This window comes from Homalodisca vitripennis, chromosome 5 (assembly GCF_021130785.1).
Source record: "Homalodisca vitripennis isolate AUS2020 chromosome 5, UT_GWSS_2.1, whole genome shotgun sequence".
Taxonomy (NCBI): Eukaryota; Metazoa; Arthropoda; class Insecta; order Hemiptera; family Cicadellidae; genus Homalodisca; species Homalodisca vitripennis.
In genome coordinates, this window is record NC_060211.1 from 24,352,568 (window position 1) to 24,483,979 (window position 131,412).

Genomic DNA, 131,412 nt, shown 5'->3' on the forward strand with positions numbered 1-131,412 from the left:
CTTTGAATCAGAAGAGTTTTGCTATCTGCATATAACACTGATTTGCATTACATATTGAAAGCAAATTAAATTACTGCAACTACAAAAAGTGGATCTAATACAGTTCTTTGTTGGACCCCGACTTGGATAATTTTTAATTCAAAATTTTACAATGGAAGGTGCTACATTGTTGATTTTGAGTGAAAGCAATATATTATTATTGCAAGATCTTCTTAGTATGAACATATAAAATAGATTATACTGACTTGTAAATCGTACAAATAAGAAAAATTTACAGCTTTAATATAATCTTTTAGGGACAATTTAGATTCAAATACTTTATTAGATATAAAGTAAAACAAATTACAATAAAGTTAATGCAGGTGTCATAATATTTAAACAACAGTAAATTTCAAATTAAAATTAGAACCTTCAAATACTTAGATAATTAAAAATAACAATTAAAATATTCTTCAGTGATATACAAACATTTTCTCCTTAGCCAACTACATATCACATTTTTGTATTTATTACAAGGTAACTGCCTTACTGCTAATGGTAACTTGTTAAAAAATGTGTATTTGTTGAAATTTAAAACTTTTTTGTCTTGTGTTCAACCTAACATTTGGGATCACTAAATTAAGGTGTTGTCTGGTCTCATAATTATGATATAAACAGTGGTTATTAAACATACCATAATGTTCTTTAACATGTAGCAAATTACTGTATATATACATGCAACTCAATATCATGATGTTGAGATCAGGAAAGGTTGCTCTACAAGAGTCAGAAGCTGACAAAACCAGTGACAGCTCTTTTGCCAAATAAAAACTTTTTGGCTGTACTTGAGTTGCCCCAAAATCTTGTACCATAGTTGAGTTGCAAATGAAACAGACCAAAGGAAGACCATTGACAAAATTTCCAAGCTGACACATGATCTTAATTTTCTTAAAAGACAAGTTTACTCTATACAGTTTTTTTTTACAAAGATTGTTAACGCCATGTGCGGATCCCAGCTCTGGGTGTAGTGATCGTAAGTATAAATTACTCAACACTTGACGAGCTCAGGTCGCAAAAGCAGTCTGCTTATTTTACAATTTCTCTATATATTAGTTCTGTTAAGTGAGAAAAGTATATGTTCAGTCGTTTCACTTGTCATTAACTAGAGTGTTTTAACTCAACGGTCGCCGCGTTTAAGAGTTTCAAAAGTTTTATAAAATATCCTACAGATCGCCAGTTGTATGTCGAAACGGTATTGAAAAATCAATCTAATACGTTTACTCGCCTGCATACTGATTGGCACCCCTCACACGCAGTTAGTTATTGTAATACTTTTGAGGATACCTGACACAACTGCTTAGCTGAAGCTCGCTAAATAGGCCTAGGCCAGCGTATTACAATAGCGAGCGAGAATGTTTTGTTATGTTTTGTTTTGGCGATTTATCGTGTTATGGCGGCCGGGCTAAACATTATACAGTGAATCATAATTAGACAAGTAATTATACTTATACTACGCCAACAAATATACGATCCAGGTTACGTACATGGGTTTTTCTAAACATGTGAATGTGTTGTAGCTGCTTGTGTAGTGTCCCGGGATACCAAAATGTTTTCACATTAACACAACAGCTTGTAATAAAAATAAGGTCACATACAAGAAACATAACTAATCTATATTATTTACCAAAGTATTATTTACACAGTATGAGACTTTTCAGTCTTAGTATTGGATTTTGGTGTGTTAGTCACAGGGAAAACCAGATTTATACGGCTTGTGATATTAAAGAATCATGGTCTCAATCCTCAATAACACTAATGGGTTATCACTTTCATTAACTTCCAGTATTAGTATAATAGTCTATCTAAGTCAGCAGGATCGTAAATTATCATCCCCATATAACATTGAAAAAAAAAAAAAAAAAAAAAAACACGCTCACGATAAACTAAAATCGAGACGCCACGAATAAACGACTCTAAAAATAAAAGATTTGTCCCAAAACGAATAATGTTACTAAGAATAATTGTAAATGGCGATGAATTAACCCTTTGGACAACATTGGTACCAGTGTTTATAAGATTAGGTAAAGGACTCAGTCCCGAAGGAAAACGACTGTAAATAATCTCAGATTTGCATACATCTGGAAAAAAATCTTATAACACACGATAATTTTAAAATATTAAATCGAGTTCAAAACTAAAAATGAGTAATTCCGATTATACACGTCATCCGCGTTGAGTATAAAATGGTCACTTTAAGTCATTGTGCTTTTTGGTCCACGCCATCGCTACACGAAAGTTCACCCTCACGTTATGTTCCGCAATGGTTGAAAAATCGTAGATTATTTACAAAAGAAACCAGGAATTTAACTTGTTCTAAAGAGACCTCGTCTGTAAACTGGGTTTTATTCATTAACAGTATTAGTATTGATACATTAGCAGGAGTACAAAGATTATCTTGATGCCATATATAACATTGTAGTAGAAAAAAAAAAATACACTCGGGGGGTGTACTCTTATACTAAAATTCTACGGAAACATATCTACTAAAAAAAATAAAATGGTCCCAAAAACGTACTAATGATACAGGAGGATGTTTTGCACATGATCTTGAAACTGATCAGATTCCACAAGAAAAGTTTTCCAGTGGACAACCCTTTAGGATCAAGTTTTACCCTCAAGGGATGATTGGTCTGTAGGGGGTAGAAACCTATGATCACCTGGAAGCGGAGCTTGTATCGAGCTTGCAAAAGAATTTATTTGCGAATATTTTAACAGACGTTGCTCCCAAAACAGAAAAAGCAGGCACAGGACGCTGGAATCCACTGGGAGTTGAGACCATGTCAGGGAGCTTGGTGGTTCCTATGGGTTATTTTATTCCGACAGCTGAAGGCAATTTCAAGCGGAGGTCGCAGCAAAAGCCCTCAAATGGACTGTGCTCGTGAGAATCTTGTCTCAAATGCATATAGGGGCAAGACGAGTCAGAAGAACATTTTCACGGCGATTGGATGTCTTGCGCAGACGCTGATGTTGGGCGGCTGGCCTATGCCTAGAGGATCTTCTTGCGCCGCGGAACATATCAAATCCCAAAACTGGTTTGGGATTGCTATCAGTCAGACAGTTTCGCTCCCAGCCAGAATCAACAATGTAAATCCGTTTTTGTTGGGTTTGTACATGGTCATGAGGGGATTCTTGGGAAACGAAAGAGCTGATGCCCTGGCCCCAAAGTAAAACCAGGGCTCAGGCGCCAGCGAGCAGAGAAACAATTTTATGTTTCTTTATGAGTTGGCCCTCAACCGTTCTGCCGGGTTCCTAAAACAAGAAGGTGTGAATTCCTTACTAGGGTGGCTTGAATATGACTGATTCGCGACGGAGCATAAAATTAGGTGGAGGTTGCATCAGGGTTTGAGACGTGAGTTGGACCAATCCAGTAGAATTGGGAAACACAGCATCTTACAGTAACCTTCTCTCCAAGGTGGCGATCGGATCTCGGACTTCTCTTCCCCCAACATTGCAAACACCTGGAACAAGGCACCAATTGTACTATTCCAGAAGTTAATTGGTCTCATTACGGAGGCATTGGTCACCTGATGCCGAAAGCATCTACACAGAGTTTTTATGCCTTCAGGAGGTTACAACCCGCTCTGTGGAAAGGTGTGTATTAATGGCAGGAGGACTCTGGAAATATGTAACGCACCTGCTCTTTGAACTTCAAGGTTTTACAGGTTGCAAGAGAGCGGTATGCCATCTTTGGTAGCGTCGTTGAAACAATCGGTTGAATTTATAATAGATATTTCCATCAATCAAGGACTTGATAGGTTGTTTTCGGCCACGTTTGTTGAAGGAGAATATTTGGTCTCAGACTGGTAGGCTCTAACACAACTCTTGTTTCCGGCAGGAGCAACCAAAAGGACACTGAGAGTAAGTGCACTTCAAGGCCGTAGGCGCAAAGAAGATAGCAAATTCCTTCGTTTTTTTTGTTTTTTTATAGTATATATATACTTGAGGTAATTAATGAGATGAAATATGGTGTAAGACTGTCTCACAACCTGACTTTGGGAGAACCAATTCACACGATTTTTTTCAACCAGGATTAATTAAACCAAATCTTCCTTTTGCCGTTTAGTATGCTGATATATATTTGCTTTTCCCTGAGATTTGCCATACATTGTGGAACAATTGTACTGTCTCAATGACGACATTTAATAATACGAGCACACCAGTATATAAATCCTACTATATCTTTATAGACACAAAAAGAAGAATAGCAAATTTTCTCGTTTGTATACTTATATAGCTTGTTTATTGAGGTCATTTATGAGAGAATATGTTACTTTAGGACTGTCTTCACACGATTTCTTTGGCAAAGGAGTAACCACAAGCACACATACCCTGACTACTTTCAAGAAACCAAAGAAAGATAGCATTAATATATCTTCGTTGATTTTAGTAGATATTTCTCATCAATTCTTTTCCAACCTACAATGTTCGCCACGTAATTATGAGAGAGAATATGGTCTCAGACTGACTAACACGGACTTTGAGGAGAACCACAAGCACACAGGCATACTACTACTTCAACCACAAAGAAAGATAGCAAAATTCTTTGTTTAGTATACTGATATAGCTACTTGAGGTAATTTATGAGAGAATATGGTCTCAAGACTGTCTCACACGACTTTGAGGAGAACAACAGCAGCACAGGCATTACTACTTCAACCAAAAAGAAGATAGCAAATTTCCTTTGTTTTAGTATACTGATATAGCTACTTGAGGTATATTATGAGAGAATATGGTGTCAAGACTGTCTCACACGACTTTCGAGGAGAACCACAGCACACAGAGCCATACTACTTCAACCAAAAAGAAGATATCAAATTCCTTTGTTTAGTATGCTGATATAGCTACTTGAGGTATTTATGAGAAAATATGGTCTTGGACTGTCTCACAAGATGTTCCAAATTATCTTCAACTCACCAATCATGAAAGTACCAAGGTGTCAACATTTCTGATCCTGGGTTATCATCAGCAAATGAGTGGATGAATTCTTACCTGAAAATATTTGAAAGGGACAACAAGGTGAAATGTAGAGAGGCTCTCAACAATTTGCGCAAGGCGTACCGTACGTTTAAGGAAGAAATTCCATATTCGGAAACTAACTTTCACAAAATTTTAAATCATACTGCTGACTAATTCCATGAAAAAGACAAGTGACTAAATCAATAAAAGCTGCAACCACTGTATTCAAAGCCATGCGTTATTTAATAGCACCATTTTCTCAGTGTCAGTAACTCGTATCAATTACTGGTGGAAAGGGTTAAGTAAGACACACATGTCTCGAACCTTTCAGTACCAACGTCTGGTTTCACTGGATGTTAAACGTGACGTGTGTAAAAAGTGCCACTCAGAGTGCATATTTCATATTTTGTTTTATCAATTTATTCATAGAGAAATAATCTACAGTTATTTCTCATATGACAAAGCAGAGTGTAGTGCAAAGATTGAATTACCGGTACCATTAAAACTACGATCATATCGATCATACGCTCACTGTTGACCAGCAGTTTTACTTTTGCAGAACATGAAAGAATGCCTAAGAAATTTAATCAAAAGAAGGACATACATTTTTTTAATTAGAAAAAAATTTTACTTTTCTAAAAGAATAGTTTGGAATCCAGCCAATCATTAGAAAAATAACCACTCAGTTTCCATATTACTTTTAAGAGTACTCTTAAGAATGCTTTAAAAACTTGAAGGGATATATTTTCCAGTACACAAACAAGTTGGTTTTTTAAAAATAAGGTCTTAGCAATTAATTTTTTATTGGTAAATCTATTATTCACAATAAAAAGTTCCTGTAATAGGTCGTCTGAAAAAATAGCTATAACAAGCCATTTCATCATCTCTGACAAATCCTTGTTTGGATAGGATACATTATTGTTTTTGAAAAAGTTGTTTAAAACTTCATAGTCCATTTACGCAAGCCATTCCGTACCTGAAGTGGATAGATATGGTTACGTGCTAATTGTGGTATATTATCTTTAAAGTTACTATGATCCGAATTTTTAAGGATGTCTAGTTCAGTTAAAACGCCATTAACATCACTTTCATGCTCAATGTCTAACAAATTCATTCAGATTCATTTTGCTGTGTGTGTCACTTCCGTTAAATAGATTAAAATCACCACTACTGCCAGATCTTATGTTTAGTATTATTCTACCAAAACCTAGTCCACAATGGTCAACCAGGATAAAATATTAGTGTTGAAATGACAAAGTATAATATATAATAGTAATATTCAAATTGCTAAGAATTTAATTTAATTTGTATCCCATTATAAGAAAACCTCATACTACCATAAAGAAGAAAAGGAAAATGTACAGTACTAATGATACAAATATCAACACCATGATAATACTCTATAACTGGGATACTAAGCCTACAATGTTGTACAGGGTGTAACAAAAAGGTTGACTGGCTACTCATTTTCATATTCTATGTGTGATTTTAAGCTAAAAATGAAGAATAATTTTTTTACAATTTCCACTTTATTTAGCAGCTATACGTCATTTGTTGTTTTACCAAAAACATTTTATCGTTGCTGTTATCTTTACGATTGTTAAAAAACTTGGTAAACGGGTTCATAATAGAAGGTATTACATAAGAAATAACAAGAATAATTTTTTTACAAGTTCCACTTTATTTACCAGTTATACGCCATTTTGTTGTTTTACCAAAACAATTTTATCGTTGTTGTTATCTTTACGATTGTTACAAAACTTGGTAAACGGATCCATAATAGAAGGTATTGTACAAGAAATAACAAGAATAATTTTTTTTACAATTTCCACTTCATTTAGCAGTTATACGCCATTTTGTTGTTTTACCAAAACAATTTTATCGTTGTTATCTTTACAATTGTTACAAAACTTGGTAAACGGGTCCATAATAGAAGGTATTGTACAAGAAATAACATGAATAATTTTTTTACAATTTCCACTTCATTTAGCAGTTATACGCCATTTTGTTGTTTTACCAAAACAATTTTATCGTTGTTATCTTTACAATTGTTACAAAACTTGGTAAACTGGTCCATATTGGACGGTATCAAATAAGAAAAAAACATGTTAAATCAGTTTAAATATTTTCAAAATGGTGGCCATTTAATATTTGTGTCATTCCATTTTGATTAGAAGTGGAAATTGGAAAAAGGCTATTCTTCATTTTTAACTTCGAATCACACATAGAATCTGAAAATGCATAGTCGGCCCAACCTTTTTGTTACACCTTGTACATTAGAAATAATTTATGTGTAATATGGCTAGCCTTGGACATGGCCCTTCTAAGTGTATACAGTCCTACACAAGCCCTTCCCACACATCTTTTTTTAACTTTGGTGGTTAAGTAGAGAACTCCCATAAAAAATTAATGCTCTAAAAGTATTACGACATTGATGAGACCTTCCTGTGGACTTACCTCATCAATCTTGTTTATGTTGCACTCCTCTGTCAAACTCTTCTCGATCTCACTGACAATCCGTTTCTCAAGCCTCCAGTTGTTATCCAGGTCACAATATTCCATCATCACTCTCTCCAGCTCCTTCAGTTGAGCATTCCTCTCTTCACCTATTTTACAGGATATTTATAAGGTGGAGTGGTTAAAGATGTGACTTTAAATACTTGCAACTATAAATTACATTAAATTTCAACAATCGTTTATTTATGACAATAATGAAATTTGGTTCAAAGCTATTTGGAAAATGTAAAAAGATTTGATACTTAATTCTTCTTCAATTTCAATTTCATAGGTTTTCATTTTTATAATTGAATTTTTACACTTTAAATTTTGACAACTTATTAAGCTTCTCAAATAGTTTTATAGGGACATCAGGCAAATCTTAATTTTATCTCAAAAAAAAAAAAAAAAAAATATAGGATTGTACATTTTATTTGTTACAATTGAAACTAGATACAATGTGAAACTGTAAATAATATGTTTTTGAACTTTTGTAGTAGAAGATTTTTGAGTGCTGTGTTTACTTGTAGAAATATTTTCTAAAACACTCTCAAAGTCCATATAAATCACATAAGGATGAGGTAATTTCTTTTGATAACAATTAATTGTAGTTGTCTACACTAGTTGAAATGGCATTATTGGTTTGCAAAACTTCTTTCGTTTTAATTTTTTTAAAGATTTGCTAAATTGTTGTATTTATTAAAGTGAGATAAACATTGTCTACAAAACACTTTGCATGTTGATGTCTGGATAGTTGAGAGAATATAAGCTTGCGTAAGTCGTTATAAAAACATAATGAGATTTATATTCTTATTTTATATACAACAAAATTAATATTTAATTCAGCATCACACATTTCTGATATTTACATTGCCACAAATTTCAGGTTTTCATCATAACTTTAAGTATTTATCCTTTTCAGATAGTAATATTTTAAATAAAAACTTGTTTTACATCTTTAAATGATATTCGATAATCAAATCACGAGAACATTTCATCATTTACAAATTTTTTATATTGTTTAGCTCATTCATGATAAAATTTTCCAAGACTTAAATTTTTATAACTAAACATTTATTTTCATTTGCCAAGTTTTTTAAATGATTAGATTTTGTTATCTTTTAATTTTTTTCTAAGCGTATTTTAGAATTAGTCTATTTTTATATCACAAAATAGGCAATGAACTTTTTGTTAGGCATTTATTAGGGTAAATGTTTAATTTAACAAAGCAGACAATATTGAATTTTAAGTAAATTTATATAAATCTATGTATTGTATGATTACAAGTGATTGAATTTAAATAAAATATGTTGAAATTACAGATGGTTAAAACAATGATTTTTGCCCAAAAGAAAGAAGTTTTATTTTGATCTTTTTAAAATACACTGTGGCAAAGTGACAACTTCAATTTTATATAGCTTTTTCCCAATAATTTTTAACAGAATTTTTATTTAATCTCAATAGATTTTCATTATTCAAAACATAATCTATATTCAGTTTGAACTGAATTTACATTCTCATTTTTTATATATTTTAGGTCTGTTTTTGATAGATTTTACATTTTGTTTGTAATATAATTAATATTAATTTTTGACAGATTTTACATGATTTTTTTAATCAAATTTAACATTAAAACTTTAGTTTTTTTCACTCAGGCAGTGCAGAGCAGACTAGAGCAGTAAAACACACATGCGCGCGTGCACACGCACACACACACACACACACACACACACACACACACACACACACACACACACACACTCACGCTCACACATTGTACCATACATAGTACTCAAAGTTCAGCTAAACCATATTTTTTTTGTATGATAATTTATTAAAACTTACCTTCCAGTTGTTTTATGACCAGTTCTGCACAGAATTCAACATTTCTTACTGCTTCTTTAAACATATTTTTTCTATCATTTTCTATGGAGTCAGTCATGATGAAATGCACTGAAAATAATTATTAAACTTAAGAGTATATACTAAACCATATACAGGCTACTAAAAGAACTAATTGAAGTACTCTTATAGTAGTACCTATACTACTAACAAACTACTATCAAAATTTAATTTCAGTAGTTTTTTGCTTACCAAAAACAATAATTTTAGTAGCCAGAATTTTCATGTACTGTACATCAAAAACCAAAAATCTACTATTGCGTAATTAACCATTAACGGTTTTATCTTTGTTCCTAAAATTATGTTATTTTGCTGAATATTTGCTGTTTTTTTTACAGACAGGTTTGTAGAGTTCAGATACATACTTTTTTATGCAACATGAAGATTCATTTACTGTCTTTTTAAAATTTTTGTTATTTTTTATATATTGTCTATGTTAATTTTACAATCCAAGTCTGTGCCCATCATAATGCAAACGAAGCTAATCGGCTATTTTTGCATTGGAAATTATCAAGGTGTAATAAACACTAGAAATAAAACCATAAAATACTCATAATGTAGCTATGGTCAAGGGGGTTGGTTGATGCAATGTGAAAGTTGAATTCTTCACCCAGATTACTCTATATTTGTGGTCTAGATGTATCTGATGTCGAAATGATATAATGAGTTTGTTTTGAGCATCTCCTTCTCATTTCTTATGGTAGAAAAAACAGGAACAATACATAAGGAAGTTACATAATCAGCATAAATGCAGCGTGATGCATGATGTTACGTCAGTAGCACACTTTTATGCAATCCTTATGAACATAATATTACATCAAAAGCCATGAGAGGTTAACCTTGTTTTGAAAAGTTACATAATCAGCATAAATACAGTACATTTTTATTAATTTGCTTATTGTAAGTAGTGTCTAATTTTACACTTAAATAGTGATATTATACACTTTAAAGATGTAATCACAAGCAGTTTTGGCTGTTATTTAGTTAAAAGCAATTGGTTTTTTTTATCTGTCCTTTACCAATTAGGTTTACAAAATAAAACTCTTGTATTTATCATTACAAGCTTTAGTGAAGGAATTGTACACTAAAGAACATATAATTGTTTATATTTTATGCAATTATTGTAAATTGGAAAGAGACTGAGTGACTGAAAACTGCAAACAACATCAATTATATTATTTACTGTTATTTTAAGGTAATAGTAATAATTATGTTCTATATTACAAATTTTACTATAATAAAACCATTATAACATTTTAAGGTCTTTATTTATTCTGCTATCACCACTCATACTCATTTATTGATGTATTTGTCATATGACACAATAACAACACAAACCTAAGGCCACTATTAGCCGTTGTACCACCAGTTGACGGGGTGTGGCATGTATTAAATCAAATTAATGTTATTAGCCGTGGAAAATCAGCTCCTCAATCAAAAATAGTTGTACTGTTGACAACCCTATGCAGTATAGACGGCCTATTGGCCAGAAAAAATAGTGATGGCATGTGTATTGTTGGCTAAAGTACTGTAAACAAACACTTCACACTTCAACCACCTGTTCTCGTTCTGTGTATTTGTGTGCTCATGCAGCTAGTCCTATTATATACTTTGTAAATTGATGTCTCATCTATCTTACTTAAGCACTGTGTTGATGAAATTACACTGCCTCTGACTGATATTATGAACAAGTCCTTAGCTCAGGGTATTTTTCCAGCTGACCTCAAGATTGCCAAAATAATCCCTATTAAGCAAACAACCACAAAGCACAGAAGCTGGCCACTTTAAGACCAATATCTCTTGTATCAACCATCTCCAAGATATTTGAAAAAATCGTTTAAAACAAGATTAATAACCCACCTCATGGACAATAATTTGCTCAGTAAACATCAGCACGGATTTTTATCCTCTAAATCTACAACCACAGCTATCACTGACTTCTTTGAGAATGTAATTGACCAAATTGAAACTGGAAAAATAGTATCTGCTATTTTCTTGGATCTAAGTAAAGCTTTCGACACACTGGGACATAATTTACTTCTTACTAAGCTGATGACTTTAGGAATCCAAGGCAATGCAAATAAACTGGTTTAATAGTTATTTTGAAGAACAGACTCAACTAGTAGAGCTGAAATTATACAGCTAATAACACACAGTTTACCATGCTACAGGTCAAAACCCCTCAATATAACAAGAGAGGTCCCTCAAGCTCAGTACTGGGTCCAGTATTGGTATGTATTAGTAACAAATGACCTCCCAGATTACCTAAAGGAGCAAGCCCACACCACAATGTACGCTGATGACACAGCTCTTATACTTGCTGAAAAAGGCCCTAATGATTTAGATTGTCAGGCCTTCATTGCTTTCCAAATATGGCAAAACAATATTGTCAAGAGAACGATCTTGCACTAAATGACAGCAAAACTAAACAAATCCTGTTTACAAGAGCTGCAAACTTAACCGAGGGGTTTGCCATTGGTGGAAGTAGAGGACGAGACCAAATACCTAGGAGTGATAATTGACCAACATCTGTCCTGGACCCCTCATGTGGACATGGTGTGCAGGAAACTGAGTACTGCCCTGGTATGTTTGTAAAAAGAATAAGGTCTGTTGCAGATCTGTCAACGGCCAGGGTCGCTTATTTTGCCCTATTTATTTGAGTCTGTGTGAGTATGGTTGATAATATGAGGGAGGGTCAAGTATAGGAAATATGACTACTAAAGTTCTAAAACTTCAAAAGAAAGCGGGTAAGAATATTGGCAGGTCTAAATCCATCTTGACTCGTGCAGAAGTGCTTTTCAAAGACCTTGGAATTCAGACAGTGGTGGCTCTTTACATACCAACCAATTCTACATGTATTCTAACACTGATTACAATAGACTGGGCGAAATTCATTGATATGAACCCTCAATGTGACAGACACTTCGTCTTACAACCTCATCGACTCACCATGACTACCAAGAAGCCATCTTATGCAGGTGGCAAAATTTTACAATCTCCTACCAAGACACCTCAAGAGTATAACAAGAGAGTCAGCGTTGAAGAGGAATCTCAGTGCAATGGCTTGCTGACAGGACGTTTTACTCCATCGAGGAATTTTTAAACTGGACATGACATTTTTATCTTGATCTATGTTTTAAACTAGATAAAATTTTTACATACATAATGACACATATTCTGTACTCGATGTATATGAATAAAGTTCTCTTTGATTGATTGATTGATTAAAATATATAATAATTATATATTATATTTAATCATTAATCTAGGCTCATGATCGTCTATGTAGGAATGTAACTCTTTAAATCAAGGTTTTGACAACCGTAAGTAATTAAAAAATTTACACAACATTCATCACATATTGTGTAATTTAGTCCTGTACTAAGGCCTTGTACTAACATCAGGTATTTCCAAAACCTTTTACTCTACTTCTTCTCTTTATAATTAAACCAATAAGAAACAGGAGTTATGTACTACTCAGTACCAACTTTCTGACTAAAAGCCTGATCTAATGCTGTTGTACAGCTGTTTGAACGGACTAAAGTTTGCTAGTCAACTAGTTGTCACAACGGTCATACGAGTTGTACCACTAGTTCTCAACAGCTAATAATAGTCTTATTGTAATTGTTTCCAAATTTATATATGGCAAAATTGTAAAATACACATTTTCATGGTCCAATAACAATATAAAAATTATTTCATACAAGTGAAATTTAAAAAGTTTGACTATTTTGAATATATATTGACTAGATATATTTTAATATAAAATTAGGTATTCTCTTATTGATGGAAAATAACCACATTAGTTGGAAAGGTTAAATGTTCAGAAGACATTTTATCCAACATTTTATACAGTATGCTTGAATTTAATGGAAAATGTATGATAATGCATTAATGAAAATATATCTGATTATTAGAATATATAAGTATATAGTACATATTATAAGTATATTAAAAGATGAGGTTCCTACGACTCTATTGGAGCCATTCAAATATAAATATTGTCTAAAATACTGTAAACAGATAAATAAACTCCTATAGTAAATGTTAATTCTTCAAGAGAACAAAACTTCAAATTAAAAGCAGAGATTGATATTAGTGAAGAGAAAATTTATTAAATGAAGCAGGGAAGAAAAATTTGAATACCTGAAAATTTACAATGCTAACTAATAGAAACACAAGCTAAATTTGATAAAGAAAATAAAAAATGACTGAATAATCAAAATGTCTCTGGAGAGTATCTACAAAACTTGAGCAAATAATTCATGACTACATAAATAAGATAGACAAAAAACAAATAATTAAAAAACCCTTGGAGCCAGCCAAACCAGCAGAGATAAACTTAATCTTCACTACTAGACAAATACCGAGATAACCAATAACAAAAACCTGACCCTGGAACCAGCTAAACCAGTGGAGAAAAGTGAATCATTACCATGTAACAAATACTGATTTTATAAGTAACGACAAACTGACCCTTGGAGCCAGCCAAACCAGCAGAGATAAACTTAATCTTCACTAGACGAATACTGAGATGACCAATAACAAAAACCTGACCACCCCTGGAATCAGTAAAACCAAAATAAACTGAATCGTCATTCTCTGAAAAAGACTCACTACATACTACAAAACCAAATGGAGGAGGACTTTAAAACACAACAACAAATTCTGTTTTTACAAAAACAGAACATATATTTAGTGTATCTAGCAGCAAAATAACAAAATGCCTTTGATATTGACTCTTACTCCAAGAAATAGCAAATACTTTCAAGGTTCAAAATGGTCCACTAATGCCTGTTAAACCGAGAACATATATTTAGTGTATCTAGCAGCAAAATGCCTTTGATATTGACTCTTACTCCAAGAAATAGCAAATGCTTTCAAGGTTCAAAATGGTCCACTAATGCCTGTTAAACCGAGAACATATATTTAGTGTATCTAGCAGCAAAATGCCTTTGATATTGACTCTTACTCCAAGAAATAGCAAATGCTTTCAAGGTTCAAAATGGTCCATTAATGCCTGTTAAACCGATGAGGAAAATTAATCACTTCACATGTTCATGACAACAGCTTTTTTCCACACTTTTTTTATTTGCTGTAGAATTTTTCCATATGCCATTTCAATTTTGCTTCATGTACCCCAAGGGGTACCTAAAAAGATTAATATACCAACAAAAATTAATCAATTGTGCGCCCGACGGGGTACATGATAGTCTGAGGTATTTATTTATTTAAGCAGGGATCAAATTTAACAATGCACCAAGACATCCAAACAATAAAAAAAATAAGGAAATGCTTAGCAACGTGTACACCATCAGGCGCATAACATGATTTACAAAAGGCCGTTGTGTACCTGATCGGGTATACAACGGCAGTTGTAAAAGATCGTCTGTACCCTATGGGGGTGAACGTATTAAAGACTTTTTCACTAAAAATAAGAAGAAGCCACCAAAGTACATACTTAAGCATTAACCCAAAATCCTCAATTACCCAGAAAATCAAATGGGCTACCAAACAAGAGAGCATTTTTAAACCCATACAGAATAAAACAAAACTCAAAACTAGACTAACGTTTAGCACGATTCCAAAATTCCACTATTGTTGTCCTTACAGAGAGCATGGTCTAAAATGAGAAGAATTAGAACTGACAGCAGTTAAAGGATATGCTAGTTCTATAGTGAAACGGCAACAATATGCATTGAATCTTGATTAAACATTGTTCTTGGAATAAACAGATCACCAAGTGAAAATATAAGGACTAGTGTACACACTTTATTAAACATTCTTGACCATATACAACACAACAACAAACAGCTTGTATTAATTGGTGACACCAACATAGATTGAATGAAGACTACAGTGGATAATACAATCCTAATAGATGAACTTCTCACCATACACTACTCTTGCCAGCTATCCATATCACCCATAATACTGACACCTCAATTAATTGTATAATCACAAATATACCACACTAACATTAACTTAATTCAATAACGGTTCTTTCACCAACTGCTCAAATTGGCAGATTCACAGATCTATCAGAAATATCTTAGGTACTTTGGGATTATACCGACCACACCCAGACATGAATCGTTATTTCACATTTCGTTTCTACTGATTACTAGATTAGCGTAGAACAATATTTCGTCAATATAAAACAGGAATTGTCTTATCGCAAACACCTCCCCATCCTCAGACAGAGGTCAAAGTCGAGCGTCTAGTAGATAACGTGATTGCAGAGTCTCGCCGCCGCCCGTTCAGCTGGTGCATCGCTTTGTTGTACTTCCGTGTTTTACCTCTACATTTCTCCAAACACAAAAATTCAACAAAAACAAACATTTACCAAACTAAACTTTTTATTAAAAATCACATTCCGCCACCCAAAATGCGAGTGCCTCCGGCCATCAGCGCGGGCTTCGGCAGCACCTTCGGTGCTGCCCCGCGCTGATGTCGACGAAAGAAAAACATCCCTCGAGATAGTACCTATCAGTAAAATATCAAATTCTAGAGGGGCTAATCAGAAATATAAATTGAATTGTAATGGAAAGGCAATGATGTACCGTGCAAATCACGTGATGCCGCGCGGCCTGCCGTAATCAGGATTCTTGAGAAAGATAAGATAACAGCGACAACAATACCGATCACAATACCTGGAAATGCTTGTAAGTTTGTAATTTTGTAATTGAAGAGTTGTTTTTTTTCGTTCTATCATGTTTGTTTCTATAAATTTCTATTTTTGTGTTCTTCATACTGGTGTGGTCGGTATAATCCCAAAGTACCATATCTTAAATTGATAAAGTGGCCTACATCTCATTTTCATTAGAAATTATAGAACACTTTTTGAAAAAATAATGACAAGAAATTCTCATAAGATGTGTGAAGTATAAAAGGAGAGTAAAATAACTAAAAACAAATAGCTGTGTAAGGGTCTTTAGTGAGTGATGGCTGCAGTATAATAAGCATTCAACACTTGAAAACATTGATCAATATTCATGATTATCAAATCCACAATATTCATGAATCCTCAATATAATCACTAAAGGGGGCTTCACACTAAAAAATTTGTACTAATTTTAAAAAATTTTAGTTGTTGGAAGTGAGTTTATTTATTTATTTATTTTTTTTTTTTACTGCGCAAGTTCAGATCATACAAGCATTTATAAAGGCTATCTTAGAACATTTTAAATATTTCTAATATGTACATAATATGTGTAGGCTAATTAACAATAGTAGATAAGGACTGAGTAGTACCCAATAACTGTGTTGTACAGTGAACATTTGAATTAACCAGTTTATAATTAATTTGATTGGTTTATCATTGTAATCGGTGTATTATCTGTCTAAATGTTACATTGTAGTGAGTTAAATTTTTGTATACTAACATGTTACCACGATTACAGATTACTAAGAATGTAATAAGGGTACATACCTCAACACACTTTGTAATAAGTTATTGACAAAAACAGTATTTCCTATCTCTAGCAGTGATTACTCAAATACCAACACATGATTTAATTTTGTTTGAATTAATTAGGAACAATAATGTTGATCTAAATAACGTTATAGACTTTTAACATTGTATAATAGTAGAGCTATATTTATATATGTCACATTTTACAATACAGAAAGTAACACAACTTTATTCAAACTAAGTTTGAGCAGTGTAGTATTTACAATTTTTACTTTACAGAGTAAACATGTCAGACAGCATTTAAACAGTTCTAATTGTTAATTTGATCATTAGAGTGTTGGACACTTATCACACTGCAGCTATGAGTGATAAAGATAGTCTTTACTAACTTTAAAACAAAACCAAACCAGGTGAGAAAACTTAAAAAGCTTGCAATTTTTCCTTTCCTAAACACCTGATCAATTGGATGTTGGCGCATGAACCTTGGCAGCAACGTTTGAGTACAAAGTGTTACAAGTCTGTATTGACTACACCCCAGCTATAGTGTAATTAGTGGCCACCACCACAATTGAACCACTGATATTCATGAATCTATGAAGTTAAAGGGCGACTCGACAAATCACGAATTTGACGTTATTAATGCATTCTGCTCATCCTCCTGAACAAAAATATGTATGGTTTTATGGGGGTGCAAATGACAAATAACATAGTTATAACGGGTATATTCATAAATAGTTAAGTTTTTAATATTTTAATGTTCCGTTTGGGTGCTGTGTGTCTCAATACCTGTGTACTTCAATGTTATATGCGGCCGGGATTGATAGCGTATCTGTTATCTGATCGCTCTGGGGTCCAGTGCTACACAAGATACTGTGTACTGTAGTTCGGATCGAGTGAGTGCTTGTCAATCTTGGATCAACCACCCACTAGTTCGATGAATCGTAGTGAATTGCATATGTCGGAGTGTTTTGTCGGGCATGTTGAGAGTTTACGTTTTAACCAAAACTATATTATTTCCTTTTAATGGTAAGTTTTCTCTATTACAGTCCATTTATATATTAATATTGGATTTTTATATTATTACTTTTTTTACACTTTAAATAAATTTCTTTGCACTACTTTTCAATTTATATTTCTGATCAGCCTCTCTAGAATTTGATATTTTACTGATAGGTACAATCTCGAGTGATGTTTTTCTTTCACTGGAGGCACTCATCTCAACCCGATAACAGCTAATTAATTTGTAGCTCGAAATTACATTTCCAAAGATGGCGGCACATCCGATGATGTCATCACAAGGTCGAATCACGGTCACAAAAGTTCACGTGACGCCCAACACAGATGTACAACATGGAAATATTGCTCCGCACATGAAAAGTAGTTCCATTTTGTATGTTCTATAAAATCATTATTTCTCATTTCAACCCCGTGAAACCTTATATTGTTTTGTTCAGTAGGACGAATCCAATAAGTTAATAATGTGAAACTCATATTGTAACAAAACTGTGCAAATCTGGTGACAAATAATACATGTAGGCATACATCATCAATATTGAATGAATGAATGAATTAGTTTATTTCCATCAAGATTTTACAATATACTCAGGAACACAAAAGATACACGTAATAATTATTATTAATCTAAAGGAACAAATAAAAGTAACTAAACAGGTTTCATATACTAAATTCTTATATCATCTGCCTGAGGAAAGGTTGCTCTAAGGAAATGGGGCCAAATTGCCTGGCCAGAGTTGCTCAAGTAAAAACAATGAGTTTGAACTATTATTGTTTGGTTTAATCAATGAAAGCCACAATCCCAACTATATGCATCCAATGCAAATGTATATGTCTTGAGTCAATGTGACGGACTATATCCGTGGAAGGGGGGTGGCGGAGAGGTAGCGGTCAAAACCGTCCATAGTTGGTCGATATCAGTGACTCGGCCTCTGATACAGTTACATTAAAAATTATATTATTTATGTGTTTTTATTTAAATCAAAATTGAAGGCGAAGAAAAAATATTAGCATTGTTTAAATTTAAAGAAATATTTTGATATAAAATTTGGGAGATGTGGTAGCAATTAGTAGTTAAGATCAATTTATTCACTCTGATAGATCGAATTCCAGTACTATCGGAATATCAGGTATTATGTGAATGTGAAACTGGAGAAAAGAGGTTACTAGAATATTTGTAAATATAAAGTAGGAGATTCTGATATAAAGTTGTCTTACAGTACATATTTGAGTTTCTCTGTATAGAGGGTCACTTGGGAATCGCCGAGGCTTGTTAAAACGACAAGCCAATACTCAAATACCATAGAAATGATTTATCTTTATTTGAAACAATATTGTTATTCAATACATTAGAAAGATGGTAATAATTAACTGAAATAAGCCTACATATTCGATAGTTTAAGTATTTCTAATTTGGAACCCTAATTCAAGTGTGCTTATATTTCGGCCATCTCCCTATTAATCAAATTATCAGAATTTGAACAAATTTGTTCTAAAACGTGTTTCAATGTTTACTTTCCAGAAAACCCACAAAAAACCATTATTCTCCAAATTTACTTTGGTGTTAGAAAAAGCCAAACCTGCCAAATAATATGACAATGGGTCAAGAGTACCCATTACCTACCTAGGTCTGTTTTATATAAGTTTAATTTGACATTATTTTAAAATAGGCCCCTAGTTAAGTGGATGTTTCCCTATATAAAACTTAGATCTGTTCTTTATCTTAGATATCTATATTAAATTGTGTGCAACAAATGTTTAGCTTACCTAGCCTATAAGTCTAATACTGGAGATATAATAATCGTCAATAAATGATTGCTTAAGGCCCTGATATGGCCAAATGAGTATGATATGAGAGCTTTAAATAATGTGTAAAGTCGCCTAATCAAATTTTTTTTAATATTGTCAAAATACTAAAATTTGAGGGTAGGCTACACAGATTAAATAACCGCGAAATTCTCAAATCACTCCCTTCGGCACAATTTTACAACCACAAGTAGTAATTACAAACTAACACTAGCTTTGGGAAAAAACAGATAGGCCAAAAAAAGATATATGACAAAACAACAACACGTTATAAACGATAGTTGTCAGGGCTTAACTGTTTTGTTGTTGTGTGAACACTGTAGTGTAGAATTGGATGTTGCGTGACAACAGTGTTGTTACTAGGTTTCATGAAAAACTAATCGGGGTGTGGATAACAACGTCAAAAAATAACAGTAACAGATCACAACAATAACAGACTACAGCGGTATGTGCAACAGCCATTTTCTTTAGACATCAGTTCACAGACAGATAGCCTACAATAGGCAGAACTCAACATTATGTTGGTTATTAGTTTCCTCGATTAGCCGTTCTACTGCACTTTAACATTTTATTTACTGTAAATAAGTATGTTTAAATTTATTATACTTTTATGTATAATAAAACGACATTATAAAAAATTCACAATATTTTTTAAACAAAGTACAGAAAGACCAAGGCCGGGCCGGGCCGGCCGCAGTCGGCGCCGTGCTTTACTCCTGCAGAACGTAAATTAATTAGCTTTAGTGATAGAAATAGTCGTTTAGCGGCAAAGCGTTCCGAAGTTATTCTGCTAGCCGACAACAGGGTACAGCAACGTGTTATTTCAGCAACTGTTGCCGACTGACCATTGCGCAACGTTCGTTGAGCAATGATTTCCAATGGCTGTTGATTGTAGAATAGTATTTAGTATAATTAATTACTAAAACACAAAATGTGTTGCTATCGTAATGTATTTTAACTTTATTAATAAATAATAATAAATTATTATAAATATGCTTAGTCTCGTTATTATAATTTATTTTTAAATAATTAAAAACATATGTTGGTATAATTAAGTATACACTTTCAAAATGAATTTCACAGTAGTCATTAAATTCTTTATGATTATAATAATTTATAATAAAATAATATTTTTAAGGCAAAATGTAATTGGACCAATAAAGCATTGCAACATGTAATAAAACTTAACCATGGTTTTATTAAATGACTGATTAATCATTGCTCATTTGAGAATTAATTAAAATACTATTAATATGGATTTGCAGTACGTATTAGATTAATTAATTAAGATGTAATAAAACTAATTATTTCAGTTTTTTAATTGTGTAAGTTTAAACAATGCACAAGTAAAACTACTATAGAACACACATGAACATCGTCAACTTAAGAATTTATTTTGTGTATTAAACATAATTGAAGACTTGTCCAATTGGTCGGAAGAACAAGAGGCAGAGCATAAACATGAAGATGCATCACAAGAAAATAAAGAATATTCTTCCATAAACACCGAAGCTCAATAGTTCAATCAAGAAAATAAAATAGTTTTCTCCAAGAGGATAAAGAATAAGAAAGATCCCCGAACGTTTCAGTGACCACCTCTTTAATTCATTGGGGGAGAATGTTATACTATTCAGTTTAATTTTTGTAAAAAAACAAAACTAGATCATATGATTTTAAAAGAATACATTAAGTAATTGTTTATACATTGGGATTGCATCTTAAGGTTATCTAAATGAATTTTTTATTAAAGCCTTAGTTTGTAAGGTTTTCTTGGTTTTATTACTATAGGTTGAAGCGAAATTGTACACAAACATATTGGTAATAGTGTTACTGTCAGAAGAGTTGAGTCCCATGCAAATCATAGCAGAAGATGTTCGCATAGTTCTGTTCAGAGTTTTAATGTAGCTTCAGAGTATTTTTTGGTTTGAAATCAAGTCAGAGTCTGTCTCGTACTGAAATGTTATTTTGGGTTGATGTCTGTTTATACTTGCGAGGATTGCAAGTGTTTAGGATCGCAACAAGAAGGCCACCATCAATCGCTTTCGAATTGCTTCGAAGCGATCTATTTCTTCCAAATACGTTGTACTTTTATGAATATAACACAACAGTTAGAGTTTAAAATAGAAATTTTTTTCGGTTAGTATAATCACGCCATGAATGTAAGTTGCTAAGAAGTTTCTCAATTTTTATTAGCCTTAGAACCGAAAGCTAATTTGCATTGCATAAGCACACAAACGGTTTTTCACAAACCTATAGAGAAGATTATCCTAAGACAGATAGTCAGCTGTGCTTGTTTCGGCGGAGGTCGGTATGGGGGCATCAAAAAAGTTTAATATACAACAATGAAATAGACACATAAATATAGTAGTTATATTATCGTCATACAACTAGATAAGAAGACTGACCTATTACTTTCTGACAAGTAGTCGTTATGTAAGTAATTAACTGACACTGCAGCTTCAACTACACTTAGTAGATCGCTTAGTATGGGATAATTTAAACTCTGAATATTGTTTATACTGCATTTCCTGAAGTTAAAAAAAACACTCTCTTAGTAATAAGAAAAGGAGACAGAGCTGTAAAAGATAAATCATCAGCGCATTCAACTATCAGTCTGTGGTTAAATAAGACGTCAAAATCCAGATGCATTTCCAGTTTGTTTTTTACTGTATAAACTTACTAGAAGTCAATCGTAGGATACGTAGGGTCAAGATCAAAAATAAATGTATATGAGAAGGACTTGTTATATGATTCCAAGTCGATCTGGACCATTTCAGAAAGGTTGATTCTCCTATGAGATGGAGATTGACGTAGGCGGTGGGGTTATTGATAATTTCTTAACAAAACACTTCGTTTTCTAGTCATGTTGTTCTCTTTTATCAAGTATTGGTGGACTTTTAAAATGCTTTCTAATTGAAGAATGAGAACATGGTAGTATATGCAATTAAATTAGATCTGCATAATGTTGGTTAACAAATTCTCAAGTACCTGTAGTCCATGTATTATTGCATAAATTACTTATGATAATTGTACGTTTTATCTATAGTACTTATTCTTCAGATGAGACGGCAACAATTAAGAATAGGCCAAACCAAATGCCAAAATGTACTCAACCGGAAGTAGTAAGTGATGACGCGGTACTAGTTTTATTATTTTTCATTAAACATTTTAACTGCAATAAAAATATGAATTTTCTCAAATCAAAAAAAATTGAACATGTTTTAATTTTCAAATAATTGATTAATGTAGCACGACATGAAATTTTGTAAGTAACAAAAATCACCTATTTTGAGAACTACTTTTTAGCCGCCATTTGTAGAATGTGATCAGTTGATGACCTACTTTTCATGGCCTCTTCCGTGTGAAGATCAGTGTCTTTCACGTGTGGTTGTGTCTCCAACACACAACCCAATTAGTTTCGCGAATTATCACAATACCGTTTAAAAAACAAAAAAAATCATAAAAACTAAAACCCCAAAAAAATAGTAAAATATAAAAATAACTATAAAACATATTAGTTTGATTATTTACAGTGGTTAACAACTGCAACGTGGGCAAAGTGAATCATCTGCTTGAGGCCTAGTGAACAGTGAGTAATAGTTTTAGGTCGGGTTTTAAAATAAGTGAAAATGAATCCAGGGCCAGGAGGACCGAATTATCCAATGGCATCTCTCTATGTCGGAGACTTGCACAATGATGTCACGGAAGCTATGCTGTTCGAGAAGTTTTCTACTGCAGGTCCTGTGTTGTCAATCAGAGTCTGCAGGGATATGATTACCAGAAGATCTTTGGGATATGCCTACGTGAATTTTCAACAACCTGCAGATGGTGAGTAATGTAGAATAAACCAGTACACCTAACCAAAGTAGTATGCTACGATAATTTTCAGTAGGCTAGTTTATCTACCTAGGTAGGCTATGTTTTTTGGCTGACTGCAGTATAATACCAACACAATCGAAACAACTATCATCACTCGAATGACTAAACCACCCATTTGAATGATTTAAATGCTGTCGGACATGTTTCCATGGACATGGACAGGGTACGATAAGCGGACCCAGTTTTGAATGTAATCATCGATACCTAATATTCGCATCTCAAATCCTAGACTATCAATCGATATAAAAGTATCTATAGTCCTCAATAACAATCATATGTTTGAAATTAAAATATGAAGTTAATATTTACAGTGATCAAACAAATTAGGCCTATTATAACCAAAATTAGGAAAACTGAAGACGACCATATTTGCTCCTCTCACAGTTACAGTTGTTTCTTTCCCACAAATTTCACATATTGGGTTTTCGGTACGAGTCCAACATGTTGAAGTCAAATTGTGGTGCCTGTACGTTGCGATTGCCCAGCTTGCACTCAGTCATGTGAATCATAATGTTATTTATTGCCCTGCGACAACAGAATAACATAGACAGGGTAAGTGCGCCATTGAATGAAGCCAGTTGTAGATGGTAGACCAAACAAATGTGGCGATGGCAAAACATGAGTCATGCTAGTCCCTTGCGTCACGCCCAGTGTCTTACACCCAGAATTCCTCTATGATTACGTTATTTGTGGTTAATTCAGGTAGAATGAAATAGAAGATGAATTGTAAAAACAGAGGTGGACTGATCCAACCGTATCAAGATGTAACTAAACTCTGCTCGCTTTGTGAATCTACTGTAAACTATTTCATCACAATCGGACACCACTTAACAAAAGTGGTCACCTTTTTAGGACAGTACTGTTTTAAAACAAACACTCCATTAAGTTAATATACTTTTTTTATATTTCTTAATTATTAAAAGAAGTCCAAAATAAAAAATTTCTCGATGTATTTGAAACAATTTTTATCAAGAAGAACCAAAATAATAACGAACCTGAGCCTTTTCAAAATTCACTGTTACTTTATTTGATCTAACTAAATATCAACTTTTTTATTTATACATAGACATAGCCTACTGGGTATTTATTTACATAAGCGTGACCATGGAAAATGGACTTTTTTCATGGGTTGGGCATTTATAGCCAAGTATTATTATCACCTGGGCATATGAACTGGGGGGAAAGTATATTATTGTATTATATTGATGCCTTTCGGACATCATTGCGTTAAGGAGCAGGGGCATCACGTGATCTGGGATTTGACTTTTGCAAGCTCGAGTTGATTTTTTTTCTTAAAGACCAAGCATTGTGCAGCGGGCAGGCATCGTTGACAGGATTAACGTATTAGTCAGCATCATTTCAGTAACTTATCACTTACCTTAATGTTCAGGTGGGTACAGTTTTGCAGCCGCAACCCAGAAATGGTGGATCCGCTCATTGAGGTTTGGGTATTTCGCCTTTAAAAGGTATTCACCCAAATACCCCAAAAAATGAGTTTTTATCCTGTCATAATGCAGAATTTTATCCTTAACACTTCTCCACGTCCGCTCGATGGTATTTGTGTGGGCGTGAGTGCGTGGGTCCACAAACTCCTTTAAATGATTCACTGTCTCATGTACAAACCCCTCGTCCTCTAAGCAGTCGTAAGCACGCCAACAGTCACTAATAATTTTACTTTCCGGTAAAATTTTTTCTTTCACGGTCTTTAACAGAGTTTCTACCGGCACTAAAAATGTTTCGTGTGTGGTGCGGTCTATACCACCAAACACCCACTGTCCTTCAATAAGTCGTCCTCTGTTATATTTACGTCTACCAAATTTGGCCTTGTCAATTTCCACAATGTGGCCAACTCCACCTAAAGTAACATCATCATTGGCCACATGGTCAACAAATACTTCCTGACAAAACGAATACCAGTCAACAGCTGTTTTAGAACTAATATTAAAGTTCTTTTCCAGGTAATCTGGTCGCGGCGGCACTAAACACAATATTGATGCAACAACATAAAAAATGTCCGTCAATGGTAACCGGGCGTTTTCAAAGAAAGTGCCCTTTTGGGTAGGGTACGATAAGCTGACCCGGTTTTTTATATCGAAGAATGTAATCATCGATACCTAATATTCACATCTCAAATCCTAGACTATCAATCGATATAAAAGTATCTATAGTCCTTAATAACAATCATATGTTTTAAATTAAAATATGAATTTAATATTTACAGTGATCAAACAAATTATTATAACCAACATTAGGAAAACTGAAGACAACCATATTTGCTCCTCTCACAGTTACAGATGTTTCTTTCCCACAAATTTCACGTAATTAATGGGTTTTTCGGTACGAGTCCAACATGTGGAAGTCACGAAAAATATGTCTTATCATCTTTCAAAGCAATGTCGTGTAGTTTTCTAAAATTGACTGCCATTTTTAATAATCAAATTTTACTTATATAAAATTTAAATATTACATTACGAGTATTATTTGAAAGTGTTTACAGCTGTTGATATAGATTATTTAAGTTAATTGTTCAAAATAATTAATCAGTATCGATGGGGATTATATCGATGGTTATGATTAAGTAATATTGTTTACCAATTTCGATAAAAAACCGGGTCTACTTATTGTACCCTACCCGCCCTTTTTCGCACTGGCAGTAAACCAACAGTTGATTTTCTTTCGTTTCGGTGCAGGCGTGTAGTACTTTCCACACCGAAAATGGAAGTCCCAAAATTCGTTTACAACGAGTTCGTTGCCACACTTTCTATTACCACAACGCCTAGTCCGGTTATAAGCCCTGTGGTTTACATAAAATTGTAAAACTCCATACTCGTCTATGCGAATTGCTTCCACGTGAGAAACCGAACATCCAACACAAAGGTGTGCCATTACCACTACTGAACTAGGAGGTTAAGAATAGACGCGGAGGAACAATAGTAGTTCAAAATGGCGTCCCTTCTTTATTTGAGAAGGTGCGGAGTAATACCAAACTGTCAGATATGGATAGTGTTGCCAGAAGTACGATAATTATCGTAAAGGTACGATAATTTCATTGATTTTATGCGCCGGTAAGATACACGATGGGTAGTTATTATCGTGCCATGAGAGTTTTTTGACAAATTTATACAAGTAACAAACCAAAAGTTAATTATAACATAATTAATTATACGAACATAAAATACTTTTTCATTAAATGTGTTTGGTACGATTATTTTATATGAAAGTACGATAATTTCTCGTTATTGGTATGATAATCGGTTTTTAAAATCTGGCTATACTGAGTTTGAGCAGACACGGAGTTATAGGAAACTGTCAAAAACTCAGTTTTCAGAGGATTTAAAAAAATCGTAGCTCCTTTGATTTTTGTTGCCTACGAATTTTTTCTTCAATATTGTTTTCAGGAAAAATTGTAGTTTTCAGGGAAAAAAATGAACATACCTTTCCATGGTCACGTTAATGTAAATTGATACCACATACTGTCCTGTCAGAATATTATCTCCTTGTATGACATATTTTTATTCAGTACAAAATTGTATGTTATTATTGTAACCACTTTTATTCAGTTATGTGGGTCTGATGATGTGCTCATTGAGTACGAAAGGCCTCACAGAAATATTAAAAAGTACAGGGTGGTTATAAATTATTGTACACATTTTAAGATTGAATAAATAAATAACCAATCAACTTAAAAACATGGAAATTGTTTTATTAAATAGCAAATTTAAAACAGTTTTATTACCAATGAAGGACAAAAAGAAGATTACTGTTACTCATACTTTTACAAGGAAACTAAACTAATTCCACATGCTCTCCGAGGTTTGCACGCAAAGTTTGTAGTCTAAATTCAACCTCACACCATGTGTTTCTGAGCATTGCTGGAGTTATGCTTCCAATAACCTCTCGAACTCTATTCTTGAGTTCCTCAATATCTTGAACTTTTTTGGCGAAGACTCTGTCCTTGACATAGCCCCACAAAAAAAGTCTAAGGGTGTAATGTCGGGGGAACGTGGAGGCCAAGGAATTGGACCATCCCGTCCAATCCAACGACCAGGAAACGTGTCGTTTAGGTAGTCACGTACTATCTTACCCCAGTGTGGAGGGGCACCATCTTGCTGCCAGTAAACATTTGGTTGTCTATGCTCAATTTGCGGTATTGCAAAAAGTTCAAGCATGTCGAGGTATACCTCTTTAGTGACTGTCGGTTCTGCGAAGAAAAAGGGTCCTATCACTTCATCTATAGCCAATGCACATCAAATGTTTATTTTAGGGCTGTCTCTTTCTTGTTCTCGAACATTATGAGGATTTTCAGTACCCCAAATCCTACAATTGTGTTTATTCACCTTACCAGAAACATGAAAGGTTGCTTCATCAGAAAAAATTACTTTTTTCAAGAAATTGCTTTCTCCAATGTTTATTGTTTGTTCTTCGAGGTCAAGTAATCTAACAGCAAAATCGTAGCGTCGAGGTTTATCGTTAGGTTTTAGTTCATGTAATAACTGAATTTTGTATGGATGGAGCTTAAGGTGTTTGTGCAAAATTTTTAAGACTGTTGATCGAGGTAATCCTAATTCCAAACTTGCACGCCGAGTAGACTTACCAGGGCTCCTCGTAAACAATTCTCTTACTTGATCAACAATAGCTTCAGAAACTGGAGGTCTACCAGCACCTTTTCTATGTTGGACACTTCCCGTCTGTTCAAACTGCCTATACCAGCGTTTTATAGAATTGTTACTCGGAGGATTGCGGCCATACTCTAAACGAAACCTTCTTTGAACAGTTATTACAGATCTGCTTTCATGAAACCAAAGAACACACCTTGCTTTTTCTTGCACACTAACCATTTTGATACTGAGGTTAGTTTAGTGTTTGTTTAGTCAACTGTAATTAACAGCTGGTGTGGAAAGATCCATTATTGTTGACCAGCTGACTATGTCACAACACAAGTCATTAAGAAGAATCATACCTTACACCCACAGTTTAAGTGACATTTTTACTTTCTTTTTATAACTACTTTTTATAATTATTGTAATGTGTAGAATTATTAATTTTCAGTCAGTATATAAAACTGTTTTAAATTTACAATTTAATAAAACAATTCCCATGTTTTTAAGTTGATTGGTTATTTATTTATTCAATCTTAAAATGTGTACAATAATTTATAACCACCCTGTATATTATTGGAGTGTTTGTTTTTAAATTAATAACTAATTCCAGTAAAAACAGAGCATATAGTATGTAATGTTTAAAGATTTAACACTGTAAAATTGTTTATTCTATTGTAATTTTTACCTAAACTATTTTTTATCCAGCAATGTATTTTTCAACAACAATTTCATCTTATTTTATCAAGTAGTAAAAGTAGTAATCATTGTATGGGGACTATATTGTTTTGTATGTTATATCTGTATTGTTTGGTACCAGATTTTGTGTATAGTTTCAAATAAATACTTATCGTTGACAATACAATTCTTAATATTTTATCTTGCCGATAATCATTTCTCATGGAAATCGAACTATTTACTGTAGTTTAATATTACGAAAATATACTGTAAAACTCAAGAAAGCAATGTAAACCTTTTCAGAACTGCTGTAACACGGCAAACTGCAACAATGTTTGGAGCAGCGGAATTTAGCGTTTACAGAACCATAACTTTAACCTACTGTAAAAATTCTAAATAATTGAACTAATTAAAAAATAACATATGGTTTGTAAAATTCAACTATTTAGTTCTAACTCTCGCTTATACTTCATATCTACCTTAAAAATAATAATAATATCACAGAACAACTTTTCATGTCACAATCTTAAAAAACACAAACTTTGTTTATTTGCTTTTACACTTTAAAATGTGTTATAATTAATAAAAGTTATACTGTTATCATCATGAACTAATCATCTCTCATTGTGTGAAAAATCGATGCAATTGATGTGTTAAGTATTTTTAAAAACAACAGTGTAATTGAAATACTGGCACTGAGATTTCAGTGTGACTATTGACTGTATATGTTGTATATTCACTGCTTAGGCTGATTTCACAAGAGCCACAAAACGCCGAACTCAGCCTTTCGCTCTCTTCATCGACTGCTTGCCTGTTATGGAGTTGTGCTTTCACACGGAGTTGATGATTTCAGTTGATGATTTGATGATTTTAATACATAACGTGCCAGAATTGTGTGTGTTTGTTGCTGGGTCTTGCATCTTAACTTCTTGAATAAAGGTGTTTTTTTTTTCAGTTCTGATGTTATTACCTGTAAAAAAGGGTATCTTAAACTAAAAATAGAAGTAGAGTGTAGTCCTGTGTTAAGTAATCAAAAATAAACTATAAATTGTCTTGTCGCCCTTCAGTCTCTTCTTAAATCATGAAACAGCGAAGCATTATATAAAATCTCCTGTGTTAATGCTGTTTCATTAAGAGACTACTGCTGATTGTAGTGGGGGGGGAGGAATTGCAGTAGAATGCCGAAAATTGTGTTGGCAGTCTAAAATGATCCCGCTATTTTAAAACAGCAATCTGCGCGTTTTGAAACTACTCTAAATCACACAAGGGTCAATTGCGGGGTGTTGCTGTGATTAGGTTTGCACAGTTCTCGCTTGTATGAACTGCTCCTTCATGCCGATTAATAGTAAGAACTCTGATATGACGTCAGTGGCGAATTTTGTCCCCTTTCATGCTCATTATTTAATAAACCATACCGTTGGACACTACCGCCCATTGCTGCTTGTGTCGTAACCAAGGCACTAAAATCAATTCATATTTTTTAGATTTATCTGTCAATTCGTGCAAAAATTGTTGACACCATTTTACTATGTCGATAAACAAAACGCCTTTATTCAAGCCGAGTTTAGACGTGAGCAGATTAAAGTGCTGAGTCCTAGGCCACTGCATGCGCTCGTTGTGCGTTTTGGCACTAAATACCGAAATCGGCCACTCTGTGTGAAAAACACCGTTTTCTATTTTTATTTGTAATGTTTAATGACTATTTTTTACTGTAAAAACCGTGATAGAGCTGTGAATTTGATGAATTAGATTGAGTGGGAAGACTGTATTATCCACGGGCAACTAATTTTGGAAGCATTTCTTACTAGGGGCCTAAAAAAACTGCATTATTAGAAAGACTAGACTGTATTTGAAGACAGATTATATTATGAGGATCGGTTCTTGTTTTCTTGCTCCCAAAAAATGGGGCATTGGCGAGAAGGAGGCCACTCTGTCCCTATCTACTACTTTTTATTACGCATTATAAGTAGGTTTAGATTAGGTTGTCTTAATATGTTGCTATTACAACTAATTTAAAGGTTTATGAGCACTCATTTATCTATCTTGAATTTGGGTACTATTTTGAGGGACGTTTTTCTTTTTTTTTTTTTTTACCAGAAGTGTGGCACCGAAGCCATTTGCCAACATCGCCTCTTGTCAGGAGGCAGAAAACAAGAAATGATGTGTAATTTTCGCAATGTCAAATAAAGTCTACCTGTACTTTCTAATAATGCAGTTTTTTTAGGTTTTTAGGAGTCTGCAGCGAATATTCGCAGACTGTACCTGATTGGCAATATACCGATCGCTAAAACGTGTATTCGTATTGTGTATAGATAGATTAACAAATTCTAATATTTTTTTTATTAAAATTTTTATTTTAGTTTATATAAGTCGATTAAAATTGTCTTTTAATACAAGCATTAAAATGATATGTATTAAAATTACTTGGACTACTGAACACTGTACAGACACAGTAATGTTAGGATAATGTTGTAAGAAGGGATCCTCAATCTATGTACATTCTTCTTAGTTTTGTGAAATAGGCTAGATCCCTAAAATATTGCTCTGTAAAGATGTTGCTTTTTGTACATGACTTTTTTAATGGTCGTCAAAAAAAGGTCACAAATTTTTGCTTGAAGATCACTGAAAGTTACCAAAAGTCATTCCTCAGTAGTGGATACCCTGAGTAGATATGTCTTGTAATTTTTTAATTTGTATTTGACCTTGAATGTTTAGAAGATGCAAGACAAGTTTTATAGACCTTCTGGGTCGGGTTGTAAGTTCCAAATACCTCAATATACTGTATATACAGGCCTATTACTGTTTTAGCCTTTTATTAACTTTTTAAACATGCTATTGTATATTAATCATTATTTGTCACGCATTATTTATGAATGAAATTTAACTTTTAAAATCGTTGAATAGGATATGGATTAAAACTGTTGTAAGTAAAAGTCAGGGAATTTCTTTAAGGTACTGTGCTAGATACCCTGAATAGTCTTACTCAAATTAAAATATTTTAATTAAAAAAAATGTGCTTTTATGAAATATTTTTCATTTGTTCATTTGGACCTTCTTATGGTGATTAAAATAATATCTTGGCTTTATTTAATAACTATTGTAAAGACCATTAAATTATGAACTCCCTGTTGAAATTGTTATACTAAAATGTTTAAAAATAAAAATGTGGCATTACAAAACAATTTATTTACATGAGCAATTTTTTTATTTAGATTTTTTATCTATGATGGTGATAAATAATAGCTAAACCCTATTCAATATGTGTACTGTACATACAATTAAATTGTAAAGATTCTGTTAAAAATTTGCATGGTAAAATGTACTGAAATAAAAACGTTATGGCAATTTTGTTATAATAAAAAAATTGCCACAATTGTTAAAAACCTAACAACACTCCTGATCTTTCACAACATTTAAAGTAAAAAAAAAAACTATAAAGTAAAAATAAACTGTAAATTTGAAATCAACATTTTTCAAGTAGTCCTATGTATCAAAATCCTAAAAAACTTGGCACTATTGAAAATACAACATTCAGCAGATTTTTATGTAAAATAACTTAATCACAAATAAAAAGATGTTTCTAAAAGTAATTTAAATGTTAATTTTTGATATTTTAATGATTCTTTTCATGACATTCCGTAAACTGGACATTGGAATTTTAGGCATAATTTTTAGAACGTTTGGAACAGTATGTTAGCACTAAAGAAAGATGACTGGATAACAGAACGTCGGCAGTAAAAATGTTAGTCTTTCATTTATTGTATCCAAAAGAACAACTATTTGTGAACAATCAAGTGAAGTGTTATAGCGAGTTGGTACAGAAATCAGGTTATAACATTTTAAAGTTATTGAGCAATTTTTAGATTAGTGGGGGCAAAATTGTTCCCGAGTGAATTTATATCCCATTTATTTCCAACAGTAAATCCATTAGGCTACAAAATATACATTCTTAACTCCTTTAGCCTTAACTGGCGCAGCATTTAACTCTGTGCACAGAGTAAAACAAAACTAACTGCAAAATGAAAATCTAAAGTGTTATATATATACTCTATTCAGAATAATTTTATACAGTATGTTATAATAGAAATAAAAATTTGGTTCACCTTTACACTCATGGATGTATAGTGCTTCAAAGTTGAATGATGTTTAATGCTCCGCAAACTATGACTGCCAATAAAAAAAAAATAAACAGGATAAATTATGACTGCGAGTTCCAGTGTTAATTTACATGATATTTAACTGTTTAAACCCCAGCTCTTTTTTTTGGACTCAGAAAGTCCTGGGTGAAAATGGTCCATAGCATATAGTCTGGAAAGAAAACGTATAAAGTAATATTTTTATTTTTTATGATACTGTTTTATGTTCATTTCATTAAATTAGATATCTACAAAAAAGTATTTGCATTCCTTCAAGAATATATCTATGAAAAAATTGTATCATATAGTTATCATGTTTTGTTTTTTAGATGTATATTGCTAACTAATGATTGTGGAAGAAATATTGTACTTGAAATATATGAAAACTATCATAGGGTTCTATTATGTTATATCATGCTTCCACTAAAAAGATTATGCCCTTCGATTTTGGAAAATACATGTGAAGCAGCTGGTAACAGCGAGTTAACCCTTTTAACCCCGACGTCCGTACTATACGGACGTCGTAAAAATGGCGTCAACTCCCGACGTCCGTATAGTGCGGACGTGCACTTTTTATTACTTTACTGGCCACCTATTTCACCAAATGCTTTGAAATTTCACAGACTTGTGCACAAAGATTTTTGCATCGAAATATATTAGTTTGTAATGGTTTGACTTCGTATTTTGTCAGTCTGTGACTGAGCAATTGCAGTTCGTCTCGACTGACTGCTCACGCTTGTTTGCAGACAGCTGTATATCATGTGGTTGTGAATATTCCGTTTTCTTCACAGTTTTAGGTTAAAGCAGTATAAAGTACGGCAGTTAAAGTTTAGTTTATTATTTGTTTTATTTCAAAATGAGTAAAAGACATCGTTCAAAGTCTCCCGTAAGTGAAAATACAATAATTAGTAACCTAGTTGCAAATGGTGTGGATGTGATTAGTGACGACGATTTGAGTGATGGATATCTTGAAAATTTACATTTTGTAGTGATGTAAATATTGTTTTAAAACTTTTTTAAAATTTAGGTTATGAACAGTTTTAGTTATTTTGTCAGAAATAACTTTGGTTTTATGTTTATTTTAAGTACTGTGAATTTCAAAGGTCTTGTTACATTGCCTTGCCCAGAAATGGCAAAAAGAAAAATTTACACGGCTTTACAAAAATTGATGTTACTCAATTTGTAAATAAGGTAGGCCTATAATTTTTGTTTCCTTTTATTAAGGATTAAATATATCATAAATTAAATGGGTATTTTTGTGTCAAATATTTTTTTATCTATATGGTTTCCATGATCAAACTTGAAATTTTTTTTCATTTTTATTTATTTGTTATATATGTATATGCATTTAAAAAAAAAATTACTTTCAAAATAATAATTTTATTTGTATATTTCTGTAAGCTACATGTATAAAGAAGTAAAACAAAAAAAGAATTACCTAAATATCTTAAAAAAATAACTGAGTTATGAATTTTTTACAAAACCCTTACATTTTGTCTGAAAATGGCTTGGGATTTCTGGCACATCACTTGATTTAATGGCCGGGGTTAAAAGGGTTAATGATCTAAATATAAGAAATGAAAATATGGCAACATCAATTAAGTTCTGACCCACTGACCTAAGATGGTGTAATGAGCATGATACACTTCTAGTACTGAGAATGCCATTGTTATAACAGTGTTTCTCATTACACCATAGTTATGTATAATAAGCTAATAAATAGCTAAAAGATCTGTGCAAATGTTACAAAAACTATCACATGTTTGCAACAATACAATCACCTGTTTTACATATGTTCAATATACCTGACTTCTGTCAAATAAAAGTTTTACTGAAATTGGTACAATAATATAATTGTACCAATTTATTGATTCTTTTAATTAACGGTTTATAAAGTATTTTAAGATGATATTTCTAATAATATCAACCGCATGAACGATACTTCTCTAATAATTACAAGGATTATTTTCAGTGAAGTTGCTATACATATTTATGCACTCGACATTTTCTGAATGTATTAAATTACATTTACAAATAAAGTGATGTTAGGGAGGAAATACCTATCCTTGCTGCTAACAAGTGAGTTTTTAGTATGTATATTTCTGACCTTGTTAATATAAAGGATTAAATTTAAATACGTTTTCATTTGAAACATGTAATTTTGTTTTAAGTGGTAACAAATAAGTAAGATATATATGTATATATACAGGGTGTATATTATGTCTGGAAACACCCAAATATATCCTTTAATAATTTAAATATAAATTTTGAAACCTCTTACAATCGTGATAGAGATTGGGCATCTACTTTTGGAACAATGTTTTGTTATGTCACACCAACGGGGGACGTCCTGCCGAGGGTATCGTGAATATTCTTAATGGAAGCCTATTACCTTTGTGATACATAATTTTAAAGGTAATAGCTTACTGAATTGAATGCCACAAACCGCATCTCAAAGGAATTATTCTATCAGAAAATAGAGCATTTTTAGTATTGAAAATTTACTGATGTTCAACAATGTAATTTTAACATGGTTCTTGCCACAAAATGTGTTACACTAATTTTTTAGCATTTTTTAAATGTTCAATTAAAATAAAAATAAACAATTTATTTTTTAAGCTGGTTTCATTAGTACAAATTTACCAGTTTTTATTACAATGAATAAAACTTATGAGTCACTTTCTCTGATTACTTATGAATCTGTACTTGGTGTTTTCCAGTCAGCAGGAAGGTTTAAAGAGACAAAGGTCACTAGCCTATGAGAAACATTATTGTGTTATTAATCATCTGGTCTACAGGTTTTCAGTTTGTTGAGCATGGAGCTTTCACTAGACAGGTCTAAGCTTGGGAATTACAAATGGACAAAGGTCATATCATTCCTGTCGAGTTAATCAGTGTCTCTGAAGCATTGCTGTCAACAAGTTATCTAATTACAGTAGTTCAGTTTTTTATTTGGCATTTTAATGGAATTGTCTGAAAGAGAACGAATTACTCTGTTGATGATGCGAGGATATGGCGATCGTCAAAGATCTTATCGGGAAGTTGTAATTTGTTTAATGACACTTTCCCAGAAAGGAATCCCCATAAGTGTTTTCAACAATATCAAAAAACTATTGAGCGTTTTTGAAATTGACAGGGAGTGTACGTAATCGGCCAAAGTCGGGTAGGATACAATCTGCAACAGATTGAAGAACATGCACTAGATGTTTTGCAAACATTTATTGAAGACCCACATACATCGCTCAGAAAAGCTGCACAGCAACATGATATGCACCCTATGTCTGTGAGTAAGATTTTGAAAATTAATAAATACAAAACCATTTAAAGTTCATTTAGTCCAACAGTTAAGTGAGGATGATTATGACAGAAGAGTTGAGTTTTGTGAACTTGTGATGTGCAAATGTGATGACAATAGAGATTTTCTGACCAACATACTATTTTTCTGATGAGGCAACTTTTTTCCTAAATGGCAATGTTAACAGGCACAATTGCCGTTACTGTGCTAGTGAAAACCCACATTGGATTACTGAGTCCCATTCACAGCAAACCACAAAAACTGAACGTATGGTGTGGAATTTTAGGTAACAAAATTGTTGGACCCTTTTTCATCAATGGAAATTTAAATGCCGAACTTTACTACAATATGCTCCAAAATGAAATAATCCCAGCTATTCAAATTGCATCAGGAGAATACTTTGATAATGAAATGGTTTCAGCAGGATGGTGCTCCACCCCCATTATGGGAGACAGGTTAAGAGAGTATTTGGATTTAAGTTTCCTCATAAATGGATTGGCCGAAGAGGAGAAAATCGAATGGCCTCCAAGATCTCCGGATTTGTCACCAATCGATTATTTCCTATGGGGTCATTTAAAAATCCAATGTTTATAGAAGAAAGCCTCATAATTTGGAAGACCTAAGAAACAGGATTATAGAGGAGATTGCTTTGATAACTGAAGAAATGTTAGGCAACTCTGTCGAATCATTTTACACAAGATTGGCTCATTGTAAAAACCGTAGAAGGAACACAGTTCGAACAATTGCTTTGACACCAAAATGCAGTTAAACGTTTGTTGTAAGACTTTTCTAACAGCATACATTATTTTTTTATTTGTAATAAGAAATCAATAACATAAGTAATTTCCATAATTGTACTGTAATAAAAACTGGCAAATTTGTGCTAATAGAACCAGCTTAAAATGAAATTTTTGTTTTATTTAATTGAACATTTAAAAAAATGCTAAAAAATTAGTGTAACACATTTTGTGGCAAGAAGCATGTTAAAATTACATTGTTGAAACATCAGTAAATTTTCAATACTAAAAATGCTCTATTTTCTGTTAGAATAATTCCTTTGAGATGCGGTTTGTGGCATTCAATTCAGTAAGCTATTACCTTTAAAAATTATGTATCACAAGGTATAGGCTTCCATTAAGAAATAGTGACATAACAAAACATTGTTCCAAAAAGTAGATGCCCAATCTCTATCACGATTGTAAGAGGTTTCAAATTTATATTTAAATTATTAAAGGATATATTTGGGTGTTTCCAGACATAATATACACCCTGTATATATATATATATATATATATATATATATATATATATATATATATATATATATATATATAGTAACTAAAGTTAGTAGAGGCTTGAAATTAAGTATATAAAATCCTCTTGGTCTATATTATTAATTTTGGGATCATAAGATAAAAGCAGTATGTCTGTGTATATGTCTGTCCATATTCCTGTTAGTGAGATATCTCTTGATAGAAAGCTCGTAGTGAGTTTAAAAGAGTTTAAACTGGATTCATGATTTCCCTTTATGCAAGGAAAATCTTTGCACTGTAAAATAAAAAATATACTAAACTTCTTATGGCTAAAAATATTTTGTCGGTGTAGTTTAGTTTGTCTGAAGCCAATATATATCGCACACGCATCTGTTGGTTAACTCATAAATATATCATAGGAAGGTTCTAGAGACCTGAAATTTGGTACATAGTTTCCTCCTCATCCAAGAAAAAAACTGTATTGATTTTGAGGTTTAAATGTCAAGGGGAGTCTGCCTGTCCATGCAATAACATTTTTCTTAATTTTGTTTTGTTTTTTTATACTTCATTGTTTTAGTTTTTGAATTTTTTTATTTACTATATTAATAACTAAATTCAGTATAACCATCTACTTAACGTTTGTTGGTACTGCAGGCTAATGGTGGTATCTGCTCCTAATGGTAAATTTGCAATCATGTCTAAATGAATTATGTAATACGTTTAATATGTTAATTACTAAATAATATAGTGGTTCATGTTTTTAAGTATTTGCAATCACATTAAAATCATGCTAATAATGCTAAGATACCTATCCTTAGTAGCTGTATGAGTACCTGTATCCATATTAACCCAGGTGCCGGTGACGATCTCTGCAGTGACGGTCTAACATCGATGTGAAAAAGCCACTTTGTAAAGTAACTAAAATGCTTTTTGACGAAAATAATGGTAGCATTCAACGGCAGATAAATCGTTGTCAATTAGTATGAAGTTCGGTTCTTTTTGATCTTTGATACAAGTCTGGGTGAAGAAGAATATTGTATTTTTATTTCTTTGCTGTTGTTTACATATTGGTTTGTTTGTTTGTTTGTTTATGTTGTTGCAAATATGTAATATTATTTGAAGTTATTATTTAGTCAAGTGGTATAAACATGTTTTGTATAGTAATTCTCTTTCACGGGAGTGATGTAGTGAAACAAATAATTAGTGTTAGGTGTTAAAATAACCCAAGTTCCGTAATATATGTAGGCCTAGATTAAGAGCGTCAAGTTTGTATTTTAGGAAGTTTTATTTATTTTATATGTTGAATGTTACCAACATTATATGCATTTGAAATGGATAGGAACTATTTAGATCAATCTAGTAAAATAAGAGAGTTGTTAGAAAGTGAACCAGTAGACCATGACATCGGTGGTGAATTTGATTAGGCTTAATGTAAGATCTCAGTGCCTCAACCGCAACTAGGTTTATAATTTATTGTCCATTTTTGTGAATTTTTATACAAATTAGGGATGTATGTTCACAATACAGAATGTGTTAAGTAGATATTTTTTTTTCAAATGAGAAGAAAATTTGAACATTGCTTCTAAATATGAAGATGTAAAGTTTGATATGCAAGAAAATTTATACTTTTTGGATTCATAAGTATGATGAGCTATGCTAGATAATTTTGTGCTTGTACTTTTACTTGTTATTGATAAAAGTTATTGCAAACTGTTGATGTGATATAATACTGTTTCATGTAAGGAATAACTATTATTGTTGTATTATAAGCTAGTATGTTACCATGTTAGTAATGTCAATTTTCATAAAAAGTGCTCTGTTGTTTTATCAATATAAAAATAAAATATTTATTAAATAAGTCTATCAAACTATATATTTTCTGAAACTAGAGAAATATACAAATAATTTTTATGTTTTGGAATTTTGATTGAGTACAAATACACTGCTTCTGTAGGTATGGCCCTCTAAAACAAAAATAAAATATATATATAAGAAGTTTCAAATTAAAAAAAAGAAAAACTAAAATCAATAAAAACTTTACTTATTAAAGTATGGAGAGTGAAAAATATGGATTTTAATTTAAAAAAAGTTATATATGGCAATGCATAGTCAAAAAATAATTATTATTATTATTTCTTATATTGTTAAAAATACCTTTGCAAAAAAGTGGCCTGCCAGTAGAGTTAATTTAGCTGCCAGTTCTTGGGTTAAAAGCCGGTGTAAAAAAATGTTTAGGTGTCAAATCTTTATGAGGGTGCCTGGACTATGAGGGTGCCTGGACTGTGTGTGGGTAGAGACAGTTGCTGAGTGTGCTGTTGCAGAATAGTACACTTATTATTTGGTCAGGCATCAGGTGTGTGATATGAATGGAATTTTCGGAGTTGGCATTTAGTGAGAAAATTTATAAATACAACTCTTTATATAAATTACAGTATGTATTAGAAAAATGTAGCGTCGAAAAGTGTTTGATATAAGTAAACAATAAAAAACCTTTTAATAATATTGTAGATTTTGTTTGTATAATGTACATTTCCGATTCAAAGAATCAATCATCAGGTACTTGTAGGTTAAGGCAAATAAATAAAGGAAACCAAATTGTTTTTTTAACTATCTTGGTGGCTAAATGTTTGTATTTAATTTTATATGTGATCCATTTATATAATTTAAAAGTCCATCAAATAATACATTTTTTTAAGAAATTTTTTGTCATTAAATAATACATTAGAATTAATTTTGGCACTTTTGTAAATTTAAAAATGTTCTTAAGTTGACAACAGGTGACTTTTTTGCATGTGTGTAAAGTTTCAAAATTATTTTCTTTAAGATATTGTCTGTGTATGTGTTGCCGGTGTAATTTAAATGGTCAACATAGTTTGAATTTGGTGATTATGATGTCTTTAATGCTTTTATATGTTCATTAAATCTAATTTTGAAGGATCCAATATAGGTTTGCCCAATATAATGGTTTTGACAATCATTGTGATTTTATTTGTATACTCAACTATTGTTAAATTTTTAATTCTGATTTTGGTTTGTTGAATCACTTTTGTTTTTGATTATAAAGCCGAGGTTGTTAGAAGTTTTGAAAGCGAATTGATATTCTTGGTTATAAAACGATTTCTTAATTTTCGTCTGATCGAATGTATTTGATATCTCTTTCTTCTTTCCTTTCTTTGTATGGTTCTTCGATAATATATCAATCATGCTCGGACAGTATCCATTATTTTGGGTGATGTATTTAATAATATTTAATTCTTTATAAAAATCTTCAGTTTTCGTTAGAATTTTGTGTAATCTATCATTGATTTGAAAGCAGCCACTTTTTGGCGACTTAGGTGATTCAATGAGAAAGGAATAACTAAATCTGTGTATGTAGTTTTCTGTATATATGTCCTTGTATTGGAAATACAGATATAGTAGGATCTCGTTAATCAGGCTCTATGTTGTGTTTAGTAGAGTCGGATTACCGAAAATGCTGGATTATTGTAGATAGATTACAAAATGAAGGAATGTAACACCATATCATTCCTTAAGTACATACAGTAATTAAAATAGTACTTTAAAAACAATAACTATGTTTATTGTGATAAAAAGCCATTGTAATTTAAACAAATTTGATTGATACATGGGTCAATTATACTACTACACATATAAAACGGTTACTAATCATATTACTGCAGTGCACAGAGAGTGTGTTCCTTTTTACTATGTGTATAGCGTATATGGACTGTTGGTATAGAACTATGTCCTTCCTTCCCCCCCACCCTCCTGTTCACTGTTGGCTAACAAGTTTGCAATGATCTCATCTTCTGTCATGTTTTGACCCTGCTTGTCGGCTGCTCCTTCTTGCAAGGCATTTACATCAGTGGTTGTTAAATCATCAGATTCGTCCACTTTCAAGCACAGAGAAAAGCACGTCTTATCACTCTTTACCATAGAGGTAGAATAAAGGTAAAGACCTGAAAACTTTAAATTATCCTCATATGCAGTTGTTAACCCTACTCTAGCCTCTAAAATTCCCTGTACTTTTTCCACCTGAATGTGGGTATCCTGATTATCTCCTCCACTAATGCCTACCTCTCCTTAGCTTGTTATCTCCCCACACTCAGAAACCCTGATTCTCCTCTGTCCACTAGATTGATGGACTATTTGAGATATAAACTAAAATTTCAAATATACTATCAGTTATTGTGTGATTAGGGATTGCAACTGGCTAAAAACTCTTTCTGGAGATGTAAACATTCTGTTTAAAGAAAGTGATTTGAGATCGTTGTAGATAACATGGCTAATATATCAATGATAATACTGAAATTCTGCATAATATATTCCAAGTTTTATTTTTTACAACCTCTTGTGGTAAAATATATATATATATATATATATATATATATATATATATATATAAAATCTATACTGACAGCATTTCATCCTACATATTTCTTCAGTAATGTGAGATTTTCAACATTCCTATTGGTTTGTACACTATTGCATTGCATTACAATTGTTTCTGAAAAACTTTTAAGAAAAATATTTGTCTATGGTTAATAAATTTAATGTTATTGCAATGATCTAATCAATATAAAAGTCGAATGTTGGATTTTAAATTAAGGGATCAGGTGTTCAAATTATTTATATTTATAATGTATATGCACCAACAAGAAATACTATAATACGTATTTCTGAACAATTTGCTATCAGTATTGTCAGATGTTTCAGAAAATGTTTTAATAATAAGAAGAAAATTGTTGTTTGTTACAGCTGAAAGGGCTTTGGACACTATGAACTTTGATTTGCTAAAAGGGCGTCCGATCAGAATCATGTGGTCTCAGCGAGACCCTTCTCTTCGCAAATCTGGAGTCGGTAATGTGTTTATTAAGAACTTGGATAAGAGCATTGACAACAAAGCGATGTATGACACGTTTTCTGCCTTTGGGAACATCCTTAGCTGTAAGGTACGTATCAAACAAAATATATTGGAACTAGATGCTAATTTTCATGTTTATCCATTGTTAACACACTTCAAATGATGTTTTATAAAACATTGATTTAATATAATGGTTAGAGTTTATAAAAATGTTCTCAATCAATCAATCTTTAACTAATGTAGAATCTATAACTAATATATGACTAACTTGTAGTGGCCAATGGTAGTCTGTTAAGGAAACCAGATGTAATGTTGCCATCCCTTTTAAATATATTGGTCTGGGTTGGAGGCTGAAGGGCTTCCATTTGATTTCTGGTATGTGAGCCCCGTTTTGTAACCCCAATGGTTGTCGTGGAGATCTCTGCCTTCTCTCTTCTGATCTAAGCAGCTTAGAGAAAAGGATATGCATGATATGCTAGTAGAAGCACATGTTCTCATAAAGTTTTAAAGTTGATTATAAGGCTAAACAAGTGAAATTGGTTAGTGATATGATGTATAATGTTCAAATTTAAAACTTGAAGAGAAGTGAGTAAATTAATTAACCTCAACATGGAATTTTGGTGAGTACACTGTTATAGAGACAGGACCACATTGAAATTATTTTTAATTACATTACAAATTGATTTAAAACGGAAACAATAATTGGGAATTGAAAGAAATTATTAAGGAACTCAATAACATTAGTTTGAAAGGACATTTTAATGACCATGTGTTCCGGTTTTCTTAACGTCATTGTGAATTGGATGACGACATGTAATGTTGTTTAATATTTTCATGTTGACCTGATTTGAACATTTATTTTATTATTCACACAATTAAATTAAATAAACTACATAGCCTGAACTTCTACATATTATGGTGCACAATGGGTGTGACAGTTTTCTACAATAAATTTGAACCAACAATAATTTGATCGACCTCATATGGCACCACCAACGTGGGGGAATTAACAATAAAATAAAAACAGAACTACAGCATAAGCTGCAACCAACGTGGGGCTAGAGGTTAACATCCATTCAACACTACCTAAACACATCCACAACAGACCATTAGTAATTTTAAACATTTAAGTCCAAATTATCCTTAGTGCCAACAGAGTAAATGGCAAACATTGTAAAATGCTAGGAAATAAAATTGTGCCGAGAGTTTCTGCTATGTATAAATGTAGCTCTCCCTACCATGACGTGTTTATCAGCAGTAAATTTATTGTAATAATCTTTTCCTTTCAGTAAAATTAATTGTTTTGTATTATACTTATAAATATATTACTAATTATTTACAATACTTGAATCATTTGCAGGTAGTTCACCCTGATTCTCCAACAAATAGCGAAGACGATCTAGACTGTTATGACTATCAAGCATTCTTCAATTCCCATAGTGATGTGATTTTATTTTATTTTTCAAAACGATATATCTGCATACTGTAGTTATGTTGTATACTTTGCGAGAAAAGGGATTAAGGAAAAGGAAAGAGGGGAAATGTAATACTTGAATCCACTAATTCATTTATCCCCGTGAGATTACTACTGAGTAGTGCTTGGGATTTTGTATAGCTGAAAGGGAAGAGTAAGAGAGTGTCCTTGATTGGGCATCTCACTTTTACTAAACAAGGCCCCGGCTCGCATGGAGTTGTGGAATCTTATAACAATTATTTAGTCTAAAATAGTTAAAAACAACCAACAATCTATATTAATGTAAAAAATATTTTATAATTACCTACTTGATTTATGCAGGATCTGACAACCAGTAACACTTAAGAAAAGGAAATGAATCAATTTCAAGTTCAATACAATACTTATTGTACTCTGTATTAGTTAAAGAACATTTGAAAGTTTTCCAGTAGTCTTTTTGAAATTATAACTGCATTTGAAATAACTATTTAAACATTCTTATCCAGATTGTTTAAGATTTTTAGTGTGGTAGTTTTTAGTAATTTGCCTGAATTTTGCCATCTCATTAAGGTCCAATTTTTCTTACAATTTTTTATTGCAAGAATGGAAGTTGTTTGATAGTCATAATGGTACTGATTTCTCTCATCTTTGCAATAACTAATATAGTACCGTATATGTTTTTAGAATTAGGATACTCTATCCTGTTTTCAGGTCAATCTTAGATTGCTTTCTCATTTTTCCTGTTTCTATCCGTGGGAAAAGCGTTTTTGTTAACATTCTTATCAAGAGCTCTGATCAGTGATTTTATGTAATGTGTTTTTTTTATGGAAGTAAACATAACTATTAAATGTTAACCTTCAGTCTTCACTGTAGAGGATCAAGGGTAGTAAGATTAAGACCAAAAGTTGTCTTGTAACTGTTTGTCAACAAGTTATTAGGGTGCCTGATAGAGACATGCCATCCTTGTGAGTAAAGGAAGAATAAGTTTTACTTACATAGAGCTGTGTATGTTACAAATTAACATGTTTCTTTTCAAAGTAACACCCTTTCTCTTCTGTCATCTCAAACACAAAGCCGTTTATTTGGAGCGTGCATCCACAGCACACTAGTAACTTATGATTGTGAATTTCTGGCTCGTGAGCAGAATTTTGTGATTAAGAAACAGTCTGAAGTGGACTGTACAGTGGGTGGCAATGCAATGTACAGTTGAGAAAGCTGCCACCTTTCTCAACACACATTCCTCTAGACTTCCCATTATCACTACTGTTCTCAAATTAATATGAAAGTGAATTTGAAATACAGTAACCATCATACCACTAGGTGTCGACAAATAAAATTTTCTCAGTTAGTGTGTGGTTTATAAATATATAACTTAAGCAAAACAAATTTGTTAAAGCAGGTATAGTTTAGTTTATTGCATACTGTTGTTATTTTTGAACAGTTTATTATAACAGTTCTAATCGTTGAATTTTGACAAAATTAAACTGCCACATCAAATAAAACTAATATGTGTCACTGAATTTCTCATTCCAAATGTTTGCAGAGTTCTAATTCTATGAATAGATAGATAGATAGCATATTTGTGATATTTCACTTCCCTATCTCTTTCCTTTTCCTTATCCTGCTGCCTTGTAAAGACTCTGTCATCTAGTTGATTCTGCATTTAGTAGCTAAAATGTAGTATTGTGTTAATATCCATAATAATAATTTTTAATTTTTGCTGTAGTAGCATATTCTTTATTTAAAATATAAATTTAACGTATACTTTAAAAATTTACTCTTTGTCATGCACTCATTTAGCGCATAGTAGATTAGAGGGATAAACTTACAATAATAGGCATTATCCAGTCTTGTTTATTTAATTTATTTCATATAAACCCATTTTTGTTTACAATAAAGACTACAAGTTTCAAATCAATGTAAACTTTCCGTCACAATTAATAATATCTCTAACCACTTAGTACCATGAAGTGTACATATTTTTATAACGTAAATATGGCAATATTACGGAATTTAAGTAGTTTGTGTAATTTATTTAGTGCATGATAAATAACTGGAGCTGTCAAATATAATACAACCTTATTGGAAAAAATTAAATATGTCATCACAGGTACTCTATTCTTGTCTTGGTCAATGTTTTCTAATTTCAGTTATGACCTTCCATTTCCGTATTATAAGTATAACCCAGTGTGACTAGGTTACAGGTGATCAATACTTAATTAGGTTCCTTATGTTTGGCTACAATAAGTTTTGTTTATTTACCATAGGTTGCTCAAGACGAGACCGGGGCTTCTAAAGGATATGGCTTTGTCCATTTTGAAACAGAAGAAGCTGCAAACAAATCCATTGAAAAAGTGAACGGAATGTTGTTGAATGGGAAGAAGGTGAGTTTATAGCAATTTATTTGACCTGTAATATTAATGTTTTGTTAATTTGAAAATTATTACAATTTTAATTAATTTAACCCTCCAACTGTTGGTCAGCAATAATCGCTGACGCGGTTGTTTCCGTAGTGTCACCGGTGAAAATTTCGCCGACTGACACGTACTGGCTTTATAAGTTTTATAAATCCTAAGGTCGTTCAAAGACACATAAATGTTATACCATTGGAAAGGTGATGAAATAACCTATCTGTTTGTACATCTTTGAATTCCCCAATGCCTGTTTCAAGACAGTTTCTATACAAAAAAGTAACATATTGTTTTCTCTGAGTTGGATTGTTTGTAAACAACAAGTTCCCTTGCGTGTGTAAATAAAGAGCAGTGTCGTGTTTCTTAGTACCGTTATGTCATGTTTTATTTTTATATAGTTGTTATTAACTGTTTTGAAATGACAATGAGTGATCCTTGTTGGTCAAGTGATAGCAGGAAACTTCTTATGGACCCTAACTCCTGACTTACTCAATTCTTACTCTGTTATGTCGCTAAGCAACCGGTTACATCAATCCTTGTCATACTTATTCCTTGTTCAGTATTAACATAGTTCACGATATACTTTTGAAATCACCGTAAAATGTAAGATAATCTAGCTATTTCACTTTTGTAGGAGGAGTTCAATTGATATAAGTTACATACCTTCAAGAATCAAAAAAGTAAAATGATAAAAAACAAAACAAGTTTATTTTAAACTTTTTTACAGTTTTAAAATTTTTATAATGAGCTTATTAATATTCTACAGGTCGTTCCGAACAAAATGGTATATCAAACAATATAGTTATCATAATTATTTAATTTTTTATGAATTTTTCAAAATACCCTTGTAAATATACTAAAATTAAGCGGCAATGTGGGAAACATGACAGACAGTTGGAGGGTTAATTATTGACTACTTCATATTTTTTTGCTATAGTTAATTTTGTATATTGTTTAAAAATTGAACCTTTTTTTTAAAAAAAAAAAAAACAATTTCTTTTCCTGTAAATTCTTGTCTCTAATGTTCAGTTCTATCTTCAATACCTTTACTATCTTGCACAAACATATTTTTACTTGAGCATTTAGCACAGTTGCTGTTGATGAAATCTGATCTGTCAGTCTGTACGCACAATAATTGTCAAACAAGTGCACTTAGTGTTGAAATTTGCTATGAAACTACCTCTACACTATTATAGAACGTGGTAAACATCGATTTATTGGACTCTTGATTTTTGTCTATTAAAATGTGACTGATTACTTTCATGTTATGAATAATATTGGAACAAACACAGGAGAAACTAATTTTTAAACAGAGTACATTGTGATAATAAATCATATGTCGTTGTATAACTCAAAAAGTTGAGTTTCGAGTCATAATTTTTTGGGAGTTATTGTCAACATTTTATAGCATTTCCACATTTTCATTCGGTTCTTTGTCAGATACTGGACGTATGAAGATTGACATTGACGTGATTTCAGATATTTTTAAAAAGCCATAGAAAAAAATTCATTCTGAAGACTAAAACTTACTCTGTTGGTAGTATCATGAGTGTGCAACACATAAATAAAATATTATTTGCAAGTCTCCACTCTTTCTTGAAAATTATGGTGTTAAAAATTAACGATTGCCAAATGTTTTCGGAGTTTTTATAGAAAAACTTGGACTGACATTTTTCTTGCATGATAGGGAAATATAAATAATGTCATTTTGAAAGCCATTTCACTAAATCGTCATTTTTAAAATGGCCACCAAATAAAAAAATATTACTTATAAACTTTTTTCAAATAAATTTTTGTGAATACCCATAGGTAATCCATGATGAAAGGATTAGGGACATTAAAATGGTTTTACAACATATTTTATATTGGGTGATTTAAAATGGATTCACCCAAAACAGAAGGAATACCTACAGCATCTTAAGATCATTAGATACTTGCCACTCGATATTGCAATTTTTATTTATTGCACGGTATTGCATATGCAAATGAACTTGATTGTGTGTACTTTAGTACACAATGTGTGAAAGGAATTGTGTATGATTGTAAAAATTAAGGGTGGTGCCTTTAACCCATTGATGTAGTAAGTTATGAGCTTCTGCAGACCTAGTAGCAGCAATTTAGGTAAAAATGTAAGAATTAAGTTGTATCACAATAACGTTTTTTTTTTTTTTTTTGTTATGATAGAGCATTGAAATTTGTTGTAACATTGTTTAAAATAATATTGTTCTTCTACGTTGTTAGACAATAGACAATAGACAATAGACAATGTACTTTATTTGCAACAATCATAGAGAATGGCATTGCGTCAAAAATATAAACATCACATTATAAGAACAAATATTAGTTGTGTCAATATTATTACATGTTTATGTCAAAAGTTCTCCAAGATAAAAAATTCATTTATGGAATAGAATGGTGTGTTTCAACAGCCAGGTCTTTAATGTTTTTTCTTTATGTTTTCTTGGGACTTGATGTCAGCAGGCAGGCAGTTGAACAACTTCGCTCCCATATAGGATGGCTTTTCTTCAAATTGAGCAGAATGGTGTTGGGGAAGAGCGAAGTCTGCAGCATAGCGAGTGTTGTGTTGGTGTACGTCGCCGGCCACGGGTGAAGTTATACTCATGGGCATAAGTTATTACACTGAGTATATAGAGTGATACTACAGTTAGAATTGAGTGATCACAAAAGCAGCTCTACAACTGTCTCTAGACTGCAACCCAGCTAGTGTTCGTATGCACTTCTTTTGTAAGATTAGGGGTTCTTTGTATATTTGACGAACTAGATATACCCCAAACTAAAATACCATACCGAAGATGTGTTTCAAAAAGTGCATAATAAGCAGTTTTTGCCGTCTGCACATCACTAAATTATTGTCTTTATTCTTCGGATTACATAAAGTCCAGAACTTAGCTTCCTGCAGAGGACTGTCAACATGAGAGGTCCAATTAAGACTTGTGTCAATTATAACACCTAGATACTTGGCAGCTTCTACTCTATCTATGTTAGGTAAAGTTCCCTCCGCTTCAACCTTTCGTCTTCCCATTATTAAATGTTGCGATTTTGTTTCATTTAGTACCAGGCTGTTCTGATGGCAGTACTGAGTGGCTACATTCATGTGCTATGTACGTTGACACTTCAAGTGGCTCTGTTTCCTTGTTACTTAATAAAAGCACAGTATCATCCGCGTACATAATAGTGGTAGCAAATTCCTTGCAGATACTTTAGGCAGGTCATTTGTAAAAAGTACAAATAAAACAGGCCCCAATACAGAACCTTGAGGTACGCCTCTCGAGTTTGTTAGCAGGCTAGATCTCACCGAAACGAGTCATACATTGTCCGAATGAACCAGCTGAACCAGTTGTTGTCTATCAGTCAAATAGCTGTCAAACCAACTCGCTGAAATTCCAGAAATTCCAAGAGCTTTCAGTTTTGTTAGGAGTTGTGTTTATGATCAAGGCTGTCAAATGCTTTACTAAAGTCTAATAAAAACAGATGCACAGGTATTGCCATTTTCAAGTTGATCAATAATGTGTTCTATTAGACTAACTATAGCGGTTGATGTAGAACGTCCTTTGATAAAACCATGTTGCTGACTAGTTAGTAAATTATTTTCCAGGAGGTGAGTAACAAGACGAGTCAGGGGCCACCTTTTCAAAAACTTTAGATATTGTTGATATCAGCGATATTGGTCGATAATTACTAGCATCAGAGGTGCTACCCTGCTTGAAAAGGGGAATAACCTTCGCCAATTTAAGCCTTGTTGGAAACCTCCCTTCTGCGAATGATCGGTTTATCAGTAGAGTTATTGGGGTCCGTCAGTTCCATTACACAAAATTTCAGCAGCTTCGAAGATACCAAGTCAATTCCATAAGAACATTTTGTTTTTAAGAAGATATGATCTTTATTACTTCGTCTGAAGTGGTAGGAAAGAGTGTTAAGGGTGGAACATTATTCTGAGCAGTTACAAGTAGGGGTGGTTTTGATTTAGCCTCTAGAGCCTTGTCTGCCGCTGTAACAAACCTAGAATTTAGGTAATCAGCGATCTGGGTAGAGTCAGTAATTTTCCCTAATACCGGATCCATTAATTCCTTCGGAACTAATGTGATATTTTTGTTTTCCTTTCATTATTTACTACTGCCCATAAGGCCTTTGACTTATTTTCTGCATGAAGAATTTTGTCTGTTATTTCTTTACGCCTTAACTCTTTAAGTCTTAAATCATAGGCTTTCTTTTTAGAGGCAGTGTCTTGCTTATGAATCAATTGACCAGTAGTGGTTGTATACAATCTGTGCTTGTAAAAAAAACTTTACCGTAGTCTTTCAGCCTCAGCATCTGTTTATTTTATTTCTCCTTTTTCCTTTTACTCTAGATTTTTTTAGTGGGCAAGCAGAATTTATTATCATTCCCAAGGTGTTACTAAACAAATTGTAGGCTGTGTCTGCATCTATAGCAGTAATCAGATCTTCCCATGATTCTTGTTGTAGTTTTATTTTAATGTCCCTCATGTTCCTTTCAGAAAATTGTTGTTTTTCAGTCATCTGGGCTGTTTGGTTTTACCTGCTGGTGGTTGTAGCGTACAGAGCTGTGCCGTATGGTCAGAGATCCCCTCATCCAAAACTTCCACTGTTATTGTTTCATCTTCTACATTAGTACACACACAATCTATTGATGATTGTGAAAAAGGTGTTATGCGAGTGGATGGAAGAGAAATTCTGAACATACCACAGCTTTCTCATTATATCCTCAACAGCATGTTGTCTCTGTTAACGTTTAGGCAGTCTATGTTGATTGTCCCCCATAACAATTATCGGACACCTCCATATCGGTACCACTTGTATGCATTGGGATATAATCTCAAGGGATTCCTCTAGGTTGCCTTGGTTTCTATAAATACCTGCAATGTACAGACACCGATCCTGAAGTTTTATTCTTATAAGGGGCCATTTCACAAACCATCTCTACACTCTTCACTTCAATAGAGATTGGATCAATTAGAGTTATTAGTGAGTTTTTTGCAGAAAATACCCACACCTCCTTTTTTATGAAACTGCCGACAGAAATCAGCAATCAAAGTATAATCAGTCAGGTTTAGTATTGTGCAGCTGGTCATTGCTCAGACCATGCTCAGTGAGGATTAGAATAATCAGGCTCAAGTCGTTGAAGAAGATGAGTTATTATGTCAATTTTGTTGCTGAGCCTGTCAACGTTTTGGTGTAGAATTTTTAAGTGTTCCTTGTTCAATTGGGGTATGGTAAAAGCTGTTTTCATTTTGAAATTGCTGAGGCCGGTCCTTGTCTAAAAAATATTTGTGCTGTTCATCTTCTGCTCGTGTGGGCTCCGCTGGCTGATTCAGATGGAGATTGTTGGCTTTATAGGAGGCCGGAATTGAACGTGAATGAATTAGACTCAATGCAATCAGCATTCGGCAATTGATTGTTTGTCATGATCGAAATGTAGTAATCAATGTTTGTGGTGTAGAACTCTTCTATACTCTCATCTTTAGTTCGTGATCTTGCATTCATCGGAGGCTTTATTACTGAGGCTTTAGCGACTCCGTGTGTGTCCTAAAACGGACGTCACCTGTAAGGTGTTACCAATGTTCAGTCCTGTGGATGCTTTAGCATTATTGTTACACATCTCAAATCCTTCTAAATTACCCATGTTGTGGTTTTTATATTTTTGAGCTTGGAGAGACACACTAAAGAGGTTCTTTTCCCTTTGCGTCCCGTCTAACTCCTGATTTCCTTTTGTTCCTGAGGTAGACTTATTCAGGGTAGAATCTAGAGGATCATCTTTATGTTTGCATTGTTGAGTAGATTTAGATGCTATAAAGTTAGTAGGTAGGATTCTTCCAGACTCATTTAGATGAAGGTGAGTGTTGTCTAGAAGTGCTGACATTTGTTGCTCCAGTTGGTCTTGCCTCCTCTTAAGGATTAGCATCTCTGAGTTTCACTGACAAGGATTGTGGTGCAGGTGGAGGGGGTGACTTCTATGGCGGTTTGGGTGGAGGTGTTTTATTATTGCTTCCAGACTTTTAAACTTTTCTTCCATGGCATTATGGCTGTTTTTTTAAGAGTCCGATTTCCAAGAGAACTGAGGGGAAGGTATTATTTGTTTGATAGTCAGGGGCCAATGTTTGAGTTCCTGTAGTCCTGAGCCTCCTGTCAGTTTTTTCAGGTGTCTGTTGCTGCAGTGTCATAATTTTACTCTCTAATTCTTCAATCTTATTTTCATAGTCTTTAATAAGTTCGATCTGTTTCCCGTCATGGTCCTCAAAAATAGTTTGTGCTTCAACCACATACAGTTTTTCCTTGGTCAACTGTGCTTCGAGCTCGGATATCTTTTCTTGGAGCCTTTCCATATGTGCGACATACTTTCCTTCGCAGTTTTCTAACTCCTCTACTTTGGCTTCTAGACTATTCAGTTTGTCTTGGAGTCTACGATTTTCATTTTTTAAGTAGTTGTTTTCCTGGAGTAAAGCGGATCCGATTTTGGCGGCTACTATCAAGCTTTCCTCGCTACTCTGTGTGTCACATTCTGTCAGACTTTTTTCGAGTTCTTGGAGTGAGTTGCTTAAGGGGTTAAGTTCAGAGTTGCTGTTTATATGGGGTTTAGTTTGAGGGAGGTCCTGTGAGACAGACTCCGCCATTACTAGGGCTTCATTAAATTTTTTGTTTTTAAAATTGTTGGTTTTTTGTTTCCCATGTATGTGCTTGTATTCTGTGTATAGGCATATGTCATTTTGTCTGATAATGGCGGTGGTGTCTTCCCCAAAAAATGTAACTGTGTATTTCATAGTTTTGTTGTTTTCTGTAATTTCTTTTATTTGTGCTGGCCAGTAGGGGTAACCTTTAATTTTGGCAAAGACTAAAGTGCCAACTTGATATAGAGAATTATTGTGTGTTGCCATCTTGATTAGAGGTGGGGCAGATTGATTAAATTCCAATAAATAAAGGTATTAAGGTCCTTCAGTAATTGGTGTGCTACTAGCAGTGAGCACATGTGCTGTTGTTGCGTCCACAACTTCAAGGCACTGCTTGATTCCAGTTCAAATACAGTTTTTATGCCAGTATTGTTTGATTTCCTATTTCAATTTGTAGAGTTTTAAATACAGTTTATTAAGCCTTTTTTAGCCTTAATTTATATAGATTGAAAATACAGTTTTTTAGGCCAGGTTGTCTGCTTCCTATTGTTAATTTTTAAACTTGAAATCATTAGCAACTACTCAATTCATCACCATGATACCAAGTTAAACCCTATCAATAAACTACTAAACATGTCTGTCAAGTAATAATAATAATTATGCTATTAACTTTCACAAAAACTGTAGGATTAAAGAAAAATTAGATTAATGTCAAAATGGAAAACTGTTTTTTATAACGAGGTTTGACAGATTCCTCGTGGTTAATGTTTTTAAATGTCAAAAATGGAAAAACTGTTTTTTATAACGAGGTTTGACAGACTCCTCGTGGTTAATGTTTTTAAATGTCAAAAAATGGAAAACTGTTTTTTTATAACGAGGTTTGACAGATTCCTCGTGGTTAATGTTTTTTTAAATGTCAAAATGGAAAACTGTTTTTTATAACGAGGTTTGACAGATTCCTCGTGGTTAATGTTTTTTCATGCGTCAGGTTGTAAGAGAAATCAAGGTCAGGTGGGAAGCAGGTCTGTTGATTGTTGTCAGCTGTATAAGCTGCTGTCAGTAGGTCAGGTGTGGAATGTGACGCTGTCAGCACAGTCAGCACTGTTTCCAGTTTGTCACCATAATGGCTTGAGTTTATTCAGTGGTTTTAAGTAAAGTATTCTAGACTGTGTAAAATACAATTTTTGACTTGTAGTGTTTATAAAGCTTGTTATTATGGTTTCATTGGTGATAAAGTTCTTTTATTGAAAAAAAAAAATGCTTGAGATTAGATTGCAGTTTAGTTCTTGTGTTACAGTTAGTTTCTTATAGTTATCTTGGATTCTTGAGTAGATTAATTTTCTTCAAGTTTTATGGTGAAAATGGACTTACAGTAGTTCCAGGTAAATATCTGCACACGTGGAGTAAATATTTGTTGTTGAAATACACACTTTAAGTACACTTTTAACTGGGAGCCACTTCACCTTGACTGTAGTCAGTCAGCCATGTTGGTTATATAAAATTTAAAGAAACTTTGTTAATAAACTTTAGCTGCATAAAAAAATGTTTCAAAATAAAAAACAAAATAAAACCCTTTTTTAAGTGATAAATTTCAAACTTCATATTTAGCATGCTTATTTTAATAGTCCATAACAGTTTTTACTGGTGAATGGCCATGGGTACAGTAGGTGCAGTACATGAAACATTGTAAATAAAAAGCCCAGCCAATTATAAAATTAATATGTATGAAGTGTCAAATTTCTTGCCTATTTACAATATTCTCTTTGATGGATGGATATCAATATTAATACAATTTAATTAAATGATATTTTCTTCCGTTTGTTATAGGTTTTCGTTGGTAAGTTTATTCCCCGCAAGGAGCGCGAGAAGGAGTTGGGCGAAAAGGCAAAACTTTTCACCAATGTCTATATCAAGAACTTCGGGGAAGAAATGACCGATGAAACCTTAAGAGAGATGTTTGAGAAATACGGACACATCACTTCTCACAAGGTCAGTACATTGTATACTTTTTTGTAAGTTAGTAACATTACTCTGGAAAACTTAATAAACACAATAAAATTTAGAACAAGACAAATGTGTAGTAAATTACCATATAATAACAAGTTTTCCTGTATAGTTATGTTATTATTTTGTCAGTTTTCATGTTCTCTTGAAGTTTTGCATTCTCAAGAATTATAACTGATTAGTTACTAAAGATATTGCATGGCCACTTTACATGTATAATTTCAATTATTACATTTTCTCTGCATGGTTTTTATGTTTTCTATGTGAGATCTAACTTAATATTATGAGTAATTATGAAAGCTTTCCATTTCTCAAAAAGTTTTTAACACGTTCACTGGTGATGACAAAATTACTGGCGACAGAAAATGCGGTAATTTTTGTTTGTTTTTTTACTTACCCAAACGGATAGCCGAAACGGTTGTCCAAGGTATCCCGGAAGCTTTGTTGGCCGGAACGTTGGCCGAGTCTGCTCGTCATCCGCACCGGGTGCCGGTCACCGTGTTGTATGTGCTCGCAGCGCACTAAGTTTCGGCACAAACACTCGCGAATTACACGTATATTGTACATAAATGACACGTAGATAGTACATCAATTACACGGATATATTACATATTAGTTTGAAAAGTATAAACATCAAAAACAGTTAACACTCCCCCTCCCCGAGTAAAAATTAGAAAAAAACTATATACATCCCCACCCACTGCCAAAGACTAAAAACTACTTATTTGTCCTCGTGATACTTATCAAAGCAACTGAGTTCACACAGACCTGGTCCGTCAGGGTACACTGCACAATAGTACACTATTTCCTTACGCTTGCCTTCTTGGTAGCAAACGCGGCACCTCCGGGTAACTGACTTGACGTTTCCTTTGGCTTCGTTAGTTTGGAGAGACGATGCATGCTGTTACGTGTCGGTGTGATGAGCAGTGGGGCTTCCTTTGGAGGGAGCAGGTCTTCAAGAACACGAACTCTGAAGTCATACAGGGACAGTCTCTCTGAGTTGTACATGTTGTACAGGTAAAAAGAATTTCATACAGCAACCTGAAGAAAGTGCACAAACATTTTCTTGTGCCATCGCAGGGTCTTGCGCTCACAGGGGTAATAAGATACCATTTGGTCCAAGCGGTCAGTCCCCTTCATGTGAGAGTTGTAGTACATGATTGGTTTTGGCAGCGTTCATTTTTGGTTTCTCCTGTTGGTGGTTTGGATCATCTTGTTGTCATATTGTGTGGAGATGTAGGTCATCGTCCGCTTATCCCTCCATTTTCCAATCATGACGCTTTGGACATACTAGTTCGTTATCGTTTCACCTTTGCCCAATGCCTTTGCCTTCACTGCTGGAGGTGTATGGAGTCTGTCGATGCGTAGGGTGCCGGTAGTGTAGGTTGAGTGAGTGATGTAGAAGTTTGGATGATAAGACAAAACTATTATAAAAATTATCCATGAACAGGGAATGGCCTTTCCCCAGGAAGTCACTCATCAGCTTCATGACGACTTTGACGGTATGACCTTTGCTACTACAAGAGTCATGGCTCCCCATGTAGACATGGAAGCGCAGCATGAGTCCCTCGGGTTCATTCAGGGAATAAATTTTGATTCCATATTTGTGGCGCTTGCTCTTTACGTACTGGCGAAAGACCAGTCTGCCACGCTACAGTACCATCTCTTCGTTGATTGTCAGTTAAAGGTCGGGATAATAGATCTGTCGCATCTTACTGTTGAAATAATGCAGACATCTCAAAATGCCAAGAAATCGATCTTGAGACATGTACTCCTTGAACATAAGAAAGTTCAACAACTGATTTCCAAATAGTTTTCCAATAGTCGTTCAATCGATTCAGTCTGACATTACCAGTCAACATAGAAGGCCTAAGAATGTTCTTAGTTTGGCCATCACTAAGTCCTTCCATTTGGTTATGTGAGACGGGGGAGTAGTGGTGGGGCCACAAAATAGTTCCAGGGCATACAGGTTGGTTTGGTCAAGAAGGAGATTGAACCAGTCAATTGGTTTATTGTCACCTGGAATGGGAACGAGCAAGCCAGGTTGACCAGTGAACGGCAGGTCACGTAAACCAGCCATGTTGCTGGCCGTGGGGGACGCCGCCTTCACCGTCCCTAGAACTGTTTGAACTCGACTCATTGTTTTCATCAGATGAAAAATTATCGTCAATAACATATCGTCTTCCTCCATTGTGAGTACATACACTTACACAGTCAAAAGACACTATAATCCACTCACACAATATCGCAAAGCATACACAAGAAACGAAAATGGCGAACCAGCGACGAATCGCACCAACTGACTCACCGAAACAGGCACACCTCGCAATGAGTGTTACAGCCTTCCCAGGCAACTGCTCAGCTCACACTGAGGCAATATGAAAGCAGCTGCCGTATGCCGAGCTAACCCGTCCACCGCCAGGCGCGCCATTTTCGCATGATGAGCATACCCGTCACCCGCAGTAAATGTGTTAACTGATAAAATCCCTCATTTTCTGTAGTGTTTAGTAATTTAAGTCTTTAGAAATGATGTAAGTGTTCCCCTTATTTATGTTGGCATGTTTCCTATTTTCTTCATAATAATTTCTTTTTCTTTGTTTTTGAAACAGTCTGTGACCAAGAATGCCCCATTAAACCTATTTTTTATAGTATTGTTTAATGTGTATTTTTACCCAAAGAAAACCAGTGACAGAACTATTTTCATTAACCGAACTGCTTGGTAGATTTTAACCTTTCCAGCGTTATTGACGCGGATCCGCGGAGGGCCACTACAAGCTCGAAACGTTATTGCCGTGGATCCGCGTTTTTGCATTCTTTATTTTCTTACTGCTATGTTAGTTGAATATTTTGCTGCTAGATGTTTCTAGTATTCATGCGACATACAGACGGTTTGCCCCGCCTCGAATTATATTACAATGGGAGTGGCAGTGGCTTCTAATTGGCCAAACACTGTCTAGGTGGGCGTGGCCCCCGCGGCATCCACAAAGTCAATTGACGGGAGCTCCCGTCAAGGCATCTAGTCAGTTAGTTAGCGAGAAGCGTCCGGTACTCGCACATGTATTTCGGTTATCGCTAATTTTCTGTTGTGTCCTAATCTTTTTAAAGTAAATTATTAGTATTATATACAGTAGTGTCCAGTGTTTATTTAGTGTTTTTTACCATTACTCGTGTACAATGGTGAATCCAGACGATTCGGAGTTTGAAGATTTTTGTTACCAGTGTTTATGGACAAGACATTGGTAAGTGAATACGGAGACCGGATGGAAAGTGACAATGAAGACATTTTGCTTCATAATATAACTGATAGTGAACAAAGTGATAATGATGAACATCTATCAAGTGGTATGGAGGAGGCGGAGAATCTGGCTCTTAGTCCTATTCAGCTGCCCGAGCAAGAGTTGGCGCCTGAGCCAACCACATCTGCAATGCTCACACTCACTCCAACCACCCCCCCGCCGCCTTCACCGTCTACACTCACACACTCGGGACCCCGCACTGTCGACACACATTCCACCCACACCTGTACCGCTCACGCCGCCTAGACATGTACTAGCTAGACCTGCACCTACCACATCCACACCATGTAAACGGCGTAGACATACCCAACCTAATACAACCAAGACCTGGGCCTGCACCTAAACGCACACGTCAATATAAGAAAAAAGGGAAGAAGAAACCAGAAGATGATGGCTACAAGGATGTCACTCACAACGATCCAGGTCCAAAGACATCTATACCGATTTTCAACATGAATAAAGGTATAAAATTTACCCGAATCTTTCAACTCTGATACATCTCCAATTGATTATTTTTCTTTGTTTTTTAAACGAAGAGATCAGGCAGTACATTGCGACGAAACAAACCATTTTTTGCTACCAAGCGAATAAATGGACCTTTGACACCTTTATCTCGATGGAAACATTGGACCCCAATTACCGACACTGAACTAAAAGCATTTTTAAGGTACAATCTTGAACATGGGCAATATTTCCCTTCCAAACATTGAATCCTATTTCTCCAAAAGCCTGGGAGGCAATGATTCCGTTCTTCGTGATGTCTTTTCGCAACGTGAGTTTTTGAATATATTTTTGGATGCTTCACTTCAACCACAGTCAAGAGCGAAATAGACCCAAAAGTTACCTTATACAACCAATAGTACGTCATATGAAAGATGTCTGCAAGTTGTTTTACACGCCTGGGGATTTCGTCGCCGTGGATGAATCTACAATATCCTTCAAAGGTAAAATCAGTTTCAGGGTCTATAATCCCCAAAAACCTGTTAAGTTTGGAATCAAATTTGTTTTGTTTTGTCGGATTCAAATAATGGTACAATATATGATTTCATTCCATACTTTGGAAAAGAAGACTTGATTGCCAACAGTCCACTGCTCAAAACCACACAAATAGTAAAACTCCTAACTCAATCTGTTATTATGAAGGATCCAGCACAACCAATTACAGGCCTTCACGTATATACAGATCGTTATTACACCAGTCCTGAGTTAGCAAGTGAGCTGTTAGCTATGAAGTGCTACACAACTGAACGGTTATGACAAATCGTCTAGAGACTGCCAAACAACACGAAAGAAAAAGGAAAGCACCTAGAAAAAGGACAAATTTTATCGGAAAGGAAAGACAATTTACTTATCTTATCTTGGCGAGACAAAAGAGTAGTGAACATGTTGAGCACTAAAGGAAAAGGAAGCGTAAATGAAATGACTGAAGTGCCAAGCAAGTGGCCTAACAAACCCCCGACAAAGAAACCAGATGTAGTGTTAGACTACATAAAACATATGGGGAGGGTCGATCGAAGTGACCATTTTATTTCCTCGTACCAATTCATGAGGCCGTACTAGGAAATGGTACAGAAAAGTATTTTTCTGGCTATTGGAGGTATCAGTTGTGAATTCGTACATAATGTACACAGAAGTTCAAAAAAAAGAAGACTTGAAGCCGATGTCACATGTGGAGTTTAGACGCAGCCTTGTGCGTGACCTTGTATCCGAGCGAATGGCTCACAGACCAAACAAAAGGCGGTCCGGGCGCCCTGCCTGCAAAAAGACCGGAAGAGGAACGGCTAACCGGAAGGCATTTTCTCAAACAAAGGGACAAGAAATGGAACAGGTGTGTTGTTTGTAAGAAGAAGGGTCTACGTCGAGAAACAACCTACGTCTGCAAGACATGTCCTAATGAACCTGCTCTCCACCCAGATGAGTGTTTTGAACATTATCATACTAAACAAAACTTTTAGTAAAAATAAACACTCTTTGTCTAATTTGTATTTTTTCTAATTGTATTAGTTTGTAATAAAGGCTAGTATATGTTTATCTGTAATACTGTGTTTCATTCCAGTACATCTTGAATAAATGATAAAAAATTAGTGACAAATATACTGCTATTCTACGATATTCTCAAAAGTTAAAAATTAGCCTAGCAGAGCCAAAAAGGGCTAAACAAATTTTATTTACCGTTAAAAATCTCTATTTTTGACATAAAAAAACAAAAAAAAATTTGACTTTTACACATTGGAAATAAAAAAAAATTGTAACGTAAATCAAAGATCAGGTCCAATTTTTCATGACGCTTAAAGGGTTAAAATGCATAATTGATAAACACGACCCCAAGCAAGGACATTGTTTTCAGGATAAACATGTAATTAAAACTGTAATTCATACATACATGGCATGTTTTAATAGATTTAATTTGAGTTCATCCTTTGAATATGTCTAATACTAATAAATATTGTGCAGGTTATGTTCAAGGATGACGGGAAGTCACTTGGATTTGGATTTGTAGCTTTCGAAGATCCTGAAGCGGCCGAGCGCGCCGTGAATGATCTTGATGGCAAGGAGGTTTCTGAAGGAAAGGTAAAGTTTGTGATTTTACTCAGTGTAGTATTTTACAACACGTGTTCTCCAAATTCTCTAATTAAAGATTTTCAATCAGTTAGTTTTTTTTTTTTTTTTTTTTTTTTTTTTTCTTAAATGTCTTTGTATAGTAATTGTTGATAACTGTACTGTGATTGTAATTAATTAGAATTCTTTCAATGTGAGAGTTCCTTCGAACCGCACTACTTTCTACTCTTAGGTCTTTTGTGCATGGTAGAGTTCAAATGCATCTTTAACATAAAGTTAAACTTGATTACCAAGCGCAAAAAAACCTGTATTTACAGCAATTATCTATCTAAACACTTATTGAACACTGTTTATCACTATTTACATACTAGTAAATAATGCATGCTTTGTAAAAAACTGTAAATGATGTAATACTTTATGTAATGAATTAATGCTAATAAAACTTGATCTACATAATGTGAAGACAGCTGATGTGATGGTCTATTATTTTCAGTCACTGAGCTGATTAAAGGTAATCTGTTTGGTTAAAGAAAACAGCTAAGAACAGCTAACAGAAAATAAAATTTGCTGTAATAACAAAAAGATAAATGATTTGTCCTCTTTGTAGTAAGTAACAGTTTCAACTGACATTGACAAAATCAATACAGCACAGCGAATTTACTGACTTACTGTCACGTGAAACCACATTAAACGGTTAAGTGGCTTGGTTATTTTTATCATAAAAGTATCTGAAGATCAAATATATAACTCTCCAAAATGTGTTGTTTCAGGTGTTATATGTTGGTCGTGCTCAAAAGAAAGCAGAGCGTCAACAAGAACTCAAACGCAAATTTGAACAAATCAAGCTGGAGCGTATGACTCGCTATCAGGGAGTCAATCTCTATGTGAAGAATCTTGATGATACAATTGATGATGACCGCCTCCGAAAAGAATTTACACCATTTGGAACCATTACCAGTGCTAAGGTACATTTTTTAATTAGGCTATTATTTGATACTGAGTTTTGTCTCTTCAAAATGTTCAATAGGCTTATACCCTATTAATGGAGTTTGTCTTTAAATTTATAACTATTCTATCTAAACTGTTTCTTTTGGTTATTAATTTTAGTCTAAATGTATAAATTAGATTTTACACTCTCCTACAGCATATAAGTTATAGAAAAGATGATCACAATTTCTTTACTACTTACAGCCAAAACTCGTTAAAGAATATATTTAAAATGGAAAACTGTGCATTACAAGATAACTTGTTATTACCTCTTTTCAGTACAAAAACTATAAGTCTTCATAATGTACTTAACCTTCTTTGAAGACCACAGGATCTGTATATTGCACCTAAACAAATATAGATAAATAGTGAAGATTGAATCTCAGAACTGTAAACATTTTCAAACGTACAAGGTGCCCCACCACAAAATCTTATTGTTGATGGATAGATATCAAATGGTTAAAACTGGTGAACAACAATCAAGCCTGCAAAAAGTATTAAACGGGGTTCCCCAGGGCTCAGTATTTGGGCCATTTCTTTTTATTATTTTTACTAATGACCTCCCAAGTTTCTTATCCAGTAATTGTGTTTTATATGCTGATGACACAACATTGTTAAATGCAGGAAAAGATCTTAATATATTCCTCGAAGACAGTGAAACCACATTAAAAAGTCTTGCATATGGCTTGAAAATAATAAATTATTACTTAATAAGAATAAGACTGAAAGAATTGTTTTTGGGCTTAAAAACAATGAAAATAGATCTGTTAAACTCCTAGGAATAAATCTAGACTGCAAGCTTAGTTGGAATGAACATACAAATCAATTGTGTAAAAAATTTGCTAAAGTTCTTTACTTATTAAGGAAACTAAAATCATGTACCGGTAGGGAACTTATTTTAAATGCTTATTACTCTTTTTTTCACTGTCACCTATTATACGGTACAACTCTTTGGGGAAACTCCTCTGGGGCTCAACAGGTTTTTATATGGCAAAAGAAGGCAATTAGATGTATAGTGGGAATTGGGGACACTGAATCGTGTAGACCGCATTTTATTGATCTGAGTATTCTAACGTTACCCTGTGTGTTCATGTTTCAATCAATTATGTATGTTAAAGACCATTATGCAGAATTTAATTTAAGAAGCAGTAAACGTGTATATAACACCAGAAATAAAAACCTTATTGATGAAAAATTTGTACGTCTAAGTAAGACGAAAAATAATTACATACATATTGGCATTAAGCTTTTTAACAAATTGCCTCTAAATGTAAAGTCTTTGTCTGTAAATAATTTTAAATTAGTTCTTAAGAAATGGTTTTTAAAAAAAAGCTTTTTATAGTTTAGACGAATTCTACAATGTTTCTTAGATGGCATAATATTTTAGGTGTAATATTTATATATCATAATTTATTCTCTTATTTTGTAATTTTTATTATTTGTTATATTTATTGATTGTTAATTTTGTTAATTGTTATGTTTGTTAATTGTTTTGTTTGTTAATTGTTATGTTTTGTTAATTGTTATATTTGTTCATTGTTATATATTGTTAATTGTTATATTTAGATCAAAACACATTGATTAACAACTAATTATCTTATATCAAATTTACACTGAGGTCAAATATCTACTATTTTATTTATATCATTGTGCTACTATTTAATTTACTTATGTGACAAGCCTATTGCAACATATGTTATTTAACGGCAATAAACTAATTGAATTGAATTGAATATTTCTGTTTGTGTAGTGAGTGCAGGTTACAACCTTACTTTTATATTACCGGTTACCTTGATTGTAAACGTTTTGTTTGTTTATTGTGAGTATATAAACGTGGGCATTTGTGTAATTTACTGATTACATAAAATGACATGAGAAAGATTACAGAATTTTTGCTAATATGCTCCGCTGAGAATCATTGCTCGGCATTTTCCCGCCACCATCTCTGCTACAGATAAGAGGCATGAGCCGAGGAGAGCATGCTATGTGTGTAGATAGACCAGTGTCGGTGAGCAGTGGTGTTGGGACACGACATGGATGTACTGCGATTGCAACGTTCCGCTTTGTGTGTCAGACTGTTTACGCGCATTTCATACCATCAAAGATTTCTGAGGAGACTTGTGTATTGTTACTAATCTGTACCATAGTATGTTTATGAGAAAATAGTGAATTTTTAACTTATTCTCATATTTTGTAAATATAATAGTTATTGGGCATAATTAGATTAATTTCTGTATACATTTCAAAACAGAACTTCAAAAATGTTTTCATTGAGTGTTTTTCATAACACATCTACTACAATAAAACCCAAATCACCTAATAAAATAAAATAAAAAACCACCAGTCAAAGGGTTGGTCAATAAAAGGTACTATTTTTAATACTTTTTGTATAATATTAGGTTTGAAATATACCAGTCAGAGAATCAAGAGCCTTGTATCAAGTATTTTTGGTACTTTGAGAACATCTGAATGTTTGGCTGCAGATAATGTATGCAGGTGGAAGTTTTAACCTGAAATCTTTGGAATTAAGTTGTAATTCTAATGAGTACACTTTAACTAGGAAACATGTAATAGAAAGAATATTTATGATTATAGGTTATGCTAGAGGATGGTCGCAGCAAGGGCTTTGGTTTTGTTTGCTTCTCATCACCAGAAGAGGCCACAAAAGCAGTGACTGAGATGAATGGCCGAATTGTGGGGTCAAAACCGTTGTATGTGGCCTTGGCACAACGCAAGGAGGACCGCAAGGCTCACCTGGCCAGCCAGTACATGCAGCGCGTAGCAAACATGCGCATGCAGCAGATGGGACAACTATTCCAGCCAGGAGCAGGATCAGGCTACTTTATCCCGACTATTCCAACACCTCAGCGGCTCTTTGGCCCAGCACAGATGGCTCAGATGCGTCCCCAACCCCGTTGGCCCGGCCAACCCGCCATGCGGCCCAACGCCCAAGCCCCTGGCACAGGTCAGTATCGTAGGAAAATTAAAATAACCACTAGTTGATAGGACAAGAGTTGAAAATTCAATAAAGTGATATTTACATTCTAAAAACATGGTAGAAATCTGTCTTTGTCTCTCAGAATGTTATGAAATCAAGAAATGATTAGACAGCTCCTTAAATCGGGAGTTGAGTAATCGCAAACATTGTATTTTACACAACGTGATCTATGAAACTGTGAATGAAGACCATCAATGTGTGGGTGATTTCAGAATCCGTGGACACTGTGTAAGATCAACAATGTGTTGACGAGCCCTACCTGACACTGACTAATCCAAGGTTAGCTCCAATAATTTGCAGTGGAGTTAATCTTGGTTATTTCTATCCCTTTCATGCAATGATAAAATCCGGTTGTCTCAGTTTGGTCTGTGAACGATTGATCCTCATCACAGTCTGATCCGGTCATCAGATTTTATAGGTTAAAACCCAAGAAAGTGAGGATATGTTTTGTATCACAATCTCATCAAAACCTCTTTGAACTAATATAGTCCCCAGTCTGCAGACAATTGATGGCATAATTCTCCCATACATGTCAACTTTCATCGTCAGAGTGGCATTGGTTGGACGACTGGTGGAAATCTCACCATTTATCCTATCATCGGAATGATATCCCCACAGATGTGTCATTCGGTTGGACAATTTGAGCTGTTTAAATCAAATCGTCTGACCAAACATTACGTGAGGATCCTTACGTCATTTTGTTTCATAATCCATAACTGCAATCTAACAAACACACTGTGTCTTGAACCACAGCCTTTTGTGTATTTACGTATGATTTAGTTGTGTTTTCGTGATTGTATTCTTGTATTATCTTAGGACAAACACAAAATATGTAACAGCCAGTAATTGATAACGTTAATTATACTCGTATTTTGGGGGGAAACTGTGGAAGTTACTATTCGGTACTGGTGTCTGTTTATTCTATGGATAGTGAATAAACTGCGTTTCAGTAAATTCCATAGCATATAATGTTTTTATGGATTCAGTGAGCAGTGTGATATATTCAGAGCCACGATACTTTTGCGGGACTGTAACCAGGGCTTCCAGCGATGCTGAAAATCTGGAAAAGCGTGGATTATGACTGAATTTTCTTTTTTACTATGCATGGATCGATTGTGATACTTGATACCATGGCTTTTTTACTCAATTTCAATACCAACGGAAATACTTATAATTACATTTGGAAAGTCATGATTTTATAATATTAAGACTATTGTATTAAAGTTAGTAATTAAAGCTAGCTATATTAAGACAATGTGTCTAAGCTGAATCTCGAATCCAATTAAGTCTATTCACTGAGAACAGCTACGGCTGATAAGCAAATTACTGATTGATTATGTGTTATTTTGAGAGGGAGGGAGAATTTTCTTTATTCCAAAACATTAATTAACATACATTAAATGTAAACTTTAACTGTATGTGAATAACGTCAATATCTATAAAAATCTAAAAAACAGTTATCTACTAATTGTTTGGGAATAATTCTCCAATTAAGTATACAGATTTATTTGTGAAATATGTCTTAACTTCACTATCAAACATTTTGATACTGTAAGTTTTTGATTTCTTTTGGTAAACAGTTAAAATATTTTTCCCCATGTATTCTGTTTCCATTTCTTAGAATGTCAAGTTATGTTTGTCAGTGCTGATTTTATTACGTGTATTGTAGTCATGCGCTACTATTATCAATTTTTTAGAATTACTTTTAAAATATTTAATGTTTTCCGTAACATAAACATTATAAATTGACTGGGTTTTTAGCTCACTAAACAGGTGTTTTATTGAATCTTGTCTGTTTATATTTAGTATTATTGTAACTGTTTTTTTTGTGTGCATTTTTAGTGTCTTGTCAAGATTTTATTTGATAATAATTACTGTTACATTTGAGTAGCTTTTCAGCCAAAATATGATGTAGACAATGTTACCATCAAACCTATTTCTGTCATTCTTAAACCCTTGGAGAATGTCCAATAACCATATTTGTTTTATCGATCGATAATTCTTGTACTTCCGATTAGCTGATATAATGAAAGACAGGTCTCTGCAGATTTAATTGTTGGTTGGCCATTGTGTATTCATGACTGGCACCAGGCGTGTCGGTCACAATAGTGGTCGGCCACCACGCAGCTGTTCTGCACATGCCAAAATCAACACTGACATGCTACACAGAAAACAGAACTTAGTTATTTTTATTTTAATTTAACGTTTAAATTTTTCAGTTATCTCGAATAGTAACGGCCATTCAAAATCCCAGCATTTTTTTCCAGAGACCCTATATAACTGTACCGGGTATTTGTTATTTATCATAATGGATAAACGTCTTGTACCTTTGTGAATTAATTTTATTTGTATGAAATTACAGGATTCCCGACAATGCAGACACCTTACCGCACCGCGCCAAGGGCACCAACTGCTGCTCAGCCATCGATGCGCAACGCCATCGCTGCTCGGCCCATCACCGGACAGCAACCCAGCATCCAGGGGCGTGGAGGCCCTATCGGCAGCAGCCAGCCCGTGTCCGTGTCCGCCCAGGGAAGACCTGCCAACTACAAATACACGGCCAACATGCGCAATCCCCCACAACCCATGCCAGTGGCTCAGCAGGCTCAGGTCCAACAGGCCGTGCACATCCAAGGCCAGGAGCCTCTGACTGCCACCATGTTGGCTGCGGCAATGCCCCAGGACCAGAAACAGATGTTGGGAGAACGCTTGTTCCCACTTATCCAGGTACTTATTTACTTACGAGAACATTAAACAGGAGAAAAAAGAAAACATTTTTGTATTTTCTTAAATGTGCAAGTGTGTATTTTAAAATAAAAACTTTCATTGAACGTAAAAATATAAGTTTTAATAAATATTTAATGGTAGTATTAACGTTATTCAGATTTGTGGGAAATGGATTTGCCTGAGCTATTACATCTAACTGTATTACGTCCAACTGTAAAACTGTCTATCTTGGTATTTGGTGGTATTGCACCAAATTCTCATGTTTTAGTGTTAAAGTTAGGTTGCAGATTCTATTGATACTAGCCTTCCCTCAGTGGAAATTGTCTATTTCCATTTTGGCAACACCAAACATTAGGTGGTTCTTGGTAGTAATGAGAATCATGGATGTTATCTGCTGCTTTTTTCAATTGTTTATTTAAAACAGCATAGACACAGTAACACAGATAATTCAGTATTAAATATAAGAAAGTCCAAGGATGGTTTAAAAGGCGAGAGGCGTTGGAAAAATTTCTCAGAATATTGAATAATTCTGGAAAAATAAACATAATATTTATGACACGTAATCCAAAGTTAACTGGCTCTAAACAGCTGTTGACACTTTCAGCTGAAATCACCAAAGTGTCGTAAACATTATTGTTTACATTTAAATTTTAGAAAATATTGAGTAATTGTATAGTGCTTGATCAGTAGTGTTATAGACAAAGTTACTATCTAATTTTTATTTTAGATTGCACTAGTGACAGATAAACTATTTGATAAACATAGTTCTAAAACCCACATTGATGATCCAAGCTGGGAATATTATGAACATACGTAATGGAAACTGGTTGTCTCCCTTAACAATTTTACTGTAGTTCAAGAAAGGGCAAAAGGGATGGCGCACTTTCCCCCTTTTATCAGATGCAGAATAAAAAGTGACAGAAGTAGATGCATTTTGATTAAAATGGTCTTTTTAAGCTTATGTATGTACATATTTTCTTAACAAGGGTGAAAAATAAATATTACTTATATCACCAGAACCATCACAGACCTCAAATAAATGCTTTTAAATCAAGGTTGAATTCCAAAACTCACATACGTGTTAATTTTCCTGGTCAGTGCAACAATAAATAAATTGGAACGGAAGGGAATTTAATCTGTCGTATCTGACTCTTTTGGGCCACAGTAATTTTTCAGTCATGCATAAGTTAATATATTTTTGTACAGGAACAAAAAAGCGAACTACCACTACAGCACTTCAAAAATGTTAGACAGAAAGTAAATTACAAGAACCGAAAGTAGATGCATTTTAATCAAACAAGTTTTTTTAGTATATATTTTTAATGGGGGCACATTATCAAACTCAACTATGGCCTTGAAATAACTTAGATAGAATATTAATCCAAACAGACAGAAGTTAACACTTTTTGAACAAATTAGGTTTTTGAGACTATATGTATATATTTTATTCATACAGAAAACCGTTAATAGAACCAAACAAAATTGTATTTACATTGTGATCTCTCAACCATAGATACTGAAATAATACGTACCTGATATGTCTACTTATGTTAAAAAAAAAATGTATGGCTCCATCATATTACAATATAAATGCTTTCACTGAGAAAGCTGGCCTTTGATTTTGAAAATTGTATATGAAGCCGCGAGTAATAACGGCTAGGTGTACACTAAAAAAACTGGTTAAAATAATTAATGATAAATTATATTTACATATTCAGTAATTTAAAATATTAAAAAAGACAACATTTTTATATATAAATATTACTTGTTGATTGTCTATAGAAGTATTAATACACAGGCTTATACAATAAATATAACAGCATTAACAAAGAATTATTATAAGAAACTTATAAGTACTGTTAAAATGTAATTTTTAGTTATTGTCGTCGACTTTAAAGGGTTGTGGTTTATAGGGAATCATTAATATGATTGTTTTTTGTCATATAGTTTATTCCAGTTTTACCAATAGTAATAGCTTTATTTCTTGTATTAACATTTGGAGAGTAAAATAAATATTTTTTCTAAACATTGTAGATGTAGAGTAATTATTGCATTTTATAAATATATATACGTCTAATTTAGGCAGTGAATAGTTTTTAATTAAATATCTTGATGAAATGGGTTGATACAAATGTGTTTTACAGCGGATGTATCCAGACCTCGCTGGCAAGATTACTGGAATGTTGCTAGAGATCGACAACTCGGAGCTTCTCCACATGTTGGAGCACAATGAATCGCTCAAGGCTAAGGTAAATTGTTTTTGCTAAAGTGTTTAGTATTCTAATCCTTTTATTAAAAGTAAGTTATTACATGATCATTAATTTTACAACACAACTTGCTTTTAATAGGTTGTTAAATATATCAATATATATTTTTATATATTGTTGTTATTGTATTAATGTGGTTCCCCAATAAATAAAAGGTATTTTTTTTTTTAAATAACAAAAAATTACTCCGTCTTGTTGAAAAATTATGAAGTACAGGTAATATGAAAATTATTGCTGGTGAAAGCTTCAGTTTGTTTCCTACACTGTGTTCATTATTGGTTTTTGTAATATTGTGTGTAGTATAGTGTTGCAATACAAAAATGTTGCATCTTCGTAAAACAATCTTAGATACTTAAGGTTATAAAGAATGTGTACAAGTGAGACGAACATTGTATGTTAACTTGGAAGCATGCTGTCGTCAAGTAAGCATGATTGCTATTGCCTCTGACTGTGAAGGATATTATTGTTATCAATTGACAAGAGGTCTGTTCATTGTGAATTGAATCTTGCAATAGACTTCATGGTGTGAACAAGCGTCTCGTTTAATTGTGGATACTTCCAAAAATAATAGCCTATGAACAAGAAAAAAGGTAAGAATTAGTGACACCATTGACATTTCCAATAAATATGCCAACTTGAAAATTGTCCAAATCTTTGTTCTTTACAACTTTGATATAGATTTACTTTGTTGCTTACTATGTTAATTTCTCTTACTACAGCATCAGATTTTGATGACAGGACTTCATTTTTAACCCTTTGCGCTCGAAAGGCCAGCAGCACTGGCCACACCAAGGTTGCAGACAGCTCACGTTAGTTTTGCCATAGTTTGTCCTTGCAACTCGTATGGCCTGTACAGATGGCCGTGCTACTTTTATTGGCAGCTTGGCGGCCATATTTGTTGTTTGCCTCCTCAGATCGGAATTATTTTTTAATATCCTCCGTGTTATTTGCGTAGTAGTTAAAAATGTTTGTAGCAGTAAAATTATAAAGCAGATAAAAATTTGGACTATACAATTAGTACTTCTCGCCAATCACCTCCACATTTTGCTTAACCCTGGAAGTGGCACAGTGTTTTTAATGTATCCAACGATGTATTTTTCTAAAGCTTATTTTAACTACAACCAATGCTCCAAATGTAGCGTATACATGATTTACTCACAAAAAATACACACAAGATGTGTGACACTTCTGGGATTTAAAAAGACATCAATCGCAAAGGGATATAGTCGTTATTTTATTGACAAAATAGCCTGTTGTGTTCTTTCTGCTGTCTTTTGTTCATACCATCATGACCATTTATAGATCTCAAAGAGATTTTATGTCAAAGGTTATGGGAAGGAAATGTAATTCATGTTTACATTAAAATGTAGTGGTACAAATACCAGACTAATTTTATAGCTTTTAGTGTTTTTTTCCTCTACGACAAATAGCTGAGGAAACCTCTACTTATTTAAATCTAAAACGTCTTATTGCTGCTTCTGGAGTGATAGATGTTCAAGATGAGTTTATTCACCTGTAGGTGAGGGACTTGAATTGCCTCTAAAGCCACATAGTGAGGCAATATCTCAGGCATTCCACCTTTCTAGCCTCTACCAGTCAAAATGGGCAAGCTCTCGCGTTTATTATTGCTTTAGAGCCCATTCCAAACATCATCTTCCGAAGCAAACTAGATTGATTTCGATTAAGTTATCTCTGTACTCTCTGTTATATCGGCATTTGAGGTTAGTGGTGTACTATTCCTGGGGTTGCCTAGTTCAATAACATGTTTTTTTTTTTCTTGAGGGAAAAGGACGGTTTGTCCCCGCACTTGGTTCTAAAAGGACCTTTGTGCCTCTCTTACTTAAATTTTTGTCCTCAAAGTCCGACGCTTTGGCAGAAGCCGATCAGATTTGAGGGCTCCTGTTCTCAGATGTCCTTGAGGCTGAGGAGCTATGGTCCCAGGAATCTTTTTTTTTTAGTTTCTAAGATGGCAGGACAATCTAACCAAATATGCTCTGCTGATTCCTCCTCTTCTCCACAGAGTCTACATTCATCAGTCTGGCTAAGGCTGCCCCTCATAAGATGTTTCCTCAAGGGGCCATGTCCTTCAATAACTTGTTAGTAATAGAGAATTGTGTTGACAGGTAGAGGAGGCTGTGGCTGTGCTCCAAGCTCACCAGGCCAAGCAGGCTGCCCAAGTTAAGAAGGAGTAACAACCAGCAGGAACCACTTCAACAGGACGTCTATCAATTCATTGATTATTGTATGTTTTATATTGAGATCCTGAGATTGAGTTTTTTCATTTCTTTTCTTATTTCTTATTTCTCTTGTGTTACAAGCATTACTCCCCCTTCTTTAAGTATACTTGGTTTTAGGGGACTTTGAATATAATAATAAAGCATAAAAAAATATTTCTTTAGTTTTTATTTCTTTTACCTTCTTCATACTTTAGTTATTTTATTGCGTTTTTCGTTTTTGTCGTTTTGGATAATGAGAGAAAAATAACGAAACCATGTTTTTATCAGGAACAAAGTGTTGGAATACATGATTTTTCAGTGAAAGCTGCTTTATTGATTTTAATTATCCTGATCATCCTTTTTAACTTCACCTGTATTGTAGGTGCTTTTAACTGGAGAAAACTTATTTAGCTGCCCAGCACAGAATATAAGACTTTGAACTATTGTTGGGAACTTAAACAAAAATTTTAGAATCAAAGTAACACGAATTAAAGCACCTTTTGTTGCTGGAGAACCATTTACTACGCTTGTCTCAAGCAGTGTAAGGCTATACAAAGTTGTCACTAGGACGAGTTGAGCTGTGTTAAGGGTTGAAGGACAATTGACTGCTACAGCATCGGGTTTACTATAGGGATAGATAGATGGCTCTGGCATAACTCTGCTAAAAATGTTATTAGAGTGCAGGACCTATAGCTATCGTGAAGCTTAAAACTACCAAAGAACATATATACAGGGTGGCGCATATGTCAGTTTCCCCAAAAGACAAATTTAAAGGCGTTAAGGTTAATTGAATAAAACACTTTTAGACAAAACAAATTCATTATATGAACATATTTCCTTATTACCATACGATGTTGTAGCAGTTGTTCGAAATGTTAACCTTGATTTTGTATACACTTCCTGCAACGACTGAGAATAGAATCACAAATTTTTAGCAATAAAGGTTTATCGTTGTTACAAGTTCAAATGTATTTCTAATTCCCTTTCTGAGTTCTTCAAGATTTTGCGGTTTAGAAGCATACATCTCCTTTATAATACTCCACTGTGAAAAATCACATGGGGTCAGGTCTGGCGAGCGTGCGGGCCAATCGATTGTACCACAGCGACCAATCCATTCGTTATTTTAAAAAATCTCAAACGGATACCGAAATATGCTGGGCACCATCTTGTTGCCAGATGAGCGAATAAATATTGAAAACAGGATTGTTTCTGAGCTCAGGAACTACTACTTCTTGCAGCAACCGTGAGTAACTTTCTGAGTTAACATTTTCTTGAAGAAAATAAGGACCAATCAGTGCAGCGCTGGAAATACCTCCCCATACCATAACACCAGGCACATTGAGTTCTGCTTGGATTGCGTTATGAGGATTTACATCCGACAAGTACACGCAGCAATGCCGATTAACGCGTCCATTTAGTTTAAAACATGCCTCATCACACCACAAAATTTATCACAAGAAATTTGGATCAGCCTCTGAGCGGATAATTATCGTGTCACAGAATTCAAATCGCCTATCGGAATCATCCTCGTGAAGCGTTTGGAGTAAAAATGGACAGTATGGCTTAAATTTTTTTGCTTTGACATTCTTTGCACGCTTCTTGATATTTCTAGTTCAGCAGATGCCTTACGAGTCTATTTACCGGGAGTGGCTACAAAAGCTTGAGCAACTGTGCAGGTTTTATTCATTGCAAATTGATCGTGGACGACCACACTTGGCATTTAAAACGCTTCCTGTGTTTTCAAATTTCTTATTTAACTTCCGTATATACTGTTGAGTGGGTATTGCAATTGTGGGTATACCGATTACCATGACGAATCTGTGGACAAAATACTCACAGTTACTTAGCATGTTTTCTTGGTAACCAAGTGTGAATGATTGGTAAGTGTCAATAGCAACAAAATTGTAAGACATAAACATTTTTATTTATTTGGCATACTGCAATAAAAATTCAGTTACAATACGGAACTTTGAATATATTGCTTGATTATAGTTGTAATTTTTCTTTTAAATTTACATCAATAATAGGGAAAATTGTTCCAAAGTTTAAACGCAAAGTGTTTACTTTACCACCCTTGTCCAAACTACCAAGTATGGAATACTGTTACCTTGCTATTGCAGGGCAGTCAAAGAGCAGGTGTTTAGCAGTTTCCTCCTGCTCGTCACACATTCTACAGAGTGGATCCTCCCGAAGGATTCCGAGTCTTTGAAGATGCTTAATCAGCTGACCATGTCCCGTGATCAGACCCATAACCCTGAGAAGACATTGATCTACTTAGTGAGAGAAGGTCAGACACCCCCCTAAGAGAAGGCGACTGTAGGACCATTCTGCTCATTCTCAGACCCCGATGCAGCCTCCACCTTCTCTCATGTTCAGTGTGAACCCATTCTGAAGAGCCCCAAAATATATTCCTTTCTTTTGTACATTGAACAGACACAAGGGTAAACACCTATACAGGTTGCGTATCTCTAGGAATGCAGTATTGTACTAATTTAAAAAGTTTAGAACAATGTTTTCATTGCCGTTTTTCTTTATCTAGATAAACATTATAGGGCATGCCCTGCAGAGTAGGCTAAATTGTAGTCTAAAACAACTTGACACTAGTTGGCAATTTAGTGAAGATGATTATGTTGTCCTCTGTTTAAAGACTACATAAAAATCCTGCATATTTCAGTTTTATGAACTTGTCAACATATATAGTCAACACTGCTGGATAAAGAACATGCCTTTGGATTTGAAACATTTTTGTACAGCTATAATAAATATTATAAACAGTTTTATTTTTATAAGTGTTGAATCATTGCACATTTTATCTGTGAGTTCTGGGTGAACAAGTAATCAGACTTCCAATGACTTGTACAGTAATTGTAAATGAAGTGTACCTTTGTTAAATTCTAAAATTAAAAGTGATATTTAAGAATATGCAGTGATAGTGAAGTCAACTTCTATAATTAAGAGGATCTTCTTTTACATGCTGTTTCATATCAAATTTACAGTATTTACAAAGTAAATAACTCCAACCGTAGAAAACAAAAGTTTTATCAATCCAACTCTTTTGTTCATACTTTATGCAATCCCATTCATCTATAACAATGACCTTTCACACCAGGTATTATTCTCTAAATGGTGGTTTTGGTTATTTTGTGTAAATACATGAAAGAACTATTTATCATTGTTAATTTGTCAGTAAAATGTCACCTGATGGTTCTTGACAATGCACGTGTAATGTCCGCAACACAACAAAATTGCTTTGATAGTTTCATTTAAAAAATGTCCAAAGCTATTTTCGAAAAATCTTTTATCAATGAGTTATGAACTCCCTTGCAAACACATTTTAGGCCATAAATCTTCTACTCCACCGAACCTCCATCCACTAGACGGATTATATGCCTTGGACGTCCATGGGATACTACTTCACACTGCAAACATCCATCCAGTGATTGGATAGACGAATTTGTTTGAATCTTGTCTTTTAGTTGAGTTGCGACCTTGATCAAAAAACATCGTAATAACATCATTTAGTGTACCTTGGTGTAACAGAGATTTTGTGAAAGGTGCAACATGGATTGCTGTATTCTGTTGGTAAAAGAAAACTTTGTATGCATCCCATTAATAAAAAAAGAAGTGTTTGATAAATCCCACCATTTGATAGCAAATTTAGAGTGGGACAAAGACACTCTGATACTATTTTAAACTAAGTAAAGATCAATTCGAAAAGGTTTTGACATTTATAGAGAGTTGCATAAAGAGGAAAGACACAAATTGCGGGAAATCAGTCATAAGCAGAAAACTGCTAACTGTATATGATTGAGGTAGGCTTTTTAAACTATTAAGAACAAGCACAACCCAAAAGGTATTTTTTAGTTAATATCTGAAAAACAATGTTATACATTCATCAAAACAATTTATATTTTGCTTTCTATAGTAAAAGACAAGAAACGTATTATTATACATTTTATTTCTTATCTGGAAATGTTATGCACAATTACTGTAATCCGGGACACGTCACACACAACATAGTTTGGAAACATACCTTAATGTAGTGTGTTTGTATGTGTTAACAAATAAGAACAACATAATCTTGTTTCATCATCTTTATTAATAACAAAGTATACTTTTTAATTAATTAGTATCTTAGATCAATAAATTGATCACTGACACATTAATAAACAGACTATGATAAGAAAATAACATTGACTAGTATAATAGTTGCGCATTTAAAAAATCATAAAATTAGACCTACCAACTGGCAGATATTATTTTATTGTATGCATTTCAGTGCTGGCTTAAGCATTGCATTTCTAGAACAGAGAAATTTTATTGCATAGAAGTGGATAGGCAGAATACCATGACTTTTTATTTTGCCCCACATCAAATTATTTTTAAATACTTGAATAAATTATGAAGTACAAAAAGGTTTGATTTTTTGGATAACCAGTAAAAATAGAAAAGAAGCATTGGAACGTATATTCAAAAAATGATACGTCCTCCATAATTATTTGCCCCAAACATGAAGTGAAGTCAGTAATGAAACACTAAATTTCTTCTGGCAAGAAATTTAGATTTCAGGCATGTGTTTGTCATGTGAAACTGAAGATACATTATTAGTTTTGAATAATTTGTACAACATTGATGGTTTGACATACACTACTCTTTAAAGATTCAGAAACTCCATAATCTTGAAACCTTACAAGATTTAATTCGTTATAAGCAAATAAATTGGTTCAAAAATTTGAAATAGTTTGGTTGCAGACAGTAAAATATTATGTTTGCTAACACATTCTCTTATAATGATTAGATATTTAAATTTCACACCAAATTCATTGGTTGGTAGGTCTGGATGGAAGAGGAAAACATTGTTTATCTGAAGAATAATTGAGCATAGTAAAGTGAATTTGTCAATATGGCTTGAAAAATTACATTAACATGTACGAGTGCAATTATAATTTATATTGTTTACTTTTTATGGTAGAATTTGTTTAAAAAGTTAAGTGCAAAATAATTTATAATGATTTTTGCTTTTATCATATAAATTTATACTGTGGGATATTATGCTCGGATGTTAATTTCACAGTAGTATGGTATTATTGATTCTCAAGCCATATCCGATCAAATTTACAAATGTTTTCACAACCACTTAAATCACAGTATTGACACAAAATAATCTAAAAACAATAAATATGTTGTAGTACTATAGTAGGTTTACATATGTTGTACCCCCAACGTATAGAAATAGGAATTAATGTAAACCGAACACAAAATTATACTCTAATTACATAAAATAAAATGTACTTATGATTTATCACAATAACAGTTTAAGAAAATAATATAGTACAATAGATAAGTAATGACTTCATGAATTAAAATAAAATGAGTGCTTACATGCCGATAACCTAACAATAATTATTGTACACCAAATCTATACTATACAATAAACAATGACATTCATTAGTTAAGTAATTATTGCTTGCTGTGGTTTAATAAACAGTGTACAGATGTAACACCATTATGTATATCATGTGCGAAAACTTCAATGTCTTGTATTTAATCCATAATTATTGTCACCTCCATTAATTTATTTACATCTTGACATTATACAAAATAAATAAACTACATATAGTTTTATATATACATATATTACAATTAACTCGAACAGTATTTACAATATTAGGAACTTTTGAACAAAAAATACGGAGTATACATGTTCTGAATATTATACTTGTTTAACATGATGGTTAGTTGTTAAATAAAGATGTTGGAAACTTTAAAATTATGACTGATTTCAATTGTAATCATAATTAAGTTCAATTAAAATGAACAAAATATTTTAATTTATTGAGATCCTTATATAGACATAGGTATTATTTTTCTGAAAATACGATAAACGGAAAGATATGAAGAAGTTTAAATTCTTGTAATCCTACATTTGTATACATTTCTGTTTTACATATATAATTTTAAAATTTGAGCACTATCTTATTCAAATGGCAATAGTTAATTTTACAAGACATCTTTTACAAAATGTGAAATACTATTTATATTTTTCGGTTGTAATAACAGAAAATCTCCACAAAAAATAAAATACACACTGTAACCAAAATATTACGGATTAGTAGTTTTTTATTTATAAAGAATGTTGAATGATTTTTTTTTCTCTGATTTTACCATTGTATTGCTTCCTGAAATTTGTGTTATGAACAAGCTATGATTATGATTCTAATTGAACTTCATTGATGCTTTGATTTAAAATTAACTATAAATGGCTCAGGTGTATGTTTTATATTTGATGAAGTTAATAATGTTCTCATCCACAATTTGTTGATTTTTATTTTTATTAGGGGTTCTTTCCAAGCCAATAGCATTCTATTGATTATACTAGACATTTTTAAGATGCTACGGTCCAAACCACGGCTCCAAAAGCATTTTCAAAGTTTCTTTATTGACCTCACTAAGAATTTAACCTGTAACCTCTCATTAAGAGAGCCACAGATCTACCTGTAAGCTTCTGCGAAGGTCAACAGCAGATTAGTCTTTTTTAGTTCATGATAGAAAAATAGATTATAGTATACTAGATATGAGATCCCATCTGTAGACTATCATTTAATAATATCACATTTGAAAAGATTTTGGTGAAAGAAGTGTAAGTTTGGGATAGGTAAAGAAAGAACAAGACTCGGAGATCTTGAGTCATGTTTGACCAAAGAGCCGTAGTTGAATTAAGTACGATAATGTTTTGGGTTAGTATAGAAACCGGAATCCTGCAGTTGTTCTCTTCCCAATAAATAACGGTTTTTGTTAGTCATATTCCAATTTTAACATTGTCTGCAACTTAAAAACTCTTTTTATTTAAGGTTAGTGACTGATCGGAGATGGCAGATTTTCCAAACCCTTTATATGAATGAAATCTACTGTACATGCAATTTCTGTTGCTTAATCTATTCCTATTTACACACATGCAGATCTCATGAATAACTCGATTCTGTCCCTCGTGTCTTATCGGGATCCGACCCTGTCAGGGTACTTTATCACAATCTCGTCGTGGACAAGAGCCGATCTCTACGTAGACCCCTGCACCATCTCCAGCCTCTCATTGAGTCGGTTGTCCGAGATCTCTTGCAGTAGCGATCCCTCGTCCAGCCACGTCATCACCGTGTCTATGCTGTGACTGTCGTGATGTTTATCCAGGGAGGTGATGCTCAGGTGGTACGGACACTGCGACAGCTGTGTCACTCTCACCGGCTTCCTTGTGGGCTTCTCGTGGAGCACGGCCGCGGCTATCCTCCGCTTCAGATTGGTCAGCGACTTCAGCACCTACAACACGAATTTGTAGGTTAGAAACTTCTATAATAATGTAAAATAAAATGTTAGAGAGTTTTGTGTATTTCTGTAGTGCGAGACTTTCGAATAGTAGATAAGTTAGGTACATGCTTATCACGAAGACCCTAACCGCATTTCTGTGCCTACTTTCGTTGGAAAGATACAAACAATTAAGGCTTAGTATTGGGTAAAATGCAGTTGTAGATAAACCGCTCGCAAAGAAACCTGCGCAGAAGCAAATATCTAAGCAGCCACGCGCAGGAGGGGCCTCCCTCCAGTGGTGGGAAGTGAGACAAGCGTCTCTACAGTTATCAACCACCAGCAAGAGGCTTTGAGATTTGAGGTTTTTGTGTTGTTCATGCAGCAAAATCACCCATCGTACTTTGCTTTGTGTCAAAATCTCTTAAACAAAGAATGAGAGAGATAGACAGAGAGGAAGGAGGGAAATGCGGTTTATGAATGGAGAAAGGATATTTTGGAATCATTAATTTCATTAGCCACTCTCCTCTGCCTTCTGATAGCCAACATTTATGAACCACCAGCAAGAGGCTTTGAGATTAGAGGTTTTGTGTTGGGGTGATATCCGTGCAGCAAAATCACTCATCGTACTTTGCTTTGTGGCAAAATCTCTTAAACAAAGACTGTGAGAGATGGACAGAGAGGAAGGAGACAGATGCGGTATATATACGTGCTCCGCATCTCGCTGGTATTGGAGTATCGACGTTGGAAACTTTGCTGCCTCTCCGCAGCACTAATTCATTTACGGAAATATTTCACTTTAATTGACACACACAACATATATTGTTAAAATCTTTAAACTGAGCTTTACATTATAACTTGATACCATCACAGTGTTTTCATTTAAATATTTGTATGCAGATTAAAGGTCCTTTTTATTTGGGTCCATAATATTCAACCCCTTCATCAAGGTCCTATAATATAGAGAGGATAGGGTGTAGCTTACATTTAATATGGGCTCCTGACCATCCTATTTATCAGCTTATTTTTGAAATCCCTTGGTCTGAGATATATATATATAGAAACTTAATCATGTCTAGGTTTAGTTACATCAGTAAACCTATTTTTATTCATCTACAACCATATCATACTGCTATCTTCGACTATGCAATAGTTTATGATAAGATAATATGTCATCCAAGGCTAAAATAAGCTTTTGCCACCTGAATCGTTCAGGTTTCGTTATTTAGTGGCAAGAAGAAGTAATTATAAGTATATTCTGTAACAGATCAGATTAACATGATGTAAACTCTCACAATAATATAAGTAACCAACATTTAAAAGTAATCCTGAAAATTATATAATTACTAGAAGATGCGAATAAATCACAAATTTGGAGGGTAAGACTCACGATTTGCCAAACTGCCGCACGTAACTGCTATATCCCACATAGATACGGGTATATCCCACATGGATACGGGTATATTCTCCTTTAAATGTAAAGCAAATCTAACTAACACGTGGTTACATAATTAGATAATTGCGAATTTGAATTAATTAACAGTTTTCATTGAAAATAAGGAATATAAATGAATCTCAGGACTAGTGTATATTTCCTTGTTAACTGTCCTGCAGCATCGAAAATGCCTTATACCGGAAGTAGATCATGATATCGGAAATAAACACTTTTTGACGTGACAACGTCTTATAATTCGATGGAGCCGGCTGCACGCACCAAAAAACATGACTCATGCGGCGTTACCTCGCTCTGAGGCGTTCCATTTAAGGCTTGAAGTGCAAGCGAGAGCGCGGAACGAGCGATAAAGAGGCACAATCGGCCTCCGCGTTCAGCAGCGTTCGACATCAATCGGCCTCCGCGTTCGGCAGCGTTCGACATCAATCGGCCTCCGCGTTCGGCAGCGTTCGACATCTGTCTCTCTCCTACTTGAGTGAGCGATGCGTCCGCGTGGACAGCTGCTATACAATAATACATTTACATGTTTTCGTCAAGTATGAAGTGCAGTGAAAAGTGAATGTGGCGTCAATTGTTTATAGCAACGATAATTGCGGCGATAAAGGTAATGATTCTTTCGATATTAAATATATGTTCAGTGAGATAGGTATATTGTCGAATATTCGTGCTTTCATCATTAAAATAAATAGCATCGGTCCGCTAGTGCAGCGATTGTAGGTTATGCTATAATTGACAAAACTATAACAATAAGTTAACAGAACTATTTCACGATGAGTAAAAAATCAATGGCTTTACTATTCGATCAAAATAAAATTATCGAGCGTAGCTATGATTTCAAAAAATTAAAACATAAATGTTAAATTTTCCACATACCGGTATCATAACAGCGTGTCTGAAATGACAGGTTGGACCAGCCAGCCGTCAAAGGGAACAATTTTCTCCTATATCAAACACATTGAGGTAAGCTCAAAATGTCTATCAAACAAATAAAATTAAAATGTTCTTTTGAAAAATGCAACCATTCCATCAGTATTTTCTTATGACGTAGTCACGTTCAACTATCGTCAGTAAACCGACTTTACAGACAACCGGTTTTTTTTTATCGAAATAGACTTTTCAGACCTATGTATGTATATATGTTCTGAATCGCGGCAGTAATGCAAAACCTACTAACTACCTATATTTTGAGTCGATGTTGATGCTAATATAATCTTTTAAAACTATAACATTTAGTATATACGATCTTTGAGGTTAGGACGACGTCGTGATAGTGCGTTACGAAACTAGAAGATCCGCAACGTACAGATGGGACAGTGCAACTGTACAGTCAAAGACATTGTATACAGAATAAATGTTTAACAGTCTGTGTTTTAGCTTCAATACAGTACATTCATATAATGTTGTGTCTTATTTAGACATTCACATCTATATCCTGACCATAAACCAGAGTAAGCATTACAAAGAGAACAAACTAGCATATCCGTATTGTGCAAACGAAACTGTAAAATATTATCGATCGATAAGTGGACAAAGATAAAGACAGTTTGGTGGCCGTAATAGCAGACACTGCAGTCTATAGTACTCAATGTACATAACAATACCCATCGCTGATCAATACCACACTGCGTCGGCTTTAGGAACAGCTGATTTTTACCGCTACCATGCCATATCAAGTTTTTGGCAATTCCTCTTTATTTAATTTAGCCACGAAGAATATATTTAGCTACTTTTCGATTATTACTGCAATAAGGTTAAATTATAGTCATTTCCACTATATTTCAGTTTGAGACGTTAATATTTAAACATTAAAATCGATAAGTATAACCTAAATATAACAATTGGAAATTGTCCATAATATAATAATGGCCGTACACTAACAGTGAATATATGGATCAGCCCTCACCTAAAGATTGAAATCGAATTAAATTGAGGAATAATAATCCCTGGATACATGACGTAGTTTTTCAACTCAATAAATTTGCACATTAAAAACATTTTATCAACGGCAGTAGCCAATTTACACATGATACAGTAGATGACAAGAAGAATACATGTTTAATGCAATGTACAGATTAAGAAAGAACGAATAATAGTGATTTCAAGCCCATAAGATACAAGTACATACAGCTAAAAAGATTAAATCAACAAAAGCAGTAGCAAGAGAAATATAAACAAGCAGCATAATATAACAATTAATCAAATTTAAAGAATAAACAATCCCGCTATCCAAGAACGATAAATCCACCACTTAATTGCCAACTTATTGAGAATAATATTAGTAAATTACTTAATACATTAACTAATAATATGAAATAATAAATTAAGAACAATGAGTGCTTGTCCTAAAAGCAAACATGCATTTCACATAGACTAATAACTTACAAGATATATAGTAGATACTTTTTCATAGTTGATACATATTGTATAATTTTTAGTAAGCATTAACAATTTATACTATATTCAAAAAGAAATTCTGGATAGACCTGGACAGCCTGTCTACATATTCATATACCGGCATATTTGGATTTTCCCGCATATTCCGATTTCTATTTTTTTTGCGTGTTTTGTACTTCAAGTACTTACTAGATTATGTATTCCTCAAATGACGTTCTATAAGCGAATGAATTATATCGAAATCGATTTAATCGTCAGATCAAATCTACCTACACTGGGACAGAGACGGTGTGTAGGGACTGTGTAGAGATGTACACAAGGAGAAGTGGTTGTTTAATTCTATATTCCCCGAAGTTCTGAGTTACAGTCATATACAACTAAAAACATTTACAATTTTAAATTTGATGTGTCAAAACACATAGGCTAGGTACACATTCTTAACATTTTTAATATATTTTAGTAGCATACATACACTATAAAGTTAACCTCCGAAATCATCCCTCCCCCTCAAAATAAATACCTAGGTACGCCCCTGAAGTCCTCAAGAGCACACTAACTCCTACGACGGCATGTCACCTTGTACAATTTCCAAATTTCACTTCTATTTAATGGAGGATTGCGCTTTGCCAGTGAATTCCAGTAACAGCATCAGTATGGAGTTTAATAGCTGCTGGTAAGTGCATAAAGAATACGCGATCCTAACAAAATAAACAAATAAAAAGTACTAATATTTTATTAAATTTTATTAAATTTAGATTGAATAATCAAGACGACCTCTAGACGTTATTACTGAACTGTATTTACAGAATAAGGACATATTTCATGCCACAAACAGCACACAGAGTACATTAGAACCAAGTCCATTAGACGCCTACATTCCCAAGAACGCAATTTGCCGAGCCGCTCTGATGGTAAATTGACTAAAAACACATTGCAGCGCCACAGTAAATTTACTTTGCACAGGAAACTTGCTGTGAGTTTCGTGATTAGTATTCATACAGGATAATGATTATATTTTTTGTATACAATTGTATGATTAATATATGTAGAGTAAATAAAAACAAAATATGGTATTTGAATTACTCGTATTCATTGTTTGGCTAGAAGTTTTCAGATGTGAAATTAAAAGTATGAAACATATTGCTGGGAATGATATAGGATGTAAGTAAACATGCTCTGTGAATATTAAACACGCGTACAAGATAATTACAGAAACCTCGCTTAATAAACTAGTAAGATTAATCCAATACAAGGACGTAGCCAGCGAGGGGGTCCAAGGGGTCCGGACCCCCCCCCCCAAATTTTTAATTGTTACAATTACTTTTTTAGTAAACGATTATTATTATTTAAATAATTCAGTATTACTGACATGTACTGCTGAAAGATCGTTCTCGACATAGATACGGATCAAGAGCGTTTTAAGGAAAAAATAGGGCCTTACTTTCTGTCCACTTTGAGAAAATATCAGTTGTCTTGCCCACTCCCCAATTTTTTCCTGGCTATGTTCTTGATCCAAGAATAAAATTATATCACTCTTGAGACTTTAACGAAATTATCAATAAGAAGCGCTTTGACTGACATAAGGGCAAGTTAAATTTTATTTAGCAAAGGGTACAATTTGCATGCATCCGTATTTTGCAAATAATTAAAATCTGTGCTTATTTTAACATTTTAACGGAATGTACCCAAAAAACACATTGTTTAGATAACCACAAATCCTGTGATATACCAGTAAGTAATATACTATTAAGTAGTATTGTAGTAAAACACAGAACAAATTACAAGCTTCCACTCGCGTTAGAGAAGAATGGATCAATAATTTATATCCACACAGCACTACCAGTAAGTAGTATTGTGGTAAAACATATTTACAGTCACAAGCGACTGTAATCCTTATAACCTGAAAAATTGTATATTAATAAAGGAGTTCCAATGGGACGATTTTATAATTATCTTTTGGAACAATAATTTTGTTTTTTTAAACTTGTAAATTTTTAGTCGACATAGAAAGTAAAGATTATATTTAATAAATACGTAAAGGGATAATATTATTTTGTATGAATTTTCCATTCCTCTGTTTGAAACCGAATGTGGAGGTATTGCAATGCTTTTGAGGTTAGATTTTGAGGTTGTTTTAAGTTTTTAGTTAATCCTGTATCCTGTATTAAAGTTATGTATCACCCCAATTACCCTTATATTGTACGGAGCTTTGTAAACGTGTTCATTCCGCTGGGACAATGTTGAAGGGACTTTTGTGTCAAGATTTATATGGTTCGGAATCCACGTAAGCCAAGGGCTCATACTGTAGCCTTAACATGCGGGAACAAATAATCTTAGTTGGTATTGCGATGAATCTTCACCCACCCATTATTCCCAATACATCTATAAGCCTAGAAATACACTGGTAGTATGTCATCACGGCTGATGCAGCAATGCCCGTATGCCGCTGTGAAACAAACTCAGGCTAACGAACCATGCCTGTGATAAATAATTATAAGATAAGACAATTACCAGAAATTTGACTCTTTCAAAAGATAACAAGGTTGGCCAATGCGTAGTCACGTGAATAATCAATATCGACTTCGCCCCAGTCAGTCAGTGATGTATTGTTGATGCATAATCGACAATCTTAGCATTGTTAGTCGTTGTGGTCGCTCTCTTGATAAAACCGTATCCCGGGAGAGTCACATGTGCACCGACTCTAGCCTCCAGAACACGCCAAGTGTTACCGGTACATGTTTCATAGATTAGTTTATAATAAAAGCGTGTTAAAAAGGAGGAATTTGAATAGAAGTTAGGAGCTTTTAGCAATTCCTTTACTAGATTTAAGTTTTACAAATTTTTCTCGTTCCCTGTCCTTAAACCCTAAATATTTTTGAAGAAAACGAAAAACTGAAGTTTAAATTAATACAGCCATCGGAGTTGTTGCGGATTTCACTGCAGATAACGTGTTATCTGCCGTGATAACATTGAATGTATTGTAATTGTTCCTATTTGACAACCAACCTCATGGATTTATTGCTGCAGATTATTGACCTGTGGGCCTATATTTGAATCTATTTCTTCTTCTGAGTTGCAATATTTTCTTAGGTATTTCCAAAACTGTATTTTGTGTTATTGGTATTTAAAAATAATATGCTATTTGAATGACGATTATGTTTAAAAATTTCCTCCGGTTTCTGACGGACCATTCTGATGAAGTTGAAGGCATACAGTTCAAAGGGTCTACATTGATAACAGGCTGTTCTGGTGGCCGTGTATATTTCAACCTCATAAGAACAATGCTAAACCTTAAACACATTCTCTTATTTCAAATGATGAAATTATGGAAGATGTGTTGTTTTAACGATGTGATTAGTACGCATCTAAACGCTTTTTGGGCCTTGATATTTCTACAGGTTATTCAGAAAGAGATACAGATTTTTTGGTTTAATAATTTGAATGTTTAAGTATCAAAATACATTTAGCGAACTTTTGCGATAAACGTGTCTCCTAATCCCAATATGTTTGCCAAATTATGTACTTAAAGAAAGAAATTGTTTTCTGGGCATTTATATAGAAGTCCGCCGAACAAATGATGGGGTTCACTGTAAATTCAGTTTGTGTTGTCAGAGAAGATCGATGGTGGGTGGAGCGCATCGCTATTTACTTGCTTGTTCTGCTGCATATATCATTATGATCTGTCAACGTCTTCGTATATGGTGGCACTGGCAGTTATGCAAAATACGACGCAAATATAGAGGCGAAGACTTTATAGAGGCATACCTGCCTAAAAAGTATTAAATTATATTCAACAGAGCACTCCACATCACAAGTTTAGAGATTTCTACAAGTGTCTCTGGTACATATCCTTTTGAAATATCCGAAGTAAAAGCGAAAATGCAACTATAAACTTGTGACTGCAAGAAAACGAAGATTGGCCAGTGGTTATAGTGAACGATTCTCTACTAGAGGAAGTCGGTTGTAATATTTTATAAGCTTAGGAATGCAAACCTTAAAGGGCTGAATAAGGTGATCATATCGACGTAATATGTTCCAAGTCACCAATAGTATCTTTGTTTTGGGTAACGTTTGTGAATGTCGTTTTGATCCTTTTCCCCTTCCACTTCGTGAAGGGTCTGAAATGTGACGCTGTCACAGACTTGAATCCTGGAATCTGGATCCACCAAAAGTCGGCGACCAAGTTCAAATCGAATTCTTCGCATTGTTTCGACACATGGACTACAAAATAGGTCTGTCTGGTTACCCAGTAGCCATCAAATGTAAGCTAGAAGAAACTTCAACATTCGCATTGAATAAACCCTTCCCACCATAGCTACGATATATTTGGCAAAAGTTTGATCTGAACGTTTTATAAAATTGCCTATTATGGGGTTGTATGGCCACACGTAACTACGCAAAATAGCGATCTGAAAAGGCCGTTCGGCTCTAAAAGAAGGCAACCAGAATCTTTGAAAATTTAGTCATACCTTCCGGAGTTTGGGATTATTAAAACTTCCTTGTCTCCATATCCTGGAGGTGACCCTTGTGTTGTCGCGACAAATGTAAGTTAAAGCAAAACAATGACAAACCACGGGTATAATACGAGATGCAAGGACAAATTCAGAATTCTGCCCCACAGAAAAATCGCTTGAGAACAACTTCTATCTCATGTTGGTGTCAAAGTGATCAACATACTCCCGAAACGTATCTGAGAATTTTTAACAAAGGAAGGTTTCAAAGCTCGATTATAAGATCTTTTAGTATCGAATGCGTTTAATTCAGTTGATAAATTCACAAAAGATCGCCGGGATCAATACAAAGTTTTTGTTAACTTTTTTGCCGAAATGAATGAGATTTTATTGTTCACGATTGTGGAAAAGTGACGCAATATTTAACTCGAAACAAAATGAATGTTTTATTCTTAATATAAGTGTAGGTACATAATCGTATCATATTTACACTATATGATTGATACGTGCAATTTGTCTAATGCAATGCAGAAATTTGTATATTTATATACAGATAACACAAGCTGATGTAAGAACCAAAAGAAAAAAATCAATCGAATAAACATATCTCAAAGAGTTTCAAATAATAATTACTTACTGCGAATCAATACTATTATAATCTATTTTTCATACAAAGTTTAAAGTAGTATATAAAATTAATAGTCCGTTACTGGATGGCAGCCAATACGAAGGAGAGTTTAATATAATTAATTGTCGTAACGAGAAGAAACTGAGAGACAATGCTTTCGTTTCTTCTAACCTTTCATGAATAAATTAATCGAATAAAAATATCTGAAAGAGTTCCAAATAATAATTACTTCCTGCCAATAAATACTATTGTTATCTATTTTTAAAGATTGAAGTAGGTAGTACATAAAATGAATAGTCCGTTACTGGATGACAGCCTATACGAAGGAGAGTTTAATATAATTGGTCATAACGAGAAGAAACTGAGAGAAAATACTTTCGTTTCTTCTAATATGTCGTGAATAAATCATTCGATTAAAAATATCTGAAAGAGTTCCAAATAAAAACTACTTTCTGTCAATCAATAACCTATTTTTGATACAAAGTTTGAAGTAGTATATAAAAATAATAGTCCGTCACTGAATAGCAGCCTATACGAAGGAGAGTTTAATATTGTCATACAATTAAAGAGAAGTGGAACTAAGACAGTACCTTGAGGCAGCGCTTGCCAGTCGTAAGAACCGTAGCTGTAGGCGTCATTTCGGCGTGGAGACCACCACAACACTAGACTACAGACGCAGGACAACTGTCAGCAGCGCCGAGACGCCGACGCCCCCTCCCCCGGCACCGGGAACCGGCCCGCGGGGGGGTTCCCACGTCCGAGTGTAGGGGGAGGGGGGCACGCGCCGGGGGACTCTCGCTTCTCACTCCATTCACCGACGCATGCGAACCTGACGCTCTAGTCGTTCCGATGTTAATAATTTCACGCTCGTCCGACGGTTATTGTTGCGCGGTCATCAAACATTCGAGCGCGCGTCCCGCCGAGTGGAGTCTCTAGTACAGTGCGTCACACGGAACCGGAAATGGGTTATCCATTAGTGACCCCGTAATTGTAAGGGTCGAATGAGTTGGCTGCGAACAATTTTAACTGCGAACTTATTTGCCGCAACGGGAGCTCCGTTTACAAGAACTATTAATATTCATACATAGTTGATGCTTCAGCAAGCTTGAAATTCCTTACGCTTGGTTTGGAATATTAAATTAAGTACAAGTAGGGCACTCCATTATAGCTTACGAACTTCGTATTTGTACTGTACCCACTCGTAATTGTCTCAAGAAGCTGTAGGAGCTTCTCAGAAGAGAACCTACGCAGCAGATTTTTCTTTTATATTCACGTCTTTTAGTGAATAACATTGCTGTGCTAAATATACCGTAGCAGTGATGCACAACATTTCTCCAGTAAGCGTTCTGTTATAAGAATAACATTGCTGTGCTAAATATACCGTAGCAGTTCTGATGCACAACATTTCCCCATCCGAAAAGTAAAGCGTTCTGTTATAAAGAATAAAATTGCTGTGCTAAATATACCGTAGCAGTGATGCACAACATTTCTCCAGTAAGCGTTCCTGTTATAAGAATAACATTGTTGCTAAATATACCGTAGCAGTGATGCACAACATTATCTCCAGTAAGCGTTCTGTTATAAGAATAACATTGCTGTGCTAAATATACCGTAGCAGTGATGCACAACATTTCTCCAGTTTAAGCCGTTCTGTTATAAGAATAACATTGCTGTGCTAAATAATACCGTAGCAGTGATGCACAACATTTCTCCATTAAGCGTTCTGTTATAAGAATAACATTGCTGTGCTAAATATACCGTAGCAGTGATGCACAACATTTCTCCAGTAAGCGTTCTGTTATAAGAATTAACATTGCTGTGCTAAATATACCGTAGCAGTGATGCACAACATTTCTCCAGTAAGCGTTCTGTTATAAGAATAACATTGCTGTGCTAAATATACCGTAGCAGTGATGCACAACATTTCTCCAGTAAGCGTTCCATGTTATAAGAATAACATTGCTGATGCTAAATATACCGTAGCAGTGATGCACAACATTTCTCCAGTAAGCGTTCTGTTATAAGAATAAGATTGCTGTGCTAAATATACCGTAGCAGTGATGCACTCGCATTTTCCAGTAAGCGGAGTTCTGTTATAAGAATAAAAACAATTGCTGTGCTAAATATACCGTAGCAGTGATGCACAACATTTCTCCAGTAACCGTTCTGTTATAAGAATAACATTGCTGTGCTAAATATACCGTAGCAGTGATGCACACATTTCTCCAGTAAGCGTTCTGTTATAAGAATAACATTGCTGTGCTAAATATACCGTAGCAGTGATGCACAACATTTCTCCAGTAAGCGTTCTGTTATAAGAATAACATTGCTGTGCTAAATATTACCGTAGCAGTGATGCACAACATTTCTCCAGTAAGCGTTCTGTTATAAGAATAACATTGTTCTGCTACATATACCGTAGCTGTTCTGTTATATGTAGCAAATGCTATATCCCCATCCAACAAGTAAACTGCAGAGCGGATGTACCTAAAGATTAAAATTTTGCTCGAATGTCTACTCTCTTTATTTTCAATAATTCCACCTCCAAGGAAATAATCTTGTTAAACAAAATTACAGTTAAAATTACACTACTTATCCCTTTAAAGTGGTAGCGTATTAGTCTTGGTTACTATTATTGCTATCGAGCGGTCTCCAAAAAGTAAAAAAAATCAAGTTCAGCCGTTTTTGTAAAGAGAAACATAAAAATAATATACTCTCAGAAGGCTTTCAAATTTGCGATACCTTTTAAACATTTGACGGAATGACCTCCCCCCCTCCCTTCAGACCATCACCTTGACTGGGGTGTAACCAGTTCCCCTTTTGATCATCCTAGATACGTCTATGGTTATCTTTTCCAAAGTCGGCGTTTTAAGCGAACCTATTCGATTTTTAACTGGAATTTTTTTCTCAAGAATATTTTTCCTTGGCACACTGGGATTCACAGAATCCCACATAAATTTCTTTTTCACATTTCTCAGTTTAAGTTTGTCGCGGGAACTTTTGGTACCCATGTAATTTTTTTGCTTCACTAGGCTCCAAACCCAACCTCCTTAGTTGCCAGCTGTCAGCTGAGTAATAAACTACTTTATTTGTCTTGGGTCCAGTGGACCCCAGTGTACAGTTTTTGTTGTTTTCCTCATTGTCTATATTTGATTATATTGGTTATAATTTCATTTTTGTGATTATTTGTGAAATAATTTACATTGTTTTTCTTCTCGACCGAAGAGAATTTTTAATCAATGGGCAATAAAAAACTATACAATATGATAAAACTATATAGCCTATATTTTGCCAATGTTGCGATTTTATGTATGGTAGGTCATAATTGCGATGGAATAATTATATTAATATATTGTTTGTACATAAAATAGTGTTAGCTACTATAACATTTGCATCTAAAACTTTTAAAAACACAAACGGCTATTTTCAGTTTACAGTTTACATTTTATCGTCAGAATTATAGCATTTTGCAAGAACAATTTTATAATTGTTATATTTATTGTTATAAACCAATATATCACAGTTCGCACATACTAATAGCCTAAGGATACAAACAATTGTTATGTAAATGTAATTTATTTATATTTATATTTTCAAAAGTGTTTTAAAATGGAACCAGTAGACCCCTGTGCCTGTTGAAGGACAAAAATATATGCGTGCATTTCATGGTTAAATATCTAAAGTGAAGCAATAAAATTGGTTAAAGAATACTTTGTTTTAACGAAATAATCTAATTTCTTACAGCGGTTAGAATTTATTTTACTCCTTTAAATGAAAATGTAATTCCAATGCTGTAAAATATCCATAAAATTTCGTACAAAATTCTACTTACTCCAGCTTCGTCAAACGAGCATTGTTCCAGAGAATTTCAATTTTTCACACCATTCAAAGAACATCAAATTATGCAAATTGAATTATATGGTAAATGATGTAAAGCAACATTAAAGAACATCTGTGCGATTACACATTTACTATATGACATTAACGATTTATTTAATTGGTTCCCAATTACCATTCTGTACCACACATAAACGTGAGTTAATAGTGTAAAAGCAGACTCAATTATACCTAGTCACTCGTTTCAGAATAATAGGGTAATTATTTAAACACGTTCTTTTGTTGTTAAATCGATAGCAGACACAGCAAATTGCCGGTGAACTACACAGTGTACTGTGCGGTTTTACATCGGCGTCGTGAATAGCAAATGACTTCGGTTTTACGTACTTCAGTTACCTTTCAAATGATTCATTTGAATAATTTATACAACTTTATCATAATACGTCACGACAGACGCTGTGCACTGAATGCTCCCTTTCATCTCTTCCAAGTACCACATAAATACTCGACAATAACGACGTTAAACATCAGAAACTTTTAACCCACTTTTTAGTCATATAATGTATCCTATTTAAAAGAGGAAAGACATATTTTATGCATGATATATCTATCATATTCAGAAAAAAGGGGTAATATTTATGCAAAATTATTTTTGTTTTTCTAGTAAAATTGTATAAAATTTAAATATTTTTCTACGATATATCGTAGAACGAAGAAATGTACGACGATGTACCTCATTTCTTCATGATGTATGTATGTAATGTGTGTGTGTTCGTACGGAAGAATGTACGATTGTTTCTGAGTACGTAACAACAAAATCGAACAAGTATGAAGCGATTAGGGTCTGTACTAACCATGTTTTTCCAAATAAGGCGTTACATAAATCGACATGCAGTTAATATTGTCAGTACATGGTTAGAATCAAATGGAAAACCAATACTAATATAGCTGGCTCTTAAAGTTCGTTCTTAAAACGATGATTTGAATTTGATTTAGTTCAACACCATATTTTTGGGAATTTCAACTTTATTTTCTGCTCATTACACTTGCATTCAATTGCTTCATATCTAAAGAAGAGAATAAATAATTTAGAAAATCGTGTTTTTAATTTAAATTATTTTTTTAATTAAAGACGTTTTTAATATTTAACTCATGTAATTAAAAAACATAATACTAAAAGATTATGGTAGAAAATATATTATTACAATAGTCAAATGCTAATCGTTCTGTATAGTTTCTAATTCCACAGTAAGCCTTATCGATAAGGCTTATTGTGGAATTAGAAACTATATTTCATCATAAGAAAACATTATAATAGATGTCAAAGATCGAAACGTTGTTTATCCGTAAAGTTACGTCATTATATTCACGCCATAGTTTATAAATCCTATATAAGTTTCTGTATTACATTTCTGAATACTTTTGGAATAAAAGTATATAGTATTTATCTTGTAAGAGCATTCAAATTTCCAAATGAAGCAAACAAAAATTATGTTGGATTTTTTAAAGTCATAGGAGTTTATAACATTCATACAAGTATGGAAAGGGATATTATTCTTGCATTTTCCTATTTATAAATTATTATAGCTCCTTCCCCACACAACTTCTTGCCATGATTTTAGAACCATGCATGCACCACATTTAATTCTCATAATAGACTAAGCTAATAGATTGCATTGCCAAAAGACCTCTTGTAAAAAAGGAATATAACTTCAAATTTACCATTTATAAATTAAATTAGCTTTCTTTTAGAGAATTTTAAAATATGACATATTGTTATAGACAAGATTACTACAACCATGTACGTCAACCAGTACTTCAATATTAAATTTATAAATGATACACACATAGCTTTATTGAGAGTTTCCACGCTTTACATAAAATAGCTAATATTTAACATGTGGAAAATGTAACAAACATCAAAGAAGAAGTTTGTTGTTCTTTTTTCGTTATTTGTGCAAGTTACATAAGAGCAGTTTAGTGAAAGCTCAAAGCGGGTTGACATATTGAGATGTAAAAGCTGGCTTTGCGCCAACAATAGAGTCAACTTTGCAGTTGAAATGCTAGTGTGCGAGTTGGTGCAAAGGTCGTCCGCATGTCAACTGACATTTTACCATATTTATGTCATGTAATACATATCGACCGCCAAGGAAGAAATGTTGAGCGACGGGAGTAACGTAATTCGAAACTGCTAAGATTACATGTGAAAATCAATATTTCAAACATTATAACTGATTAATTCTCATTACTGTAAAGAGTTAGAGTTTTATACATGCATTCACCGATTACCGTTTGGGGATGACTCCCCCCCCCCAATTACCATTGATGACTTTAGAAATGCTTAGAGAATTTTCGCAGTCAAAGAAAGATAAGGGTTGCCGTAAAAAACCTTTTTGGATGTCAGCAAGGATCTAAATGCAGCACTGCGTAATGAGATGAGGATATGTTTGTAACAATTACCTTCACTGACTCCATCATAGGTCCTTCAGATAAGGGTCCAAGTTATAACCCCAATTTGCTGAAAAGAGTGTTATAACCCTAATTTGGAACAAGTACGTTTCTCTGTGACGTGATGGGTTTAAAAATATATTTCTCATATTGACCTTAAGGACATCTCATTACCCGTTTAAAACATTGTTTATGGTATTTACATTATATTTTGGTCTGTAATGTTTTTCGAACACACACACACACACACACACACACACACACACACACACACACACACACACACACACACACACACACACACACACACACACACACACACACACACACACACACACACACACACACACACACACACACACACACACACACACACACACACACCACACACACACACCACACACACACACACACACACACACACACACACACACACACACACAAAAGACCTAGCTCCTTTTAAGGCTTATTTTTGTCCTCAAGGGCGATTGGCTTGTGTGAGGAGATTGTCTATGAAATAATTAAAATGTACTGATTTCCGGTTTGCTCAGAAATACTCGTTTTCCAATTATATATCGATGTATCACAAAAGAAAGATTGTGATGTGACAAAATTTAAGGAGTCTTGAAGCTTAGAATTCGTAAAAAGTAGGTTCTATTTAACTAGACACTTTCTAAAGTTTCGTTTATTTACTTTTATTCGTTCAAAAATTTGAAAGGTGGGGAGTGACGACCCTGTATATAGTAAAGCCCACTCGAATAGATATTTATTACATTTTTCTACAAACACAAACATCATTGTGTTTTTAAAACTGTGCAAGATACTAGCTGAACATGCACAAACATGCACGTGTAATGCAAATTTTAGATCCACGACTTATATTTTTGTTCGAAACGATATGACAACGGGCGATAATCAACTGAGAAAATATGTTTTGAAACGGACGTTCCGGAATTAACGTGTAATCGATCTATTTACAAAGTTAAATTAGTCTTTTTACACCTAATTACGTACCTCCATTGGCAGTTTGGGAGATGGATAATTGTACAAACGATGAATGCGAGCGTTTGGATCGCACATCGAATCATGTTTATAAAGGAATACAATATATGGATATTATCTCTGATGTTTATTAGCGACACTAGACAAATACGCGGAAAGTTATCTCGAACCGTGCAATAAGTTTTACACCCGTCTCGAAGTTGTAAATAACATTTACGTCAAAAGCAAAGTCTGCCGGTTATTCATAGCTTAGGTCACGTACTGAGGTCTCTGCTACGCAAAAACTTGTCAATAACAAAACTGTTGAGAATCGAGGTCAAGCGCCGAGATCTGAGTGACAATATAACACTCTTTTACGTAATTGTCTTTGTGTTTTTTTTTTATTACGTGATTTCCGAATAAATATCTTAGTCAGGGTTGCATCAGAAATAAAGAATTAGATGCTCTACTGTGGCAAGAAAACGTTGCATTATTACGACTAACTCTTTAATTGGCAAGCAAAATTGCAGTTTATGCGTTTTAGGAAACGATAGTACATTATGTCGACCATAAAAAATCGAAAAGAAAAACTAGAAAGGATAATAAGTTTTACTGAACAAAATTAATGAAATTTACTGCGAAAAGAAGGTTATCATTACTTGCAGTAATGTGACAGTGCAATAAACGTTTCTTCTATTACATCGTTGAAAACATTTTTACTATAAATAATTTAACAAATTTCGATTGGCAAAGTGAAGTTGGCAGGGTACAAAAAGGTAAACACTTCTAGATTTTAAAGAGGGTTTCGTACAATTTGAAAGGAGCACGCAGTTTGACAACGTACAATCTCAAGCGGAGATTAAACATCGTAATTCCACTCTCTAGCATCTGAAGTTACAGAGACTGAGGAGCACTTTGACAGTAGGGAGTTGGGGAACGGCACAGGGGTGGGGAAGAGGGGAGGTAGTGACGTCATTCATCTCTGTTTAATGTATGCAAATTGGTGAGACGGCGCCTGCTTATACGTGACATCTGCTACCGGCGGCCCTCCATTCTTTGCTTTATTTGGCCATTTTATTTAAGCCAATTAATCTTAAAATATCCGTCTTTTTGTATAAATAATTCGCACTCAATATGGTACAGCGCTGTCACCAGTGCGGCCAGTCGTTGAACTAAAATTACCTATACTTGGCAATTACGATAAGAAAAAATTATACATAGTTAAAAGTGTGCTTTTCATGTATGAAAATACTATATAGGCAAAGTCCAAATGTGCATAAATACGGAATTTTAGACACCAATTGAACGTCTAATGAGTTCTGGTAATTAACTAGGTGAGGTGTGTCGTAATCCTAAGTGGGAAGGAATTAAAAATATGCACCGACATCGAACTGGATGTCGCCTATATAAAATTAAAGCTTCGTACAAAATTTCAAATGAAATAATGATCTATTCCTCAGATGTTCACATGCCTTTTACAAACCTAGGACTGATCCCTGACCACAGCTATCAGTAATAGATGTAGGCATGTATTACGTTTACACACTGAATATAATTAATCTGAGTCTAGTCCTTTCACAAAAAACATGATAAACAAAATAATGGCCCGCTACAATGCTCGTGGAAACTTGCTTATCATAAATATAAGTAAATAATAACTGAGGTACGACTTGGTGTGGTATTGAGAACAAATAATTGTTAAAAAAAATACAATAACAAGGGTTGATAACATATCAGAAAGAAACAGAAAAGCAAAGCTTATTGAACAGAGTGACTTGTGTCAACATGATAGTGACGTGTACAAGGTGTAACTTAGTCCATTCGTAATTAGGTACTGAAGAATAAAAGGCCATTAACTTCAAAAGCCATACTTTAATAACTTACCAGAACTGTATTACATTGTAATATTTCTTAATATCTAGAGGTAGTTTATTGAGAAATCATGGTCCAAGATAAGAGGTTAATGAGAATAGAGTTAAATTTGAACAAATTCTCTTTAGGCATAATAAACATTCTCTTTGTATTACTACGTGTATTATAGTGTACTCGTTCATCGCCTCTATTCCACTGACTATGTAAAACAGGCTCAGATTTTCGAAAACAAAGAGTTGCTGAATCGGAAATATGTTTAGTTGTTTATATAAAAGAAATGCAGGGTTACGTCTACGTTTATTCTGAATAGTTCGTATGAATGAGTTCTGGGCTTTCATTAAACTGCCATCAATGTTTACGAAGGTAAATCCCCAAGATAATATATTCCATTCGTGATTCCGCATTGAATTCTTGACAGAATAAAACAAAAATACAACATCCGTAACATTTGGCTGCCATAAAAGTTTCTTAAACAATAAAACTGACTCATCAATACACTCCCCACCCTCGAAGACCAGCTCATTTACATTGCTACGAAGTGATTTACCAGTAAAATTATTTATTAGCTTCCATTTCTGCCAAGAGTCAACATTACAATTATTTATAACTTTGCATAATAACTGTATTTATAAAATCAACACCATTACTAAGTTTAATATCGAAATATTTATAATGGAAACTTATATCTTAAGGTCTTTTTATACATAATTGGTAAAGTTTTTTTTTATTTATTAATCCTACTTAAAATATTATTACTTATCCGAGGACTAATAGCTTCAGCTTTACTCAGCTCAAAGGCTGAATTTGTCTCTCTATTGTATTCATTAGTTATATAGTTTATAATAAAAGTAAAATTTCGAAATATTCGTTGAACTATGTTTAATTTAGATCAATGTTCCGGTAAAAAGTCTGTAGTTTTAATTTATTAAGTCATACTTGTGTTTGTTGGTAGTTTTAACTTTGTCTGTTTTTAATGATATTTATTATTAGTCCCAGAATACAATGATCAGTAATATTAATATCAAAAAAGCGCTTTTAAAGACATCATAATTTTAAACTTTAAGAAGTATGATCGATATGGGTGGAGGATTTTTTATTAGTTCTAGTTGTCACAAGGGAGACAAAATTATTTTTACTCATGGCCTGTATATTTTTGTGTACCAAGTGTATTTCTGAAATGTCTATAATAATATCGCCAATATACAGCTTTTAGTTTAAACTGATTAATTGTTTGTTGGAATTCTCGTATAACATGATTTACGAAATTATGCATTCTATAGACAGAAAGCAAATAACACTGAAATGTATTAATATTTATTTATAATAATAGACAGTCTGCCGTTTTAAAATTGAAATTTATTTCAAAACAATCAATTGCTTCCAAAATGAAACAAACCTTTCATTAACATAAACATATAATTGCTATTACGCTTACCTATGGATTTATAAACTGAAATTTTGTACATTTCTAGTTCTTCACTAACTATCAAAACTTACATTCTTGAAGCTCTTGTCTTATTGGAAATGATATATTAATTTAAACAAACTCTCCAATAATATAAAGTTTTTTTATTTTTGTGAGGCCTTTCGTACTCAATGAGTACATCTTCGGACTCACACAACTGAATAAAAGTAATAATAACAATAGTAACATAATTTCAAAATTCACCGTTACTTTATTTGATTTAACTAAATATAAACTTTATTTTTATATATACATATAACATACTGTGCTGTCATAGAATATTACCTCTTTGTATTTTTAATGACATGTTTTTATTTAGTACAAAATTGTTTATGTTACTATTGTTATTATTACTTTTATTCAGTTGTGTGAGTCCGAAGATGTACTCATTGAGTACGAAAGGCCTCACAAAAATAAAAAAAACTTTATATTATTGGAGAGTTTGTTTAAATTAATATATCAAAACTTAACTTAAACAATAATAATTGGTTTGGTTTGATTAATTTTCGTCAAAAATTAATAAAAAAAATTATCTTGTACTTTTAATATTTACTTAAATAAATACATTTGTAGGTCAATTCGTTCTCGATATATATATATATATATATATATATATATATATATATATATATATATATATATATAGCGGACAGACAGAAAAAAAACACATTATTCGATAGACATATTATTGCAGCTACAAATATAGTCTTACATCACATGTTAATTTATTTTATTAGTTTTCCCCTTTGATTTTCTCATGGTAACTTTTCATTACAACATGTACAGAATGAGAGGCGGAATTGAGAGAGGCAGCCCTGTTTTGCACAGCGTAATAACGTCTCTAGGGATTTCATTTTGTTCTCCATCCCACTGAAAGGCCACATTTACTTTGAGTCTAACGTGTTCCAAATTATAAATATGTGAGCTATAAGGTTTACCTGACGTGTGTGTTTCGTTTACTATATTATATGTTTTATGAACTATAATTATACGACTGCGGTACAAATTTAGTTATACCAAATCAGTGAATGTTAGATCATACTCCTTGACCATAAAATGTTATGATTGGTATTTGTATCTGTAGTATGGAAGAAATTGTTTTTAATTCCAACTTGAGAGTTCATGGACCTTTACAGTTTCAAACAATATTGGAATTACAAATAATTCATTACATAAAACACTCGACGAATATTGAATCCACTAAATACTTGTTTATTATTCTTAATACAGTATTTAAAAAAACTTAAAAACTAGGCTAGCTAAATATAAACTAATTTTTTTATAAAACGGTCAATAATCTAAACTTTCACAATACTACTATTAACTATATTGCCTATATTGTTACACAAGGGTCTATTTAACACTGACACAGTCAATAATTATTTAAACTAATCCATCTACTACAACCACGAGTATTACCACTAATTCTGTCACTTCACGAGTTAATTTTTAAAATTCCACTGGCTCGCTGCGTCGCTACAGCTTCGTATAAAGTAATTAGGGCTTCGACAACATTCAAATTCCAGAGCCTACTGGACAAGTGGAGAAGGGTCACAGTGCCCACCCACCACTCATGTATGGAAGGGCGGAGCCTGATCAAAAAACTCAGCCAACCCACTGAGCGATCTCTTTCCAACGGTGCTATTCACCTATTATTCGTGGTGAATATTCATATATTTGTTTCTGTCAGGGATCCCGAGTGTTCGGTCATGTTCTCTTTGTATCGGAGGTTGGCTCGTTTATCTAGAACGTTCTCTCACGTTTTCGTTACAATACTATAATGACTTGCATCAATGTGTTAATTTTGGACAAGTCCAAATTGAATTGAAGGTACACCCTTTAAAATACCATTCATGAAAACAGAAAAATAGAAAAGTTATTTTATTATTCCAAGAGGATTGGCAAGAACTTTGAGACATGCTATATTCAGGTCCAGAGAAAATCTGTAGAAGATAAGAAAATAAAATTTGTATAGTAAGTACATGAAAGATGACTGAAAGAAGTGGATTGTTTTCTACTTATAAAAAAACTTTACTAAGTTTACAGTTCCTAGCAGTTACCTGCGGTTTCTCACGCAAGTTAATAGGTTTAGTACCTGTATGAGTACTCCTGGTCGAATGAATTGTATTCTGACGCCAATGTTGAGTTTGCCTTTTACCACGATCAAGGAAATTTGTATTACAGTGTATATTTATGGCCATTGTGTTTCCTTTGTTCTTAGTATGTTTTAGCGTTTTTCTTTATAAACAGAAAAATATTGTTAATATCTTAGAACATTAATCATTCTAATTGGTACATTAGTTCAAAAGCACAGCCCAGCGAACTTTCATTTAACATAGTTCTTGTCGACTGATCAAAGGTCTTCGGTGTCAAATTCGTATGTTTTAGTGCATTTTTTTAAGGTAGACGGGTACTTATCTCATCGCTGAAACATAGATCGGCGTGAAAAATAATTATTATCCTTTAGAGAAAGTACTCACTATAAATGTAAGCACATTGAAAATTGTAAACAATGGTTTCACTGAACATTTAAATTACATTAGACATACTCGTTTATTAATATTTCACAATTTTAGACACAAAGATGGGATTTGTCGCTAATTTAAAGACTAGTATGTCTAGACGGAAGGATTTTTTATACCAATATACACATACCAAATATATATACAACATTTTTTATGTTTTATCTTCAGGCATTGTTTTGGGTTTGATTACAAAATTTCCTAAAATTCATTTCTTTCAAATAAATTCTTTCAAAACCAAAAATTGATTGCACTGTTTTTGACCGCCCTATTCAGGAAAACACGAGGACAAATCACAAGGAACCGCTAATTGCAACTGTAATTTACTATAATGGTTTAAACTTAGGAGTGTTTACACATTGCTAAATCAACTTTAATCTTTAAGCACTAATTAATATAAGCAAATTTACTCGTGACTTAGCGCGTGACCGTATTAAGCCTACTTTTTCCGGCTACAGTCACTGAATACGTTGCTCATAGATAACGTTGATTCCACGTAATTGGTTAATCATTTAAGACATTTTGAAGTCGTAAACAGGCAAAAACAATTCATTTTTGGATGTTTTTCCATTAAAGCAACATGATTTTAAATGTTAATGTTTAGGTTCCTTATCAACTCCACATATCAGTTCAATCTGCGCTGTTACTGACATGTTAAAACTCCCTGACTCGCCTTCCTATGCTTTATTTATAAGAATGTTCCAGCACCTTAGCTCGATATGTGTTAGCAAATCTTGATACTGCAACGAAACTTAAACTTAACGATTGTGAACTTAAATTACCAAAACAAACTGAAAAATCTCGGACTCGCTATGAACACAAATCTCATATGGACTGACCAAGTTACGATAACGTTCAGAAGAGGTTTTGCTGGTATCCACTGTTTGAAGCGGTTTGCCTTGTACCTGCCTTTCAATGTTAAGGCGATGCTCATTAAGACTCTTATACTACCACACTTTGACTTCTGTGACGTCGTGATGAGTGACATGATCGTTGAGCAATCGGACAGACTCCAGCGTGCTCAGAACTACTGAATAAGATTCATTTTTAATCTCAGACATCAGAAACACGTTACGTAATATTTTCAGCAATTACTTATGACTCATGAAACTTCATCAACTACGCAAATTCCACATTCTTTCTATCGTACATTTAATTATCAAAACCAAATATCCCGTTTATCTGTCCGATCATTTCAACTTTATCTCTGATATTAGGAACGGTCTACAAGAAGGGGAGCCACATTACTATCAATTCCAATTCATCGTTCAACAATTTTAATAGGTCCTTTACCGTTCAAGCTTGTCGCCTTTGGAACGCTCTCCCCGATGATATCAGATGTATTGAGGACCATGCACGCTTCGGGGCGGGGGTTAGGGGCTTGCTGCTGGGGGGCCTGTGGGGGTGATGGGTGGTGCTGCTTGTTGCGGTCATGTGGTTAATTTGTGTTTTAGTGATTGAATGTTTCTTGTTTCTTGCTCTTAATTTTGGATTTTCTTGTATTTATCATTATGTGTATAAAGAATTTCTTTTGTATTTTAATTATTGAATTCATTTTTACTTTATGTTAAGGTTTACACTATTTTTTATAGGTTAAGCAATTTTGTTATTTCTATTTAAATAGGCCTAATAAGTTAATAATTTCCACTATTGTAGTATTGTAAATTTACTGTATACAATACGAGGTTGAGTGGTAGAATCGGCTTGATAGCCCTAACTCCGCCTTTTTAATAAAGGCATTTTTTTTTTATTTAATTCATTCTAGTGGTGTAGCTACCTTGGGTGAAATCCGGTGCGGAAGTTGGTGGTGTCACCCCATCGAAAGTAAAAAGCAATAAATTTTATATGGTCATGGATATAATATATTTTTTCTTTTTATTATTTATCACTATAGAATAATACACGTTAAAAATTCACGCCAAACAAAGACAACACACTTCACGAAACAAATAATGAAAAATGTTGCAAACTGAAACGTCAAAGATCGCGAGTATGGGGCGGGGAATCCCCCCACGACAGCGTCAGGCTCTTTTGCGGGAATCCCCGAGAAAGAAATTTTTGTGCTAGCGATTTATCTTTTGTTTGTTTGTACATTGTTCTTAAAGTTGGCGGACCGGGTGGGTGTCACCCCAAAAAAGGTGACGCCCGGTGCGGCCCGCCCCCGCCGCCCCCCCTTTGCTACGCCACTGATTCGCTCATTCAAGCTTCAATTTGGTGATCGGGTTTGGAGGACTGGTTATTCTACAGTGACTCTGCAGACAACCATTTGTGTGCTAAAGTAATTTGGCAAGAGAAAAAAGTTTGTTCTTGCATGTAGAAGCCGGTACACTTACTTCATAGAGTTCTACACTGAGTACAAAGACCAAAGCAAACTGCACAACGTGTAGCTGGATAGAACCATTTGTGTGTGCTATAGTAACTCAATAGAAACAAGTTTGGTCTTGCATCTAGAGGCCGATTCACTTACTGCAGCGTCCTACTCCGAGGTTTCGCTTGCAACTGAGCATCCAGCGTTACACTTCCAAAGTGGTTCCAGGTTTCTGGACACGCTGGAAGATTCTGGCTTCAGTCATCTTAGACTCGAGCAACACAAGCCTGTTACAGGTCAGCGACACCCCCTATACTATACCCTGTAGTTAAGTCACGTGATGATTTCCTCTTATCACTGCTGTATTTGGCTAACGAGGTGAGTAATGTGTATGTGTGGCCTTCTATAAGTATTCGGGACCATAAAACAGCCAAAGACATCGGTTTTTACAGGAGATGGAGTATAAAATGAGTTAAATTGTACGTAAAATGCTTTGTTGCGTACATAAGGAAAGAAAACAACTGGAAAAATTGGAAACTCCAAGGTCTTATCACGTGCCGTGACCCCACATGTTCACAAATAATAGATTATTCGCAGAATCGGCACATTAGTTCTTCCAAGTTTCACACACTACTCGTGCGGGAAACAATAGTTGTTTAATTAAGTAATATAGTTTTCTAGCAATTTGACGTCCCAGTAACGGACACCGCAAAAAACATTGATATATTATAAAACTGGAGTAAATTTATATAAAAATATTCATGCATTACATATACAAGTTGTTTCCAAACTCTCCGATAATATTTTGGGAATCTGATCTTCGGTTTAAATCAAACAAAAAATCTAATACAAACATGGCTCATAATAATTATGATAATTTCCTGTCTGTATGTGTTTTTAAATGTTATTTTTTATTTAAGAAACCAGTGGGAATAAAAAACCTATTATATTGCACAATTATTGTTCTTGCAGTCTCAAATCAAGTCAAAATAATTCTATATTACCACACCACGTTTCAAGATGGCGAACGGTTGAAGCTTTTAAAGCTTAATACCGTGAAAACGAATATGATTACGACAGTGTTTAAAGAATAATGAAAGTTGCTAAATTTAAATACAAAAATTTGGACATAAAAATCCCTTAGTAAATGATGTAGATTAAATCTTTTACTGTTGTACTGCAAGGTTAATGATTTCTTAAGTATATAAACAATTAAAATTTTACCGTCCATTATAACAGTTGAAAGGTTTACATGTTCATTATTTCTTGGCCGATTTATATTTTTAGGTGTAAAAACACTTTGTAATAAAAATGTTATTATTATTCCAATATTTTCATAACCTTATTAGTTTTGTGCTATTAAGCTTAATTCGACCGTTGACCATCTTGAAACGTAATATCATTATATAATAGTTTTATCTTGATTTGAGACTGCAAAAACAATATCGTGCCCAATTCGAGTTTTGTGTCTTTACTAGTTTTTGAGAAAAAATTAAATCTTAAACACATACAGATAGACAAGCGATAAACTAAGCATTTCTGATTTGGGTCACTGTCACAAAATCTATTTGTTTGAGATGTTACTTGCCTTGCATTAGTTGGGTCTGGCTAGGTTTAAATCTACTGCAATTTCATTCACGTCATCACACATACAGTCATAAATAACCTTTTATCCTTGCTAAAGATAAACTGCTTATCATCAAACCGATAGAAACTGCCAGGCTATATGATGATTAAGCTTGATGACATATGGCACATCACTTTTGCAACAGGCAATCTTTTAAGAAGGCATCTTAGTTCAGCTTAAAGTGACACAGAAGATTTTAGTTCTGGAACAATCTGAAGGCAGGCCTTGACATCAAGTCAGAATTCAATCTCGAAACCTAGCTTGCAAACCTTCTCACGAAGTTTGCCTTCCGCATTTGGGTTTTCCAAAGAGTTCGGATATGACGTTGACTCCACGGTTTTCGGAGAACTCTCCATCACACTGAAGATCATGGTCGTGAAGTATCAACCGTTATCAAATTTATTTTACCGTTATCTTATCGTCAAATATATACCAACAATATTGCCTCTTTCTTATCATCAAAAGTCAATTATCTGGAAAGTATCTTACGCGTACTTTGTAATCCGCACGCTCCACGCGAGGAGTTTGGAAAATCAGATGTAATTAGAAAGAGATTCTGCAAATAAACTAATTTTTAACTCGTGATAAAGGTCGTGACATTTGATAAGGGAACTCGGACGTCGCAGTTTATTTGTCGGTCATTTATCCTTGCATGTGCATCAAATCACAATTAGAGGCATTTTATATATTGTATTCTATGAATATTGCTTTATATCTCCCAGTTCTGGTGTTTGCTTTATTAAATGGTCTAGAATTTTACCCTACGAGCATACTATAAAAGAGTTAGGCCCATTTCCTGGGTGAGCTAAGAAACAAATAAAACCATTAACTTGCTGAACGTCTTAATCTTAGCCTTATATAACCTCACTTAAAGTTTTAAATTACCGCATGAGGAAACAGTGCACAATTTCCGCACCAAAAAGACGTATGATAAAAATATGTGAGATGGTAAACGCTACGCTTTAAATTTTAAATATTTTTAACGTTTAACTTAATTTACTTTGAGATTCTCAATAATGTTAAAATATTAATTTTTAAGTACTACTAGGAATAGGTATTAAAATTAATGTGGTCAAGAGGAATAAATTACAAGCTAGCCCTAATTTGGCCAGCTGTCTATTCTGTTTTACCAACACAAACTGTTATGTTTTTGTTACCAAGTAAATAATTATCTGCAAGGAAACGTTTAAAGTTTTAAAGTTTAATTTGTTATGCCTTATAATTTACGAGTAATAATTTCATATACGGGATATCCGCCATTAGTTCGGCAGTGACGGGTAGTATAGATGTAATTATAAATTTGGCATCTGGATTTCTCCCCATCTTCTCAGCTAGAGGACATGGATATGTTGGAAAAGTCTCCACAGAGTGCGAATGTCTGGATATGTTATATTATGTAGCAAATGCAGTGGACGAATTATAACCAAGAAACACTTTTTGCTAAGGATAGTTTGCTTGTGTTAGCTAAAGATAATTCATAAATGTTGGACATTTTGGATAAGAATGACTCCTGAAAGTTCCTTCAGGGAATTTGGTTCGCTGTTTCAAGAGTTGTGTAGGACTGCTGAAACTGAAACTGTACGAGTAAACTTCATTTCATGCTTCCGAGTCAAGATCTTGAGCCAGTGCATGGAAGAAGAAGAAGAAGCAAAACATAACCTGATAAGGCTATCGCGAAACGTGAGTTGTGTCGAGTAAATCGAGATAGCAGAGTTTTATCTAGGTCTGACGTCAGACAAAGCAGTTTATCTACTTGCGCAAGTTCAGTGGCTATAGCGATAGTCACGGAGTCAAAGAGTGGATAGTTTATTATCATCTCAATAATTGCTTCTATAATTATTTCACAGTCACGAGAGAGGTTTTCTGATCGTCCATCAATACTTTTGTTTTTTTTTTTGTTTTAGAAGAGTTCATCTCTGTGTGATTTCTAAGATTTGTCTAACTGACAGAAACCCAAAAGAATTTACAAAACACCCGTTGCTCGTTCAGTATACCCGCTTCACATATAGACTGTTAGGAATGGGCGGAGAGAAGAAGAAGAAGAAGAAGAAAAAGTGCTTTATTTAAACAATAAAAAAAACAAAATATTACCTTCACTAACCTTAATAGGAACTAGCTTTAGCTCACTAAAAGTAAATTAGTATTTATTTAGTCCAAAGTAAGGAACTAATTAATACTAAGCTAAATACAATAATTGGTCTCTTTGGTTGGCACTTCTGCTACCTTCTATAACCACAATTTTACAATGTCTTGTATCTAATGTAAAATTGAATAGAATTAAATTCAATTTTACATTAGAACGGGCGGAGATATTTTGGAAGATAACAATATTTTCAGTATGTAACCAATACATTATTTGATCTCATCAAATCAAATCAAATAGTCTGTTTGCAACTTACAATATACATTGCATAGCTAACTTCATTTATTAAGTATTAATTTTTTTCATTCATCCTGTATGAAGACCACATTCAAACTTACAACATTCAAACATTCATGCCTAATTCAATATCTGCCAATTACAACTCATTTCTAGCGCTGAAGTCAGTATGTTAATATTGTGTGGCCTCCAAGCCAAATGCCAGAAACTCGTCAACACTGTAAAAAGCGTTTGACGTCAAGCAGAGTTTGAGACACATTTTTAACACATTTGGGCGTTGATGCATATTTTATTGGTTTGGCGATGTGTTTATGCACACCTGTCGTATACGTATTGTAAATAAAAAGTTGAAAGTTTCTTAATAAATAATCAGAATCTACAAGTACGATTGTCTGAATCAAACGTAAACAATCCAACAGAGCCTTATTCAGTTACAAAGGAATACAAATCAAATGTAATGTATATATTATTGGCAGATGAATCAATTATAAGCAATTTTTTTATTTGGTTTTAGAAGTTTTAATATGTATTGTTTGATGACGTGTAGTATTTTTTTACAGAATGGATCAGACTGAACGAACGTACAATACTGTACCAAATACATTACTTACAAAACATGCCTTTTAAATAAACATGAGATTACGTAAACAATCCAAAATAATACATTAAGGTGTGTTATATGTGGTAATGGTTTGTTTGAACAAAATACATAAGTTTCAAACTCCATAAAAACGGAAATTTAAAATTCTGTTTGTAATTATTTTGTTGACGATTTGAATGGTGCATAAATATGTAAATGGGGCATTTGTTATGTTTTGGACTTTGAGTTATGATATATGCGATACTTTAAACATAAAATCAATATGCATTGAGGCACTTTTCAATTTTCAATTCAAGTGCAAGCTTTTTTAAGTTTGAATCGTAAAATTGCAAGGGTATCTAGTTAGACATCCCCCAAAACACTACGACCACCAATAAGGGCGTAAACGAATTCTTTTAATGATTTAACATTGCCAATATAGTTCTTTTAATGGCTGTCAGTACAGCCAGCTATATTTTGACAGTTTGTACTGCTACATTTGGGTTATTTAGTACACAACCTTAAAAGGTCGAATATAGAAGTATTTCGACATTTCTCTAGCTAAACCAATCTCTTGTTAAACCAATTAACTTTAACATTTCTTGCAGATAGAAATGTGTCATATCTCAATATTGTCGGAGCAAAAAAATAAATGAGAATAAAGATAGTTTGTTATTTGTAATTATCTATGATCTAAAAGTAGTGGAATAAAGACCTTGAATAGTATTTGTAGGTTACGACCAAATTGTAGACGTCAACAACACTAATTGGACAGATAGTATACGCTCGTTTTGCGGTCAGATAGGAATTAGTAGAGATTTTGTGGTTGTTTGGTCTATATTTGTTTCATAACCATGACCTTAGAATTTAATTATGCTTTACACACGCACGCGCACACACACACACACACACACACACACACACACACACACACACACACACACACACACACACACACACACACACACACGCACACGCACACACACACACACACCACTGTATATATATATATATATATATATATATATATATATATATTGTGAGGAGAGCTTTAAAAGACATTCCCTGTTGACTCGCAAAGTTGTTTTGAAATAAATAATCACCGTTTAATGTTTTTTTTTAGTATTGTACATATATAGTGTAGAATAATATTATTAAATAGTAAAGGCGCTGTGCAAAATATGGTGCGTTAGTCGTTATTCGATAATTTTCACGAAGATGTGATATTCTCTATGTTACATTAGCTGATTGACTTACTAGGAAATATTTCAAAATTATGGTCGTAGTGAAAATTTAAACGTTCTATTAAAAACAGCTTTGAATGAAGTTTCTTGGAAGTATTTACGGGTTAGTGTTAAACTCTACTCAACCAAGCCATACGCATAGATTTGATGTCGGCCAATTTTGTATACGGCTGTAGTATACTGTGGCGGTTTCTAAACTGAGGTTTATAAATAGTGATGAACGAGTTGAAATAGTTTGGGCCAGGCGGTTTGTTTAAGAAAAAATTACAATATTTGAAAAATATTTATTTCCCATAATACACCTTCTACCAAAGTTGGAAGGAAGATAAATTTCATGTGAGGATGTCATTTTCAAATATGTAAATTTTAGATGCATTAATAGTTGTATAGATTTGTTTGCAAACATATGCTGATATAATTGCTCATTAATGGTTTAAATGTAATATATGTTTTTGAAACTTTGACGGCCAAAATCGTAAACCCTTTAGAGACATCAAAAGATCTAAATAAAACCACGCACGCGTGTATACTCCGGGTTAAGCGATCACATATTCCTTCAAAGATCAAAATTAAAATATTCGAACCATATTCTCCTCTACTATATGTACGGAATAGAACGTAAAACATTGAAAGTATAAAACGGTCTCCCCTTTCAGTGTCCGTTTGACATTCACATTAATATAAAATCCCGAATAAATTAATTGTAATATTAAATACTCTGACACACAATTAAGCAGCTCTTTGTTCGCTGAGTGGAGTGGTCGATATGCTTCGCCAAAGCTCTCTATTGTATTCGGGAATAAATTGTGCTGTCGTAATTACTCGACAGTGGCAGTGGTTTGATAAGGGTTCATTTGCAGCCCCATCAGTGACTATTCGTCACGACACACCGCCATTAGCCTAACATTCCGGGAGCTCCCAGCTGCTTTTGTCGTCGACATATCATTTTATCGATACTATCACTAATGTCCATTGAATGCAATGCGTTTGATGCTTTAATCCACTACTTCCATATGAAGCTATTAAAAATTCAAATCCTTTCCGATTATACCGTGTCGTATTCGCCCACACAGTAACTGCTGGACTGGCGTTTGGAGTATAAAAACAGCCTGAGCTCCACTTAACTTTTGGTTCGTGATAAAACCACCGGCTTTGACTATACAGGGTGTTAAAAAGCCCTGTACGGGCTTGATAATTTCCGAACGAACACAGGTAAAACAATAAACTTGGTACATCATTACTGCATCTTTAAATCTACTTTTTGAAGTAACTACTCTATTTTGCCATATCAGGGGGATGGCCCGCAAGGAGTCAGTAGGAAATCTTATATTAGAGCATAGGTCGAGTAGTATATCAAATTAAAGGTCTTTATTAGTAGACTATAATGCTGCAAATCCGACCTCAAAAGGTTCACTCTTTAAAAAGTTACGCTGGTTTAAAGTTTGAAACATTTACAATGTAGGTCCTGTTCTAGATGGTTTAGTACTCTTGTCTTGGCTCAAGACGAGAACGTTACGCTTGCACAAGCCGGGAGCGCCAAACATGTACTAGTTAGGAGTTATCAGTTTTGTTTGGCGCTGCTGGCTTCTACAAGAGTATCTTTAAAGTGGTCGAGTCGCTTATGCCTTGAAGGATTTCGTTAAAATTAGTACCGTTGGAATTGCAATAAAATTTTCTAAATAGTTCGTGTTTAGTACATTTTTTATAAACTCGTATACTAGTTTTTTGTCATTGAACGTTAAACATTTTCAACAGACGTAATTTTATTAATATTAAAGAAAATAACACAATTATGTTTTTATGTTCCTCTTACTTATTCAAACCTATGTGTCAAATTTGGTTTCTTTAGCTTTACTATTTTTAGAGATAATAATTTGTTAATAAAAAATAAAAAATGGCGGCTAGCGGCTAAAATAAGTGCTAATCGGGAAAATTTATTTTTAATTTTTGCTTAGAATCACACATAAAGTCTGAAAATGCATAGCCAGCCCAAATTTTTTGTTACACCCTGTATGTATAGGTATTAAATTATTAAATAGGTATTAAATCTCTGCTAATGAATCATAGAGGCTACTATCTCTTATATACATAAATACAAAGCGTAATAATGTAAATATGTATAATAAATATCATTATGCTTTGTATATATATATATATGAGATAGTACCCTCTATGATTCAATAGCAAAGGTCACCAACTATTAAGGTCGCAATCTAACTTGTCACCAACTATTAAGGTCACAATCTAACTTGTCACCAACTATTAAGGTCACAATCTAACTTGTCACCAACTATTAAGGTCACAATCTAACTTGTCACCAACTATTAAGGTCACAGTCTAACTTGTCACCAACTATTAATTCAATGACATAATTTAATTAATGAAACCATATTCTTATTGTACGAACCTTCAACTATTCCTTACTCTTGTACTGAAATATGTCTTGGCCTGCCTGAGGTAAATGATGGTAATAGCTAGAAAAGTAATCTCGACAACATATTTCATCTCGTTGGTCTTTGTCATGTTTCAAAAGCCTCTTGGAAGACTCCTGATACAAGTAGAAGTATTTCCCGATTGTCTGTGGGGTGAGCTATGTTTGTCTACCACAGAGAGATAAACATAGAGAGAGCTATGTGAAAATCGTTTCTTTCTCGCTTCTCTATTATCTCACTTTTCTAAGAGTCCATATTGCGTCTAATAGAAATGTCCCTCAAACGATTATTATGCATGGATGACGTTATATTCCTTAGCGTCTGTGAGTTAAGTTATTGTCGTTAAATGAAATATATACCTTAGCAACAAACTCCGTCTCATTGCTCTGGATAATGATTCAAAGGATTCCCAGAGGATCGTTATTTGGAATCCTGATATAACCAGAGAAGGTTTGTGCAGCAACGATAGGACATGAGTCGATGGGTGGTTTGAAAAATTCCAATCTCAACACTCAACTGCTCCAGACGATTGGCTCCTAAAGAGACGTGACTCTAACCGTTACTATAAACAATGATTGGATCCCTAGCATTTGTGAAGTAAGTTATACTCTTAGGAAGACAACTGAATTTCATTAACTCACTCCGCCTTGTTTCTATCTATATCTTGTTTAAAAGGACTCTATCATTATCTGCAATCCTAACGTAGACTAGGAAGCTACCACAACATCTCTGAGGTAACATACGGTGATTACAAAATTCCATCTTTGCCCTCAATCCTGCATCATTGTTCTGACAGGAATACCTTACATTCTTCGAAAAAAAAAAAAGAACGTTATTTGGACTATTAATATGGATAACGACATGCTTCCCAGCAAATTTGAAGTAAGTTATGGTCGTTAAAAGATACGTACTTCTCGGCATCTTATTCTGTCTCGTTACTCCATGTTGAGTTTCATTTAAGGGACTCCTAGAGGATAGTTATATGGCACTCTACTGTAGACTAGGAAGCTTCCTACAGAAACTTTAATGATGGGGAAAAACGCAATCTCCACACTCAATCCTGGCTCGTCACTCCAGGACAGATTTTTGATATGGCCACCAATAGAGATATCACTCTGTTCATTTCCATGGAACAGTGGTGTTTCCTAGCATCTGTAAGGGAAATCATGGTCAGTAGAAGACATCTACACATCGACATCTTATTCCGTCTCGTTGTATCATGTCATGTTTCAAAGTACTCATAAAGGATCGTTTTCTGAAAACCTGATGAGACTAGGAAACTTCCCACGGTAACTTTGAGGCCTATCTTAGTGTGATTTGGAAAATTTACAAACCCCGCAATCTTCGCTTTCTCTTTACTTTAGGACGGTTTTTATATATTGCCTCCAGTAGGGAGGTAATTCCGAAGCCAAACACGAAAATGGTGTTTCCTAGCATTCCTGGGTCAAGTCATAGTAATTATGAAAAACGGCATCTTCGTAATTTGTTCTGTCTGGCGTCTCCTTACGGTCTTTATATGTAAAGAGTCCAAAGTGATTTCCTAGTCAGATACTTCTCCAATCTATAAAAACACTTAAATGGGGCCAAACTGGGTTAGCCCTCTTTCGCTTAAAAAAAGCTTTAATCCAAATTGGTTCAGTAGTTTCGAAATAAAATCGATCGACATACATAAAAAAGAACATAGAAACGGGTCGAACTGTTTAAACCTTCTTTTACTACTTTTACCTCGTTTAACCCTTTCAATTTCTGTTTTTTGAAACCAATAAGAAACTACTGAAAGCTGAGGTAGACAAAGTAGTATTAATATAAAAATATAAAATGTATAATACAACATTTATAATACAAAAACATTAATATGTATAAGATACTACAGAATTAAGTACTTAATATTATAATAAGTGTTCGAAATGCAGCCCTAGTTTCTCTTAAAAGTATAGGAAAACGTTTCAAAAAAATTACAAATTTCTGGAGGTATTTGCCAGGACTCTTCAGTGATGCGCTGAGTTACATATTGTGTGTTGGCAGGCTTGGTTAGATAACTTCTTTGTTTTGAAATTACCCCATAAGAAAACACCCAAAGAGTTTTAATCAGGTGACCACTCTATTGCTCCCCTACATATTATCTAAAGGTTGCGAAACTCTGTTCAGCAGTGGTATTACTTATGCGGCATAGTGAGGTTCTGTCACACCCTATTGAAACCAAGCAGTGTTAAAGTTTCGACCTAACAAAGTATTGAATCCGGTACAATGTTGTATTTCTCGTCATTGATTCATATTTTTCTCCATTTAAATGTCCACCAGTAAGAAAAGTTATAACATGAGTACACACTATTTCCCACACGTTAACTGTATGGAGTCCTTGGGTATGACTCTCCTTCGTCCAATGGGGTTGTTGTTACTCCAATAGCAACAGTTTTGTCTACTTACATCCCTACGAAGACTTGATGCAACATTTGATCACAAATCTGTTATCTCTGCACACTCCTACTCATTAAAATCTCAATACAATCCTTGAGTCAAAATAGTTTTTAGATTTTATTGAATCATGTTATTGAACAATTGAGCGTAACCGTTCATCATAAGTACGGTTATTCTTTCACTCCCAGTGAGAGACATCATAAACCACAAAAGTACCAATCGCAAAAATTTTGTAGAGACAGATTGTACACTGAGACAGTGTAAATTTAAAACCAAAGAACACTATAAAGATCATTCACTTGTTTTCAGAAATTTTGACCGTCTAAAGTTTAACAACGAAATTAAGTTTCCTGTCTGAACATCATACTCTAAGAATTATCAGGAATGTCATTACTGAAGAGCCAAGAAGCAGTGATTTACCATTAATTGTTGGAATGTCCACACGTCTACAACTTTGCACTAAATTACCAGAATTTTGATGTTATGTCGGTTGCATGTTGAATACAACATTCCATAAATCAAACAGCAGGAGCATTGTTGCCAATTATTGGTGTGGTATCATCAGCATTTATTTCCTTTGTGTAACTGAACAGAACATTTAAAACGTCGCCATTTCGGTTAGGGAAACCCTTTTGAAGTTTGGTTTACGGTATTGTTTTCTGGTCATTAAGATCTATAATGTGATGTAAATATTGACCTATGCTTGCATTTAAGATCTTTTACAAACTTCTCGTCGGCCGACACCTTGAGAGGGTAAAAAGTGGGTATTTGCATAGAAAAGTAGATTTATTATCCCACGTCGATGTTGAAAGTTGCGCATCTGTAAGTTTACAGTTATACCAGATAATAACCCGTTCCGGGACTTTCTTTACCACACTGTATATTCAATGGGCAAAAAGTTATGACCATCCATATATTGCATGGTTACAAATAATTTTAAATAAGAGAAAATCTGTCAGACGTAATTGTTGAATGAATGTTTACGTTTATGCTATAGATAAATTTGATAACAACTCGTTAAGATAAACTAAGTTAGTCCTGTAAGGGGGGGGGGGTTATTTATGTACGCCCGCCTCCGGTCCTTTTGCCTCGTTAAATCTCAATTCCTGTCTTTATGTGACACTTAAGGGGGGCGGGGAGAAAGAGAGAGAGAGAGAGAGAGTTACCTCTTCAAAGATAATTTCAAAGAAAGGCACCACCACCCTTTCTATAATATCCGTCGGAATTTCAATTCTGTCATTAACAAAATTCGAATTCACATTATCCAGCAATGCGAGAGATTGGACGTGCTCAAACTTTTAATTAAATAGATTCCAGCGCGATATTCTCTAGAGAAAACGAAAGCCAAGTAAAGCTGTACTTGTTTTATTACCTCCCTTTTTGTCGTTCTTATGATACTTATTACTACAGTCAGTTTTAATTTATTCCTGAATCGTGGTTAGAGGTGGTCAAAGCTCCGAACTGAAGGAAGTTAAAATAAATTTAAATGTAATTAATTTTCAGCGGTAGACCTGAATTTACGTTAACTTTCCTTCCTTTACGCAAAATTTTATATAATTTTATTAGTGAAGTTCTTACGTTTATAGAATACCTTGAAATTAAACTTAAGCGAGAGAGATATGGTGAGAGGGGGATTATGGGGAAGAGAGAGGGGGAGTGATGGGGGAGAGACAAAGAGGGGAGAACAGGGGAGAGAGAGACAGAGAGGGGGGAGGAGAGAGAGGGGGGATAGAAAGTCTTTATTTAAAAATACTTAAGATTTGAAATGGCATCAATATTACAACATTTTTTCAAACAATAGATTAATAATCGTTCAGATTAAAGTCTCCCCAATTTAGAAAACGGCCGTGATGACAACCACGCTTTCAGTAAAGTCTTCCAGGTTTTCAGGATCGGGCAACTTCTTGAGCTCCTCGGGCAGTGTATTAAAGAACTATGCTCCAAGGCTTTTTCGATTCTCGAAAAGCTTTGTGCGATGGTAAGGAAGATTGTAATTATGAGCAAATCATGTGTTACGGCCAGGTATGTTAGCATTTTTTGGCAGTCCCTTTTTCATTAACAGAACTTCCAACTTCATGCACAAATAATGACACTGCGGTTAGTATTTTCTTCTCCGGAAAAACTCTTCTACAGCTTTCTCTTGATTTCGGTCCAGATTCTACGATTTTCAGAGTCCTTCTCTGAAAAGTCATCACTCTTTCGAAATTGTTTATCGAAGAGCCACTCCACAACACAATTCCATATCTCAATCTGCTTTCAAAGAGTGTATGAACACAGCCTCTGGAGTAGCTTTAGTTGCAGTCCTCCTGATGGCGAAAATAGCACTGTTAAGCCTGTTGCAGAGCGAATTTACGCGTTACTTATTATCAGTATTAAGTTCATAGGTTAAGTTCAAAATTGTATCTCATAAGAAACTACTCTTAAAGTGAACTCTAAGTAAGCTAGTCTCTATTTAAACATCTCCCAGCCATTCCGAATCCCTATTCTCGAATTTTGGGAATGTCGCATGGTTCTTGGCCTTTGGATCATGCGATCCTGAAGATTGTTTAGCCTAATGAGGTCCAAGTTCTAGGTGCGCCAGTCACATCCATCCATCCCAAGTTGACCAGAACGTATTTACTCATCACACCTTGAATTTATCCGCCTTCAAATCCCTCTGTCTTCAGCGACTTTTCCTCTTGTAAATCCTATCAATCTCTAGATATCCTACTTCGTACATCTTGTTTTCACCGGTTTCCTCATCCACATAGGGTCAAGGTCTTTTCGACTCTTAAATCACTCAGCTCAACGATTTCTTATTTTCAAAACCCCCAATAAACAGATTTTTGGCCTAAGACAAAGTGCCTTAGAAGGTCTTTAGATCCGTTTTCTAATTAAAAGAAGACGCTCCTTTTTTTAGGAACATAAAACCTCCCAACACGACCTATCTTTTGTTCTTTCCATTCTCTGACTCCATCCTAGCTCTATAGCGTTCCTTAATCACGTCAAATCCTTTATCTTGTTATATTATAAATGGCCGTTTGGTGCCCTATCCAAAAGAATGTTATAATGTTTACATTTTAAGTTATAATTGATATTGTTATTTGATATTTTAGCCATTGAATCTGTCCATAAAATTGAACTTAAAACAGAATTCTAGCGTAATTTAAATGAAATTAAGTAAAAAAGAAGAATATTTACGAAAAAAAGAAAGTAAAACGAAAATTATCTGGATGAAGTTTAGAGGTATTGACTGTAATATTCCGACAGTTCATTAATTTGAATGAAAAAATGACAAGCGACTAACTATTGGAAACAATGATCTCAAACAAGCGTTGATTTAATTCTTTGTTATCAGACGAATATATCGTGTCATCTCCGTAGAATGTTAACTAACTGTCCACCAGGAATAGGTTGACCAGAGCAATCAATGCCTTTTGTATGTGATACATAAATGCATGTATGCATGTTTTCTAATTATGAAACCAAAATGCAAATAATAATAATAATCACGTAAAACTCCTGTCCTAAAAATAGAGTCAATCACATTCAGAGAGTATTCGCAAATTTATAACTAACCGATCGATACAGCTATCAATCTAGTACATGTATAGAGTATGATTGTATGATTGATTGATTACCCAATATTCTATTATTGTCCTGGTCGACCTCGGTTTGACGCAGATACTCCATACTCAAGGCCATTGATTGGTTCAGAAGAATTCCACCGTTACTCAACAATATGTTACGTGTACGCGTCATGCAACAGATTCGCCGCTCTTATTTCATAACTATATCCATTTGTTGTTGAATTGCGTTATGCAAAACACTTGATAAAACTTCATTTTTGTGCCAAATGGTAATTGAAATTGCTATATTTAAATTGCATTTAAATTTAACTCAATCTTTGAGAACTGAGTATAAGAAAACTATGTTATTCTTATCACTATTAAAGAGCATACACTAATATATGTTTATCAGTACCACAGGTAATTAATTTCGTAAAAAAGTATTCTGCTTATGATAATTTTCCCGCCAATACCGAGTTTCAATATTTGGAAAAGGAAAATGAACACAAATTGTACATAACTAGTAATTGCGAATATCAATATTATTTCAGAGCCGAATATGAACGTACATAAGAATGCCGGGAAATTTGAATACATAAAAGATTCTGATTTTGATTTCGGAAGAAACTGTCTTGATCATAATCATTTTAACATTATCTTCGCTTCGCCAACAGTTCCTCGGCTTTGCATTGGATCTAACATTGCATGTACTTCATTGAATAGTGCCAACGATTTTAGAAACACTGGAACTATTTTAGACCAATCTGAAGAAACCTAGCTTTATCAATGAAAACATTTATGACATATATTATGAAAGCATAATGCGATGGATTTAAACGTGGGCGCAATGTCCTTCGACGATTTTATGTAATTAAATAATTGCATTTAGTGTCTGGTGTATTACTTTGGAATTCCTCGTGCAGTTACCCGCGGCTTCGTACACAGCACCGTAGGCTTTGAACGTACGTATATGAATATTTCTGGTTCGAGTGAATTACATTTCCAACGCCAATGTTGAGTTTGCCTTGTTGCCGCGATCATAAAAACTGTCAAAAGTATTTATGGCCATTGTAATTTACTTTAGTCTTAGTATTTTTTGTTCCATAGTTGATTTTGCCTTGTTGATGAGTATCTACCTAATCGCTAAAATCTAAAAATGGCTAGTCCTTAGAGAAATTTAAACAAAACATATTTGGATAGGTATCCATATTAAATTATAAATCTCATTTATGTGGGAAGTGCATCCTTTATCGTGGTTCAAAACAATTGAGTCAAAAGCGACCACATTATCTCAATTCGGTCCATTTTCAACCCAAAAATATGTTCTTCCTGTAGGGTGTTTGTCGCTGAAGCCTTCAAAATTTACTCAGATATAAAATATTTTGGCTCTTTTCCGTTCATTCATGACAACTTCTATTGTTGATATACCGCTTATTCCTCACCACTAACAGTATTAGGTAACATAACCTAACCTGACCTTTTTCTATCCCAACCTCTCCGTTAATTTACCACCTATTATTGTGGAAATTACTTGAAAAAACTCTGATTAACTGGACTGGCCGCCAGGCGCAAGGTTTGTTATCTTTATTACTAAGCTATAATATATAAGGCTTGTGTGCATCCTAGAGGAACAAAAAACCTGGAATGAACATTTCATAGTTTATTGAACATTTACCTAACTGTATTTAGTATTATTGTTAGTGGTGGTGAATAAGCGGTATATCAACATCGGAAGTGGTGGTGGATTAACGGAAAAGGACCAATATTTTTTAAGAGTTTAGTGACGGAAGTGGGCTTCACGCCTCTGTATTTACTAATAAGCGAATTTTAAAGTAATAATTCTACCCCAGACACAATTTGGTCGATTTTCTTGTGTTCTCAAAAAAGTGTTTAATTTGAGAAATAGAAGTTCCTTTTGTAAAGGGGAAGATTGTTTAATTTTGATGGAAGTACGCTAAGACTCGTGTTTAGTTAAACAAATGTAACAAACGGTCAACTTGTTTAGCCAATCGTGGGACTGGCTGACGTAGTGCGGAGTCCGGAGTGCTACCTCACTTCGCTTGACTAATTGCGACCCTGAGTGCCTCTAGGCCAAGGTGGGTCCAGCGGCACTCCGTCACAGTATGAAATCAATTGTCGCGGCATAAGGTCAGAGAGGCCCGGTTGGCCCACAGTTGTGTAACAGTCGGGTCGGGGTCGTGGTTTTCTTATGTAATTGCTCCAAAAATTAGGGGTTTTCTGTTCCAGTCATCTTTTATATCGAAATATAATGTCAATTTTCGGATTACATGGAGCTACGTAGGTTAGTAGCTATGTACATGCTATGATGGAAGATTGATGTTTCGAACTATACACTTATGATGAGATGTTGCGTACAATACTAATAGATTTTATTTCACAAAAATATCAAAATTTCTATTCATCAATCAATAGGGGATTGAATAACTCGACGTTGTTGAAGGATTTTGTTCTAATATATTTTTAATTTAAAAAATAATCTTCAATATTTCAAAAATATTTATAGATTCTGCCTTACAAGTAGCTTGTTCAAAAATAATTTCAACTACACAACTGGGGTTTTTTAATTTTAAAACAAGTAAATGTGGTAGAGTGGTAAAAATATAGGACTTTTCAATTCAAGGCATTTCAATTCAAAATTGTTTTACGATAAAACTAATTTTCATTATTAAACATGAAATTTTTGTGTTGGTTTGGAATACCCTTAAGCAAAACACAGCTATGGTGGGAAGGGTTGATTAATTTTGAACGTTGAGTTTAGCTCCTTCCACTTCACACGTAACGCATTTATGGTAGAAAGGGTTGATTCAATCGAATTTTGAGTTTAGCTCCAGTTCACCTTCCTTTTATTGCAGCGTCTGGTGTCTCACACTGTCTCAGACTTGACTCCTGGAATCTGGAGTCATATTCGACTGAAAAACTCCAAAGAAAGTCGACGACGAAGAAGCTCGAAACGAAAAATTTACATCAGAGACACCTGTAAATAGGTGAAGTGGTAGTCTCATTGTCTCATCATCCTACACAATTGAGTGCACTACGATGTGATAGACACGATCTCTAAGCACGGTGGAGAACCGAGTTTTCTACACATAACGTACTATGATAGGAAGTGTTGATTCAATTGAATTAAGTTTATCTCCAGTTCACTTTCCTTTTATTGCAGCGTATGGTATCTGACACTGTCTCAGATTTGACTCCTGAAATCTGGAGCCATGTACGAATTGCAGAGCTATTTTGTAGCCTAGGTGTCTTTAATGGCGAAACAATGCGATACAAAGACAAATAAAAACTCATTGTTTTGCTGAGAGTACTTTCTGAACGTCTTCTTGGGGAGTCAAGTGAATATGTTCATCAAAATCTATTTACAGTTTGTTCCAAAATTAAGATACGAGTGTTCGAACCTAAAAATCTATGAATCTAAGCATAGAGCAAATCATACATCATTTTAAAGGTCTTGTTAAAAGAAAGTTATTAGCGAAAACAGAATTCACTTATCTCAATCCGTTTTAAAATGGCGCCCATTTCTGTCTAATGTTACAATTTAAATGTTAATTTTAAAGGTATACACCCTGTATTTTTTATCCGTTTGAGTTTTGTTTCTTCTGATTCCGACTTCTTGCTCACGAGAAACTCAGCTTCATTCTGATATGCCACATGACTACTTTTAAGAGTATTTTAAGGTTGACACTCAACCCAAATTTTGAAAATCCAAAATTCACATAAATAAAAATTTGTAAATTGTAAAATGCATAATTTTGTATATGATATAAAAAGTCTTGGTAAGGCGAACAAAGTGTTTCTAAAAATAAACATAAATTTGTTTTTCACATAATTTTCCAATTTTTTACAGCGATACATTGTCAAAGCGTATAAAACGCGCAATGTTGTCAAACAAACCCAGAAGGGTAATGAGCTCGGGGGTCGTCAACCACAACGCAACCAAGAAGCTCAGTTTTAATGAGGTTGTTCAGAGGCTCATTATAACATCTGCCGAGTGCCGCCTCTCCTGCAGGATCTGTTACACCACGTCACGCCGCCCCGCAGCCGTCAGATTACATGAATACATTTGTCGGATTGGACCGCAGACTGTAATATATTTCTAATTAGATCAGATTTCATCGACGCCGAGTTTGGGAAGGTTCCGGTATTTTAGTCAGAGTTACGAGTTAAACTAGTGATCTTCATTACAGCCAGACTGGCGGTAATTAATTCAGTTGCCGGAGAAACTTTCAGGAATTAGCACACTAATGTAGAGTCCGCAACTGAATTATTCTGATTGAATGACAAGCGTGAGGTTTAATCAGCATAGTTAGGCCTGCACAACGGTCTTCGACTAAGCAAGGCTGGAACGGACTTATCTAACATTTTATAACTTTTGTGCGCACGCGTCGTTGGGAACTTTCAAGCTTCCTTTCTTCACTGTATCTAGTCCAATAAGATAGAAAGGTTGGGAGGTATATGATTTACAAAATATACTGTTCTCATAGACTTGATTTCACAAAAATATCAAAGTTTATATTGATTCTCAATGATTGAATACTGGACGTTGTTGTAGGATTTTGTTCTAATATATTTTTATTTTCAATAATTTTCAAAATTTCAAAAAGCTATAGATTCTGCTTACGTACGTATAGCTTATTTAAAAATAGCTCCAGTTACACAACTGTTATTTTCTGGTATTAAAATAAGTATATATGGTAGAGTAGTAAATGTATAGTAACTTTAAGGTGTTCCAATTCCAAGGTCGTTCCAAAATGTGTTTCACGACAAGACTAATTTTTTTTAATCAAACATGAAATTGAAATGAACAAATGAAATGAAAAATGCCTTTATTTGTAGAAGTGAAGGTAGGACTAAAAATGTCTCTCTTCCACTTAACCTCTAAGCACAAATAAAGAAAATAAAATCATTAATAAAAAACAAAAAACAAAATTAAATAAATTAAATTAAAATAATCAACAACAAAAAATTAAATTAATTAAATTGTTGTGTCGGTTTGGAATACCCTTAAGCAAAACACCGCTATGGTGAGAAGGGTTGATTCATTTTTGAATGTTGAGTTTAACTCCTTCCGCATAGTTCAACTTCTGAAATCTGACTGGACTCCTGAAATCTGGATTCATGTACGTATTATAGAGCTCTTTTGTAGCCTAGGTGTCTCTAATGTCTCTAAACAATGCGATACGAAGACAAATAAAAACTCACTGTTTTGCTGAGAGTACGTTCTGAACGTCTTCATCGGCGACTGGCTAGATTGAGTATCCATTGGTTTACTGAAGCATGGAAGGACACTGAAATTATGTCAAGTACTAAATAGCATTGCCGAGGTACTCTGCTGTTTCCGTCTTCCTGGATATCTTCAGACGGACGTGGAAATCCAGATTCCAGGAGTCAATTTTGTGTCAGTCTTCAGAAGCACTAGAAGAAGGTGCTGAAGCAGTTGTAACTCAATATATTCACGCCCTTAAGTAAACTAAAAGATCGAAACTTCAATAACCAGGACACTGAAATGATGTCAAGTACTAGGTAGTATTCCCGAGGTACTCTGCTGTTTCCGTCTTCCTGGATCTCCTCAGACGGACGTTGAATAGATCTGATGAAATCTTATTTTCAACTGACTCTGCCTTTATGAAAACAAAAATACTGCTTGTGAAAATATTCATTTTATTTGATTTCCAAAAGGCACAGTTGGTTGAAAATCAGATTTCATGAATGTCTGTCATCTGGAGTATCAAATTACATTATTAAGGACCCGACAGGTCATTCTTAAAATCTTGTCACTGTCCATCTGTCCTCTGTGGAATAATTCTTGATAAAAACGTCCTTGAGGCTTGAAACTTGGTACTCAGGTTTCTCCTGTTTTAAGGAAGAGCCCTATTTTGAGGCTGCAGGATTTTGAGGTCAAAAGGCCACAAGTGCCCTTCGACCCTTCTACTTTCGTTACGTCCTCTCTTCGCAATACTCCGGTGTACCAGTTTATCATTTCAGCATTTTAGTTGATACAATGATGGTATGACGTATCTTTACTACTTGACGAGTTAATATAATGTTTTGTAAAACTTCACCGTCTTGAAACATTAAAGGTTAAAGTAGTTATAAGTTTATTCGTAGTTTCTATACGTGTAGACTTGATATCGTGTAATAAGTTGAAAGTTACGTTTGTAATCATACTCACGTGTAATGCTTCAATGTTATCGTGTAATTCTCAGAACCTTGTACGGCAAACTATCTGCAAGCTTTATGAGGTATTTATTCCGAGATTTATAGGAACTTGTTTGTTGTGAACATGATGAAAATGTAATAGTTATTTACAGTTTATCTATAAGAGTGTTTTAGTTTCCACATATATCGAGGTAATTGATATATGATTGCAAAACATCAATATTGAGAGTTTCATTAATATAAAACATTACAGTAAGTTGTAGTAAGTAACTAAAAACCTAAATAATATGCCGTCATTGATGTATTAATAATTATGATGTATGTTTATGTAACTGCATTACATTTTTACTCCGGCAAGGTAAGAGTTCGCATACCATATATTGTGGAACAGACTTCGATCAGGTTCAATGCAAAATTTTAACATATCATTATTGATAGAGAGAGCTATAGACAATCATATTTTGTCGAAGTCGTTCCAGCCTACTGAGTTGGACTTGTAACATCTTGTATTTGTAGAAATAAAGTATTATGAAAAATTTGAAGTCTATAAATGTAGTCTTTCTTGAGATAGATTACCACATACTACATTAACGTTTTTTTTCATTAAATTTTGGTTTTATATCAATGTTAAGATAATAAAAGTTTACACCAAAGTTACCCAAGTTAATGGGTTTGGATGCGTAAGGGTGATTAGGCTACGTGTTAACATTTCACATTTAAAATCTGTAATAAGTATACTGAGTACGTTTATAAGTTTGTTTATTCTGCTATTTCCTCGTTACCATTATTGTTACCCATAAGGTCAATGTAAAAATATTCGCTAACGCTCAGTCACATCACATAGAGCGACATGCACCACAATCGAACTCAGAGTTCCTTATATAGAAATGAAGTTTCTTGTACAATGTCAAGTCTATAGGATTTTGTTCTCTTAGGACAAGAAGCTTAGCAAATTGCACCTAGTCCTATAAGGACGCTGCTTCTGGAGTGACAGGATATTCTGGATAGGTAAGGTTGGGGTTAGTGACCTTCTCCTATCGAGATCCACAAGGAAGAATTTTAGGGCACTAATCTCAAGTCATGTCACCTTGGAAGAAGAGGAAGCCAGCTCTGAATCAGCCTCTCCAGTCAAAGCAGGCAGGGGGTGGCACACCCTTATGTCTAGGCTGGCAAGAACCTTTGACTCCTAGGGACAAACCCCACCAACTCTAACAGTCATCTCCTGCAGTAGACTTGACCTATCGAACTACCCTTGCACCCCAGAATCTCTTTAGTGATGTGCCGCTCCTGGATATTCATGAGGTTGCCCAGACATAGGTGACACATCAGTTTTTTTGTGCCCAATAAGGGTTCAACTGGAAGGTATAAACCAGCCAGAAGTGAACCTTCCTGGGGGAAAGTCTATAGGTTAGTTCGTTTCCGACATACCGTGGGGGCAAACAGACAGATAGAAATGATATTTTCCCAATCCCTAGTGACAGGCTTCAATAAAGCTCAGCCAATTGTTACTATTAGGTTTATTTACAATGTTAAGGTAAACCTATGTTTAGGAATTCGTTCTTTTTACGTTTATAATAAAATAACATAATCGTGTATTATAAGCACCCTTATTTGTACAGTCATAAGTCCCGAATGGCTAAATGTTAAAAACAAAACGTTGGCGACTAATTAACTTATATAACTAAAATAAATTAATTCTAAACAGCATTAGGTAATGCTTTAAACAAGACAAACTGGTATCAGGCCTTATAGATAGTGGTAATCTGCAAATGCTTGATGAACAGACACGTGGAATTCTGCATACTATTATAAGGTGAACCTTTACTGTGCATGGTACATATAAAATATATAGATCATTTCAATTACCAGGATAAAATTAAAAGTAGTTGATTAAATAATTAATTACACAATCTAAAATCTCCAGACAAAGAATCATTTCTTTTCGGATGAAAATTACACTGAGGTACAAAATTTGGTATATGTGTTCCGCTGGTATTTGTAACATCCAAACAGCTGATTCAAAACGTTGCAGTAATAATTACAATTCACATATTACAATTACAATTACATATTCACAATTAAGCTGCACGCTTGGAAATACCAAACTCCGGGTTTTGCATGTGAAAAAATACAGTCAATGTGTGTGATGGAATGAGGGGGTGCAATCTTTTTTTGGCTGAATTATTTATTTTAATCATTTTCCTTTAAAATAAATTTATTAAAGGCATAAACAAATCATTAATAATATTATATCTACTTACAAAGATTTATTAACATTTACAATAGGACTTTTAAGGAATCTTTTAGGATGAACGGCTGCAGATAAAAATGTTTAATTTTTGCCGTATTTATTTTACTGAGTTTTTACTTTAAGAAATTACTTTTTAATATAATGTAATTAATTTAACAAAAATACACTTCTGTTAGTAACTTAAGGAATCTAAATCTATACTATTATGTAAAAAGTGTGTATTTGTGTGTGTTCAAGTTCAAGTTCAAAAATCCTTTATTCATTGTAATACAATACAGAACACAGTTTACATAAATCATCCCCAATGCACCACGTACGGCGCGTGCGGGAATACAGTTGGCCATTTTAATTTAATTTTATGCTAATTGTCTTTTAACAGCAGTCTTTAGTCACTCAATTTTTCATAGCTTATTTTTATAATCATAAACATAAATAATGTATCATTTAAATGTTTTCTTTTTCAATATACCACCCTGAACCATAAACACAGCAAATAACAACAAAATAATAAATATAAAAAATATAACAATAACATTAAACTTAACTATTGTGAAGTGTTACTCAATCATGTATTTTACATGGATATACTTAGGGTCTCTGTTAACATGTATGCCTATTCTTATTTCAAAAGTCCCTCCGGGCTACGCCCCACTGGTCTCTATAGTTTCGAAAAATCCTATCTTGGTCTCTAAAGTAGCATTATAGCATACAAATATGTATTAATTCAGAGCCGAGCTTAAATGTATTGAACTGTTCTGTGTAATCATTGTTTTATGAGAGCGCAACCACATGTTTAATTAATTTAATCACTATTCTCAATTTGTTTACATTTATATAATTAAAAATAAAGAATAGGTTGATAGTAACAGTACTTATTATTTCAACCTTTTCTGCAAACGCTAATGAGTACAGTGTAAGAAAGTTAAAAGTTAAAGTAAAAATATGGTTTTAACTGTACATTTTAGCAAAATATTAAATATCTAGTACAAATTACTATCTAACTTTACTATATATTTAAAGGCTGTTATAAAACCCATCTTAGTTGTCTTTTAACAGTGAAGACCCGTGTGTCTATATACATTCTTGATCAGGGAAGTCATTATGGTATAACAAATATAATAAAACCGGAGTAAATTACAATAAACATAAATATACACATACAATAGCTATACTAGGAAGGTTTTATTCAATTTGAATGTCGATTTTGGCTCCAGTTCACCTTCCTTTTATTACAGCGTCTGGGATCTGAGGCTGTCTCAGACTTGACTCCTGGAATCTGGAGTCATGTTCGTCTGAAGAGATCGAGAGAAAGTCGGCGTCGAAAAATGTAAAACGAACCTTTACATCGTTTCGACACCAGAGACACCTATAAATAGGTGAAGTGGCAGTCTCATTCTCTAAACCAGATTCCAGGAGTCAAGTCTGAGACAGCGTCAGGTACCAGACGCTGCAATAAAAGGAAGGTGAACTGGAGCTAAATTCAGCTAAATTCAACTTATATGCACACGTTTTGACATATATTCTTGATCGTGACAACAAGGCAAACTCAACATTGGCGTCGGTAATATAATTCACTCGAAATCAGAAATCAGAATAGCTTATGAGATTACATGTGAATTCCTGGGTATATGCTAGCTTTTCATAAATTAAAGATATTTTATTCCAAAATGATAAATACATGCATACTTTACAAATTTAATTTCAGTAATTTATTTACTAGTAATATTAATCAGTCATTGTGTTGTACCTGATTACAAGCTAGTAATCCTTCAAATACTGTTTTACGTACCTACCATTCCTCATCATGCAGTGGTAAGGTGATTTAAAATTGTTTCATGTCTTCAGTAACGTTGTCATGAAGAACTGTGACTATAAGTAATTTCCAAGCATTCGGCTTGAGTCAGAAATCGTGATTTTGAGATAGCTGAATAAGTCTTGCTACAATGTATGGGGTAGAATTCGACTTTAAATCAATAATCTAGAGATCAGCAAGATGATCCACCATGATAACCACAAATATCGTTTCAAGATGATGAATGAAACACTAGTGTACCAGAACATCCCTATTCTACGGACTGGCCATTCACTAACATCCACCACTATTAATTGAATCCCCCTTTGGTTACTACGGCGGAACAAAACTCCAAGGTGTGAAATGATGCAATCCGAACATCATGGTCAAAAATATTGTCGCGCATCTAGCTTAACACGATCACGACAGCGTGTACCCAATCGGGTACACACGATCTTTCACAGCTGCCGTCGTGTACCCATTAGGTACACACGATCTTTCACAACTGCCGTCGTGTACCCCATCAGGTACACACGATCTTTCACAGCTGCCGTCGTGTACCCCATTAGGTACACACGATTCACAGCTGCCGTCGTGTACCCCACTAGGTACACACGATCTTTCACAACTGCCGTCGTGTACCCAATCAGGTACACACGATCTTTATACCCCATTAGGTACACACGATCTTTCACAGCTGCCGTCGTGTACCCGAAAATATTTATTAACTGATTATTTGAACAGTTATACATATTGATATATATTGTAAAGTTTGAAAATATTTAATTATTTATTTCAAAATATGAGTTCCCCTAAATTATTATTTTCATAATCCAGATATATACATATATATATTATTGTCTTTATTGTTTATAAATGTATTAATTAATTTAATATTAGTACAATTATACATTTTGACAACTTTGAACAGTTTTATAATTACTTATTCCAAAATTATGAAACTCCCCTTAATTATTCTTTTCATATATAAATAACACATTCATATATTCATCTAAATCCTCGAACGAATACATGTATATGAATACGAATACAGCTCTTGAATACTTTATTTGAATACTTTTAGTCCAAACGAATTATACTGTAGGCTTGAATTAGATTCTTCCAGAGAAATTGTACTCATCTCAAAAGTATTGGAATTAATTTTGAGGTATGCGAATATGAGAATACTCGGGCTGTATTCGAATATTATTCGATTCTGTATTCGATTCTCCCATCACTGTTCTACCATCGCAGAGCAGAAAATACGATCTAATAGGTGTACCTAATGTATCAAGTACATTTGTGCAATCATTCACTCAAATTATATTCACCCTGTCAACCCTTACTACCAAATTCCGGTTATGTATTACACGTCTACTCTCATCGTGGCAATGATTATAATCCAACATCGTATTTAAAAATATTATAGCAATTTAAAATTCTAATAAATAAAACATTTCTGCCTTTACAAACAAAATTTCTGAGTTAATTGACGACTAACGAGTTATGAATAATGTAACGCTTCGTTAGTTCAACAATTGTTTGATCTAAGACGGCCCAGAGCTCGTTTTCTCTCTTAACGTCTAGCCTTTGAAAGACAGATACGTTTTCACCGAAAATGCTTTTACGAAAATTAAGTTGGATATCTCACGGGATTCAACTGGGGACGCATTGAATATTCAAAGGCTCAGACATGATATCACTTAATTGAATACCTCTCATCAACTTTTCATGTAAGGTGGAGCGTAAATTAATAACCGTAATTGGAGGAAATACGCTTGGCCAAACGTTTTAACAGCATACTTCAAGTTATTGGTACAGACCTTATGGTTTATTTAAAACATCCAATCGTTAAACATCTTATAATTACATGAAAATGTACAGAGTAATTTACGATACTTTTTACGATATTAGTATTCTTAATAAAAACAGTTTTCTTGAACAATCATCTTCATCAAGAATATATTCACTTGCACATACTTCTATTTACACATCTATATATATATATACGTTAAATTGTATAAATGGCAATAGCCTTATTTAATTTCAATAAACATTGAATCATTATATATTATTGAAATTATATATATATATATATATATATATATATATATATATATATATATATAAATGAATGTTTGTGTGTTTGTCCTTCATAGATTCAGAAACTATTTGACCGATCATTATGAAAATTTGTATGTATATGTATTTTTCCACGTAGAAGGTTTATATGCTATACCCATTGATGTAACTCATCACCAGGAGGCGCTGCAAAATATATAAGTTATCAAAGCGCCCTGCACATTGTAAACTACAATTACGAGATATTTGTGTATAATAACCACACACTATGTGAAGGCGCTAAGTTTTATGGATATTTGTCTTTCAAATGAATTTCTGTTTGGCCTTATATCTTGAATGTTAGACCACTTTATAATTAAGTACATGTACGTGTACAATGGCTATAAACATACACTTTTAGCAGATTTTCTTGATAGTGTCAACAAGGTAAACTCTACATCGGCGTTGACAATATAATTCACTTGAACCAGAAGTGCTCATACACGAGCAAAGCTTACAAAAAGCGTGCGAAGCCGCGGGGAACAGCTAGTTATATACAATTAAAACTTATAATTAACAAAACAAAAACTGCTTACCGCTACTATAAAATTGCATCCATTCTAGAAGATGGACTATGGATAAATAAATGAAGGAGCTTCTTGAACTCGTTTTGTACTACGCAGAAATGAAGGTCACAAAATTACAATATCTTTTATCATTTGCGATTAAAAATTTGCAGTCATGGACATTTGATTTTTTAGGTTCAATATTATATTTTTTCCTTTCAGTTGTACTTAAGGAATTTCAGTACGACCTTATGTCTTTGGAGAAGCTGAAATCCGGGCGAAATTGTCACGTAATAGTACATTTTATTACTAGCCTCTAAAATCGCCTATTAATTGCAGGGCAGAGATTGCATTTACGCGTTAGGAGAATCCTATTGTGGAAAATGATATAAAGCCCCGCAATAGAACTTTCGAGACGATTATTGAACGATACTTTTCATCACGATGTAAAAAAGCACACGAAATAATTTAAACGATTACCTGAAATTTTACAGTGATTTAATTAATTATTCATTCATAAGGAAACGTAAAACTATCTTATAATTGTTGTTGTTGTTAAAATCAGCTGTTTGAACATAGAACTGTCAAAACAGATAATGAAATCACACTGACGTGTTTGTACAGGGAAAGAGATGTTTACATAGGTAAAGTAATGTTTGGGAGAGGGAATCTCAGCTTCGAAGGAAACGACGACTTTCGCAGATCTCAGCTGTATTGGAAAGTAGCTCATTACCATACAGAGAATTGAAAACATTTTATAACCTCACGTTTGTGTGCATGTGTTAAC

General features: G+C 33.9%; 2 protein-coding genes across 3 annotated transcripts; one reads left to right on the plus strand and one right to left on the minus strand.

The window, feature by feature from the left end:
- Positions 1 to 22,964: 22,964 nt before the first annotated feature.
- On the plus strand, positions 22,965 to 72,065 carry LOC124361864 (polyadenylate-binding protein 4-like). The gene is made up of 10 exons (XM_046815906.1): positions 22,965 to 23,455; positions 42,225 to 42,418; positions 46,051 to 46,167; positions 54,665 to 54,826; positions 60,592 to 60,708; positions 61,467 to 61,661; positions 64,279 to 64,648; positions 67,044 to 67,408; positions 69,553 to 69,657; positions 71,799 to 72,065. Exons 1-10 carry the CDS (start codon positions 23,257 to 23,259, stop codon positions 71,865 to 71,867), a joined length of 1,893 nt encoding a protein of 630 aa, XP_046671862.1. The 5' UTR covers positions 22,965 to 23,256; the 3' UTR covers positions 71,868 to 72,065.
- Positions 72,066 to 75,970: 3,905 nt separating this feature from the next.
- On the minus strand, positions 75,971 to 95,567 carry LOC124361866. Of its 2 annotated transcripts, none has more exons than XM_046815907.1 (2): positions 95,413 to 95,567; positions 75,971 to 79,202 (listed from the first exon to the last, which is right to left on the minus strand). In XM_046815907.1, exons 1-2 carry the CDS (start codon positions 95,476 to 95,478, stop codon positions 78,948 to 78,950), a joined length of 321 nt encoding a protein of 106 aa, XP_046671863.1. In that variant the 5' UTR covers positions 95,479 to 95,567; the 3' UTR covers positions 75,971 to 78,947. The 2 variants fall into 2 exon arrangements, with proteins under 2 accessions (XP_046671863.1, XP_046671864.1); XM_046815908.1 differs by lacking the exon at positions 95,413 to 95,567 and adding an exon at positions 88,704 to 89,012.
- Positions 95,568 to 131,412: the final 35,845 nt, after the last annotated feature.

Excerpts from the sequence above, each read along its gene's own strand:
- LOC124361864 (XM_046815906.1), top strand. The coding sequence starts at position 23,257 with ATGAATCCAGGGCCAGGAGGACCGAATTATCCAATGGCATCTCTCTAT. Across the intron at positions 60,709-61,466 it reads AGGAGGTTTCTGAAGGAAAG|GTGTTATATGTTGGTCGTGC; the intron begins GTAAAGTTTGTG and ends GTGTTGTTTCAG. Across the intron at positions 64,649-67,043 it reads CGCCCAAGCCCCTGGCACAG|GATTCCCGACAATGCAGACA; the intron begins GTCAGTATCGTA and ends ATGAAATTACAG.
- LOC124361866 (XM_046815907.1), bottom strand. The coding sequence starts at position 95,478 with ATGTGCGATCCAAACGCTCGCATTCATCGTTTGTACAATTATCCATCT. Across the intron at positions 79,203-95,412 it reads CTCCCAAACTGCCAATGGAG|GTGCTGAAGTCGCTGACCAA; the intron begins GTACGTAATTAG and ends TTCGTGTTGTAG.